Here is a 144,179-nt window from a genome sequence, read left to right on the forward strand (position 1 = left end):
GCAGCGATCACAGCAGTAGTGTTAAGCTCAGAGTGCAACAGAATCCGTTTAATCACTTCCATCATACAACAAATATATTTACAATCAAAAAACAAAACATAAATCATTAAAGAATTATTACCACATTCAGATTCAGAACCACAGACGAGTTACGGACTAGCACTGTGTGAGAATGTATTCATAGTGTGTGTTTGTGTTACGGACCTATTCTGACCTTTCCACGTAACATCTCCCGCTGGCCTTAATGTGGAAACTTCACCAGTAGCAGCCTCCGTCTTCAGTGACCAAAAAAGCGACGTGTGTACTGTTAAGTGATCCTGAACTGTCCCAAAACACAAAAAGAGCAAAGCGACGTGGTTTTTTTAATGTTGAAATAAGGTGACTTATGTGAAACTTGATGCATTCGGACGCAGATCTTGAAGTGGTAAGGGTTTCTACCCTCAGCTGTGAAACTCTCATGTCCTGTATTTTTGCAGAATAAGCCCAGATTTCAGCACTTAAAAAAAAAAAAAAAAAAAACAAACATCCTGTCCCTGTGGTTCAACAACTAAACACACGTCTAAAAGAAACTCCACATATACTCTAAGGGTTTTGCAGATGCAACAAGGCAGATATCAGTATTCTAAAAGTCAGTACCCATTTGTGGTTTATTTGTTTTGGTATTCTGTACTTCAGAGAGCCACGCTGTACAAAATGCACCATGAGCAAACCGCACGCACGTATCTTTTGGAAACGGGAATAAGTGGGGAGGAAGGATTCTGTCGAGCTCTGCTGTTAATGTTATTTTGACTGCAGAGAAGTTGGTGCAAACCTGTTGGCTGGATTTTGGCTCCAAGAAAAAAAGAAGCTTTCAAATGCGGTTACATTCTTGTCGGACCACAACTTTCACGCGTGTCACTTCTTTCCCGGCTGAAAAAAACAAACCGCGGTGTGGAGGAAATCTGTCTCCAGGTCTGGCTTTGAAGACGGAGGCTGGTTTGCCTTTGACAAACTGCTTTCTGAGCTGGTGCAACTCTAAAAGAGCATCCTGCTTTTGTTGTGTGATGGTATGCATTAATGTGGCTGTGTATGTATGTTTGTGTGTGTGCGTGCGTGCGTACGTGCGAGTGTTGAATCCTTCTATCACACCTCCTTTTAAGGCTTTCAAGCTGCTTTGGATCAAAGTCAGTCCCAGGGGATAATTCAGCATAAACACAAGTTCAGAAACATCATAGCCTACCTTCACACGCTGCTGAATTCAATTTTTCAGACACTTTTCAACACCTACTTGATCTTTTAGATTCACAAAAGGAGGCTGATGTCCCTCCAGCCGCCTATCTTCTTACTGGCATCAATTTGTTAGCTTCATCTGACTTTTGTTTTTCAGTTTAAAAGGAAATGTTAAATGCTGAAATACTCAACCTAATGACAAATTAGGATTAGAAAGGGCAAGTACCCCCTGCCACCCAAAAAACTAAAGGCGGCCCGATAATCACATCTAAGACTTAACTTTAAGCCCTCGTCTTAGAAGTCGCAAGTGCAGCAGATGCGCTGCAGACGAAAAACAGCGCAGGGGTAAAGAGCAAAAAAAACTGTGTTAAAAAAAAAAGTTAAAATGAGCCCCACACTGGCCACGAGATTAGAACAGATAAACAGTACATTAGGCTATACGCGTCATCATAATTACCGATAGATATATATAGCAGTCGCAGCCGCCACCATCCAGTTTTGGAAACACGTTGGACTAAAAGGGAAAGGGACAGGAGGAGGAGAACTGTTTCTTTCTGTAGTAGGGATTTAAATAAATATCGTGTTTTGTTTCGTTTTTCTTCATTAAAGCCAACTTTCCTCCGGCCAGGCGGTTTGGAAAGAGAGATACGGCAGATGATGGAGAGGTGTTGGTGGTGGTGGGGCTTTATGTGAAGTTCTGCAGGGGCTGGCTGACCCTCATGCAGGCCCAGTAGAAGGCCCGAGCCAGGGTGACGAGAACCAGGAGCAGCAGCACGGCCCACGAGGCGTAGATTCCCTTGTAGGTCTGAGCCTTCACCCACGTTCCAGCCTGCAGAGAAACAACAAGCAGAGGGAGCATTCAGGCATCCATCTGCTCCCCACAAAGCCCTTTCAAGAGGGACATGTAAGCAGTGGCAGAGCCAGGCATTTTTTATAAGGCTGGAGAAGCTTGTTTATTTATTTAGATTTTTAGGTGGAAAATGCAGGTATGACGGCCATGCAGAAAAACAAAAGGATGAGAAGAAGCCAATTTTATATAAATCCTAAAATAAAAACAAAAACATGTGGAACAGTCACTCCTATTATTATTGGTGATTAAACACAAAAGATATTTATAATGCACTGTTAAAATGTGTCCATGTGGGAACAAGTGTGGCTCCACAACAAAAAAGTCCTGCTAAAAAAACTGAAGTTACTGACTGTAACTCCAGTTCTGGGATTACGTGCGACCCAGACGGAATTTTGGATGGCCAGAAAACGCCGATCAACCTAAATGTAAGGGAACGAAGGAGCCTAGTCTGCAGGTACGTTTGAATAGGTTTCCTGCATTTATCCTCAGATCAGTTTTGTTGCTGTAATCTGCACAAGTTTGAAGTAATCTCCGCCACGACTTTGCAGAGATTATCATGTCCAATAATCCTTACATAAATCTGCCAATAGGTTGATGAAAAACAACAACAACAAAACAAACCTGGAAACTGCTCTGTGTTTATACACCACTACTGTGTTTAATCATCAGCAATTATTATTATTATTGGCTCTTGGGTTGTTGTTTTTTTACTTACTAATATTGTAGTATTTTTATCTTCCAATATAAAGCACTTTGGTAGGACTGTTATTTTGAATCGATGGTATAAAAACGAAACTACACCGAAATGCAATAAATTGGACTGGATTACTGAGACTTTACAAGATTACTCCTTTAAATCAATAACATTTATTTTAACCTTAAGAAATGTCTTTAAAAGTGGATTTTCTTGAACTCTGAGTATAAATCAAACAAAAAGCAAAACAAAAATACCTACGTTTTAAAAGTCTCTCGAGTTATGCCTGAATTATGATACTACATTAAACTGCATCACAGTCCGGTGTAACAGGTCTTTTTCATACTATATTCATTAGCACAAGGAAGCTGCTTTCAAATAAAATATAATGGGCCTGTAACTGATAATTATGATAATGGAATAGATAGTAGTCTGTCAGTGTAGACGTGTGCCACTTTTCTTGTTTCCATAGCTCTGAAAATGTGTGCACACATCACAGTCTGTTCTCAAGCTTCCTCGCTACCCTGCGTTTCCATAAAAGCAGCTGCTCAAGATTTACTGTCTGTAAGACCAAGATAGACAGCTTTAGTTTTACTCGTGATGGCAGAGTGATGCAGACACACCAGTGGACAAGGACAAATGTAAACAAGCAGGTCGCCCACTGCAGCGAGTACTCAGCAAAGTAGTATAGACTGGGCTTTAGATTAGGTTAGACTGTGTAGTCTGTCTTGCAAGGGAAACCGCCATTCAACAAGGGAAGATGAAGAGAAGAGGGTGACTTTACAGATGTGTAAAGAAAAGAACTGCGCTGGATTTATAAACTAAGAAAAATATCATACATTTAAATGAAATTTCAAGGCAGCCCAAACTAAAACGATCAGATTTTCAGCTTTTAAACTGACTTGGCAGCAACACAATTTCTCCTCTCAAGGACAGAAAAACAAAGACCAGTTAACATTTAGCCCCATATCCACACTTAGTGATTAATTCACCAGCACCACACTAATGCAGTGACAGGTTTTTTCCCCACAATTTTTCAAGCAGAAGCTAATATTCAATACGTAGGAGTGACTGAGAGATAAGAGGGAAAACAGCTTTGCCATCAAGTATTAAGTGTGCAGCTGCTCAGAAGAAAATTATTTAATGAAGATGGCAAAAGTGACTTTGAGAAAACCCACAGGGATTTTCTGGGAGTACGGAAATATAAATTCCCTTTTCAAAGTCAAAACACTCAAGCAAAATTCACATGGGTATTAAAAGAAGCAGGAAAAGAAAAAGGATTTAGAGGCGTTTCTGTTGTCAAGAATATCTAAACTTAATATTACCATCTATAATACACTATTATGCTTCCAAATGTTCAGGGCCAGAAGCAGAAATCCAAAAAAGCTCGATAAAAATAGAAATCATGAGGTAATCTTAACAGTTCAAGCAGGCCAAAAGACATCAATATGCTTTCAAGCTTCATCTTTCTTCTTCTATAAACGATGTGTGAACGTTTAATCATTCATGTCGTTCTCAAGGGGGTTTTTACAGTTTAACAGGCAACTCTCAAGACAAAATCCAGGATGTCAAAGCCGTCACAGAGTTGAATCTTAACTTCTTTTTTCCCTTTAACTATTCTGTTTAAAACTCATAATTAAAATTCAGCCTGGAAAGTCAGCTTGATCGGTTACTTGTCTCTGGTTCTTGCTGTTAAAAGGTTATTGACGCAAAACACCCCTAAAGATTAAACTGTCAAAACTTGCTGCTCATGCACCACTCATATAATTAAAAACACCTTTTCATAAAACACAACCTCATTCCACGTCGTGACATTTATTGCCACAACACCAGCATTACGCAATGCTTTCAATGCAGCACATTTAATGTTTGGATTACGGTTCTTAAAGCTGCCAGGCATGCAACCCTCTTATGCTCAGCCTCTTTTGATGCTCATCTTGCGCCCTCTGCTGTTCAGAAAGCAGAATGTCCTGACCATTTAGCCCTTCTGTGCATCACTGTTAGACTTTTACATCCCTCATTTACTCTAGACTCTCTAAAACGGCTGTTATCTCCTTTATTATTCTGATAATATTCCACTGCAGCATCTATTTACAATCACTTAAATGCAGGCAACAACAGAAATTCTAAAAAGCACCGTGAGCTCTGATGGATTTTTGCACACGTCAAACTGAGAGAACAAGAAGCGACGAGGCAAAGCAGGAGATCAGAACTCAGCACAAATGTTCTGTTTTGTTATTCTGTGGGTGTTGAAGGCAGCGTTGCAGCCTGACACAGCTTACAGTTAAAGCAGGTTGTGTTTGTGCTTTTTCTCAATGACAAATAGAGGCCTGTCACACCGTGTCTGCAGAGCAGCCGCGAGGCGCCAACCTTCCATGTTAAACAAGCGACGACAAAAGAAAAGATAGCAATCATGTTGCTTCTCCCTGCTACCTTTGTTTTATCTATAATTGTGGACTTTTCGCTTCATAAAACAAAACAGGAAGGACATGAGAACCATTTTCTAAAAAGACAAATGCCCGGCAGACAGCTATTCATAATCTCTTTTTTAATACTGAACAACAGCTCCTTGACTCATGTGGGTGTCAGACTGGCGTTGGGCGGCGTGTGCTCACCATCAATCCGGCGGTTGAAATGCTGAATAGCAAGCAGAGTAGAAAACACCACAAGCTCCGCCTCCGTGGATACCTCTGACCAATTGAAGACCTGTAGAGGAGAGATAGAAATTAATATTGCTTATTTAAATGCAGCAAAAAACCCTGCAGGTTTATGTATTTTTCTGTTCAGACTCATAGTGTGAGAAGTTCAGCCATTAACTATATCAAGTGCTTCCTGTCTTTTCCTTACTCATAACTGCTGTCCTCTTTATTTTAATATCTCCAGTTTTTCCCCAAGGAACTCCAGTAATTTGCATGACCCTTAAACTTATTAGGAATAATATCTGCATCAGTACCGTTTTGTGTTTATCTAAAACTACCCAAGTTGCCACAATGTCCAGCCTCTCAGTAAAACTCTACATACACAACCCACAGAGTGCATACAATTTTACTTAGAATACAATTGCACTTAAGCCCTCCTTACTGTGAAGGAACAGGGGAAAAAAGACTTTTAAACATACCAAATAAATGGTAGTTAGAGCCACATGTGCCACATGAAACAGGGAGTTTCAGACCTCGATGAAGTAACAAAGATATTCACCGATTCCAGCTTTTTATAAACAAAATGTTAGAAACACAAACAACGCCTCTTTCCTGCCATATTGAATTAGGAAGGTAGGACAGTGAAATTAATTTTCCATCTCTGAGCTGGCCAAATAACACCAGGCTGTCTGTGCAGCTGGCTGCGTGACCAGTGTGCAGAGATACTACAGTAATATTCAATATTACTTAACTCACACATCACTGACCTCCCTTTGAGTTTATTTACTTAAGAAAATGCACTTTTGTGAAAACATGCAGATGTTCAAACCTAATGTTGGCAGGTTTGTACAACTAGTGTGTTCACCCTCACAAATAGACTGCATGCAGTACACTACAAGTACCCAGATTATGCAAAATGTAGAACACTTGTCACCCTCCATGGCTGCCATCGTGCCCAAGCGGCAGACTGGGAGGGGCCACTGAATAATTTTCAGCCAGTAGGTTGGCATTAAAATTACATGTGTTTGCTGTTTATGTGTGTTAAAATTTTCCTCAGTATTAAAGGATTTAGTATTGGGCGTGTGGACAGTGCCTCAACAAGTTATGAATGCATGCAAACTGTGGCTGCTAGAGCAACAACCTTGGATCATTTGCCATGTTTGGTTTGAGACAACGCTGCTACCTTTGTCACATTCAGGTTTTCCAGTCAGGTTCAACAGCGTGACAGCAAGCAGCGTGAACAATATCACCCCGAAACTGGAGCAGCTAAATATAATTCAGCCATCATTAACTGTGTGTGTTGGTTTTTTGGGTTTGTTTTTTTCCACCAGAATATTTCCTTTTGTGTCACATTATAAAAACAATTACAATAACTACTTTTGGTAGCTTAATTTTAGTTTGCATTTCTACATTCTTCATTTTTAACCTGCAGAAACGCACCTGTCCAGACTGAATGGAGGTTCTGTAGATGCTTTTGTGTTGACAAACTACAGTCTTGTGACTAAATCTGTTCACAAAAACTGCACCTGCACACCTGTGCACTGCAAGACAGCTGACATACTGGCACGTCTCTTCAGTACCAGAACAAAAGGCAGCTATTTGCTTTGTATATCCGTTCTGATTATTCAGTTTCTTTTTTTTTAAACGTATAATCAATAACATGTATTTAACCGCATCCTATATTATTTCAAATTTATCATGCAATTGCAATAGATACTAGCATCCTGCATCCATTTCTCACCATGTTAAGAAGCTCATGCAGACAGTGATGCAGTAATCTGTAACCTGAGGTACTAAACATATATGGACATACAATGTGACAGATCAGAAGCCTCATGACATTTAACACTAATTGAGGTCTGTGAGGAAACGGGAAGTAAGAGATTTAATTAAAGTGTCCCTGAAGTCACTGCTTATTACCTTTTTGTTACTGTGTCTGAGTAAAACCTTACAGCTTAATGCCAAACGGTGTAAAAGCAAAAACTGCGTACGGTGAGAGGAGAGTGGTGTAATGGATGATTTGCTTATAGCTACTTACACTTTCCTGCAGTGTGGGCACCTGGCCAGCGTCCGATCTGTGAACTCTGTCCACTGAAATTACAAAGAGAAAGATGTGAGCTTCGGCTTCAGCTAAAAACGTTTGCCAACTTAGCAGTTATGGTGGCGACACACTTACACTCACATTAATTCTCTTTTTGACCTCTAACAGACAAACTAGTGATTCTGCTTCTGTTAGGTTTATAATGAAACAGGCACAAAAGTTTGCCTTTGACTTCACTCAGAAAAATAAAAATAAACGTAGCACCAGGTAAAAATTAAATAAGTATAGCTGTGCAGCAGATTGATAAGCAAATGTGAGCAGGTGTTGGAGAGAAGTCCTATACAGTTTGTTTATAAAGTGCTAACAGCAGATAGATTTGTTTTTCCCCCCCCCATCCATTTGGGCTGGTCAGAAGATTTTTATCATCAGGACAGGATACTGAAGGGAGTGAGAAAGTGTAAAGGGCCTGCAACTGAAACACTGCAGTAAAATAACACTCTTCCAAATAATCAAAATTCAAATACAATGATGTCTTCCAATGACTATCAGCATAAATTATCCAGATGAAAACACGATGTTTCTGCATTCTTTTTGTGGCCGACATTTTTTGTCTTTTCTTTAGCGCGTCTCTCCAAACTCAGTCTGAGGTGAGTTTATCCAGGATGACAGGAAGAACAACTTTGATTAAAATCAGAAATAAAATTTTTCTTTAAAGTTAAAAGAAGGCATTGTGTTTTATCAGGACTTCAATACTGAGCAAAATAAACCTGATTAGGATCGCTGCTATAATTGAGCAGCCCCAGGGTAACTTTCTTTTTGTTTTTTAAATAAATGTTGAGTTTTCCTGGCTCAAAATTGGCTTTTGGCACACACAGGTGAGTCAAAGTCAGTTTTAATTGACTTTACAGAGGTCTGACCATTAGACATTTTACCAAAATTTTAAGCTTGAGTAATGAAACCCTCCTTCTACAGAAAAAAAAAGAAGTTTTTATACAAAGCATAAAAAACATGCAAATGTAATGTAAATGAAGAGGACTTTCTTTCTTCTGACAGGAACATTTGTCGTTAACGTCTCTCAATCATATGGATATCAGCTGCAAGGAGCAAAGAACTCCTCGTCTCTCTTCAAGTCACATCAATCATAAACGCCACATAAGGCTCTGCTGGGGTGTGAAGAGCTCAGATATATGTTAATGTAACGTCATGTTAATTTATCAATAGTGCTTGGACAAAACAAAATGCTCCTGATGTAACAGTGCACCCAGCTCATTTAAAGTAAAAATGAGCTTTACCTGACAATGTAATGTGGGAATTTGACACTTGAATTCAACAAACGTGTGATGTTTCAAAAGGAAAGTTAACATGTTAAATAATGAAAAAATAATCAGGATTATAATTTTTGCTACAATCGTGCTCCTCTACATGCAGATTAATTGTCTTTAAAGTCCTGCAATTTCCTTCTTGCAGAGAAATATGTAACTTTCAGTCACATAAAGTAATAAATGAGAACATAAAAATTAGGCTTGGTTCATAAATCATTGCTTTAATTCCAATAACATGTTAAATCAGGGCTAGACAACTTTCTTTTTCTTCCCCCCCACAGGGAGGTACAATGATAAAGTGCGAGAAGGACCACTATTTATGTTAAACTTGATGAATTTTGGTAGGCAGAAAAAAAGGCCCTTTTTTCTAAAACCAAGAATTTCCTATTACAAAGACATGAAACATCATCTCCTCCTTTAGGCTGCTCCCCCTAGCGTATGATCTGCCACTTAAGATACTGCACAATCCCAATATTCTACAGAACATATTAAACGTTTAAGCTGAGAAATTATATTATTTCACAAAAGTTTTTGCTCTTTCTAAACTCAATGGTAGCAACTTGTCTCAGAAAAGTTGGGTTGGGGCAACAAAAGCCTGGAAAAGTAAGTGGTACTACAAGGAAACAGCTGGAGAAACATTTTGTTACTAATCAGGTTAATTGGCAACAAGTCAGTAACATGATTAGGTATAAAAGGAGCATTAGAGGGGCAGTTTCTCAAAAGCCAAGGTGGTTAGAGGTTCAGTAATCTATGGGAAAAAAATACCTCTAAAACTTGTGGAAAAATTTCAGAATAATAATCTTCAATGTCAAATTGTGAAGACTTTGAATATCTCATCACCTGAAGTGCATAAAGCCATCAGAGTTTCATCAGAAATCTCTGTGTGCAAGAGTCAAGGCTGAAAATCAATATTGAACGTCTATGATCTTCTAGCCCTCGGGCATGATTCTGTCACGAAAATCCCTGCATGGGCTCGGGAACACCTCAAGGAATCATCGTCTGTGAAGACAGTTCACTGTGCCATCCACTAATGCAGGTTAAAGCTCCATCATGCAAAGAAGCTGTATGAGAACATGATCCAGAAACACCACCAGCTTCTCTGAACCAACGCTGATTTAAAATGAACTGAGGCAAAGTGGAAAACTGTTGTGTGGTCACACGAATCAAAGTTTTTAAGTGTTTATGAAAAACATGGATGTGAGATCCTGGACTAAAGAGCAGAGGAACCATGTGCCTTTTTATCAGCACTGTTTCCTAAAGCCAGCATTTCTGATGACATGGGGATGCATCAGTTCTTACACATCTGGAAAGACATGTATATGTATTTACAGGTTTTAGAAGACGAGGGAATCCTACTCAGCAGAAAATATGGATGGACCTGTCACAACAGTTTGACACGTGTTGCTGTCATCAAATTCAAAATGACCTTATTATGTTCTTGAAATGGTACATTTCCTCAGTTTAAACATGTTCTATTGTGAATAGAACATGGATTCATATGAAATTTGTTTTCTCCCAAGTAATTCACTTCAACACCCATTAACCAAATACTTCCTGTTAATTTTTTTCCCTTTAGTAGTTTCCCTTTAATGTCTAGGGCCAGACTCATATGGTTCACAGGCTAAATGTGGCTATTGAGCCCTTTGTTGCCCATGTGTGCAATAGATTATTTTGATATAAGGTAATATTTTGCTTTTTATGTCAGGTACAAGTTATGAACTAGTCTTGAAGGCCTTTTTTTTTCTTTTTTCTAAATACACCTACTGATATTCAATCCAAATATCCAAATTCTTGGCAGCAGGTGCTGCTTGCTACACAAAAGCAAAATAAGAACAATTGTTCTCTCTCACGACACAGACAGTTACTTTCTTCCCAACGTTGGGCCGTGATACATTTGTAAACCCTGCAGGGCAGAATTCACTGTGTGCATGCTGTACATTATTCTTGTCTTGAAAGAAACACTGAGAACATTATCACCAGGATCTGCAACAAAAGATTAACTGGAACGCCACCCAGGGCACAGATCTGAACTTTTTGTTCAGCCGCCCTGTCTTTAAGCATGTAGGAAAGGTCCAGCTGAATGCTAAACGCCCAGCACCATCCATCTCACCTCGGAGGTGGGTATAGTCAGAGAAATCGAGAACGGCGGTGTATTCTATTCTTCTCCCAGTATACCCACCTCCTCTCATCCACCATATATCTAAACCATCCTACCTGTCCCACTGATTGTTAAAAGAGCAGCAAGAAGAATTTCCCTTCCTCTCTTTAGCAGAAAATGACCATAATATATCAGCAGAGAGCTGATAGGGTTATTGATCTGTACCAATAATTCAACATATACTTGGCGTAGTGCTTTTTGGATGTTCAATAATTCACTCACTACAGTACATTTCACAACAAAAACCTTGCAGGGCTACTCAAACTGTTACAGGTTTGTAGCTTTGGCTGCAGACGATAAAAGCGTCACCCGAAAGACAGTGTTTTATTCAGCTGTTCTGCATAGTAACACATCCCTTCTGCAAAAATGTGTTTTAATGGCTCTGGACCTTCCTTAGTGACAGGACTTTCATTGGTCATCTACAGTATTTTTAAGAAAAATACAGTAAATAGAGGTTATGACTTTAGCACAGTTAATAACACCATGCAGAAATATTACATTGATACTATGAATGAATGAATATTCTGAGTTACAGGCCCAATTTACTCTACCAACTAAAATGTGTATCTCATAATATTGATGCTCAGAGTTGGTAATAAAAAAAATATCTTTTTGTCAGACTTGGAGTGGGAGTAAAATTGATTTGATTGCAGTTTTTAGTAGAGATTAAATATATTTTTCAGCCTTAAATTTCAGCACTCCCCTCTGAACCTTGAGCTCCTGTAACTGTAAAAATACTCCCAGTATTAAGTAAAATTTTGCATGATTTTGTTAGATATGCTAAAGTTATTGTACAAAAAAAACAAACTCAAACAGCTGAATCTGAGGGGAAACTTTTTTTAAGATTCAGCTGATTTAATATGGAATATTAACCACACAAATTGTACTGATGTTTCAACTCCTACACGCTGCTTCAGAGGTTAATATTTATAATCAATAGATTTTTAATATTTTTAAAGGGGATCTGGTGTGCTTATTTCTAGTTCCATAGTTATATATTAGTGAACTCTCCAGATTAAATATGCATGACTAATAGTACAAAATAATCTTTTGTTTCTCTAACAATGTCTGAAACAAGCTGTTCCTCTCCCTTTTCCTTGCAAACAGAAGGTTGAAGGTGGAGCGAAGAGCTCAGGATAGCAGAGCCAACAGCAGAAAAAAACGGTCTGAAACTGAATATTCAGATGAGTCTGAAGACTGATCTGTTGACTTGTACAAACCCTGACATCATTATTTAAAACTATGATCAGCCGCCACTGTAATATAAGCCTGGAATTAAGAAAAGCAAAACATGTTTCTTTTAACTACAGCAAATATTAATGACACCCTAATAATTTGATTTTAGGAATTACACATCTTAAAACCCACAGCACTGTATGCACACAGCAGATGAACAGAAAACCCAACAGAAATCTATTGTTTAGTTTTTGGGACTTGAACCATTACCTCACCAAACTGCCAGGTTATGGTCTCTCTGAACTGCTTCGTAAGATGTATTGTTGTTCCAAATGGCTACACAGGAAGATGAAGTCAAAGGCTGGCCATCACAGCGAAGGGAAAGGCGTGATATCTTTTTAAAAACAGTGATAAGGGTGTCAGCTTCAGGGAGACACTGACAGGGCTGTATTGAGTTGTACGTATTAAATGTGCCACAAATAAAAATAATGAAAAAAGGAAAAGTAGAAAGAGGAATACACTGCTGTTTAGAGATAAGAGGAAAGCATGTGTGTGGTGGAGGTATGACAGTATCTGACCAAGTGACACAGAGTTCAGACAGACCATAAATCCTGCTTAAGTGTGTCACGCGAGGACACCTTGGAGAGCATGGCCAGTTCGATTCACTGACTCTATAATTTTCACAGCTGAGCTCAGACTGATCTCGCATGTACTGGTTTTATATTTCTTTGCACAAAGGATTAGATTTCCCTTTCAATCCTAATCCAAACTACTTATTGAAATAGTAGTATAACATTTTAAGAAATTAGTGAGGTTTAGTTAAAGAAGAAAAGATCAAGCCCTTCTCAAAAAGGAGTCATCTTGGCACCAACTTCAGGCTGTTATTTTGTGGTAATACAACTATATATTACTGGACATCTTACTGGACACTAAGGAGTGCCAATACATCTTTCTCTGGCACGTATACTAGAGACTCGAACAAAATTCAGGATAATTCATGTCGTCTTTCATATAGAAAACCTAAATAAAAACCTGTAACTACAGAAATCTACCACTGCACAGCTGAAGGTGAACCTCTACTGAGCTTAGGCGCCAGTAAAAGAAGGCTGTGTTCCTTTAATGTTTCTTTTTTTTTTTTTACTTTGATTTTTATTAGGTTATTTTGACATTGTGGACATACAGTAAAGAAAATAACAAACAGACATACATATAAACAAACATAGAGTCTGGAGTTTACATATCTTTCTCCATTTATCACATTGCAGAAAAAAAATAAAGAAAACCTATTATGTTATTTCATTTGTGTCACTTCTGAATGTTTTCCACTTCCTCCATAGTCTGTCGTATTTACCTCCCATCAGTCTAATGTTGAGTGTTATTTTTTCCATCTCTGAGATATCCTCTACAATACTGATCCAATCCCGCTGGGTGGGAGGATCTGGATGTAACCACTTCTTTGTAATTGCTTTTTTTGTTGCGGCCAGAATTATTTTGACTAAATACACGTCCTCTTTTTGTATGTATTCTTTTATGTTTCCTAGATACATCACTTGGCAAGTATTTGGGAATGTATAACTCAAAATATTATCCATATTCATTTTTAAGTCTTCCCAATACTTTTTAATTTTAATGCATTTCCAGAATACATGAGAATGATCCGCTTCCATTTCTCCACACAATCTCCAACAATTTTGTAAACTTGAGGTCAGTTTGCTTTTTATTTTGGGTGTAATGAAAAAACGTGTCAAATTTTTCCAACAAAATTCCCTCCACAACGGCGAATTAGTTGTACTGTGTTGCAATTCACACATATTGAGCCATTCTTTCTCTGTTATTTTTATGGTCAGTTCAACTTCCCATTTCTTTTTAATATAGAGTGTTGAATCTTGTCTATTTTCTTCTAATGACCTATAGAAGGTGGAAATAGTTTTAAATTGTTTATGTTCATAGCAATCTTTTACTTTTCCGACAACCCCCAGTGGTTTCCCAAGCCAGTCAGATTTTATTTGTTTTGCGTAGTAGTCCCTAACTTGCAAATATCTAAAGAAATCTCTATTTTCCAATTTGTATTTGTTTTTTAGTTGTTGGAAACTCATTAGTCCTCCGTTTTTCATAAGGGTACAAACTGCTGTAATCCCTTTTAGTTCCCACTGTTTGAATGTTTGGTCCAATTGTCCTGCCTTGAAATTTTTATCATGTCTAAACCATCTGAGTATAAATAATTGTTCTTTTAACTGACATTTTTCTATTACTGTGTGCCATATGTCTAATGTAAATTTCACAATTTGATTCATTCCACTTTTATTCTTTGTCATTAAATGTTTGTCAGAGATAAAAATCTGAATGTTGTTTCCCTCGATTTCTTTCTCAATTTCCTTCCATCTTGCCTCATATTCTGGTCTACACCAACCAGCAAGTGGTCTGAGTTGGGCTGCATAGAAGTATTCCCTTAGGTTCGGCAAGGCCATCCCTCCCTTGCGCTTCGGGAGTTGCAGTGTTGTTAGTCTTATTCTGGGCTTCTTCCCACCCCAAATAAACCTTGATATCATCTTGTCCCATATTTTGAATTTTTTTTGAGATATAGGAAGTGGGAGTGACTGAAACATGTATAACAGTCTTGGGAGAACATTCATCTTTATTATTTGGATTCTTGAGTAGAAGTTTGTAGGTGTTGCCGACCACCGTTCTAGATCTTTTCTAATGTTGCCCTCCACCTGATTATAGTTTATGTCCGCCATATCTGATAATGATTTTGTCAAGGTTACGCCCAAATATTTCATGTTGTTCGAGTGCCAATTTAATTTGTATTCGTCTCTGATCTTTTGGGAGGGTATATAATTGAATGATAGAATTTGTGTTTTGGATACATTAATTTTATAGCCTGATAAGTATTCAAAGGTATGGAATAGTTGCATCAAAATTGGGAAGCACTTGTCAGGGTTTCGTAGGAAAATAATAACGTCATCAGCAAACAATCCAATAAGGTGTTTTTGTCCAGCAAGGGATACCCCCTCCAACTTTGAATGTTGTCGCACTGCTTGTGCTAGTGGCTCAACATATAAAGCAAAAAGAATTGGTGACAAGACACAGCCCTGTTTTGTACCTCTATATAGCCGAATTCTATCTGTCAGACTACCATTCACCTTGATTCTAGCTGTAGGTTGATTATAGATTGTCCTTATACATTGTATTGAGCTGTCCTTAAACCCGAATTTTTCCAATACTCCAAATAGGAAGAGCCAGCTTACGCTATCAAATGCCTTTTCTTGATCTAAGCTAATTAACACAGTATTGATATTCGTTTTTTCTGCATTGTCAATAATGTGAAGGACTCTCCTTATATTGTCCTGTGCCTGACGTCCCTTGATGAATCCAGTTTGATCCACTTCTATCAGATCTGGTACAAATTTTTGGAGTCTTTTGCTAATGATCGAAGCGTACAATTTATAGTCGTTATTTAGGAGGGAAATGGGTCTATAATTCTTGCAGTATTCTTTGTTTTTTCCTTCTTTGGGTAAGATTGTTATAATAGCTTCTCCCCATGATGGTGGAGCTATTCCCTGATTCAGAGTTCAGTTGAAGCAAGATAGAAGAAGTGGCTTGAGTTCTTCTTTGAAAACTTTGTAAAATTCAGCCTGAAAGCCATCGCTTCCTGGGGCTTTATTTGTTTTTTGTTCGGCAATAACTGTATCTAGTTCCTTATCTGTAATCTGTGAAATCAGTAACTTGTTTTGGGTATCTCCTATGGAGGGCAGATCCAGCGGGTCAAGAAAATTTTTTATTGTCTCAAGGTCTGCGGCTGCCGGTTGTGAATACAGTCTCGTGTAATATTTTTTAAATTCATTTTCTATCTCATTAGGCATATAGTGTAATTTGTTACTATCCAAATTTCTTACTTTATCAATAATCCTTGATCTCTGCTTTTTACGCAGTCTACTGGCAAGTATTTTAGTTGCTTTGGGCCCTGATTCGTAATAGGTTTGTTGCATATACCTAGCCTTTTTTTCTACTTCTTCTTTTAGTAATTCATCAATTTGGTTTCTGATGTCTGATATTTCTTCTAGAATTTCAGGATTTTTAAGTAGTTTATGTTCCCTCTCCAGATGTTTAAGTTTTTCTATCAAATTTTTATATAGGGCCAGTCGCGCTTTTTTTTGTGCTGCTGTTAGGGCTATGAGTTTTCCCCTTAAGACTGCCTTTAATGCATCCCAAAGTATAGTTGGGCTCACATCTCCGGTATCATTGTCTTCTATATACATTTTTATATCTTCTTTAATTTTCTTAACATGTTCATCCCTATTTAAAATACCCAAATTAAGTCTCCATGCTGTATGTATTTTCCTATTATCGAGACTGATTTCTAGACTAATCAAACTATGGTCTGAGACATCTGCCACACCTATTTTACAATCTGTAACATTATGAAGTTCTTCAATATTAATTAGAAAATAATCAATTCTCGAATATGTGGCATGAGGTGCAGAGTAGTGGGTGTAGTCCCTGGTTTGAGGATTACGTGTTCTCCATACATCAATCAGTCCCACCTCTTGTAATATTGTATTCATAAAATTAGACAGACGATGTTTACATGTTGCAGCACTGGTAGTGTCAATATCCCGATTTAGCACAACATTGTAATCCCCTGCACATATCACCAGACCTTCCTTTAATGTTTCTAATATAAGTGTGCCTTCATACATAGATGTGCTTTCATATACATCTATGTATGAAGGCACACTGTGGTTTTACAGGTGGTTAAACCTCTTCTAAGGTTGGACCTGTGACATAGATTAACCTTGTCTATTTAGTCAAGCTCTCCATTGAATTAAAATAAAGGTCTAAGCTTAATTCAGGTCTTGAAGATACTGGGAGATGGGCATCGTTACCTTGAACCTTAAGTCAACTTAAATAAGCCTAATCCACAGCTGATTCGGCATTATACCTGACAGACACGTTTGAACCCACCATCATTTAAATCAGTAATTCTCAAACATTTTCTGGCATACACCATTTAAGGAGGTTTATTCCCACATCCCAGAGATTTTTAAATAAAAAAAAAGAAAAATTATTCAAGTTGACTTTTAAACCCTACCCATATATTAATTCGATTCTGCTTTACTTCCCTCACAGTTTGAGAACCACTGCTTTAATCTAAATGAGCAAATTCCCCAAAACCTTGAAGGCAGAGCTTTTTATGATTTGAAATCCTGTGGTTATTTCACCTAAAGCTTCTCATTTATTCTAATTAAATAGATGTTTTTTTAAAAAAGCAAAGAGCTGGTACCAGGAAGGTGTTGCTGCAGTGTCCACAGGAGACGCGGGCTCCAGCTGGCTGGGGATCAGGACTGGCCGGACCAGGGTGAACCGGGCCCAGATTTATTATCCTCTTACTGGAAGGAGACAGACAGACACACAACGTCAGCATTCGCACCAGAAGCGACTCGAGATATTATTCAGTGCAAGTGCTAGCTAATAATGCAAGCTGATGCTGGGAGCAGTCGTCTCAAGGGCTGACTGCAGCCTCATGAAATTCATCAGCATTCACTCCTCTCATTACTACACACACTGCTTTCCTACAATCAGCTTTCTCACATGGCTACAGTAGCTCAGAATCACTGATCAGGCCGCGGGGCTGAGATGTGTCTGGTTTAGTCAGCATGTCTGGTTTGAATGCAAAATAGTAATACTGGAGGTAAACTCTTAAAAGTAATTTACTGCAGGAAAAGTGGCCAAAGAGGAATGTGCATACACAACATATTTTATTACTACTTGAGGTTAATGGATGTCTTTTGCTAAACTGTAATACAATAAACTATGACATATGAACAGTTCATTCAGTACAATTCAGTTTTGTTTATTTATTATTCACAACCTTAATAATATAATATTAGAAACTCCAACAATCGAACAACTCCTACAAGGGAGCACTTGGCAACAGCGGGAAGGAAAAACTCTCTTTTAATAGGATGAAACTTCCAAGACTCAAGGAGGGGCAGCAATCCACTGCATCCGGTTGGGTAGTGAGAGAAAAAGTGCCAAGAAAGGCAGGACAAATGGCAAACTACAGCAGAGAGGGCCAGAGTTTAATAATTGTTCATGATTACATATAGCAGTGATATAAACACACTACTGTGAAAAGAGATGAATGAAGAAGATCCGCTCAATCTATCATAGGAAGACCCCCAGCAGCCTAACTAAGGGAGGATTCAGGGTCCAGTCCTAACTATAAGCTTTATCAGAAAGGAAAGTTTTAAGCCTAATCTTAACAGTAGAGAAAGTCTCTGTCTCCCAAACAGAAAACTGGGAGTTGTTTCCATAGTAGAGGGGAATGATAACCGAAGGCTCTGCCTCACATTCTACTTTTGAAAACTATAAGAGCCACAAGTAAGCCTGCAGTCTGAGAGCGAAGTGCTCCATTAGAATAATATTCAACAATGAGGTCTTTAGGATAAGATGGGGACTGAATATTTAAGACTGTGTATGTGAGGAGAAGAATTTTAGATTCTGGATTTAACAGGGAGCCAAACAGAATATGGTGGAAATAACAATCGCAAAATATTAATGTCAAATTGTGTTGTTTCTCCTGCTAATACATTTACATTTTGTATGCCATTGTTAAATATGCAACATATTCTCATTCTGATGAGGTCAGGTAGGATATTTACTCGTTGTTTAAAATGTATACAACAATCTCAAATGAAATTAATGGCTATAGAATTACTGATGTCAGAAATATTTGTCTTCAGCTGCCACGCCAGATAATGCAAGCCTTTTTATCCCTGAGCCTCACTTCATGATCTGCATTTACAACGACACATTAACTCTGAGTTTCACATCTTTATGACAACACATTTTGTAACAGTCAGTTGATGCTTGTTTACATAGCAGCATAAATCTAAAAATTAAAAAAGAAAAAAAAACATCTAAAAATGTTGCTCTTGCACATTTTATGCCTTGGGCATAAACAGAAATCTTTTCTGTTACAAATTACACATGGCAGCTGCAACATAATGTTGAGACGACATGCAAAAGCTGTGCATCTCCAGTGACTGACATCAGCCATCTGCTTCTTACTATAACAGTCCCATACTATGAAAAAAGTCCCCTCTTTATGTGTTTAGGTAATTTCCTGTCAAGAGAGAACCAACTGGATCTGAACTTTCAGCAACCTTTAAAAAGAAAAAAAATATAAAAGACATATCCCAAAGGTTACATTTTCATAAAACTAACTTTTCCAGTTAACTTTGCCCTTCTTTGTTCTGAAGAGGCTGCTGTGCTCATTATGCCCTCTGAGATTATAATATGAAGGAATTTGCTAAGTGTTCATTTGGTTGGTAGCTGCTCCGCAGGAATTCGGTGCATAATTAAAAGCAGATAGATGTTGAATGAATATTGTGATTTTTTTTCTTTGCTGCGAGGTTCAGAATAACAATTAAATCTCAACATAACCCCCACATCTCCAAATACACATTTAAGAAAAAAAAAATACACATAATGCATCCACTGTATCATCCACACACACACCTCTCATAATTCTAATGACATGCAGAAGTGAAACTCACGATGCAGTTGTTCTAATTAGGCTGTTATTTCCTCATCCGGCTGGCTGAGCACTGCATGTAAACTGTGCTGGGAGCATAGCCTTAATTGAGGGACTGCTGCTCCCATTGCACCTTGTTTCCTCTGCTTCACTTCTCTCTCGCAGAGAGATGCAGTGTTATTGCAGTCTCACAGTGGCGTGCACACACACACACACACATTCACAGACATACACAAATAACTTCTCACCAATATGGTCGGGGACAGGCAATCCTCTGGGAAGTGACTTTGCAGATGAGCAGACAGTTGCAGGGGCATCGCACGTACTTCTTTCCTGCTGGGGCATTCTTAATGGGCTGCAGAGGGAGACAGAAACACACAGGAGGGAGAGATAAGACCGCAGAAAAACACATTCGAATAGGAATAGATAACAAGCCAATTATTCATGATGGACGAGAATTAACCAATACTACACGAGGGAGAGGAGTATGCCAGAAGATATTGGCGTGAGTGTACAGAAGCTGCAGGTTAAGGAAGATAGTTGTGATTTATTATGGGAAACTGTTTAAAAGACTAATAAAGAGTGCAGTCAACAGACAACTAACCAAATGAACATCTATGGGAGATTTTGGACTGATGTTTAAAGCCTTGTCCACATATAAAAACAATTCAGGGTCTATCGCTTTGTACCTGGTTGTAAGTGGACATAGATGGCGGTGACTGTCATAGTAAAACCACTATACAGGTGGTGTAATAATCACATTTGAATTTCAATTACAATTTCAGCTTCTGCTGACAACTAAAACAAGATAAAGTTTTGCAATAATGGAGTTTGCTTTTGCTTGTGCCCCTCCATAAATGTTTAAATTCACTCTCTGCCAGACTGTGGCAGGTCTAGTTACGCTCAAGCTTATTTATTTAAAGCTATTCAGTAAGAAAAAAATAATTATTATTATTTTTTAATTTTTAAGGTTTAAAAAGTCTATATTTTTACCCCCCAAGCATGTAATCGTGTCAAATAACCACAATCTTTTTTGGGTGTTGTTGTTGTTCATCCATCTCTACAGTCTTGTACAACCTATAGAATATTTCTCAATGAATCAAGAAGTGCTGAAGTCCGTGCTGAAATCAGTTAACAGTGTTAAGGATGCACTGATATATTGGCTGACCATTAGCATCATCAGGCTTTGAGCTTGGATGACAACCACTGGCCAACAATGAAAGTGGGCAGTGTTTATTTGTTGTGTAAGGGCCAAAAGCACAAGCTATATAAACGATATTACTCAATTTCGATTCAGTTTTATTAATATCGCGCCAAATCACAACTTCTTTTAGCAACCTGAAGCGTTGCCCCCTGGTGGTCTGGTAAAAGAAGGCAGGCATAACATATTTCCCATTTACATTCACTTCATGTTCCTAGACGCCACATCATTTCCATACTTTAAACAGTCTATGGATATTCTGATAATAACAAAAGCAAAATCAACAGCTTTTCCAGTCAAGTTATTACTTGTAAGCAGGGAGGTGGGTTGCAACTAATTTTTTTGTTTCGTTTTTACCAGCCCAATGGTATGATGTAATGCACTTCTATTGCCAGATGGTGGTGCTAAAGTACCTAGAAGAACAAAAATGAACTGATATAATGCCTTTCTACTCCATTTAGCACTTAAAGCTAACTAGTCACCCAATCACACACGCACATATTCATAGAATGCTTTCTATCAATCTCACACACAAACATACCCACACACACTCCAATGGCTGTACTAGGGATCATTCGAAGTTCAGCATGCCCAAGGACACTTCAACATGCAGAGTGGAGGACTCAGAGATCGATCGACCTGTTCCAGTTGGTAGATGACCAACTCTACCCCGTAAGCCAAAGCTGTGAGGAAAGGATGCTAATAATAATAAAGCGCATGTGGCGCAGTGAGATTAGGGACCGATTATTTTTTGAAGTCGTCAAATATCGGAGCGCAGCACACCATGACCCCATGTGCTGCTGCGTACACAGCAAATTAAAAAATAAAAATAAAACAGAATGCATGAAATGATTTTTGGTGGCTGTGGCGGGGCGTGGTCGGCGGTGCCGCTGCAGGGGAGGTGGACGCACCTGCAGGGCATCTGCCAGGTTAAAAGTGTGCTGGGTCCACTGTCGTTGTTGTTTTGTATGTTAGGCTGACTGAGTGATAAGTGTGAATAAAGATGCTGAAAAGCATGTTTGTGGAAATGTCATCGTCGGATCTGCCATGGTCCTCTCACAGTGGCCTTCATGTCTGCTCAAACAGCAATGTTTCATCAATTTCATAGCACACACTTGGAAAAAATAAAAATAAAACAGGGTCACTGCTTAACAGATGGGCAGCAGCCTGCTCAGCCTCCTAGTACTGAAGCCCAAGATGGTAAGTTTCAAAATAAGAGCAAGAGGGCTGTCAACTCGTCACTTGGGAGGAATAAAAAAAATAAATAAACAAATAAAAACAGAAAAATTCTAAAATGAGTTGCCAAATATATTTATTCAGCGATTAATATGCATAGGCAACCTGCCCAAGTGATGTTGGAAACACCACAATATTACACAACATCACCCAGAATGAAATAACATCCCGCGTGTCCATCGTGCTGCGTTCTCGCCACAGCGTCATTAAACCCCGGCTAACCAGATCAGAGTGTGCCTTGTTCGTTTCCAGATCCATTATCAATTCCGCTTACAATGCCCGGAGGAATGAAGTTCTTTTCTCCACTCAAGTGAAAACTAATATTAGGAGTGATCATTACACAGTGGATTAGCCAATTTTGTACAATTTTAAAGTTGCCGTGGTAAAATGATATTTCAGTCTTAATATTTATTTCCTACAAAAAAAAAAAAAAAAAAACGTAATTAAATTCTCACTGTTACAATGATCCGTTTCGGTATAAGAGATTAAAAAAGGGTGAAGTTCGTGTTCCAGTTTAACTGTGTAATATTACAGTCGCAGAGGTTTCTATCATTCAGCCCATAAGATAATCTATCAGTTAAGCAAAATAATGAGCAGTTACAGGAAATTAACCTTGACCACAGTCTAAATATTGTCTTCGGTGAGACAACAACTCATCCAACGCTGCATGTGACAACTCCATATATAATCATTTCTTCCGCTCTATGAGCTATATCGCTGCTCCCAAGAGACTGCATGATTATAACCTTTAACTGCGATAATAAACATTTTTTTAAATGCAAATCTGAGGCTGTAAAATAACAATTAATACTGCTTGCAATTACTGTTCCTGATTGCCATCCCACGCCTGCTGTCAAATTAAAACAGGAATGAGCAAAATTGCACATCAAAATCTTACTAATTCATGAGTCTAATTAAGGATAATAAACATACCGCAAATTACACATATTTACTTAAAACAAATAACCGCTGTCTGACATCATCCTCTGCATATCTTTTGGATTTGAGCCAACCCCTGATGTATGTAATAAAGCACGTTTGCACTCTCAGATCGACATCAGTGTAAATGTTTTGCATGTTTCATGAGGTGGTGGAAAACAGGATATCCTCACACCTCTGACATATTTCTGCATATCTGCATATGTCGCCTCCATCTGTAAATTCCTCATTATGCCCATTGGTACATCTGGACACACTTCATATTTCTTCTTCCATGCGCACACAGATTTGCATGGCTAGTGAAGCACACTTGTGGAGCCCCATCAACTTGTGAATCTGGCAGCGATAACTGTACAAATTACACAGGGTGTTACCATCAGCACGACTGTCAAATTGACCCAATCATTGGGATCTTCTTCCACGGTCAAACCCGCGAGTTAAACTTGGTAATTAAAGTTGCAGCTGAGCATCTGTTTACTGCACACCTGACCAATCTTTAGCTGGTGGTAGCAAATGAAGAACTTCACTATATTATTGCCAAATTATTTGCGATACCTGTGTAATTACAACATTAGAATAATTAGACCGGCTTCTAAACAATGTCAAGCTTCGTTTAGAGCTATTAGTATTGTTTGCTGAGCCTTTCACAATGTTTGATTGTGTACCTCACCTCTATTTTCCCATCAGCATTCACTCCAAACAAGGCTGGAAACTAGAGCTCAACTATTATGGGTCATTTGAGGCCTCTGATGATTGCTGGAAGTAAAAATGATTGAGATTCATCAGCCATACTCTTCGTGTTTATACATTTTAGAGATGTTCCCGGCAACTAATTTACCAATTGTTTATTTTTGTAAAAAGTAATCACCTAGAATCTTACAGCCAAGTGTGTGTATTTAATAGCCATTTGTAGTCAGATTGTTCAATAATCATGCTGTTTAATTGACAGGTGTCGCTATATAACAGCACACAACACACAATATCAGATTAGCTAGCAGAGTTTGGTTAATATTAAAGGCGCCACATGCATGCATTAAATAAGAGAGTGAAAAGGCAATCTGTGTGGGCTTGTGGGGGAGGGTATCATAAGATTTTAAAACCAACAGGTAACTGCTATTGTGCACGATTAAAATAAGAATAATTATTTTAACCAACTAAATATCTGCTGATGACTAGCTAGGGCGGCAACTGTTAAACGACTAGTTGTGCATCTCCATAATACACACGCATACACATGTAGAAGGTTAAGTGATGAGGTTGCTGTTAATCAACACTCCAGCAATGCAATTCCCAAGCCAGTTTCCAACTTGTCATTAAGACACCACTAAAATCTGCTGTGAGCAAAAGAAGGTGACCAGGTGTCTTCCAGCATTTTTAATTGTTGTCCCACCATTCCATATACTGGGACTACATCCAACATTTTTGAGTTTTTCTTATTTACTAAAGTCAACAATGAAGAGCAGACATTTACTCTAAAGCCTGCCTTTCATCCAAAGCGGTCCTCATGGGTCAAGGGCAGCTTTTGTTACTTATGCTATGCTCAACAGGGAAAATTTTATGTCAAGAGAATATGATGCAATGGACCACAAATAAAGGGAAATGCAAAAGTAAAGAGTGGAAAAATTACTTGAAGAGGATGAAGCTAGTAAAAAGCTTTTCCTATGTTTCTTCTTCTACATTACAAAAACATTGTGGTTTAAAAAAAATGATATCCCAGTCTATGCAGTCCTACTGAAGTTCAGTTATGATTAGCAGAGGGAACAGCAGCTGAAATAACAGTTAAAACTTTTAAAAGTTATTGTACATAACTAGAGAGAGAGCTGTGAACGTTTTATTTATCATTAATCCCTCTATAATCTGTCCGTTTTTATTTTTAGCAACAGTATTGGTAATATGTATTATAAACAGTGGTGTTGCAATGCGCTCTGCTAAACAAACTGTAATGAAACCACTTATGATCAACTCCAAACCTCTTTTTTTGCCCCTTACATTCAGTTTAAAAGTTTGTCATACAGGATAACATATACACTGATAGCAATAGACTGATCGGCCGTCTAGGCAATTATTATCCCAATGGGCTCTATGAGACACTGGGCCTGCTGTGGAGGGCCACATGAATAAGTGGAACTCAATTCAATGTCAATTTTATTTATTTATTTATTTTTTAAATGGATGCGGCCCTGCTCTACTGGAACTAAGTGCTAATCAATAAATTATTTCTAATAATTTGCTAAATTTATGAGTATTAGAGACATATATCCTATAAACACCTACTGCATTGCTAATGTGAAACTGTACAAATCTGCAAGCAAGTCTCATCATGATTTGATTTTTCTTATTTCTTTTATTTTTGCCCCTTCATCTCCACAGTCATTTAGCCTTTGACCTAGAAATCAATCTCACTGTGTCATCCCGGATGACTCAATCCCTAACATGCAACTGCAGGACATAGAAGAAAGAAGAGGAGGCTTGACATAGGTAGCTATAACTGAAGATGTAGAGCTATATCGCATGCCAAAGTATATTTAACTTGCAATATATTAAACAGCTGTGACACACAACTTGAATAGCAGGGGTTACTTTCTGGTATTTCTGTTATTCACCAATGTTGTATGTGAAAAATAAAACAAAGATAAGTGAAACATTTACATTCTTGTCATGGTGCAATGACTTATTTGACAGCTGAGATGACACATTTGAAACAAAAAACATAAAAATATGCATAGCGGATTTCAGCTGAGTCATGTGATACTTAGCTGAATTCCCTCTAAAATAACATTTTGAAAGTGAGGATGTCACACGTTGTTTAAATGCTTTTTGCCTGACTTGCCCCTTCCTCCCCTCCTCGTATCGGACATCTTTCTCTGAGAGGCACCAAAGGAACCACTATACCCACTACATTGGTCACCTTGCATGCCACCAGTGGCTTAATAACAGTCACATCCATTTATGCTCATCATTATAGTACAGGTACCTGTTGCATTATTCACCTGAACAACAGGTGTTGCCACTCAGACAACACCTCCACATCAGTGCTGGTACAAGAGCAGAAATTCCAGTGTTTGGGGTTTTTTTGTGAATCTGACATTGCCATTTTATCATTAAAACGGCAATGTCATATGTTGCCGTTCGCCAGACACCGGACAGCAGGTATAATGGGACCCTAACACTTGAAGAGAGGAAGCGAGGAGAGAAATGAGTTCAAATGAGATTGCACTCTCCTGCCCAAAACAATCAAATTAAGTTTAGGACAAACTAGTTTGCACCAGATGAGCCCTGGAAAAGCAACTGTGTTTTCAAACCCTGAGACTACTCAGCTGATTTCCTGCAAATCTAACTTGACGCGTGGCGATTGGGAAACAAACAAACAAAAAAAAAAGTATGATGTAATTTATAAATGTTTAATGGTGTGTGATTGCTATGCACAGTAGGCTGAAAAGTGTTTCATTACAGTATTTTCACAAGGATTATAGGAACCATTAGTGACCTCACAGCAAACTCTGGGGATTATCCAGAGTAATGAGGATGTTGATTCTGGAAAAAAAAATGCTTTTAAATTTTTTGATGGCTCTGAGCAAAAAAGGGGAAGATTACATCCACCTTATATTAACATAAAGGGTGACAACACCAAATTTGGCAATGTGGTCACAACACATGTTTTGTAATTGTAGCTGGGCAGTATATCGCTTTATTTTAAAGACCGCAACATTATTTACATTTTGTCTTGCCCTATCTATCTATCTATCTATATACATACACATATATACATACATACACATATATACACATGTGTGTGTTAGTCTGTACATTAAATGCATGGAACATATTGATAGGTTACCTATATTAAATGTATATAAACATACTTCTGACAGAAACATAAACTATTTATAACACTAACAGTTTACAAACTTATACAGCTGAACAGCATTCTGGGTAATGTTAGCCAGCCAGGTAGCATAACAGTCTATTAACAGCTGGGAGGAGCTCTGTTAATATATTCAAGACTGATGGAGGATGAAGGACTGTGTTTACAGTATTTCAGTTTAAAAAGTTAAAATATGAATTTTGCCTTGATTTCTGAACCTGATTGTTTCTGTGCTGGATTTTCACTCAGGGTACGGCTCAAACAGCCTCCAGACATATCTATAGTCATGTGATTCTAGGATCTCATGTTACTAAAGACTAGCAGGGGTTATTCCTGGAGACATAAATAATAACTCTAAATGGAGATTCCTTCACAGCTCTTCTGTAGAAACATTAATGCTAAAGACCCATGTACTGATTTTGTTTAGAAACAGCTGAAAAAATAAAGCGGGATTACTGCTCTCATGCCCCTCTGAAACTCTCTTTGGCCTTGCAGTAGTGGTGCATGAGTCTTTTGGGTGTCACGTGGGCTTAAATGCTAACCGTTTACATCTCACAAGATATGGATATAGGAATGTTTGACTAGTGAAGGTCGGAACTGTCACAACTGTGTTATAACAAATGAACTGAAAAGCAGAACAGACACCCTGCTGAAGACTGGCATTATATCCCTGTGTTGTACATTTAACGTTTGTTAACAGAGCTTAAGAGCGGATTATTTACCGTTTTGGTCGTGTGGTTTCATTTTAATTATGTTTTCTTTCTTTTTAAGTGTTTTATACTTTATATACTCCTGGAGGAGAATGGGCCACTGTAAGCCTATATAAAGGCTCAGTTACACCAATATATTAATAATACTACAACTTCTAATAATACGGAGATGTACTATTGAACCTCTATAATCTTAAAAATACCACAAAACAAAAATTTTGCTCATACCTTCCCTACATCACACATTGGTTTGCGCATTAACATACTGGAGGCTCTGGTGTGAAGGTGCTCAGTACCTAAAGATACTGCACACACAGTAGCTCCTTGTAAGTCACAAGGAATTTACGCTCTACTCATAATACTCAAAACGTTTTTCTAATTTTACAAAATGAACCTCACGTTATACTAAATAAGACGTGTTCTTTTCTATGTTCTTCTGTTGTCCTAAATCTTTTTTATGTGTTAAAACAGTTTATAGTAACAATTCAATTACAAACAGCTAGATGCTGGGCTAGTACAGGAATAGTTGTAATTTGTGCTAAAAAAAAACAAAAAAAAACAAAACATAAAACAAACAAAACAAAATACAATCCCTCATTTTCAGAACCAAAAATGGGGGGGGGGGAAAAGCCAACTTAATTCATGTTGAAATTGTTTGATTCATACTGGGGTTCACCTTTTTCCATCTGGACAAAGGTCTATGGTCGCAAAATGTAAAACAAATATCTTTGTTTCTGCAGCCATCATTCAGATCAACAAATTGTATCTTCTATTCCTTTGAGCTGACATAATGTAACCTGAAGTAGCCAACGGGCTTTACACCTGGGTCTACAGATTCCTCTGGAAACCAACCTACCGTAGCTTCATTGCAAACCCCACACTTCACCACGTGCTGGTGAATCTTGCCCTCCACAGAGATGAGGCTCTGACACACCCTGCAGCTGATAACAGGGGCACTGCCACTCTCTGGTGAGGTGAGAGGGGAATAGGGCGGAGGGTCCTCCCCTAGGAGCACCGATGGCTGCGTGGGGCTGGGGAATGGAGGGAAACCTGAAGGCAAGGGGAAAAATACAACAGTAGTAAGGACTAGTGAAGGGACACAGTCATAAGAGTTGTGCAGTGAGCTGGAAAAAGCCTCAATTCCCATGACAAATACCCTGTTATGATAAACAAGATAATAAGATTTGGTCTGGAGTTCAGCAGAAAGGAGCTTTAGAAGAAAAACACTCCTGGAATGCTGAGCTGGCTGAGCTTTAACAAATGAGGCTGGGTATTTGTGAAAGACATTTGTGAAAGGTATTTGTGAAAGCCATTTACTCACAGTGTGTGAGTAAATGGTTCAGTTCCATCTAGAAGTCATATGCAGCATGCAGCCCATGTTTCTCAGTTGATCTATTCAGGCACATTTGTCCCTTTCTAGGTGAACGATCATTGGTCGTCGCTCTCCTTTGCAGAATCCCTCGGCAGCCTCCATAATGGCTTTCTCACATGCCAATCAAATCAGGTGTTTCTCGTATGCTAGCTAGCTTAGAGAAACAGTTATCTAGCTTGTGAAGAAAATCGGCTCTCTTAAACTGCCAAATTATATGCACTAATTTGTGTTAAACCCGTAAATGAAATATAATTTGATAATAACGTTACCGAGCTGCATGACTGAGGCTTTGCGGATGGTTTGCCGGTGCTAAGCAGCGCTAGCTGTCAAGCTAGGTTAGCCAGTGAGCACAGCGTTGATTCCCTCCTGTGCTTTCTTCCATTATTTTAAAACTATCGGTTTTATTCAAACAGTAAATGCTTTGTAGCTTTACACCACATACTGACCAAACACAATCACACTAGGGTGACCCCTTCTTGTTGTGATGGCTGAGCTAGAAGAAGAGGCTAATAAAAGCTAAGCTAACTGAGGGTGGAGGAGAGAGCACCATGGATACTCACTCGGTGGTTTGTTGGGCACACCGTACGGTCCCGCACCGGGGGACAACCCGCCGTTACCGCTGCCGAGAGCACCATCGCCCAGATCTGATAATAACGGGGACCTCTCGCCGTCCGCCATACCGAGAGCGAGGCGTGGGGATTAGGGGGGGAGAAAGCGGAGAGAGATTGCAGACCGATACGGTGTTGTATTGTTGTGTCGGAAATGCAGGCGTCACATGATCACACCACCACCACTACGACAGCTGCTGCGGTAACGATGCCCGGGGGTGTGGCACTGCTCACCGGGGGGTGCTACGAGTTGCGAATGTAGGAAAGTTACATTGGAATTATTTGTGAATTATTTACCCCCAGTATTCGATGCACCAGTATAACAAACGCAGGTAGCTAGTTTTTCTCTCCAGTCATCAATGGAAAATTACTAAAATACTCTACTTAGATACTTTTCTTTGATCATGGTAAAAATTAAACAGTCCTTCAGACACTTGACTTGAAATGAGGAGAATGAATGAACAATTAATAGTTAAAGTTTAAGCCTGCATGATGAAAACTGTCTATGTGTCTTTCTATATAAGTTGTTATTAGCAGTAATATTACTTGCAGTAATATTAGAAATAGTAGTGGTGGCGCTGGTAGTAGTAGTATGATTGATTGTTTCCAAAACGAGAACAAGTATAAAGATGATAAGAGTTAGTATGTAATTCAGTAAATGCAGCATCTCCATTAAGTTTTGTGTGAATATAAAAGTATTTTTTTAAAATGAAGGCTGAGCAATTTTCTTGTATATCATCTTCAGGCAGCACTGAGCTCTGGGTACTCCTGTATGGAGTTTGCATGTTCAAAACTCTCCCCACAGCCCAAAGACATTAATGAGGAAAGATTGACTGGTAATTCTAAATTCTCCTAGGTGGGACTGTGACGTGAATCTTTTTTCGGTCACTATATATTAGCCCTGCTGGGATAGGCTCCAGTCCAGTGAAAAGTTGTATAAAATGGCTTCAAAAGACCCGAATTCAAAGATTAATTAAGCTGTGTACCAAATTAAGATGTGTACACCATGAAAGTCAGTAATAACAGCTACATTAAGTTGTTGTACTGCAATATACACTATGAATGGTAAATGTTATGCAGATAAAAGATTGTTTAAAAATAGACAGTTCCAGGTATCATGTTCAGTGTTCCTCAAAATAAGGGTTTCCCCAACCTTACACACAGTACGCTTGCATAATGGTGAGCAAAGGCTGAATACATCTGTACATATTGTATGTTTTTTGTTTATTTTTATCAAATTTGCAAAAAAAATTTAAAGTAAATTTTTTCATGTTGTCATTGTAGGGTATTGGGTGTAGAAATTTGAAGTGAAAAATGAAAATAATCCATTTTGGAGTCAAGTATTTATTAGAAATCCACAATTTAACAGTCATAGAGGCTGTGATGGCACAAGCAATAGCTTAAACTCACAAAATTCATGAAGAAATTCATAGCAGAGTTTTTGCTGATTATTTTCCGATTCCTTTCTGGTTTTAATGCTTAATGTGTCAGTTTGTATAATGTTATTTGCTGCTAAATCATCCTTTTTCATTGCATATTGATGAAGTCCATAGGACGCTTCATTAGTAGAGTCACCTCCAGTTCCTCCCTCTCACTGAAGAACTGGGCCTTGCTCTCATTTTTGTGGACCGGATCGGGGAGATGGAGCCCCAGTTTGCTGAAAACAGATGGAAAGGCAGGTTAAAAAAAAAAACAAGTAGCACTGAGGGGGGGATGATATATGTCTAACACTGAAAGACATTAAGAGTTGTGTGATAAAGCAATCAAAGCTCAGATCTTGGCATGCACCTCTGATTAAAAGGAAATATCTGAAACAGGGCGCTTCTGGCCTTAAATGTTGCCTCTAAGTCTTCAGGGAATTAAAAATGAAAGCAAACATTTTCAAAGGATCTCTTACTATTTCGGCGTCCGTAGATCAAGGAACTTTTCTTTCACATCCAGTACCACCTCTTTTGCTTTAGTGTCTGGTAGTTTGATTTTTACCTACAAGTGAGGGAAAAGTTAGCATTGTTATTATTCTACACTGTTCACATTAATATATATATATATGTATCATTTTTATTTTAAAAACATTTCCCCTTTTTTATTCTTCAATTGTAATGCAAGATTAGGTTTTTAAAAATACTTTCCTCCTTCCAGTATATGTGATGCTGGGTTTTTTAGATTGTTAGTTGTTTCCTACTTTGAATATTACTTCTACTTCTACTTCCACTTTTTAAAGGTTAACACACATTACATGTGAAACATCCCAGTTTGAGATCCTGAAACAGCTAGTGTACTACAGTGTTGATTTCAAAGCCGGATAAATGGTTGCATCATGAAGGGCATCCAGCATAAAATGTGTGCCAAATCAAATATGCGGATCTGCTGTGGAGATCCTTCCAGTAGGTGAAAGTACCTAAATAGCTGCTGTAATTATTGTGCCATATCGGTGATTATTCCAGAATCAAGCATCTTACTATGACCAATCTAAAAGAGTGAATGCACATAATCTCAATATTTATAAGTGTTTTAACACAAACTATTTTAAATACACACTCCAAATATTATTTATTGGAAATCTTTTTACATATGTTTTAATGCATGCTCAATAATACAGGTGAGGAAATCCCAGAAAGTTGATTCTTTTCATTTGGATTTCAGTAGGAGAAACACTACATCACCCATCCAAGTGACTTTGTCAGTCTCAGCTAAATGCAGGTTTCCCCAACCTTACACACAGTATGCTTGCATAATGACTGAAACTAGCAGCATTGCTTAACAAAGAGCCAGAAGGTCTGTGGTTATGACAATGCGTGTTCTGATCATGAAAGCAATAGTGCTTTCTCTCATTATGCAACTGTATTGTTTATAAGTTTGGGGAAACCTGCTGTCAGCTGAGACTGAAGGAGTAACCCGGTGAAATGTTTCTCCCACTGAAATCTAGATGAACAAAATCAGCTTTATAAATCTATAAACAAGACTTTTGTTTAGATTTTGTTTAGAAGATTGGAAGTTAAAGACAATGAAAAAACACCCTGATCTATGATGTCTTCTTTGTAATTTGTTGCTGATCGAAGTATTGTAAGTCAGTTCATCTGTATTTTGGAGTGAAAATGATACAAACATACTAAAACACACAATTCCCTTAAATATACATAACATTTCATATTTACACAAAGTAACAGACAAAGGCAATCTTAGCAATTTGAGAACATTTTGAAGTATCTGTCAGAGATCAGGTGAACAGTAGAGGAAAGATAAACACTATTAGAAGCATTTAAATATTTTTTACATATATAGAGCCTGGTCACTATAGCGTTAACCTGTCTCACCTGTGCTCCTGAACATTTTTAGACTGTTCCTTTCTAAAGTCTAAAACTAACTACGTCTTCAACAGAATTATCTGAAGCCAGCCAACATTTAACAGGAGATTCATGCCTTGCTGCTCTTGATCACAACCTTGTGCATTTCATTTTAGTATCAAAAAAGTGCACTGAGTGAAGTGTTAAGAAATCTTGTGACACTTGGTAAGTTACCAGCATGGCTTCACAACACATGGAGGATGGATCCTTTCTGCTTAATCCCAAGAAGAGATCCTCTGTTCCTACACTCTGCTTCAGGATTATTTCATACCTGCACACAGAGGTTATAAATGAAGCAGACACACTAAAACCAAACACAACAAATATCACATTACCAGACATTAAAAGGAGATTAAACTCAGAAACAGACAGTGTTTGAGAAAGTATGAGGACTCTTTTGAACCTTTAAATATCCGCTTTTCATAATGTTTGATGCTTTTTTACATCCACTGTTGGTGTGTGTCTCTTTCTGCATTGCAGTCTTACTCAGGTTGTGGCCTTGGGTCAGTCAGATCATCATACTGTGAGCCTTCGGCCACTTCTTCTTCACACCAGATATCTTTGCTGTTCTTCTTCGTGTTTGCGGTTGACACTAATTAAACAGTCACATAAAGAGAGAAAGACAAATGCAGAAACAGTATGCTTGAATAAATACTTTTTTAGAGTGCTTATAATTGAAAAATACCTTGTTTTTCGTTTTTGGGTAGGGGGCCAATATGTCCGGGACCCAAACGTGCATATGCTTTCACATCCTGTGAACATAAACTAATATTAGTGTGGGGAGAGACTTGGCTTAATGGTTGCTGTAGTTGAAATACAATGATACATATTCTGTCCACTTCGTTTTACTCCATATTCTCCCATTGGTCCTCCCTGCCCACACGTGCAGACTAATAAACTTTACACCATTTTTCTAAATACCCTAAAATTTATATTTTTATTGAAAAATTATTTTTAAAGGTTCATTTTGCTAGTGTTGATTGATTATCCTTCCTATATACATAGGATTAAAATGTTGCTTTTTGAAAAATGTAAAGAGACTACAATTTCTGAGGAATATACTAAAGGCTAGTGTTAGCAGGGTTTTAACATGAACGCATGTAGATCTTACTTTACACTCATCTTCCTCTTCTTCATCCTGCTGACTGGACAACAAGGCAGACAGAGCCCGGAGGCTCTTTGCGGAAGATACCCCAAGACAATCCATTCAGAAAAAACTAATAAACAAAATAAAAAGCGCTGCGGACACAAACGAGGAGAAGAAAGCTGCTAAACTATAAGTAACTATGACAAAACAATTATTTTAATTGGTGCTAGTATACTAATTTTAGCACCTCACGTTTGGATTGTTGACGCTTTCTGTTTCCCTGGAGACGCCAGGCTTTCCCGCTGCCATGGCAACCAGTGACGTCGAACAAATTACGTGGCCAGAGTCACGGTTACGCAGATCGCCGTGAGCTAAGAAGCCTTGCCAGGGAATTTCTAATATCACGATCTCCTCTTGCTCTCTTTTTTTTTTATTGCAGCTTTGAGAATAATGCATACTGTACTGTATACGAGAAAAACTAGGCACTGAGAAAACAAACAACAAAGAAACAAAGACTTATTTTAGCACAGTTGTATAAGAATGAACGACTGCTTCATTAATGTAATGTCCCACTGACTATTTAAATTTAACTGAAAGTTAATTCACGTAATGGTTTAAAATAGGTGTCATATTTATGCCTGAATGGGTTAGCAAGATGGCTGCTGGGTGACTTTTATAGGACGCTGTTACAGGCTAAATGCTTTATGCACTGTAAACAGCTTTGCTTTAGATTAGTCCGGCAAAAGTGCAGTCTAAATATCAGTGGTGTATCTAAGATTGTAAATAAAAGAAAGAATGACTATAAGTTGTTAAAACTGTTTAAAAAGAAAGTGATGTAAGTACTAATAATTTCATCCAATTTAGCCTACCTCAGGTAGCAGACCTTGCCTTAGCTTTGACTTTTACGTGGAATATTTGAGTATCATATTATGAGGGCAGTGGATCAGAACAGCAGATACCCCAGTTAAGCACAGAGGACTTTATTGTAGACTACTAAAATAAAGCAGCTTGCTTAAGTCCTCATTCTAACTTCCTATTTTAAAGTTGTCATTAAAAATATAGTTCTTACAGTGTATTTAGTTTACCCATACCTTCACAATCTACCTTTAACAAGTAGGTTATTCCTTTTTTGCAACTTTATTGATAACGAACCCATTCAAACATATGCATGACAGGCAGTCAATTTATGGTGAAACTTTTTTAAACTGCATATCTTTGGAGTTCCATATGAAGCACGGTTTGGAGATGTGGGCACAGACATCATTACTATCTGTAAAGAAAGCCTTGTCCTCACTGATATACTTTATTCCTCCTGCCACTGTTGGCGCGCTTTCAAGCGTAGTAAAAGCGTTTGGGTGAGAATCAGAGAGGCGGGGCTATCTGCCTTGTCCCTCCGTGAATACCGTAGTGAATGCATGGCCCGCGGGGATCATGTTGAAGGTGACAGGTAGTGCCATGCCGGGAGCCCTGCGATTTTCACCGTTCACCGTGTTTGCTGCTGCCGGTGACGGCGAGAAGGAACCAGCGGTGGCTCCGTTAAACGTGGATGAACTGTCTCTGTACACCGCTCCCCCGGAGAAGTTTCAGTACGTGGAGCCTAAAGCCGGGCAGCTGGAGGAGCGAGTCGCCACCCTCAGGAAGTTATCGGAGCCGTACACTGCTTGGTGTCAGGTCACCTATGAGAAAATTAAACCCAAAGTTCAGGGGGTCTTCCAGTTTGGGAACGACGCATACGCCTATGTGAAGAACCCCCCGAAGGACTTCTACCCCCGGGCGGGAATCATCGGCTTTACCGGAGTCCTCGGGCTGGTTCTTGCCAGAGGTTCCAGGATTAAGAAACTCATCTACCCGACCACTCTCATGACCCTGAGCGCCTCTCTCTACTACCCGGAGCAAGCAGCGTCCATCGCAAAGTCAACCGGAGACTCCGTGTACGACTTGGCCGTGCAGAGCTACGCAGCGGCGGAGAAGATCCTAAACCCCCAGAGCAAAGCTGAGAAGGTCAATAAACCCGAAAAGAGCAGCGACTCCGAGACCAAACAGTGACGACCCCGGCGTGACTGCAATAACCGAGCAGTAGCCAATCACATAGCAGCTTTATCCCGATACTGTAAACTGAGCGCTTTCTAGACAGTGTGACTTTTTCATGCCTACACTTTGCACTAAGCTTCACATGAAACTCAGGCCAGGCAAAGGGAAGGGGGGATTTGCAACTTGAATGACTCCCTTCCGATTTGAATGTGTATTTATGTAGAGATAAAGCAGTGTCTTACATTAAAGTTGCTTTACCGCCTTGATTCTGTGTCTTATAATGCCACATGCACAAACAAGATGGTCAGCACCAAAGAGAAGAAAACTAATTCAGGATTTTAATAATCAGTCGTTTATTTTAACAATTTTGTTCAATGGAGTGACAAAGACCAAAGTAGGCAAGTCACATTTGATCTGAAATTGTGTATTAGTTTCAAGTTTTATTTGTCATATACAGGAAACAATTATTATACTCACAGATTTTAAACATATTTTATAAAATAGGTTTTGCTAAAAAGTCATTATCCTACATAAACTCAAGACATTTGTAGTATTAAGTACTCATTAGACCCATTTGCATTATACTGCTCAGTAATGCTGGATATATCTCAGCTTTATATTTGAATGCTTTTAAAATAAAAACTTCAAAGTCATTCTAAAGCTTTAAAGTAAATGGTATGGAGTAGAAATGGCTAAAAACACTGAGTGGAAGTAGAAAACAGCATGACCCAGAAGTACTTAGAAGCACTACTTAAAACGACATACACACCCACCATGACATCACCTACTAATTAGTAAAATCTCAGCTTTGAGTTGAGCAATTTTGCTATTGCCAGCTTAGCATTCTGAAACTGGATACGCCAAAACAACCAGTGGTTCAGTCTGAAATTAAGCCCATGCTCATTGGGTAGCAACTTGCAAATAAAATGTCATTAGCCAATGAGCATTTCCTGGAAAATCATAATTTCTGACTTAGTAAATTTAATGTTTTATGAAATATAACTTGTGACTGAGCTCACAAATAATCAGTAAAATGTTGATGTTAAAAAGGACTGGAAGGCCGTTAACCTTATAATTCTATGTAAACCAAAGTCCTTTTACAGGCAGACGTTCCCACCGCCTGCTGACCTTCAGAAAGAATGAAAGCTTGAGGGGCCTCACACCCTTAAACTATGCTCATCTTTTACACCACAAATGAACTCTAGTCAAAATATATTGGTGGAGGGCCAATCAAATGTCATGGGTCGAACAGCCACCCCATGTCCCCCCTCTACATACGCCCATGATAAGATATAAGGTCAGTTGTCTCCTTAAAAATACATTATTACAGATCAAGAATCATGAAGCAGGTTGACAGCAGTAAATGCGAGGTGTCTAATAAGCAGAAAGGAAACGTGTTAGCAGTATGATCCTTCCTTTAATGTTCATTAGCTACTTGTGACAAACCAAGCAGCCTTAAATTTAATTACCATCTTACCACAGGGAATGAACACTTTGTGACTGTTTAACATCTTTATTTTCATATCAGCCAAAAAAAAAAAAAAAAAAAAAAAAAAGGTACAAAAATTAAATATGAATGACTTCAAAGAAACCCTCTCAGAGCAGCACCAGCTTCTCATTGAGAGCAATCTGTGCTTGGGTGAGGTTGGACAGGTAGGTCACCATCAACAGGTCCTGCAACAACAAAAGAGAGCATTTAGATTCACACTAAACTAAAGTGAAAGATTATAACAGCATAACAAGGAAACAAGATTAAAGGATGGCAAGTTTGGAAAGATAATGCCCAGATAAATGATGCAAAAATACTTCCATCTTCTAAAGCTTCTAATCCTGAAGTAAAACAGTATGATGCAAGTAGAGCCCAGAGACCATAAATAACCATAAAAACAGGAGGAGAGTTTAATTAAATGCCAAAAACAACTCAGAGCTCACCTAAAGCCTCTTATATAAGAGATATGACAATTCAGTTTACTCTTTTTAGAGCCAATGTGTTTATACGTGGAGAGAAATTAAGTACATTATTGCCACAACAATAAAATTTTCAGCTACTTCCTTGTCACAACAGGTCAGCACAGCGGGTTCGATTTGGCAGTTTATTGCCAGATGATCTTCCTGACGCTAGACTTGTGTCTCTACCACAATAATAAAAATGACAGTGTCTATTAAGCTAGTCTCTACTGCTATTTTTTAAGTGCCATTTGCCTGTCTGTTTAGATCAAATAGCAAAACAAAAACAGTAGTTGTCACTGATATAGTAACTTAAACACGAGCACTTACATTGATGTTGGAATTGAGCATGTTCTCAAAGTCCTCAGGTGAGATAGTGGGCACTTTGTTTACCAGATCCATCAGGAAACGGCCCACGCTGTTGTCTGCTGTCACCTTGCCAGACTGAAACAGAACAACATGAACTTCATAGCCATCATCAGCGCAAAACTTAATTACTGCTCAAATGTTCCCAGGTGACCAATATTAAGTTAAATTGGCAGGGATTTAATTAGAAAAGAAAAAAAAAAACCCAGGGGACAAGTTTGTCTTGATACTCACCAGCACATCCTCAATGTATGCCAGCACTGTGGTCAACATGTCCTGTACCCTGGCTGCAGCACCACCAACCTGAGACAGGTCAGAGGTCAGCCCCTTGGTACGACTGGGGGTCACACGTGTTCGCTGTAGCAGGTCCACTAAAGAACAAATAGAGAGTATAATATAAAGTTTTCTTTCCTTTCATATGCACCCCAGCGAGTTGTTTGAGACACTGGGATTTAATTATTTGGCATTTCACAGATACTTAGTCACGAAGCATTTGTTTTCAAACAGTCGCCTTCATTTATTCTTTGTATTCTTACCGCCTATCCTCTCAGTGTCATAGTACACATACTTGACAGACAGTGGGGTGAACATCACACCAACTGTCTTTCCTGGCACACCCATCTGCGCACTGTGTAGGAGACACACAAACACATTCAGAGAAGCACTTTCAGGCTGTAGATGATCACATAAACACAGGCGCTGACAGAAAGATCAGCCAACCTGACGTAGGCGCGGATGTTCATTTTGCCACTCTGCAGTGCCGTGTCCACGGTCAGGTGAATGGGATTAGAGGCCTCACGGCTGTAGTACTCGTGGATGAGCACTGAATGTTCTGTGATATCAAAGCCTGTGGCATACCTGTCAGAAAAGATGAACATCTGCTAAAGAATACTGTTTTTTCCACTTTTAACTTTAAATTGTTAATATGACCGACTGACGCACCATCCGATGATGACCTCTGTAGGTGAAACCCTCTTGTGAAGCTCGTACATGTTCTTGGCAAACTCCATGTCCACAGCAACCTGTTGTCAAAAACAATGCATTTAAGCACAGCCATGTACACGGTCTCGTAAACATTTCTACAGAATCATCTTTCACTTGTGAAAGAATTCAGTGATAATTACATAACTGCACATTACCTGCACATGTGATGTGACAATAAAAGTGATTTGATTTTGATTTGATAATACATGTATTAGTCATAGCTACCCTGTAAGATATTTTGTAATTCACTGTCTCACAAAGCAGGATTAAACATAGTAGGTGGTATCAAAAACCTTAGAAACTAACGATTTAGCCTCCACCCCATACCTGATAGCATAACACCACCTATAGTTTTCTGAGGGGGGTTGTTTCTATTGTTTACTCAGCTACTCAAAAGTAGTGCTTTGCAACACTATTACACATATCAAAATGAAGTATCGCTACAGTGACCCAGATCATATCCAGAAAAGAACTTCTTGTAACAGGAAGAATCACAATCAGAATACTTTATTAATCCCCAAGGAAATCATGTAGCCTCAGTAGCCATTTAGAAAAACTACCAGGAATTTATTCAGCCTGGTATTTAGCAGCCATATCGAAATTAAAACCTTAATGGACATTTAAAAACCCAGACTCATCTAATTAAAGACACAAAAGCACAAACACACAAGTTTGATAAATTTTAGTTATCTTTTTCTTTGTTGATGCTCCTAAGATTTTAATTCATGACTCTTTGAGTTTCGGATATTTCTAACTGAATAATGCGTTATTCTTTAGATTACTTGCTGAATGTCAGTTTCGTGTCTTGTTTATTACTCGATGGCCGATGTGGAATGGCTACTGTATTACTTGCCCTTTCCACTTGGCTTCAACATCAGCAATAAATAAAATTATGTTAGCTGCAAATAAAGAGTTTAGTAACATACCTCATCTTCAGATTCATTGTGAGGGACAGAGAAGCAGTTGGTCACCTCGATAGAGTGCTTGTCAATAGTACCTGAAAAAAGCAAATGTTTCAGTTCTTACATTATATTGTTGTAGCGACGAGCAGCTTCACTGTAAGTTAGCAAACAAGAGGATTCTCCATTAAATCGACAGTAATAAGCGCTAACATCAGCGATCTTTTCCTGTTGCTAAGCATCAAATGAGTGCAAACCCCACCAAAATGGAAAAAAGTCCAGGTGATTTGCTAACTTTTTAACTATATGAACAACTGAGTGGGCGGCCAGCTGTTACGAGTGATGCCGCTAGCTAACTAACAGTAGCTAATGCTAGTCAGCTGCTGAACTGAACCAGCATGTGTTAGCAGCTAAAGCTAAAAGCAGCTAACTATGCGGCAACTGGTTTCGTGCGAAATCGGTCCAAGCGGCGCAGGACAAACATATTGTCTTTTTACTTACCCAAAAGGGTTCCAATCACACGACTCGCTCCCTCATTTCTTCGCTCGTAAGAGTCGCAGATAGAAGCGAGAACGACGGGATGAATTTTCACAACTGGCCCGAACACCGACATCTTGGAAAAGGAGGGCAGACTACTGATCACACTGCCTGAAGAGACCAACTGATTACCGGCGTCATGGACACATATACCGCCACCTTGAGGCTGGCGGATAAATAGCGGTTAGTGAGAATAATGCTAATTATGATCAAGTCATTGATATCATTGTGATACAATGTTGTAGGACTGTATCTTCCTCTATAAGCGGAATTTTTTAATTAGTGAATTATTCTAACAAGGAGTCTGGTATAATAATAGTAATAATAATGTTATTATGGAAAAGCCATAAAAAGGATTGCATCACAATCAGACCATATTTAAAATGACATATACAATGAGCATTATTACATCCAATCTGTATGTTTATGTTTCTGCATTTTTGCATTGTTACTGCATCACAAAGGCCTTTAATTTCCCCATCAGTGAACTCTGCAGATGCTGAGGGTCTGACCGAGAGGAGGGAGAGGACTGTCCCTTCTGTTGTGGAAATGAGAAGCGTCTGAGGCAAGCAGGCAAACAAGCAGGCAGGCTTGATAGGGGCTGGGCTGATGACAGCATCCTCTACCGCTCCACACCTGACCGACTCCATCAGATACACAGATGATGGAGCTCTCCGCGCTGCCGGGTTATTATCCTGTTGCCTCCATTTCGCACATCCACTGCCAGACACATGTTCTGAAAAAGCCTTATCGTTAATCAGAGTACTTGAACTGTTTTTTTCGGGTTTGTTTGGGTGTGTGTGTGTGTGTCTTTAGCTTGGGCTGCCCGCTTTTTATTTTTTGTGAATACTGAGCGGTCGGATCGAGGTGGTCTTTGTTTTCCAGGAAAAGCGAACAAGAGTGGACTGATTATGCTGCGTCGCTCGTAAATACCAGAAATGGGTGTAATTGAACCAAGGTTGCGAATCCTGGCTCGTTCTTGGACTCGATTTTCGCCGTTCTTATGGCAAAACATCTGCCCAATCTGGGTCTTACACATCTACAAGTTGGTGCACTGAGCAGGTAGGATTTTACTCGTTTATCTTTGGTCTGTGTGACATTAAAACCGTAGCTGAGCTGTTTGGTTCCTGTAGCCCTCTTGCCGGCTCACAGACACTCTTTAACAGAGGCTATTTCTGATCCATCCATCAGGCGTAGTGCGTCATCTTGACTGTCACCATCAGTCTCCTCTGGCGTCCAATCCGCCAGTTGTCCAAATGGACGCACATCATCCAAGGCTATAGAGGACTAGGACTCCATTTTACTGAGTAAATATTTCATCACGTCTCGTTATCCATGTATATATTTAACTCGGCTTCTTATATAGGACTTATGTAAGACTATTTCAACAGGCCTGCTGTATAAATCCAGCATATTTAAAATAGCACGAAGTGCACTTATACAACACACACGTCTGGGCCACACACACACTCCTAGCCCGAGGCTTTTTATGAAACATACAGACCAGTTAAAGTGGCTCTGATATGCATATGCCATGTCGTGCATCAGGAATAGGGGTCTTTCAGAGAACTAATTTATTCTACCATTGTGTCTAATTTCCAAGGACTTTCAAAGTTATCCATATTCAATCTGAAAATAAGGACTTATTCCTTTATTTTATTATTAAAAGACTTCAAATGAGACTTTGACAATAGTAATAAAAGCACAAAAAATGATACACATTTATTTATAGGTTTTTAGAATTTATTATAGCAACATCAGAGTTCAAGCACTCCTGTGAGGAGGTCTTGTTTCTTTAAAGAAATCATTTGACAGTGAATTATTGTGACAGTAAAACAGATAATCAATTCCATTGTTTCATTTGATCAGATCATTGTGTTCTTCTGCTTTATTCCAGGCTTCAGACAAGCAAACAAATGGTTCAGTCAATAGGTACTGGACAGACTCTGCCTTAGGGAGGATATCAATAACACATTAATACTCTTTACACGCTTACACACACACACACAAACGCACGCACACACAGACGTAGACCATGGCTCTGGAGAACTCCATCTTCCCCTCCCGTCCGGACTCGCTCTCGCTCCCTGTGGAGGAGAAGGTGGAGAGCGAAGAAGTGGAGGTGGCCACGGAGGTCACAGCCTCCACGGGAGTCTTCAACGTATCGGAGGAGCTGGGCCACGTCGTCACCACAGAGACGACTTCTTCCCTTCCGAACTCGGCTCCGGTCAAGAGATCGTTTCAGTCCAAGCTGGCCGAGCGGGAAGCCAATGCTAATCAGCACAGGAAGAAGACACAGGGGACGGAGAAGGAGAGGGGACGGTTCGGGTGGGGTGAGTGACTCTCAAGATGACATCTTGTCCTTGATCCCCCTTCTGTTTGGAACAGTGCACTCACTATGTTCTTTAAATGTTGTGGCTTCTTTCTGGACCTGCAGTTCAACCAGACTGAAATGCATCACTATTAATCTCTTTGTATCTGATAAAAATCTCGAGAGATTTAGAGATATTGACTTACTCCTGGATGAACATTTTCTCCATTCAGCCCTGCACCCTCTTCTCCTCCCCATCTGTCTCGCAGTAGTAGTAGTGAATCTTTTCTAATTTAGACCATACTGCAGAGCTTCACCCCTCAGCAATTTTGACAGTCTTGCTCATTAAGCTCTGCTCTGTTTGCTCCAATCTTTGCCGTACATCTTCATAGAATAAAAAGAAAGAAAGCCTAACTAGGGAACTAGGGAAATGTGCAGTTTATATGACCCTTCGGTGTTTTAACTCCAACTTGTGATCAAGAATTGATGTCATCATCGCAAAGGACAAAAATCCTACAAAGCAGAGCCAGACTTTTTTTGCAGAAAAGGCAGATTTTGTTTTACCTTAAAATAAGTCTCCATAGCTTGAGTAGCATGCACAGTGATTGATATTCATTGATTAAAGCGTATGTGATAGCGGTATAGTGTCATAATTTCAGTTCTGGCTTGGTGCATCCACAGTAAAAAGCCTATAAAACAAAACAAAACAAAACAAAACACAGATGAAGTCCAGTGTTATAGCTTTTCTTCTCCAAGCGTTTGATGATGTTGTCCCGTCGCACTTCATCTGCTCTGTTTTATTCACCTGTCATTTTTCATTTATGTTTTCCCTTCTTCACCAGTCTGACTTTCCTTTGAGCCACGCTGAATCTCCCTCAGTAGTTTTGTCCCTTGCTACCTCCCTGTGTTTATGCTCACGTCTCTCTAAGTGCCTTCATCCAATTCTCATCGTCTGACTGCAGTCAGAGTTGTAGCTTTAAAAACAAAACATTTCAGAAAGAGAGCCTCATGTTTTTGAAAGTGTTTAATGGAACAATAAAGAGTTGTCTTCAACGCTGTAAAGGATCAAAAGGCGATGGCACTTTTCCTCCCATTTGTTAGCCTCACAGATTTCTAATCGGGCCCCTTCTCTTCTGTCTCCACCCTTCCACCAGCCCGCACTCGCCGTAAGAGACAGCGCTACGTGGAGAAGAACGGTCGATGCAATGTGCAGCATGGTAACATGCGGGAGACTTACCGATACCTGACGGACATCTTCACCACTCTGGTGGACCTCAACTGGCGTTGCTCGCTCTTCGTCTTTGTCATGGCCTACGCTGTAACATGGCTCTTCTTCGGAGCCATCTGGTACCTCATCGCCTACTGCAGGTAAGATTTAAGATAAAGTCATGTGCACTAATGTATTTGGATCTCTTGCAGTGTGGGAAATCACCATTTGATCTCCCGCTGAATTTGTAAGTGTGCTACCTTGCAAAGAAATGAACAGTCTTTAATGACATGACACTCAGTGGAGAAACTCTTGTGGGCAAACACAGCAGTAAGATGTTTCTCATAGTTGGCCACCAGGTTTTCACTCATCTCTGGAGGGATTTTGTCCCACTGCTCTTTACAGAAACTCTCTAAATCATTTTGGCTTCTTGGCTGCCGCTTAACAACGCCAAGCTTCATCTGCCTTTAGAGATTTTCTATAGTTTGAAATTAGGAAACTGGCTAGGCCACTCCATGATCTTAATGTGCTTTTGCAGACACTAATTTGCTGCCTCTGTGGTATGTTTTGCGTCATTATCATGCAGGAAAACTCATCCATGACGCATCTTCAGTGTTCTGGCTGAGGGAAGGAGGTTCTTGTTCAAGATTTTATAGTACATAGCACCGTCCATTTGCCCCTTAATGCAGTGAAGTCATCCTGTACCCTTAGGAGAAAAACAGCCCCAAAGCATAATGCTTCCACCTCCATGCCTGACTGTGGGGATGGTGCACTTTTGGTCATACTTAGCATTTCTCTTTCTCCAAACATGACAAGTCGTGTTGATGACAAACAGCTTGATTTTAATATCATCTGACAACAGCAATTTCTCCCAAGATTTCTCTCAATAATTTAGATATTCACTGGCAAACTTAAGATGGGCTTGTACATGTGTGTTCTTGAGCAGGGAGACCTCGTGGTGTTGTAATGTTACCAGTGGTGCTTTTGGTCACTGTGCTCTCAACTGCCTTCATTAAGCTCCCTCCTTGTAGTTTTGTGTTGATGCACCACCTTTCATCCTCACCCCATGAGGCAAGATTGGTCTGATTGATCATTTTATATTTCTTTCATTTCTGAATATTCACACCAACAGTTTCCACCTTCTCCCCAACTTCTTGCTGGTCTTATAGTCCGTACCAGACATTATGCAGATCTACAATTTTGTCCCTGACAGCCTCTTTGTCTTGTGGTGGAGATGCCTGAATGGGAGAAATTGAGTTGAGATCAGGAGTATCTGTAATTGATTGATTGATTGCAATCTGTTCTACATGGGCACAGAGCCAATCTGTGGAGGCCACAATTCTGGTTAGTTGCAGAGGATCAAATATTTATTTCAATCAGTGACATACAAATGACTTTATAACTTTTGTTTGTTTTTCAGTTGTTATTCTGTCTCCATTACAATGAAATTACCATAAAGGTTAGAGACTGTTCATTTCTTTATAAGTGAGCAAACTTACAAAGTCAGCAGGGCATCAAATGATCATTTCCCACAGATTAAGTCCTGATCCATAGGATCCTATTCTGAATCCAAGTGATATCAGGAATATGGGACCTAATTTAAACTTTATCTTTTCATATGGTAGCAACACATTATGACCAAAAACAGGATTTTCCCTTGTCTGTGTGCTTTTTTCTGACAACAAATCCTCACATTAAAGTTTCTTGTTTTGGGAAATTGTCTTTTCATATCTAGAGTTCGAAAAAAAAAGAAGACCATCTTTATGTTTATGTGATCCCATCCAGCAAAATCTTAGTTGGACAGAAATGTAAACAACACTGTATGTATGTAGCTAAAGAGTTGTTTTTGAGTTACTTGAAAAGACATATAATTTCACTAAAAAGTAAAAGAACATCTCTTCCTATTTGTCACCTCTGCAACCTCCTCAACAAGCAGATTCACAGCCAGACTCTTCTTGCTGTGCCACTGCCCTTTGCCCTTTGATGTAGAAATAAGTTTGGAGCATTCAGAATTTCATACAAATGTTATTAACCGGAGTGGACATTGTGTTGCAACAATTGTGTCAATTTGCATTAAAAAAACAAAAATACATGTATTTTTGTTCTCTGGCTGTGATGTAGTGGTTTGCTTAACATTCACTTTGAAACAAAGGTTAATTCAATTGTAATCAAAGCCATTCAGAGCTCTTTTAGACCTGTAATCATCAGAAAATTTCAGAGAAAGCATAAACATGGATTTATGTTTGCAATTAATTTGAATTCAAGTCTATGTAATAACTCCAAAAATGCAGAATTTAACCATTTAAACAGAATTTTGCTCATAAATTTGGTGCTTTTCTTTAACGAGTGCAAAAATTGAAGCGATGTACTGTATAAGATGTACTGTGCTAATCAGGGAGCTTCAGTGGGGATGGCAGGGAAATTTATTTTAGCTCTTTTCTTGTTTGACAGCTTAGTGCTAAACTAAGCTGACTGCCTTCTGGGTGCGGCATCATATTTAGCAGACAGCTATGAGAACATTATTGATCTTTTCACCGTATTTCCCCCAAAGTCCAACCATTCTTTAAGTGAGCATTAGATTTTTACACATCTACCATAAAGGCCAAAATGAAGCTGCTTTCTCAGCCAAAAAAGCAGATGACAAAGCAGTATTAATATTACAGCGTATTTCATCATGATGTGCTGCCTCTTCATGAGCTGTGATTGCTGGATCTCTGCTCTAATTAACTAACGTATTCGTCTCATAAAAATTGTGACCCTTTTTTATATCAATTGCAGGCCATTCAGTTTTGTGCCAGAAAGCTGTCAGTGTTGCTGCAATCCCTTTGTCACCAGCACAGGTCAATAAAAGTCATAGATTATATAAATGACCTAACACCACTTTCGCTAATTAGCGCTCCCTCTCTGGCTGGAGCTGTGTTAATCGGGGACATTAGTGTGTGTAGTGTGTGTTAGAACAGAAATTCTGCGGACTCTTAGTGGCACAGGATTGAAAAAAACCCTCAAAAGATGCTGAGAGCAAGTTGCGCGTGATGATATATGATGAAAGTGGCGGGTTTCTGCAGCCTCGGCAAGAAGTGACAGCATAAATGTTGGCTTAAGCACCATGTTTAAATCTGATGAACAGGATTGCTCCTATTCATTACAGGAATTAGCTGCAAGGTGGTGGAAAATTTAAATGGAGAGATGAATCGTCATCTATATATTTCTGCACCTCCAGTCTAAAAATATATATCTTCTCGCTCTCAGTCTATTTTTCCCTCTTGACACCCACTTTGTCACCTCCCGCCTTCCCTTTCTCACACATTCTGCTTCTCCTCTTCCCAAGGGGTGATCTCGACCATCTGGAGGATGAGACGTGGACGCCGTGCGTGAACAATGTCAATGGCTTCATCTCGGCTTTCCTCTTCTCCATTGAGACCGAGACCACGATTGGCTATGGTCACCGTGTCATCACCGACCAGTGTCCGGTGGGCACAATGCTGCTGCTGCTGCAGGCTATACTGGGATCGATGGTTAACGCCTTCATGGTGAGCAGCTTAACTGGTAAAAAACAGAGATGGGGAAATATTTAGAAATCCATCCATCCTTCTCTCGATTTCGTACCCCTTACCTGGGTTCGGTTTGCAGTCTAAGCAGACTTCTCTCACCCCAGGCACCTCTTGTAGCTCATCCAGGGGGAAAACGAGTTCCCGAGCCAGCTGATTCTTGCAGGATGACTGAAACGCACAAACCCCTCCACCACAATAACATGGCAATTCAAAGATATACGGAGGATATGATTATTCAGACTTTCAAACATTCACTTTCTGATAAATTATGTTTTTTGTTATATTTGTTGGTTCTGTTTTGCCCCACTGTGTTTCTATTTTCTGCATTTTTCGCCCTCCATTCTGTGTCGCCCTGCCTCTGTCTTCATGTCCTGTCTTTCAGTTGCTCCTTCTTTTACTCTAAAGGTAAAGATGTCTAATTTTCCTATCGGTCTTCTGTGTAAATATGACTGTGTGTTTAAGATCGACTCCAGCTTTCCTGTGATCCTGTATCGGATAAGTGGTAAAGAATGGGATGGATGGATGCCCTTTGGACTTTGTGTTTTTTTTTTGGTCTTTGTAACATTACAAGTTTCCTTTTCAATATTTAAACCAGGTGCATGTCCTGCAATTGGGACCTCTCTTCCTATCTCCTATTAAGCATGAGTTTAAATTCATGCAGTGCCAAAGTGAATATTCTCAGTAATTTTGGGATATAAGAATCTTAAATAGACGCTTTCGTATTTAGAATGAATACTGCTGACATCTGTGATGGTTTGTTATCTGATTATGTATTAATGACGATGTAGACATGAGTGTAACATATGTAGCAAACAAGATTGTCAGATGTGTTTTAGCAAAGCAGGAAGTCAGATTAGAGAAACAAATGGAAACGAAAAATGAAAAACAGGCTTCGGAACTTCTGAGTCAGTGTTCAAATTCAGCTAACTCCTTTTGTGCCTGCAATTTCTGTTTGACCCGAGACTGTTTGCTTAAACGGAAGCTTCCTGTCAGCTCAGCTGAATCAAATAAAATAATGATACGCTGTTTTTTTTTAGCTTAGAGAGAAGATTGAATGCACAAATACAGTGGAGCCATAATGACGCAAATTATATGCAGATGGTATTCTTCCTAAAAAAAAGAATATTTACACAGAAAATGCCGATGAAGCTAAATTTTTTTTGCACGGTGTAAGCACTCTTTTGATGAGGATGAATTCACACTCCGACATCCAGGCTGAATCATGTTTATGCATGTTTGGGAGCTGGAAACATTCCAAATTAACAACTGATGTACACGTAGCGTGGGCTGTTTTACTATGCATATAAAAACAGTTGAGTGTGGGGTTAAGTCAAGTGTCACTGATCTTTTTAGACAAGAGAAACTGGCAATAGCAAGCTCTTCTAAAAAATGATCAAGGTTAGTTTGTATTCAGCGGCCACAATGAATGTGTTCCAGATGTGCAGACTACACCGGAATTATTCAGCTCTTTAGCTGATGTGTTTGTTATAAACACCAAGACATATGTCTTGGTGTTTATATATTATGTTCCTTTCATAATAATCCTCTGCTTTTCTACTTTGTGCAAGGCTCCCTGTGGCTTTGACTTTTTAGCAGGGCCCATGTTTCACATTGTTCCTTCCTCTCTGTCCAGGTGGGCTGCATGTTTGTAAAGATCTCGCAGCCTAACAAACGAGCTGAGACGCTGGTGTTCTCCAAACACGCTGTTATCTCGCCGAGAGACGACAAGCTCTGCCTGATGTTCAGGGTGGGAGACCTTCGAAGTTCCCACATTGTGGGGGCCAACATCAGGGCCAAACTCATCAAGTCTAAGCAGACTCAGGAGGGTGAGACAGTTAATAATGAATCTTTCTTTTTCTTCCTTTGGTGACAAAAACTGTAACAACTACACCTATTGAAAAATCAAATGGCCCAGTATATAATAACAATAATAATAATAATAATAATAATAACATACTTGGCCATGTGAACCGCTCATTCTAAGATCTCTTTTGTGTCTTTCTAGTATTCTGTCATTTTAAACCTGAGCTTCCAGGTACAACCTCTCTCCTTGTCTCCACTTTATTGGCTCTTCCAGGTGAGTTCATCCCTCTGGATCAGACAGACATCAGTGTGGGCTTTGAGACGGGCGATGATCGTCTCTTCCTGGTCTCACCATTGGTGATTTCCCATGAGATTGACGCACGTTCACCCTTCTGGGACATGTCGCAGGCCCAGCTAGAGAAAGAAGACTTTGAGATTGTGGTCATTCTAGAAGGAATGGTGGAGGCCACTGGTGAGAAGGCAAACACCAAATTAAGAAACATCTGCGAGTTTAAATCTATTAATGTAACCCCTAAAAAAAGCATGTTTTATTTGTTGTCCTTGATTTTGAAATGAAGAGACTCCTCCTGTGGGCAGAAACCTTGCAAGCTTTGTAAATCACCCTTAAAACTAACCACAGCACTGAGCGCTATTTTGGGGATTGCACTCATACATTATTTTGTCCCGTTTATTAAATCTAGCCCCAGGTCCTATAATAAATCAGCAAATAAATAGTAAATAAAGAAATCATCTGGTTTAGTAGTTTAGATTAAATTAAAACATTGAACAAAAAAAATAAGGAGAAACTCATTTCCATGTATGCACAAGAAATGACAAAAACCTAGAAGTCACGGTCTAGCAATCTGCAGTCTGATGTTACCCCAACAGAAAGCAAACTGTTTAAAACTGGAGACTCATCTACCCTTGGGCAAATCACAGAGCCCTGCTGCGCTTACTCACTCTTGATAAATCATCAGTAAAAGTGGACCTATTATGCTATATATTTCCAGCGCCATATTTTTATTTTTAGCCTCTTCTAGAGTGGCTTTGCATGAGTCACAGATTCCATCCATCTTCTTCCGCTTATTTAATTCATTGTCGTGAAGTGGATCCCAGTAGTTGCAGGGATTTAGAATGACCCGATCCAATTTAACCTGATCCATGTCTTTGGACTGTGGGAGGAAGCTGGAGTTCCCAAAGAGAATCCACACATACACAAGGAAACTGTACAACATGCAACCCTCCTTTAGCTAATTTCTTCCAATTGGCTGCCCCTTGGAAACAGATGGGAAAGGATTCCTATCCACTCACCCATCCATCCATCCATCCATTCATCCAGTAAAATAAAAAAAACTATTTCGGACACTATTGGGACTTTATGCCAAAATATCAGAGCTGAGTCTGCTAGATGAATAACTGACGACTACTACTACTACTGCATTTTTGTCACAAATATAGAATACACTGAGCAAATTTTCTTAAACGAATAAATGCAAATATTTAGTGGCAGTTCCTACCTTGATTTGCTGCCATCTTTCCTCTCATCCTACTACGTTTTTAAAAAAAAAACAGACAATGCATGATGGGATAGGTAACAAAATACTCATACTAAATACATAGCTGCTACACACTAAGTATTAAGTGAATACAGACAGAGTCTATATTAATCCCTCCTCCTTGATATCATACAAAGTTAAGAGAAAAAAAACAGTTTTAAAGAAAGTGTACGGAGCAGTCTGAACTTTTGGCTCATAGGGATTACTTGTAAAAATCCTGACTTTAACAGTATACAAGAAAAGAAATAAGGAAAAGCAAAACTAATCCTCTTGAAAAAACATATCATATCAATTTATAAAGCACTTTAAAAAAAAACAACAGGGATGAACAAAGTGCTAAACAATAGCACCAAATATAAAAGACAAATCGAGGCCACCAGGTAGATGATATAGAGACATAAAAGAGTTGTGGAAGTTAAACAATATAGGAGTACACTAAAGTATGTTTTACTTTCTCCTGCTAGTCTTAAGTGCATCTGGATTTATAGGATATTCATTCCCAAAGTAATTTGCACAAGCTGGGACGTTCCAAATATTATGTGCTTGTTTATCTTTTCTCCCTTATCCCTCTCTTATATCGCCTTACGTCAGATTCATTCTGAGAGGATGATATACTCTACTAGTTTCCTCACAGTTTAGCAAGAACTCAGTGTATCGAGGCTATTCAGGATGTGTATCTGTGAGGTAAAGGTGGCCTCTCCACCTACACCAAATATTGATTCCCTTAGTCAGAGCGCTATGTTACAAAGACTTAGCTGACAGTCATAACTCTGCTGCAGAGAACATCCTTACAACGACAGCTTGCCAGTGAAATTGTTTGTGACTAAATGGGTAAATGAATTATGTTTGTGTAAGAGTTCTTGGTGTGGTGCTTTTACTCTTCTGCTTTGCCATAGCCAGGCACAGCGAATCCAGTTAATATCAAATCATTTATCACACAGACCAGAACAAATGCCGTGAGGGAAAATGTGTATTATGAATCTCTATAGTCATCCATTTGTTTGTGCATGCAGGGATGACATGCCAGGCAAGGAGCTCGTATCTTGCAGAGGAGTTGTTGTGGGGTCACAGGTTCAGCCCAATGATGTCGCTGGCAGAGGGCTTCTTTGACGTCGACTATGGAGCCTTTCACCACACATTTGAGGTAATGTCTCTTGAAGAAGATGTGATGAGGGCAAGCTAATAAAGCACAGCATGATTTGTTGCACTCCCATGACACCTGTCACAGGTGTCACTGGAAAAGAGAGGGGGTACACTCTGGGCAGCTCGCCAGTCTTTCGCAGAGTTATACAAAGGGGTGGACAAAGATTGATGCTTTGATTTACACCTAAAGCCAATGTAGAATCACCAGTTAACCTAACATGCACGTCTAGTAAAATCTTCTCTTATAAGTATGTGTACCTCATGAAGATGAAGTGCCTCAGGGTCTGTCTTAAAATATAATTTACTATTTAACAGAAAATCTCACCTCAATTTTCCTAATCATGATCAACAAGCAGATAGCCAAGGACTGCATGAATTTGTGTTTAAATTTACTCACAGAAATTTTAAAGTATTCCAAATATTCTTAGTGGCTATGTTGGTTTCCAAAAACATTTAATATGTGACATTTCTGTTAACAGTATAATTTATTTTAATTATTATTATTATTATTATTTTAATTTATTTTCTCTAGTTATGGAAGAAGGTTTGCTTGGCTATGACGGAAAACATCATAAGGTGAAGGAAAGAGAACAGTAGTGTTCAGAGAACCTGCTTCACTTTGAGTAAGGCACTTCAAAATGTCACAGTGGATGACTGTCCTTAGGACGGGCTACAAAGTACTCATTTGGCTTCATCTCGATGTTTTCTTCTTGTGTTATTATATACAGGCTCTATATGTGGACAAGCATGTGAAAGTTACCACTAAAATCCTAAGGCTAGAAATAATTTAAAATAAATGGTGAAGTTAAATTTTTGTATTTTCTCTTCCCTATTAAGAGATGTTCCACTTTATTCCTTTATTAAAGCTTTCTGCATAGCTGAAGTAAAAATAATTAACAATAAGCATCCGCACCAATCTGTCTGTCGATCTCCCGCCGCCCTCTCCTCTCACTTAATGAACAAAACTCCTTCACTTGGGGCAGTAACTCATCCCTGACCCAGAGTGGGCACTCCACCCTTTTCAGGCTGAAAACCATGGCCTCAGATTTGGAGGTGCTGATTCACACTCGGCTGTAAACTGCTCCGGTGCAAGCTGGAGGCTATCACTTGATGAAGCCGACAGAACCACATCCTCCGCAAAAAACAGAGACGAGATTCTGAGACCGCCCAAGTGGATGCATGCCGCCACTTGGCTATGCTTAGAAATTCTGTCCATAAAAATCATGAACAGAATTGATTCAACACCCACCAGGAACGAGTCTGACTTATTGCCAGCTATATGGACCAAGCTATTGCAACAGTTGTGTGAGGATGGAATGGCTTGTAGGGGTTGTTGGGCAAACTCCCCTGCACCCTCAAGTATCCTCGAGATGGTAAAGAGTCCAGGTCCAGTGATGAAAACCGCATTGCTCCTCCTGTATCTGAGGTTCAATTAACGGAAAGACTCTCCTTTTGAGCACCCTGGCATAGACTTTCCCCGGGAGGCTGAGGAATGTGATTCCACTATAGTTGGAGCACACTCTCCGGTCCCCGGTCATATTCATCATAGAGGCATGTCAACCAAGACAGCCCTACAACATCCAGAGCCTTCAGGAACTCTTGGCTAACCTCATCCACCCCAGGGGCTCTGCCATCAAGGAGTTGTTTAACTGCCTCAGTGATGGATCAATCATCCCCCTTGTCCCCAGGCTCTGCTTCCTCTACGGAAGACGCTTCAGTGGGATTAAGAAGGTCCTCGAAGTATTCCTTCCACCGCCTGATAATATATTCAGCTGAAGTCAGCAGCGCTCCACCCACACTATTCATGGTGCAGGTAGAGCACCACTTTTGCCTCCTGAGTTGCCTGACGGTTTGCTAGAAACTCTTTGAGGCAGTCCAAAAGTCTTTTTCCATGGCCTCTCCAAACTCCTCCCACACCCAAGTTTTTGCTTTGGCCACTGCCTGAGCTGCGATCTATTTGGCCTATAGGTACTTACTGGCTGCCTCCGAAGGCCCATAGGCTAACCAAGCCTGTTAGGACTCCTTCTTTAACATGATCCATTTCGATCATGTCCCAAGTCAGGCCTGTTCCCAACCTGAAGGCCTAGGGAACAAACCCTCTCATCCACCAGGAAAAACTCCAACGTACAAGCAGCAAGCCTAGGGGATACTAAGATACCTACTCTAACCTGCCACCTCTCTCCACGGGCAACTCCAGACTGTGACAGAGTCTAGCCCCTTTCCAGAACTGATTCCAGAGCCCAAGCCGTGCGTTCAGGTGAGCCGACTATATCTAGCTGGTACCTCTCAACCTGAGAACTAGCTCAGGCTCCTTCCCCACCAGAGAGGTGATGTTCCATGTCCCAATCGCTAGACCCTGTAGCCAGGGATCGGTCCACCAGGGTCTTTGACCCTATGGCGCCTCCTGCAGGTGGTGGACCTACAGGAGGGTAGGCACATGTCCCTTTTTTCAAACGCCCTGTGGGCTAAGTCCTGGCCACCAGGTAAAAGGTGAAGATCAGTAAAGGAACCTTCCTGAAACGAACATTAGAAATGCCATCTTGAGAACTCCTATTGGGATAAAGTAATGAAATGAACTGAAAATAAACAAAGGAAGCAAATGAACAGTACAGCTTGCGAGTAAAATAGCTACATAAATGTAAGGCTTCACTGTTAGTTCCTCAGAGTTTAAGAAAAAAGACAATTTTCTATAATTCATCATCTGAACTAAGCAACAATTCTTCTAGAAGCACCAAGATTATTATCTACTCTTTGTCTGTTATCCCTATTCCTGTCTCCACCTACACGTGTAACTGGCAGCTGAATTCTCACATTCTCTTGGGGTTGTTGAAAAGCATGCTGGGATGTGTAGGAACTCTGACTAAAGTATTTATTTCATGTTTATTTTTGTAGAGATGTGGACTGTACATTACATGGACATGTGTTACATACGTGGGCATTTGTAGCCTAATGCAATGAGTCTTTAAAAACATAAACAGAAATACTAACTGAAGTGAGCACTGAAGTGAGCAGACAAACACAGAAAATATGGTGAAGTTTGATTCATGTTCAAGTTTGCAGGTTTTTTTCTGCATAAAGGAACTTTGGAAAGATGTTTTTGCCAAAGCAAAATCACACAGATTGTCATAAGATTATAAGTTTTTAACTAGTTTTGTTATTTTGGATGAAATTTACTGAAAATAACAGACAATTTATATATCAAATGGTTTAAAATAGCCTGAGAAAACAGATGTCTTTAAAATAAAATAATGCAGTCAGAGTTGTAGAAGTGGATGAGGCAGATTACACTAAAAAGATTAGGAACTCGCATTTAAGCTGGCAGAACTGTCAGGCTGTACTTAGACACAGTAATACTTTGAGATAAATCCTAAGGTCTTCATGCTAATATGCCCAAAGTGACATGTTGATGTTTAGCATATTAACATGTTACTGACTGGCAGTAGACACAATGCATAGTTGAGTCTGATAGCAATGTCTTTAGTTTTGCAGATATGTGATTATGGAAAAGTAGATGGTGGTTTATGGTTGTGGTGGCGCTGACAGAGGGAAAATTGTAAGGATCCATTAAAGTAATTTGATATGAAGACAGTGAGACAATGATGAGGCGTGAGAGATGGGTTCATGGTGGGGGTGGGATCATGTCAGCTCGGCTCTGAGCCCCTTCTTGTTTGCAGTGGTGATGGACAGGCTGACAGATGAGTTCATGCCAGAGTCTCTATTCTGTTCACAGAAGAAGTTGTTATTTGTGGGGAGGCAGGCAGAAAGGTGAAGATACAAGGCGTAGAGGTAATGAAGGTAGATGAATTTAAATACCTAGGGGTCAACTATACAAAGCAATGGACAAAGCACAAGAAAGATGAGGAAGAGAGTGCAGGCAGGGTGGAGTGGAATACGTGAAAGGGGAGGTTTTTATAAGGTGGTAGTGAGACCTGCTATACTGTATGGTTTGGAGACAGTGGGACTGACATAAAGACAGGAGGCCGAGGTGGAGGTGGCAGAGTTGAAGATGATAAGAGTTTCACTGGGTGTGACCAGGACGGCCAGGATTAGAAATGAGAACATCAGAGGGACAGTTCAGGCTGAGCATTTTAGGAACAAAATAAGAGAGACAAGGTTGAGATGGGATATAGTGGACAAAGGAATTTGAAAATGCTCCTGCCAGGCAGGAGGAAAAGAGGAAGACCACACAGAAGATTAATGGATGTGGCGGATAAGGACAGATGAGAATATTAGGGATAAGGTGACCCCTAAAGAGATCAGTCAAAAGAAGAAAATAATTTTGTAATGGTTTTTATTTTGGTTAGTTATAGTTTTTCAAAAATAAAAGTTCTAAAGCCAGTCGACATTGTCTTCTCAAGCCATTGTGCTAAAACAAGTCCTGCAGTACTCGCTCTTGCCATTTTACCAACATTGTCTGTAATTCAATTACACAGTGATCATTGGATAATAAATACATTTTTAAAGTGTGCTTTCAAACTGCAATGAAAAAATATCTGTCTATTTATTTTATTTTATTTAATTTATTTAATTTATTTTTTTTTTACCATTTTGCTAATGTATGCTGTTTGTTTTGTTAACTTTCCTTTTAATTATTTTATAAATTGAGTTAAGTTTTGCACATCCTGTTATTGCCTTTTCTAAAGCACTTTGCTATTCATGTCTGGGTAAAAGTTTAATATAAATAAATGTTTCCTGCTTGCTTGGTGGGATCCATTTCCAATCAAAATGTATGACAAATATTAAAAGCATAGTTAGATCAAAATAGAAACTTCAGAAACATAGGACACTGTTTGGGTGGTTGAAGGTGAGCGCTATCAAGTGGAAGTTGCTTAAAATTCTCTGCTGCTGCTTCTTTGATGTGTGAAATCAAAATACAGATGCTGTAAAGCAGCGTCTGGTGCTTTGATGTTCTTAAAGCCTATGGAAGATAAATGCACTGGCTCGTGTATAGCACTTTTCTACTGTACTTGAGCACTCAAAGCACTTTATATAAGATGTCTCATGTTTAGCCATTCACACAAGCACTTTTTTCTACATATAAGGGCCACCCCAAAAGCTAATATACTAAAACGGAAAATACTGAAATGGAACTATATGTGTTAACTCTAACTTATGGAATACATGACGGCAATTACAAAGTCAATTCAAATCAATTTTTATAGAACATGTTAACACAGTAGAAGTTAACCAACATGCTGCAGAGTAAACAATCGAGGCATCATTAAACCATTATAATAAATTTTAAATAAATCAAGCTAATTATCTGATGATATACTGTGACCTGAATCTAAACTGAAACTGAAAAGGTCAGCAAGGATTTTGGGTTCATTCGGATGATAGAGCAGGTCATCTGCTAATCAGTAGGTTGGTGGATCATCACTTCCTAGTTGCTCCAGTTTGCATGCCAAGTATCTTTGGGCAAGATACTAACCCGAAGTTGCTCTCTGAGGCATCAATCGGAGTATGACTGTGTGAAAAAGCATACCAAACAGTGCTAGTGTGAATGGGTAAATGAGGCAATTTGTGTAAAGTGCTTTCAGTGGTCAGAGTAGAAAAGTGCTATAAAAGAACCAGTCTATTCATTTTGGACTACACAAAAGTTAACAGAGAAATCCTCATCTTACTTTTCTGCTTCCTTCTAAGGTGGACACGCCATCCTGCTCAGCACGAGAGCTGTCATTAGCTGCAGCCAGACTTGATGCTCATCTCTACTGGTCCATCTCCAGCAGGCTGGATGAAGAGCCCACTCTGGCCAACCAAGCGGCCAAGCAGCCAGACAGCGGCTCGGCCAACAGCAAAGGAGGGGAGCCGACCTTCATTGTCGGGGAGATGACTGACATCCAGGAGCAATCAGGACTGGGCGAGCTGAATGGCAGCGTTGCCACCGACCAATCAGAATCTGAGGCCTAGAACAGAGAATGTTTACAAAGACCTTCAGTATATCGCCATTACCATGCCACAGTTTCCAGACCTTTACTTTCAAGGCAACAAGTAGTTTCATTAGGCTCACTTCTGCAGTATACTCCATATCTTATGTTACCATCTGAAAGAGTTTATTTCTTGAAACTTTTGTCTTTTCTTTGTGCGTTCGTCTTTGTTAAAAGTGTACTGTATGTGTGCTATCTCCTTTCAGTTTGTTGTGTTAGCTCCAATCACCCTTGCCTATATCTACATTTAAATGACAATACTATGCTTTAGGTGGGGTCAACAGCAGTATATCCTGTGGACCGAAACAGAAACGTAATATGTCCTGTTGGGTAAAAGGATGGCTTCATGTGCAGAGTTAACTATATAGATTGTATACATTTAAATAGGTACAGTGCATAGATGCTTTATTTTCACATGCACTAACATCGACATGGTAGTAGCCTCACATTTGATTAGATGCAAGGATTGTTATGAGATTTAATGCACATCCATCAGGTGTTAACAGGGTGGGAAATTAACACCAGCACACAGCCGCTGGTACATCTGTCTGTTTGGCAACAAACCATCGTGTGGTGCTAGAAAAATGTCTGAACACCTATTTGACCTGACAAAAGTGTAAAAGCATCTGTGAACATCGCAGCTAGCTTCCTGCCCAGAGATTAAGCACTATTTTCTCTTCAGAGGACACAAAATGTTAATGTTTGTTAAAACTACTGATAGAAATTTGCTGCACTCGACACATTACGGTGAGTAGGGTATGTAAAACCTTTAACGTAGAGACAGGTTAACACTCAAGCGTATTCGTGGCTTCGTTTCACATGCAGTGTGTGTACAACGAGGGTAAATGTATCTTTTGTCCCCTGCCAAGTAGAAACTTATAAAGCACAACAGTGTCCTGCTCAGTTCAGCCCAAACTCCTGCTTCCGCTGCTGTGTATATATGTGGTCATTTTTACTTGATGTTTTTAATATTTAAGATGAAACATCAATTAGAATGAATAAACTGCAGTATATTCCACAGGATCTGCATCTGTTTATGTTCTGACGAGAAGCTACATGAAATATGCAACATGAGCGTTCACAAGTTTTCGTGTTTGATAAGAAAACTGGTGTTCAGTCCTGAAAATTTGTTTAATCCTTTTTACTATTAAATTATGTAGTCTAACGATAATAGATAGGCTGAATATATCTTCTCAATTATGGTAAATACCATTCAAGGTTCCCATACTTTGCTTTTGCCATTATATACATCAGCAAATTTCAGTGGTGCAAATGGTACTTTCTACCCTCATACACTTACCTGAAAATGAATTATACACAAAACATACCCCATTTGATAAAATATGATGAACTGTTAAACTATTAGCTCTATAAGCATTTTATTACGTACACCTTGCTAGTCCCAGGTTTAACCCCTTTCATCCATTGACATGACAGCATAACCCAGTTGCTGCAGATACGCCGACTGAACATCCACGATGCGTCCCAAAGGTGATCTACTGGATTGAGATCTGGCGACTGAGAAGGCCAGTGTACAGCGACCCTGTCGTGTTCACAAAACCAGTTTGAGCTTTGTAAGATGCTACGTTTTCCTGCTCGAATAGCCTTTAGAGGCTGTGGTCATAAAGGAACAGACGTGCTCAGCAAAAAGTCAGGTAGGCCATGGCATTTACTCCCGTACACCATTATACCACCAGAAGCCTGAACTGTGACACAAGGCAGGATCAATCCATGCTTTCATGTTCTTTACACCAAATTCTGACCCTACCATCTGAATGTCACAGCAGAAACTCATCCGACTAGGCAACATTATTCTAGTCTCCCGTTATCCAATTTTATTTTGGTGATCCGGTGTCAACTGAAGCCTCAGTTACCTGTTCTAAGCTGACAGGACTTGTACTGTTGCTTTCTTAAGCAGTCTTTCTATTCTCCTCCAACCTCTCGCATCAACGACACATTTAAACCCAGAGAACTGCCGCCAACTGGATATTTTCTCTTTCCTGACCTTTCTCTGTAAACCCTAGAGATAGTTGTGTGGGAAAATACCAGTAGATCAGCAGTTTTTGAAACACTCGGAACAGCCTGTCTGACACTAACAACCATGCCACGTTAAAAGTCATTTAAAGCACCTTTCTTCCCCATTCTGATGCTCAGTTTGAACTTCAGCAGGCCATTTTGACCAGGTCTACATGTCTAAATGCACTAAGCTGCTGCCATGTGATTGGCTGTCTATTACCTAATTTCCTTTACCAAGAAATCAAAGATTAAAAAACCTAATATAATTACACCTAAAAGTTGGTCTTCTGGATCCTTGTCAGATTTGTTTTGTTATTTTGTGAGTGACAGAACCACAAAAGGCAAGGTGCAGTTGTAATAGCATTTACTTTGGGTGGAATCAAATCACACAGTCAAAATACAGCACTATCAAGATGCATTCTCCATGATAACAATGGTTTCACAATACGGTAAGTCTGTAATGCTAAGTACATTAAAACACAATCGCCTACCGTAGGATATCTGTGTTCATGAAGAAGAAAAATGTGTCTGAGAAGCCAAAAAAAGAGCATTATGTATTTAATAACTGTACTGTCATGCTAGTGTGAGTTATTCTTTAACTTTAATTAACAGTTATCCCTGATTTTCTTTTCTATCCATTGTCCGCCGTCTCTCCCTTTTTAAGGCTGTTATTCTTCTTCTCTGTAAATAAGTTAACTTTAGTTTACCATTCGTCACCACTCGGTGTCAGAGAGTCGTGACTCTGGTCAAACAGGTAGGGAATACATTTAGAGTTCCTTTATGTGAAACATCTGAGCTTTTAGTTTTTAATTTTTATGAGTATGACTAAAAGGCAGTCAATGTTGGCCTGCTTTTAACCTTTTCTATTAAAAACAAACATAAAAAATGGCCTGAAATCATCTGAATCTATAAACATCATGTCCCTGACTAAAATGTTTAGAGACATACAGACCCTGTGACCAAATTAAAAAATAAAATTGCAGGTAATTTAGATAATTGATTTAGATAATGCCTTAAAATAATCCCCTGAATAAGTGCTCAGATTACATTCAAGTAGTGCGACCTACTTCTAAAAAAAAAACCTTAATTTTTGTTCTCATTATGTACATTCAGCTGCTGATTAGCTTCTAATTAACTAATGGTCCATATTAAACTTCATCAGTGTCTCCAGTAGCAGACTCACTGTACTGTACATCTCATTAGAAATTCAAGGGTTGGCTGTCAGCAGCCAGAGAAGTCAGCATATTGGGTTACTAGGCAGAATCTAGGCTTTAAGAAAAAAGACATGCCTTCTCTGTTTTGGCTGCTAGATGGCGGTACAGATCCCCACACATGCTCCTCCCGCCAGTCACACAGCCCTGTTGGCATATAATGAGATGGGGTCCCCATTTCAGCTGTCTCCTAGGCAACTAGGGCTGGGGACAAGAAGAGGGCAGGGTGTGCATCTGCGTGTGTGTTTATATATACATAGATGTGAGTGTGTGTTGTTGTGATTTTCTCAGAAATGAGAGTTTATGAAGAAAGTCAATGTCAGAGCTGATGTGACATTTGCAGTTTAATATTTGTGTAAGAACAGATGATGATGATGATGATGATGCTCAGCAATGACCTTCAGCTGCAAAGAACAAACGTCCTTGACTGTGAACACTAAGACATGCAGGATATTGACTGATTTCTGTGTTGTTTTTATATGTCACAATAAAACCATACAAATATCACACAGAAATACAGGTTTTGTCATCTAAATGTGTCATTTTGAAACAGAAAGAGCCTGAACCATCAAACTCAACAAAGAAACAGCAAACTTACAGATAAGAGCCAGCTTTTACTTTCACCTCAAGTTGTGTGACAAAACTGGGACCAGACATGATTTGCTTTTTGAATAAAAGGCTAAGTGCAAGTTTAATAGTTTCTAGTGATTTTGAGTTCGCCCCTCAGCCGAACCCCAAGTGCACATGTTTCCGAGTTCTAATTATGATTTTAATGAGAGGCTGTTTTGCATGATACCTGCTGAGCTGAAATTAATGTTTTTCTTGGCGGAAGGAAGTCATGACGGTCTTGTTTCAGTCTAAGCATTCAGAGGAAACAGGTGAGGAACATTTAGAAAATTAGTAGATATAAAATATCCGTTATACATTCCACCAGTTTCTGCAAGTCAAATAAAAAACTTTTTCTAAAAACTTTTTGGAGTCCTTGAAACGCCACACTGACCAGAGGCAAAACTACTCAGCTTATTGAATCTTATCTTAAGGCATTGTGTGTGTGGTCTACAACTACTATAGCAGCAGTTTTCACACATTTTGTGCAAAAAGGAAAAGTCAAAATTACAAAGCATACCTGATTTATATTTGTGCAAAATACACAGATAATCTATGTCATGGGTGTCAAACTCATTTTACTTCTTGTGCAACATACAGCCCAACTGGATCTCAAGAGGGACACAACAGTGAAAAACATTTATTTTCTATAATAAGTGTAAAGGAACAGGAGCATATTCTGAAATAGTTCACATTTTAATGAGACTCGCATTTACAGAATGGCTGAGATGTCTTAAGAAAAACAAATGCATTTACAAGAAAGTGTCTGAATGTCGTATGTTAATGCCACACAACACTGAGTGAGTCTACTGTCACTGAACAGAGATCACAAATAAAAAATACAACATTATTTTATGTGAATTTTACCATTCAATTTGTCTAGCTCTAACAATATGTTTAATTGTCCACGTATTTCACTTCTGTGTAACATATGGGGATACAAAAAACACATGATTAAAAAAAGTGTAAGTAATGGCTTTGCTTTAGGTGCCATCATGTGGGATAATTTGGACCCTCTGGCAGGTCACTTCTGGCCTCATGTTTGATACTGTGTCTTTTTTGGCACGACAGCAGTTCTTCTTTTGATTGTATACTCGGGTGACAGCACCTGGGCATGACGCCTGCAATACTTTTGGTTTCTGTGCAATAACCTTAATTTAACTTTTTTTTCCATTAGACAGTATCATTTTGCTACCTCTGGCTCTGGTTTGGCACTCTTTTGAAGGCTTACTTTATTTTCCAAGTGCCTCTTCACATTGCTTGGCTCAGTGTTAGAATTATTGAGGTTTTCCCAGCAGATTGTGGACTGAGGGCTTCTGACCAGTTGAAGCACTGGTGGTTTCTTTTAAGAAATTTCATTCCCCCACCTCCCAAATTGTATGTCCTTCTCACTGATAATTAGCCTTTGATGCGTCACAGTGTAATATGCCATTCATCCTGCAAGTGTCCGAACAGATTTGGATTCTCATTAACACAAGTTTTGTTCCAACAATATAGGGCATAAATTTAACTTTGTAGTTTTAAAGCAAAATTAAAATGTATCCTTTACTTTATGCATCCATGTACGTAACAATATAAAGTGCAAACGGCACATCATCTGGGAACCTCTGTCCTAGAATTGACAGTTTCAGAATTACTCATAACCAATTGTAAGCCATCACTGTACTGTGACTTTACAGTCTACAGTCTACAGTGTGTACATGTTGGAGCACCTATAAGTGATATATTTAACAAAAGAGCATGTTAGTGTTTTATAAGAGTCTCCTAATGTGGTAGCCAGATCAAAATGATTAGTGAGACCCGTTCAGGTATGGAAATGATCTCCTTCCATACTAGCAAAAATAATTTGAAGTTCATGTTACTGCACTGATTGTTTTTCCCACTTCTTCCAATTCTCCATATTCTGTTTTCATACTGCATGAACCACAAGGTTCCACTGTAACACTCTGAAGCCACTAACCTTCACCAAGCCATAAAAAAACCTCAGTCAGATCCTTCTTCCTGCTGTTCTGCTGATGAGAAAAACAGGCAGCAACACCTCTTGTATGTGTAATGACTTCAATCTAAAGTGAGATCACATCCTGGTAACAGCTGCTCTCAGAATACGGGAAATTAAAGCACAACATTTAGGCAATGTATGGAATTAAGTGAAGCCTAAAATATCCAACTTTATGTCCCATAGCTCCAAACAAAAGTACATTTAAAAAAGAAAAAAATCAGAATTCACCTTCTGATACCAAAAGAAGACGCCTCATTTCCAGAGTGGATGTATCTCTGAGACCTCTAGTTGATTACCTTAAAAGCATTAAATTAGATGTAAAAGCAAAGGCTTGCACCCAGTTGAAGAAAACCTGCCATGTGAAGTAGAGCAGCGCTGATACAAGAGTTAGACCACCCACTGTAGCATACAGCAGGCTCTGAGGCAGGCTATGGAAATCGCAAAGTCATTTTCCATCTGCTAAATGACATAATTTCACATCACTTACACAGTACAGACTGTTTTCGCATAAATCTCCCGACCATATCCAGACAAGTCTGGATATAAAGGAGGTCTAAAAGTAATCAAAATCAAGATGCATGATTAACTGCAAAGCATGCAATTAAAATCAAGCTCTTGACAAAAAGAGTCATTCAAACAGAAATGCAAATAAGAGCATCTAGAGATGATCATGTGCTGGTGAAAACTATAATATGCGGGGCTTCAAAGAACTACTAAAAGAATCTCGAGGTGTGTTTGTTTTGTTAACTACCAATTCCAAGTTCAAGATGTTAATTTGCAGCACAAATTAGATATGCATTTGTACTACAACAGGGGTTAATTTGAGTTAATTTGAGTGATAACTGAACATATGAATGTGTACAATCTGTAGTCAAGAAGTCAGATGTTTGTTTTATGGTATTCTTGTTGTTTGAATGCTGTGGCCAATCAGGTTGCATGCAGGTGAAATGTCTGTGTCGAGACTGCTGAAATGCAACTGATTGATTTAGTTTTTATGAGCATTTTAAAAAATGTGTCTGGATTTCTAAGCAAAGACTGAAATCATGGTCCCCCAATATCTGGCTGGCTCTACCTGAAGTCCCAATAAATTGGCTGCTTACCCCAGAGGCTCATTTATTTTACTATAACACTGTAGAAAACGACTGCACAGGAGTCCCATCGTGTAAAAACCCAGCATTTTTTCAATAGGAATGGCAGAAAAATATGTCATGTACAGAAACCGTCCAGATCTAAACTGCATTTAATAACTTTACAAATAATATTTTTCTTTAAATGAATTCAATATCTCTAAAATATTTTGCCACTAGTTCAGATTAGTGCCTTTACTTCACTTTGGCAATCATTTTAAAAAGAGAAAAATGTACGACTACTATAAGGCACATGCTTCTGCCAAATGGCATATGTTACCATAAAGCTAACAGCCTTGATAGTGTGACAGGAAGCAGCAAAAGAGCTGATGCAGGGGTCTGTGTTCAGCTGGTGTTCCAGCATTTTTAAAGGAGACCTATTGTGCTCATTTCCAGCACCATATGTTTATTCTTACACTCTCCTAGAGCAGGTTTTTCTAATTGACTTTTCAAAATAATCCTCGGTGCAGCAGCTGAGTTCATCATCTGTCTGATTTGGGACATTTTAAGACATCCTCCCACTTTAAGGTCATCATCTCTTTAAGCCATCTTTCTTCTGATTGGCTGCCTCTCCCACCTGTGGATGGGGGTCATTGTGCTCTGGGTCAGAGTTAGAGTTAGTTAGTCAGAGCCTGAGATAAGAATATTAGGGATATTTGAATTCACTGATATCATGCAGAGCTGAAAAGAGACAAATATGAAGTATTTTGAAATCAAGCTTTTAGAGAAATCAGAACTTTGACCCATTTGACCCCATATTTGACATACACATCCATCGTTTTAACAAGGACAAACTTAAGGTCTCATTATATATTAAAAACGAGGTACAATTTTTGGCATTCATACTTGAAAACACAGAAAACTGTTGAATTTCTTGATCAGCTGTGGATTTTCTAAAGCTCTGAATTGTCATTATTTGAGGTGTATATTCTACACGTTGTGACATGAATGCATAAAATCATGTTGTGATATTATATTATGCAATTGTACAGTGTAGGAATAAAACATAATAACCACTTAGCTTTTAAATATGAAGTAAAAAAAGAAATTACTTCAACATATATTTTGTTACATGAAGTATTTTCATATGAGTGAATGTGAAGCATGGTTTGCTTTTGGACATACGGATGAATTTTAGCCAGCATGCAAAGGATGAACATAGCTTTTAGTTTTGAAAAGTGGAAGTCTTAATCCTGTGAAAGACCTTATAAAATATTTAAAAGAAACCTAAGTAAACCTATGTACTAAGCACTTTGTCCACATGAGATTAAGTGTATCTAAGTGATGCAGACTGGGCTAAAAGATGAACTTCCCAGTGCTCTAGTGAGAATTTGCAGGCAGAGAGCTGTTGGAATACTCTCAACACGAGGCGAACTAACTAGATTTTCATTAGCTTGCAATAGTATTCAAGTTTATTATCAAAATTTAGCTAAAAATGCTATAAATAAACAGAAACAGCAACTCCTAACTACTATCCCAAGTTCACAGATGTGAAGAACATGATTATTATTCATTTTTAAACTACAGAAGAGCACTTTCAGGCTTAAAATTGTTAGCTCCGGGCTATGGATGATATTACACTCATTATCAAGGATTTCCAAGTTGCCAAAATGCGTTACAATTTCTGCAGTGTGTTATTTTATACACACACAACTACAACGTGTATGTTCACAGGTGCATTGTTCCGTAACATATTTATGTCTTAGTTGTATTACAGATCTGTCACTCATTGCTTGGACAACCTAAAAATAAAGAGGGCTCTGCACTCACACAAAGAACGTAGCTAACTGAGAGTTTGCTGCTTGAATGCAGTGTGAAACATCTTCCAGCACAGTGTCTGGTTTTTAGCAGGGTGTTGGCACTGGGGGAACAAATATAAACTGGCACAGGACCATGTATGGCTTCTATAGTCAACTGTATCTTTAACATGTGGCCTTGGATAAGTATGGGATAGAAATCGGCTTTAGTTAGCAGCATTAAGTTTAGCTTTGAGCCATTGTCAGCTAGGTGCATCATTTATCATCAGCCTGACATCCAAGTGTCCTAGAACACGGCCTGTATTGGGTCAAGGCATTTTGGCCATTTGGGATCATTTGCACTGCCACCCTCCATTTTGAGCAGATTTTATTTATATTATGAACCAGGGCAGAAACAAGCGAATATGCTGCCATCATTTCCCAATAATGGTAGGAATTGTCAATAAATAGTTGAATTTTCAGGGTTTTTTGTGTGTGAATGTTTTATATTTCATCTCACAGATGTAGACTAAATTTTATAATAGCAAATTAGTTATGAATCCATCTTTAAATTATATATCAACATGTTGTACATAAATATAGCAGAAAACAATCATTTGCTATGTGAAGACATGGCGTTAATAGAGATTACACACCCATTCTGTATTTGTTGTAATCTAAGCTTTAGTGTTGCATGTTTTAGGTTTTAGTGTACCAATGTATCATGTGTTTACCATGAAAGTGCATGGCAGCGCCTTCTCTTGAGACTGCCGGCACTCCTCACATTCATGATGTGAATAAATCAATTTTATTTTCACTGCACTGCAGCTCTGAAAGTTTGCAGACATTATCAGACATTCACGGCGCAGAGCTATATGTAAGAACGCAAATGTCCAATTTAGATGGATGGAACATTAAATGGACCTTACTCTGCATAGGCAGGATAGAATAGAAAGCACAAGTCGCTACAAGAAGACTAACTAGTAGAAATCTTATAAGAGGATGGGGCTGGGCATGGAGGACCGATGGGGTAGTGGATAGTCAGTTTGGGAAGGCTGGGGAGGGATTCTGGGTGGAAGTTTAAGCGGCACCTCCCTTTGGCAGTGGAGCAGCACTCTTACTAGTCCATGCAACCCTGAGGGTGAGGATGTACACAATGCTTTTGTCGGACAAGAAAGGAATTTCACTTCACGCCGGCACTCCTCACATCCATGAAGTGAATAAATCAATTTTATTTTCGCTGCACTGCAGCTCTGAAAGTTTGCAGACATTATCAAACATTCACGGGGCGGATCGCAAATATCCAATTTAGATCTATGTCCATATACCATTTGCATGGTCACTTTTACAGTGTCTGATTTATCTCATGTGACAAAAATAGTAGAATGCTATGTTTAGTGTGTCCTGTATAATCTACCCATCGCATAAACCAAACTGGAGTATTTCCACTGGTGAGAAAGTGTTTCACAATGACAATCTCCAGGTATTCAAATTGGATTTGCCAAATTTTGTGTGAGGTTCATGAGAGAAAACAACTAAAGAGTGACACCCCGTGAAGCCAAAACAAAAATAAGAGCAGTCAAAATTAGTGCGGTTTTTCAGAGATGAAGCTGCAACACTCAGACAGAAATAGTACAAAAAAATAAAATTTAAAACATACAGTTACAAAGGGTTTCACAATCTGGATAAAATACACACATCTAGTGCACACACACACACACAAGCATTTATTCTTACATGCCTGCTTAAATGCAAACAAACGTGCACGGCACACGTCCAGTCAACCCGATGGGCTAAAACACAAAAACCAGAGGTGCTAAAATCTCCAATCTGTGTGCTCGATTTAAAATAAGTGCATGAAACACTTCAAAGGTGAATCAACAAGGCCGACTGCTATAATATTTAAGCAGGGGCCAGCACATGCAATGCTCTGAATGTGATTAATGCAATTTGTAGACAGTTTATTGTAGACTTTAATGTACAATATCAATATACTGACTGTGCTCAGAAATTAGGTCAAATATTAATTGTACTCTTAGTTATTAACTGTTTATTTCAGTTAAAGAAAACACATTCAATACATTTGGAAAAGTCTCATTCTGAGTCTTTCTTGTATGTCATAGGCAGGCTGGTGCAGAGGTTAAAACTGTTGCTTGCCACTGGGGTGTGGTTTTCTCCCACAGCGTAAAGACTCATATTTTAGGTTAAGTGGCGATTAGAAATTATCCAATACATGCAGATGTGAGACAGATGAAGCTTTGACTGGTCAGTATGGCTAGAAAAGTGCAATACAAATGCAACTCCGTCTCCAAAATGTACGAACGAATAATAATAAAACAATATTTTAAAAAGTTATTGACTATCCCTGTACCCAAGGGTTACATCTTACACCTTTTATTGAAAGGACACTATTTGTACAGTTCCATTGAGTTATAAAAATATCACCAGTGTTACGACAGACCACAAGGGTGAGCCCATCAATGCTACAATGTCAGTATATTGTCACAGACGTGACACGATGATGTACTGCTAAAGCTTTGCTGTTTTGGTTTTTGAGGTGCTGGTGCTCTAGTGTAGTGTCCAGCAATTATAAATTTTGTATATAGTACATTTCATGTGTTCCAGTGCTCAGTAACTGGGAACCACTGGGCAACCAGTGCTGGTTCTGCTCCTGTAAATGAGTACAAACAAAACTGTGAATGGCTTTGAGCAGGTTACAACACTTCCTCATCAGTGAGTGGATCTCTGGGACGGCACGATGTCCCATCACTCCTCCGAATGAGGGATCCCTCAGAGTGCAGCATGCCACAGTTGGCACAGGAAGGCCTGAGCCCAGCACATTTAATTAGCCAAGCTGTCTTGGCATTGGATGGGAGGGGGACACACACACAGTGACGAGTCATCAACATCACCAAGGGTGCGGTACTGCTCGCTGCCATACTGCACATCTAAAACTTAATGGCAAAGGGACGCATGGGTATCAATACAAACAAAATATGGGAAAACTGGGAAAGATAGAGCGGTAATTGCAAATCGGTTTAGCAATGCAGCAAACTTCAGCACAAGCAGTGTCTGACCTTTCCTGCAGAAACATAAAAGGTGTGGCTCCTTCAACATTTAGTGCATTAAACACTTGTGGCAGTGGGAGACAGACCTCACACTCCTTAAGTCTGTACTTATCATTCAAGCCTATAAGCAGCACTGAATGAAAAAAAAAAAGAGTGTTGCTATGAAAAAAAAAAAGGAAAGTTAGGAGAAACAGTTTGGAAGAAACCATTCTGACATCCCTTTTCTCTAGCTCCCTGCATGTGAGGAGCCCACCCCACCTCAGCTGTAGTGAGGAGAGCCCAGTCCAGGCAGCCAGCAACCAGCGCGTCTCTGCCTACCAATAGGCATGCTCGGCTCAGGCTCTGTGCAGTGCTCTCAGTCTCAGCAGCTGAAGCTGGGCGCAGGGGAACTGCAACGGCGGCGCCAAGCATCTTCCCAGGTATGCGTCTCTCTGTTGCTACGCCCTTATTCTGTTTTTGCAGTGTTATGGCATCCTTGCAGCACGCTGGTTCCCGCTTTGCCGACACTGGTAGATTTCTAGGGAGGGGTTGCTTATCCTTTTTTTTTCTTTTTCTATTTTTTTGTGTGTGTGGCTCACGTAGCCTTCGTGGTAGCGCAGGGCAGCGGGTCTTGGTAAACACTCGCATCTGCAAAACCTCCTCGTTAACCGCGCGTCAACTTGCACACACCTCAAAATGTTCGCCCTTCGACAGAACAGCGCCGAGCCGCCGCTGGTGCTGGCAGCGAGGCGGGGATGTGCGCTCCCTGCTTTACTGCGTGCATTTCTCGGGGAATTTTTTGCAATGGGGTTATAATTTGGCCAAGCGGCTTTCGTCAAAACATGACCGCTGACTATATATTCAACTCAAGGTGCGTGCAGGTGGAGGATTTTTACCCCCCCCCCCCCCCCCTTCCTCTCTCTGGAAGGCGCTGGACTTGCGGCACTGGGTGAAGCAGGTAGCCTACTGGGAGCTGATTTGAAAAATCATTTCATAGCAGTCAATTTTATGTAGGCTGTGCCATATAACGCTGCAGTAGGCTATAGCAGGGCTATAATAGGTCATGCTGTATGCATAATGCACAATGCATCCGTCTATCTATCACAACCTTGATATTTTATTGATAACTGTGTGTTATGATAAAACGGCTCTATTTTAATCATGATTCATTCATACAGTGAGTTATCCAGGGAGAATGATGGTGAGGGAGATGTTTTTTTCCCCGGAGAATCTGATGGACATAGTTATCACAGGGTGCTCTTAATTGCAAACGTGCTGAACTTGTGTTTTGAATGAGTTTGCATAGGCTAAGCAGTTTTTTTTAATGATTAGGCTGATCTGTGGCGCTGTGTTTTCCCTGTCACTAGGTAAGATGTAGGTACACTCCCTTAGCAGTTAGGGTGGTGCTGCCTGCTAGTGCTGATGCGTTACAGTAACCACTACCTGTGCATGCAGTCTTCCAGGCCTGGCTGCACACCGAGGGGTGGTGGTGGCGGGTGGAGGGGTGTTCCTGGAGGATTTTTAGGTGGGAGGGTGGTCAGTGAGATTGGATTTATTAAGTTAGAAGTGAATTCATGCACCAGCCTCCAAGTTAAAGTTATGTTTTTCAGACAGTGAAGTTATCAACAGACAGTCCTCACATAAAAATTGTTCAATGTTTCCAAAAGCAGAAAAAGGACTTCTCTCGTTATCAGCTAACGAATGACCCTCAGCAGCAACTTTTACATTAGCTGACCTTACTTTTTCATCTTCCTGGCACAAACCTTTCATACCCATTGGTGTATCAGTGATGTTTATGTTAAAAAATATATCTTTGTTGTGATTATTAATCATAGTTTTGTTGTTGCTATGCAAAAAAAAGTCTCGTGCCATATTTCCACTGCAATCATTTGGAGCTGTGACCTTGTCAAAAAAGAGCCACCATGTGTCTAGCTCGCTCTGGTTCTCTCTGATAAAACTCTGTGTTAAAGGAAGCTACTTTTCTATATCAGCCCGTCCTCACGGATCTGGATTTGGCTGATTCAAGAAGCTCTCGAGTTGATTTTTGCTGCATTAACCACACTACCTATTCGCTCCACTTGAAGAGCCAGTAATAGTTGGAGGACTTTTACATCAGAATAGATTTCAGCATGCTGATTTTGAATGTTATTTTGGGCTCTGTTTAGCCTTGTTTAGTCAGTGAAGTTTCAATGACATTAATAAATTGGCTAATCAATTTTCACTCCTGTTGTCCTTGAAAATATGGTCCCATACAGTGTGGTTTTAAAGTGGGGATTTCCTGCTGGGCTCTTTGCATCTGGACAGCATTAATTATCCCGCAGGATTTGGGCTGATATGAAGCATTACACTGAATAGTACAGTATAAAATAAGCTCCCACACCAGGGGTAACTCCTAACTGCAAAGTGGACAAAGTTATGGAGGGAAAATGTTAAGGTCACATTAAGGTCAAGAGGAAAAAAGAGGAAAAGAAGAATTTTCCAAATGATTTGAATGCAGTGATTCTTTATGGAATGCGTGCTGGGTGTCCTACAGTAACATTGCACTAATAAAGTAATTACAATTCAAAATATTGTTAGAGCGTGCTTATTTATGTAACCATAGTCCAGTTTGGAGCTAAATAAATTATTTTATCATTTAAATTAATGAACGAAAAAGTAATAGAATAAATACAGGGCTGATATTGACACAATTTAAAAAAACAAAAAAACAATTTGGCATTGTAAACAAGATTTTGTTGTAATAAATGAAACTTACTTTTAGCTGTCACTGACGCTATTTTGTAATATTTAATATAAAATGAATGTTACACAACAGATAATACATCAAGCTGACCTTGTTAAATGCCATCTTACTTGTCAGCAAACCAAAACCATTAAGCTGATATATCAATCAAGTATATTTAGAATGAATTAAATAATTTTAATGAAAAAAGGCAGAGATTTGCAAGCTTTAGCTTCCCAGATGGATTTCAAACTGATTCCTTGAGAATGAAATAATATAATGATACAATTTTCTCTCTTAAGCTGTCTTTAACACCCTTTGATGTAAAAAACAAAAAAACAAAAAAACAAAACCTGTACAAAGCTGTAGTGTTTATATGTGGACTTAAATTGATTATCAGCTGATATTAGATATTTCATGATTTATCAATATCAGCCAATAAATTTAAATTTAAAAAGTAAAGAGGAGATGAGTGAAGCTACCTTCAACCATGTTAAAAGGGTTGTTCAGCAGAGGGCACTCTAAAGCTTCCCTGTGGCAAAAAATATTTCAAACACCAAAAACACAACAGCCAGCTGACCCAAGCAAAGTGTAAACAAGTGAATAAACAACTTCAAATAAGAAATATTAGGGAAATCTCTGTAGGTTTTGTGTGTCTGCAGAAAGAAAAAAATGTATCAGCTGATTGGAATATACAATTTTTTAATTGCAAAAAATATTGGTGCCAGTATTGGTCTTAAAAAGCCTTTGTTGACTGAGCTCTAATATTTATTGAGAATACTGAGTTGCTTCCAAAAAACAAGAAAGAAAAAAATCTCGGATTGTAAGATTAAAAGATATGTGATGGCCTTTTATGACATAGTCATAATGTTTTGGATAGAAGAAAAGCAGCAATTGTCCGTTTTCTGAGATGAGTCAAGATGCATCACTAATATAAAGAAGCTTATTTTCATCTTATATATGATGAAAATAATATAGTTTTATTAAAAGTTATAAAAAAGTGCATTTTTCTCTCGCACACTGCACAATTTTCTGATAACGTCCATGGAGACCCTGTAAATGCAGTGTTTGTGCCTTGCAAACTATTATCGGTCAGATGTTACTCTGTCTGCACATCTTTGATTTAGATTAATTCTTTTGTTTTTTACTTTGTCACATGACCTCCACCCTTAATCTATGTTAATATAAACATTAATGGAGCTGCAATTCAGCAGTTTCCAGCACAGAGATAAGTAAATGTGTTTGGCTATGATCAATTCCCAGATGAGTTGTGTATATAAGTATATTTTAACACCAACATCTTTGATCCAACAGCACACTTGTCCTTTAAGTGACACCTTCATAATGGAAAGTGAGCCACTATTCAAGTCTATGATTTGCCAAAATGCTACTGTGTGCAAAGCCTTTGATCACTCTGTTAATGTTTTATAAGCCATCCGTTGTCATCTGCAGGCAGGACTATGGAAGCCCGTTTCTGCCACAAAAAAAAAAGGATTCATAACTCGAAATTATTTTCTCAAAATTTCGACTTATTAACTCAAAATTTTGACTTATTAACTCAAAATTTTGACAAAAGTAACTCGAAATTTTGAATTAGCGCTGCCAATCAGTAATCTACGTGAATGACGTCATTTCCTTGTTACCCGGAAGCTGACGCCCTCAGGTACAAATGCTACAGCTAAGCTACCATTATTACATTCAGTCATGAATGCACAAATTGCTGAGTATTTTCAGCGTGGCTTCAAAAATGATGAAATCCTTGTGTTATTAGCTGAATCACATGGCGTTACTATCAGCAAACGTACTTGCGAAAGCGCCAATTTGTTGCGATCCGGTTTTGAGTGTGCGTTACTCTGCGCCATGTGCTTCCGGGTAACAAGAAAGTGACATCATTCACGTAGATTACTGATTGGCAGAGCTAACTCTAAGAAACTCTAAGAAAAGTAACTCGAAATTTGTTTCTCCAAATTTGGAGTTACGTTTCTTGAAATTTCGAGTTAATAAGTCAAAATTTCAAGAAAATAACTCGAAATTTCGAGTTATAGATACTTGTTTTTTGTTTTTTTTTTTAGAGGCAGAAACAAGCTTCCATACAGGACAGACTGTTACAACCACTAATTAATATATCAGACAGGCAGGTGTGGTTGTGCATTCACATGTACACACAAACAAATGAACAAACTAACAGACAGTGAAATTTACATTACATTCGAGCACCAATACAAAAGCAGTCTTATTTATTTCCTACTTGTTGCTGTTTGTTTTGAGCTAAAAATAAATAACTGGTTTTGTACTGAAGTACTGTCATGTTAGAATAAGTTTTTAAGACATTTTTAGGACTAAACTCCCCAGTTTCTGCTTTTTTTTCTCTTTTTTTATTTGTCTCGATTTTTCTAACAGAACAAGTAAGTCGAAGACTCACCTTTGTGATTTAGTGTGTGATAATCTAAACACGCCATGTGAAAAATAGCGTCTAAATCATTTAAATGTCATACTCATCATTACTCAGAATATCATGGGAATTTAAATGTTATTCATACTCTATACTATGACACCAGGCTTGAGCCTAATGGGCATTTCTGGCCATTTTCTGACATTTTCCACACTCGTAAATTGTTGATTTACTTAGACGGTAATCATCATTTAACTTGTTAATGAAAATAATCGCCTTTTTATGCTTTATAAAACTCATCAAAGTATTCTGCTTTATAGAAATTAATTAACCACCACAACATTATGAGAGAGTTTTGGAAAACCGAGAAATGTTTTTTTTGCTTTTTTTGCTGATTTGTGACGATGGCTATACCTTTGCATGGTGATCTAGAAAGTTTGGGGCTTGGTTGATTTTTAAGCCAGCAATGTCTTTGTGAGAGAATATATATGAAAAAAAGACAATATGATGTGACCATTGGGGCCTTTTTCTAGGGAAGAGAAATCTAAGAGAAATTAAAGAACATACATGATAATAAGCGACTGGAATCAGAGCAGTAAAAGTTAAAACATTAAAATACTGTTAGTATTTTAAAAAAATTTTTTAATTTTTTTTAACGTTCACATTTTTATTTAAAGTTCACATAATTTTTTATTGTTGACGCTGCAACTCAGACTTCATCTTTGAACTATAGTTTAAGAGTCAAGACCTAAATCAATTTAATCAAACGCCATTAATGCATCAAATTTTTTTCTGATGCCATTAGGATGTAAGAAATCTGGCAACCTTCACACTGTGTGTGCTCACACACAGCACAGGCATGCGGGAAAGTATATATTGTGTAGATTATTTTATACTGGGTATATAATACCCAGTATTTTCCTTTTTCTGATGGCATATGGGAGTGGTGTGCAGCACTAATAAGTTAGCAAGAAGGCAGATATATGATGCAACAACACTGGTAGTGATTACTTAAGCATATTTGAAACTGACTGATTGTACGGTGAGGTATTTAATCTCTTATAACTTAATATATAAGAATATGTTGCAGTTTCTTTTAAGATAACTGCTTGCTCTGAGTCTCTGGAGAACAATAAGTGCTTGTCATGACTGATGACGAATATTCCACCTAAAACCTGCTTGCTTTGCGGTTATCAAATTTTCCACTGCACTGCTGTCTGACAAAGGGTAGAGAAATCATTATGTAAACAGTGGTTTAATAGGATGAGAACAATTCTCAATTTGGCAATTGTTACATTAGATAATGGTTTCAGGCACTTTGGGAAAGTTGATAAAATGTCATTGGAAAGAACAAGGGGTGTGGCTCATAACACACACTTTCTGGTTTATAGACTTTTTCAGTGTTCAGATAGTGAGCTTTAAATTCACCTTTAAAACTGTGGCTGTACATCCGGGGTTGCCGACAGAAGCAGGATCATGTCTGGGAGAAAAATTCATGTTTAGCTCATGTTAGTGTTTAATTTTAAGAAAAGACTTGTGGAGATGTCAATATAGCATGTGCTGAAGTAGTTTAAACACATTTTGACAAGGAATGCCACCCTTTTTCTTTCTTACGAAAGTGGCTCCTCTCAGATATAGTTGCATGCAGAAATAATCCTCTTCTACCTCTTCCCTTGTCCTCTCTTTAGTGATGGCCTCTGCTGAGCAGCCGTGCTCCAGCTTCCACCAGCAGCACTGCGCATAAGGCAACACACCCACCTTTGCCCTCCTGCCCAGAAGTGAGAGAGACACCACCATGTACAGCGTGGAGGACCTTCTCATTTCGCACGGATATAAATTGCCGAAGAGCGACCCTCCGTCTGCCACGCCTTTTGACAAGCGCCCTGCTGATTGCCAGCGTGAACTTGTGGACAACAGGGCTGGCCGGGGGACGCTGAACGGGTATGAGGCAGACCGGGGGGCATCTATCACTGGCATCTATGGCAGCAGGCAGGCACTGGTGAAGGGCTACCACAGCATAGACATTGAGAGTGGGGATAGGAACCAAAGGAGAAAAGAAATCGGCATCGGTATCCTAGGTGACACTCAGCCCTTGGGTGATTCTCTTGCTACAGATAGTGGGTGAGTGTTTTTTCCCTCTCTTTTGCAATCCCCCACGCCCTGCACCTTCCCTTTCCCTCTCTTTCCTCCCCCCACTTCTCACTGGGGCCTGTCAGTATTGCATGCAAAACTGAGTCTGCACTGCGCAGGGTTTTTTTCTCCTCCTCTTCCCTTCCTTCCAGAGCTGCAGAACACTGTGGCTGCAGCAGCACTACTGACATATCTTATGCTGGGATATGAGGAATTATGAAAGGTGCCTTTGCAGTCGTTTGAGCTGTGTACATGCCTGCACAGAGATATGGTTTGCATCTCTGTGGAGCCCACCCAGGCACTGGAATCATCTACACAGCCTCCACCCGGCAGGCAGATGTAAACAGCAGCACTAGACAGAGAGCAAACTGAGGAGGACTGAACATGCCTCAAGACAGGCGCGTAATCACTCCACTGTAAACACTGGCACACTGAATCACGCCCAGCACGTGCTCTGTGATGTAAGCATGTTGCTGGGCAAGTGTGCACAGCGCAGCTCCCCTCAGCCATACAGTAGCATATGCTGCTGAGGATGATCCATTGACTTTGCTGCTTAAATGAATGAGTACAATGACTAACAGGGATTTAGTGCACTGCAGATACTGGACGGAGGCTAATTGTTTATTCAGTCTTCTTTTTGTGATGTTACGTTTTAAAAACTATTACACATATTTATAATCAAGCATACATATTTATATATATATATATATATATATATATATATATATATATATATATATATATATATATATATATATATATATATATATATACAGATGATTCTTTGCATGAAACAGTTTTATAATTACACTGGGAAAATGTAGTTAATATGTTTTTCTGAAAGAACTGATGGTTACAATTGAATTTCAACAAGCATTTAAGCCTGCAGTCCCGCCCTCATTATGATCAGCTGTCATCAGGGCGTCTAAGAATGTGCATTTATGTGAGTGATGACCCGGGGAATATTTATTGATGACAATTAATTAAAAAAAATCCTAAAATTCAGTGTAATGGAAAATCCCTCAGTGTACATAGACTTTTTTTTTTTTAGATGCGTTGTCATTAAATATATATATATATTTTCAGTAATATATTTTATCTAAAATAATTGTTTTAGCAGCGCAAGCATGCACTACGGCCTTATCCCAAACCCAAGAGGTGATTATGGGACCAGAACTAAATTTATCTCCAGGCAGCAGTGCTTTATCACACTGTACTGGAACCACTGTTGTGAACCTGCCAACAGTAACTCGTCACACAGTTGCCATTTCATATTAGTTTCATCAAGCGTTTTTAAAATTATACAAATGATTTTGGTTGGATGATTGTTGCTCATGCATACTTACATGAGAAACAATTAAAAAAGGCTCTTTTTCTAGTTTACTCTTTCACTTTGGGTGTAACACAGTAATGCAGGTTTAAAGTTTATTGTATTTTTGGTTTAAAGGTTTTTATATGTACTGTAGGCCAAAATGGTTCCTAAAGTATGTGATAAAATAATGAGAGGGACAGAGCCACTTTCTCTTTTGCGTCAGATTTTTTTTTTTAAAGAGTGGTATTTGCCATCCAGATGACCAGTTTCCAAGATAAGGTCAGCACAATTTAATATGCAGATCATATTGCAGTAGCATTGCAATTTTGTGATGTCTTCAGGGGACTTTGGAGCTGCTGACTTAAGCATTTCTGGCTCATATGTGCTGGCCCTCTTTGATTAGGTTGTTTGGAACACCTATACTGGCAAAGCAAAAGCACATGTCTGGGACTGGCATGGGCATGCCTCTTTTAATATTTACCAGTGATCACATTTCAAGTGGATGAAATTGTTTTAATCTATTATCAAATAGACTGAGATAATACAATATTGTGAAATATGTTTTAGGTATTAACTCCTTTCATTCTAGATAATTTTTTCTTTGTCTGTATGTCGCAGCCTGATGGTTCTGATGCTGTTTAGCCGCAACTCATTTAATAACCTCTGTAATGAAAGAAACACTGTTAAAAGATTAGATTGTTTTATTAACACTGAGATTTTTTCTTTTATAGGTTCTACGATGTTCCCAGTTTGACTTATTCAGAGCCGCTGAGCCATGACGATAGGGATGTTTCCTACTGGCGGAGGCGAGGTCAGGACTTCAGCATCCTTCTGGACTATGCTGATGGCAGGGAGCTGAGGGCCTCTGCTGGAGCGTGGAGGCCACAGGCCCTGATCACAGCAGAGGAATACAGGGCAGAGAGGCAAGCGCAGCAGCTATGGGAGGACATTTCCTGGCTAAGGGACCCAGATGCAGGACCTGGTCAGTTGAGAGTGACTGGGGAGAGGAAGTGCCAGAGCCTTGGAACAGAGGAATGGAGGCCTGCTGTGGGCCTGGGAAGGCAGCTGTCAGATGGGGATGGGGAACGGTGGGCTCAGGACCACTACTACCGACTGAGGACACCGGAGGGTTTTTTTCACCCTAGAACTAAAGCAAAGTCTCAGTCTCTTCCCAGAGTTTTGTCACCTGATGGACGTGACAGCAGAGAGCTCATTCCATCAAGGCCTAGTCTACCTGATAGACAGAGGATAAGCAGCACTGTCTTCTCTGGGCCATACAGTAGGTACATCTATGGCGGCGGCCGGGACCGGTGGGGTAGGAGTATTGGGCCAAGCAGCCATGTTGCACTTTTACCAAAGCCCAGGTTCAGCAGGCCTTTAAAGCCTCCATCATACGAGATTCACCAGCAGACTAGGGGTAGCGCAGAAATGCTTGCTATTGACCAGGGTGTCAAACAAAAAGACAGGCCTATCTATTATCCAAGGGGTGGGGACCTAAGACAAGACTATTTCGCACAACACTCTGCCATCACTGGAATGGAGCCTCCTGGCTACATCCCACCCCCATCTTATAGAAGAGCCCTACCCCCAAGAGCAGTTTCAGTTAACCGCAATGAAATGGCAAACTTAAGATGGAGGGCAGAAGCTTTGCAGATGCCAAGCTCAGATCCCGGAAGGTGGTTTTACAGACAGGCAAGTAGTTCCTGGCTGGAACCTTATGGAGAACGTAGTGCGTCCTATCGAAAACAGGTACTTTCTTCTGGACATGAAGAACAACCAGGTCATGCCCGACAGTTACCCACTGAAGACTCAAGAGCAAAACAAATCTCAGGAGGGCCTGGCGGAAATTCTCTAACAGATATAGACAAGATGCGCAACATCAACAAAGAGATTCCGTCCGCTAAGATTTTAGGACAATCTACACATGATAGTGCCTTTCCTCCCCAACAGGGGCCAGCTCTCAATACCGAAACCCGAAAAACAGCTCCCGGTGACAGCGACAGCAGTAATCGATGGCCCAACAGGGGAATAAAAAAAAGTGACAGTGTAGCTTCTGAGCAAACCCGTACTCCATTTTTACCTTCATCTATTCTGGGTAAACCACCGCCACCTCCATGTAAGCCGGCTGACCAGGGTGTATCTGAAACTGTGACAGAAGTAAAAAAGGCAGAGCAACCTGAACCACCGGAGAAAGACAAAACCAAGAATCTTAAAAAGAGGCTTAGTGAAACAATTTTTTGTTTGGTGTCTGTCCCTGTTACTCCGCAGCTCACTGGGACAATTCGTGATCAGAATAATAACAACGAGAAGTCGCCAGACCCAGCTGACAGTCCCAGTGGCAACAAAACTGGCCATTTAACAAACCAAAGTCTCCAAAGCACATCTTCAGCTGAAGCTGAGCTGCAAGCACTAACTGGTAGCATAGCGAGCAGCAAAACGAGCAGTAGAGCAAGCAGCAAAATGTTTAAAAAACTACCCTGTAGACCCCCTAAAATAAATCATTACAAGGAGCTGAAGCTGTCAGGATCCTGGCCTGCAAACCAGTATCGAGACCAGGAGACACAAACTAGCCCAGAGGCCCGAAAAGCTGGCCCTGAAAACAAGGAAGCACAACAAGACCCTGTTCCTCCTGGCACCGAAGTAACCCCTGATAGCGGCGGAGTAGTGGGCACTGCCTTCAGTTTTCCCATAAAGGGAGTGAAGAGCCTAAAACTTTCAAGCAACAGCGCCTTCTCCCTGACCTCCACCTTCTCCAACCAGCTGAACAAGAGCACAGCTCAGCAGCCAGCAGTACCACCCTCAGGAAATGTGGAGGAGATCAAACCAGCAGCAAACACAGGACAGGAGAAATTTGAACCGTTCCTTTTGAAACCGGCCACCCAGCGACCATGGGATGCAGTCAAAGAGCTGGAGACCATTAAAAAAGAAGTCCAGGATCAGCAGCAGCAACAGAGCAGCAAACAGCCCAGTGTTGACAAGTGCATTGAGGACCTTAACGAGGCCTACAAAGACATCTTGGAGCTAGGTACTGCCAGCAATAAAGTCCCAAACGGTTCCGTCCAGATCCCTGAGCGTATCAAAATCCGACTGACATCAGAACCTCTCAACAAGCCCAGCAGCCTTAGGCGCAGTGCAGTAAGCTGGTCTGTTGACCCAGAATACAGGGAAGTGAAGAGCGCCTTCTCCAGGCCTGCAACAAAGTCGGTAACCTTCAGCAAGCAGCTTAGGGAGGAGCTCCCGGTGCCACCTCGGGAGACGGGCTTCAGAGAATACAGGGTTGTTGCGCATCTTTCACGCAGAAGGAGCAACGATGGCAGGACAGTAAAATTAGACCTGCCAGATGAACCTATCGAAACACCTCTTTGTGACTTTAGTCCAACAACGCACACCACAGCAGCTGAGGTGCCATGGGCAGACAGACAGCCCATGCAGGATGCCTCTACACTCACTAGTCCTCCAGATTATGAAGACATATGCCAGACTTTGCGTCAGTCTAGAGACCCATCGGATGCCAGTAAAGCATCCGCAGGCCATTCCAGACCTAATGACACAGAGACTCTTCAAGATCTCAGTGCTGAATCAGAGGAGGAGTGTCCTATTTGTAAACGAGAGCTTGAGAATCAGATGAGACAGGGTCCATTGCCTCCACTTCACGAGGAGAACAGCTCAGACAGCTCGGCCAATCAAAATGGCAGTCCGCCACAATGCACTGCATTAGAAAGTCCATCAGAAGATACAAAAATAGAGGAGCCAAATGCATCATGTTCAAATCAGTCAGGGTCTGAAGTGTGTGCTGAAAAAACAGAGCAGCATTCACTGACACAGGAGAATGTGGGAGAGGGTGAAAAAACAGACAATGCTCAGGCAGAAAACTTGGACAATTTATGCATAGTTAATCCTGCTGAGAGCATACCAGTGGATGGAGCCACAGAGGATCTCTCCTCTGCAGCCACAGTATTAGCAGCTGATCAGCCTACAGACCCCCAAGTCACAGAGGAACAGAGTGTTAATGAAACAGCAACTGAGGAAGAAAAATCAGAAGATAAAGAAGCCACTGCAGGAGAAACACCTGAAGGCAGTGCAGGCAAACAGACAGCTGAAGTGAAAACTGAGGAACAAGACAATGCAACGCCAGTTGACAAGCAGGAGCAAGAGAAGAAGCCATTTGCTCTCCCAGAGCATAGACTTGGTCTACGGACTCATCTAGGGCGAGACCTCCCTGGGTTACCTGAGTTTCCGCCTGATAGACTGCCACTTTCCGTTCCCCCGAACCTAGACCGCAGACTATCTCTTAGCTTGGAGGGTGAGCGGAGGAGCAAGGGCCCCTCACAGCGAATTGAAGCATTGCAGAACAAACTGGCTATTTCTCCAGGTCGGGTGGCAGTTGAGCGACTCGCCCGGATGAGAGATGTGGATGTTATGTATCGTGTGAGGCGCTTAAGCATCAGGAGTACTGACTCTGGGGAAGGGGAGACAGAGGCAGAAGGGGAGGGCAAGGAAGAACAAGCAGAGGAGTTCGACCCTGCTCCTCATATGGACAAAGACAATGAGCAAGAGGTCACCAACTCACAGGAGAGCCCCGAGACAGTGTTGCAAGATGAACAGGAGTCACCTCTCTCAGGTAATTATTGCCTATAATGGCATAGAAGTGAAGCCTGGTGGATGTAAAGATGATAAGAGAGTTTACTTTTTTTTTTATGCGGTTTTGTCATTTTTCCTGATTTTGGAGCTTGAAAACCTTTGCCCAATTAGACAATTTTGATTCATAAGATAATGGATTTTTGCTAAAAAAATACTCCTTTGTGAATAAATATCTTTCTTCCTCATGTCCCAGAACCCCAATGATCCCAGCCGAGGGGAGACAGTGTAGAAAGACTGCGTCCACCATCTCCATCTGAGGTTTTTAGCTCCAACACTGTGACCTGGCTGCCTACTAGAATGCCTTCATCTCATCTTGACACTGAAATTGCCTTCTTGTCCGACAAGAGCATTGTGTACACCCTCACCCTCGGCGCTGCGTTGACTACTAAGAGTGCTGTTCCACTGCCAAAGGGAGGTGCCTCTTTAACTTGTGGGGCAACTTCCACCCAGAATCCCACCCCAGCCTTCCCAAACTGACTACCCACTACCCCATCCGTCCTCCATCCCCAACCCCATCCTCTTATAGGGTTTCTACTAGTTAGTCTTGTAGCGGCTTGTCCTTTCTATTCTATCCTCCCTATGCTTTTCTCATTGGCAGACATTATGCAATTCTGTCGTGCATACTAGAATTTCTGAAAATGTCCGCAGCGAAAACATTTTTCGCATACCTGAACGTTTCTGTTTGTTTACGGGCGAGTTGTTGAGGATTATGAATGTAAGTGTTTATGTTTAACCTAATGTAGACATAGAGGGGTTTATTGTCACAAACATGTTCTGTTGCATTTAAACTACACCAAAATAACCTGCGTATTTGATTGTGGTAAGGCGACAGCTGTTTTAGAACTGGACATCACTGTCTTTGGCTAAAGAACTGTTTTGATTTTCAGATGAGATAAATCAGCCTTTCTTTTTAAAAAAAACAAAAAACAACTGAATGACATTGTGCCCTTTCTCATTGCTTTTGTACACACTGCAACCATAACTCTGCAACCATAGCTCTTCAGTGAAGAGTGACTCTATACCACATGGCATGACAGATCAGTAAACTATAAGATAACATTGGCCCTACTTTAGAGGGGGAGAGTTGCCTTTCTTAACTAGATGTGCGATTCCTGGTTGGATAAGGTGAAGTCTCTGATTAGTCCCCTGATCAAGTTCAATCTATAGCTCCCATTTCCAGGTAATTTCAGGAAGCAATAAGGGCACAGATTGAGTTTAAATGATGGTTTAAGCAACCTTGATAAACATTAAAGATCGATATAGGAATTTAGAACAACAACAAGAAAAAAAAAGATATGTAGAGCAATATTGTAAAAACAGGTCAGTGGTGTAGTGGAGCTACCTGTAGGAACCATTGTCAGGAGTCTTAAGTGTGAACGTGTCATTGAGATCATATTACAGGGAAATGGATTCGTGTCAGGGTATAGGGGCGCTTAACAGGGGGTGGGTGCTTTACTTCATGATATATATATAGATATAGATATATCTATTTATATATCTATGTTCATACATCTGTTTCGCAAAGAGGCGACATTTCACGGAATATTTATTTTTGTTATCATCAAATTGTTAATCAGTTTGCATAATGTACAAAATAAAGTATATTTTAAATATTTTAAGAGAAATTTTGTATTTAACCATGACATTTTATTTCTCCACACCTATAACAAGCTGAAAGTATCATACAAGTGTATAGTATCATATTGAGAGTATACATAATTTTCTAGTGCTTTAAAATCTTAACAGAGCGGTATAAGGAGGGATGGCCCTGTGGTGTGCCTTGATCACACGATTTTGGTTTGAGTGAGCAAAAGGGTTCATCACTGCAGGAGTTAAACCTGATGGAAACTTTCTGATTGTGCCATGATTTCCTGTTTGATAGTGCTCTTTCACATGCTAACAGAGTCAGTGTTGGACGCTCCTTGTGATATTTGACACATCAATCCATCTCAGCTGTACGTTGGTGGTCAGACATGGCCTGTGTCTTATTTCTGTCTTTGTATGTCTTCCAGTTTGAATCATGTATCGTTCTGTTGTTGGTTCCACAAAAAAAAAACATGTTTAGAAATAAAATTGGGAATTTTTTTCTTTTCCTTCCTTCCTCCCACCCTTCCTTCGTTTCCTCTTCCTTCTAACCGCCTCCTTTCTTCCTCCGTTTCTTTCATCTCACGGCGTGTTCATTTTGTGTAAATTGTTGTGCTGTCACTAACGCTTATTGCACTAAAAGATGCAATGTAGGATGCAATTTTAGGCTAAAAACCACATATCTGCATAATGTTTCTTTAAAATAAATTTTAAATTATGAGTCTAAAGCTAAACGATGATTGAAAAAATTGCCTTTTGGATTAAAACAAGTTTGCAGGTACGTGGGTTTTCTTTGTTTTCATAAAAGGACTGTTTCACTGGTGTAACATATTTAAGAGATCTGTAGGAATCCATCACTGTTTAACCATCAACTTACTGTTATGTAGCATTTTGCAGTTGTAGCATTTTTATCAACTCAGACCTTTGTCTTGGTATTTCAAACATTTCATGTAAATCCGAAATAATCACGTCGCCTTATGATGTGTGCATTACATTACACTCCAGGAAATGCCAAATATTAACGTACTAAGCACTGTTTCATACCTTAGGTTTGTACCAACAACTTACTGTTCTGCCATCCCTCTGGCTGGAGAGGTACAGTAGCATTGCGGATAGTTTCTGCTCTTCATGCTGTTTATCTGTAGGAACATTGAGTCCAAAACTGTGAACTTCAAACAATACAAAAAGCATAATTTATTATAAGTACGAGAGGAGGGTCAGTGCTTCAAGACAAGCTCATAGTCAGCATCACAGGGAGGACAAGCTGGCACGCCCATAATTACTAACACATCTCATTTTCAATTCATTCTGAAGACTAAAGGGCCTCGCCTTAGTCTGGTGTATAAACTGCCCCTGACAACATTTAAATAGCTATTTCAGTACATACGCCCCCCTCCCCCAATAATTGGCATGTCAGGTACACTTGAACATAGTGTCGTTTGACTTTTTGTACTGCAGGTTATGTGCAACATGAAGTAATTATGCACACTTGTAATATTTTCTATTTTCATATGAGATTTAAGTGCTTTTTGTACTCACTGACATCTTTTTTTTCTTCCTTGCATGAAATGCAAGAGAGAGGAGGAAAAAAAAATGTTTTTCATAAAGTATATTTGCATTTGGTACTCCAATAGTAAAACCAGTGGGCAAAACATTATGTTTCATAATTTAATTTACAAAACTATGCCAAGTATTTAAAAGCTATTTTTAGAGTAAATCAAAAGAGAACTCATTCATTTTTTTTCTTTTAAGACATGCCTTTATCTTTGTATCTATAAATATGAGCATAATCCATAGTCATATGATTGTGCTACTGTTGTATGATACTGCAGTCTGATTCATAAATAAACTCTTTGCATGAAAATGGTGTTTGTGACAGTTGCTGTTGTCTGTATGTATGCAATTTTTATTTTTTTTATTTTTTTTTAGAAATGTGCACTTATATCACATATGCGCCAGGACATGAGCAAAGATAATAAGGGGTGCATATGTATGAAATACAATATATGATAAAGTCTTTTATATTACAAATGAAACCAGTTATGTATATAAAAGCAGAACCAGTTACAGTTACCATTACTCTGATATCATGTTGGTTTTTGGAAAAAGTTTTTACATTGGTGGCCCCTTTACAGGTTCATCTCTGGAGCTAAATTATACATCCTAAAAGTGATCTGAGAAAATGAAAATTGTGTGTTGGTGATGCTGCCATACAGGCTTTGTATACATTGTTTTAGAGCTTGCACATGAGGCATCTGATCTCAGCTGCTGACACTGTCCCGCAATATGGAAAACGAGAGAAAATCAGCACAAGTAACTGGGCTCCTTGAGTGGGTAAGTCATTATTATGGAAATGTTTCATTTTCAAAGAGCTGACTTTTATTCTTTGAGCAATGCTAAGGCAATGGAAAGCAAGCATACGTGTATAAGCACAAATATGCGAGTGTTTTCACACATGTTCACTTGTGTGCTGGCAATTTCAGCCCAATTACCATGCCAGACTGTCACACTGAGCTCCACTTGCTGGATCAAAGCGTTGGCAAAGACAATACGGTACTTGAGCTGAACCTTGTAAAAACCTCCCAGCATGCTCTCTGGGAGACTTGGAGGGCATCCATCCTCTTCAATTTCCTCTGTGTGCCATCTTTTTTTTCTAAGATGAGAGTGAAAAGTCAGATTACTGCTTCCTCTTATATGATACTTTATTGATCCCAATATAGGTAGGCTGTCTTTTCATTACGCTGTGGGTGTTTTTTGTTCATGGGCACAGCGTACAAAGGCACTGCAGCGTTGTTTCTTAAGCTACATGCAGCTTCTGACAGTTACCATATTTGGAGTGCAAGCTAAATTACAAGGATCAGCTGCGACATTAAAAACACTGACAGATGAAAGCGTTTTGACACCAGGAGGGTGACCTCCACTATATTAGCCAGTATAATGGTTACTTACACAGTATAGCTGTATAGTATTTTTTATATACTTTACTCTGGATGTGGCCATAATTAATAAACCAGTAAAAGGTTTTATTTCAGTCCTGTTTCACACTTTCAAGAGTTCCCAGTCTTTAAAGGTAAAATGCCATAGTTAGTGTTATTTACAGAAAGCTAATTAAAGTTTAGTTAGCTTTCTCTGGACATTTAAACTGGAATTTTGGACTTTTTTGAGAAAAGGTTTGTCGTGGTCTTACCTTTGTTTCTTACTATGACTCTGAACATTTTCTCTGGTGCTCGTTTTTAACTGAAAGTTGTCTCAAAGACTGAGGTGGTACTTTTCCCAGTGTTGGACTTTCAAAATGGCCGCCTGTAACCTTGATAAGAGCTAGCTCAGGTAAATATATAAAAAAAATTACACCTGCACGCCTTCAGTTAAACGAAACTGTTGATTGTTGTACATTAGGGGCTAATACACTGCTACTTAATTAAATTATAAAGTCTGTACTGCTAGAATAGTGTTTCCTTATATAGTTATATGACGCTAATTCAGTAGCTAAAATATTTTGACTGCTACTGTGCAGTGCTGTCTCTACCTTTATTATTAAGAGCCTAGAAAAACAATAGGTCACTAATATATACTCTATATATACTATATATATATAGTATATATAGAGTATACACACACACACACACACACATCTAGCTTCTGTGTCTTGTATGGATTGACAGCATGGACAATGAACCTGAATATTGAAGCAAATCTAATTCAGAATGGCTTCAAATAAAGATAATCTGTCTTTTGAAGCGTCCAAAACCTTAATCCAATAGAATGACGTTAAGATGTGCATTTACACTGAATACAGCTGAGATGAAGGATATCTGCAAAGAAGGATGATCTGAAATTTCCCCTGAATGCTGTTCACATTGGATCCAAAGCTACCAGTTTGAGATTACTGCTGTCCAGTCAGGTGATGTACAAACTGTTGGTAAATGCTGGGGATTTGTAATGGTTGTAATTAGAATTCTTTTTGTCTGTAACTCTCACTTAATCACCAAATAATGCAAACAGCAAGGTTATTCCAAATCTTCATACACTTCCCCATTGTATCAAGGAAAGCATCACTTCTCTTTTGTCTTTTTGTGTACTTGGGATTCTTTGAATGAAACAGTCTGGCTTTGTTCTGCAGACCTCCCTGCCATCCATCTCCAGCTGTCCCTCCATCACAGCTGCCTCAGCCTCTGAGTCAGTCCAGTTCTCAGTAAGTTGCCTACATATCTGTCATTACTGTACACCTGTCAAGCCTGCTTGCCTGTGCTGGATGTGGAATAAGTAAGTCCATTAATGCCACAGTGACAGTTGCCCTCATTTTCTGCCACCCTTCAGCCTGTCCACATAAACTTGTATTCCTGACTGTAAACAGGATTTTTCTGCATGCAAAAAGCTTCCCATGAACACAATTGTAATAAAATGATTTCTTAACCAGTTTTTTTAAATTTTAGGATCATTTTCTCAACTGGAAAATATGTTTTGGTTTACCAAGGCCACAAAATAACAGACAAATGGATAGATTTCTGTTAGGTAAGTGGTCATTGCCTTTATTGAATGCACATTAATCCTACTTGTGTGTGTATCTAACCACAAAGATGCATTTTATATAGGAAAAAAATGAGAGTAAAAGTCATGAATGTGTAGATATACCCAAAACAGATGTGTAAGGCAGCAACATTGTTGACTGAAATTACTGAAGTATATTGATTACGCATCTGACTGTTACTCATAGATAAAACTACATAAATGTGGCAAAAAAAATGACAGAAAAAGGTCAGAACAGAAAAATAACATTTTTCCAATGTGTTGTAAGGAGATAAATTATGAACATAACTACATAAAGTGATTTCTTTATCTTTAATCTTTATTCTGTAAAATGTTTGAATTGGTGACCCGTCCTGCAGTTACAATGCAACACCACAAAATGGAGACAAACAGCAATTAAACACAAAACCGACTGTAACAAGGAGCAAAACCCTAAATTGACCTGCTTCTCTTTCACCACAGTACCCAAAGACACATATCGGTAGCCACAAGTTAATCACCTGGATGTGCTGATCTTTTTTTATATAGAAAATACAGCGTTAGGACTTATTTAATACAGTTTAATGTCCCTGCTGTTATCAAACATCTTAAAAAGCCCATAATTGCTTTACTGCATTTGCGTTTGTATTTTACTGTTTGATTCACTTTGTTTAAAACATGGCAAGGAGTCCTTGTAGTAGCAGATGAAGTTAAAGTAGTGATATGCATTTGTTTTTTTTTGTCTGTTTTGGACATGAAAACTGCAACTTTTTAAACTGTGTCATACATGTGAGCTTTTGTAAACAGTCGGCTCAAGAGTTCCTGTTTTGAGCATCTCACAGCTGTCCTGTGTAAGCAGTTTGACATGGATCATGTTGATAATCTGTCAAATTTATGTGAAATTCTGCACAATGAGGCTGCATATGTAGTGACAGTTGTGCCCCTCAAGCTCCAGAGATGAATTTAAATGTCCTAACATGAAATGCAGCATCATCCCAGCGTTTGATGCAATCCTAGTTTCTTTGAACAAACTGGTCAGGTGGCTGGTTGAAATGAATGCAAGTGAAACAGTGCGCTGTGTATGACCCTGGTGTCATAGAGCAGGCGTTCCTGCGCAGCCTGGATCACGCAGTGCTGCTGGATTGTAGTTGTAACAGCTGATTCGATCCTCCTGCTCTGGGAGCCCGACGCTGCCTGGCTATTTATGGCAGATGCCCCTCAATTGAGGCTGCTCTCTTCAGCCCATACATGGTAGCTGTGGGATAAGGTTACTGCAACAATTTTGGCCCGCACTCCCTAAACTCTTTGGAAGTAGCGCGGTGTCGCCTCTGACCCTCAGTTTAAACTCTATTAGACCGGTGATACAAACCTGATTTGCAGAATGGACATTTCAGGAACCACCTATCTTCACTTTTGGAATAGTTTGAAGAATCACTAACTATAGGAGTATCCAGACACCTAGCCTGTGTACCTTTTCTCAGCTTCACCCCTCTTTTCCCCTCAGTTCTTTTCCCTCTGTCCTTCACCCATCTCCTGCATACCCCACTCCCTCTCCTTCTTTCTCCCTCTCCCTCCTTCCCTTTCTTTGCTTGGCTGTTCCAGGACTGATTTATTTATCTCAGAACCGCAGAGCTAGAGGGAAAGCACCGGGATATATTTGTCAGCTGCTGAGGTTGGACCTGCTTCACGGTAGATGACTTAGGCTCTCTGTTTGGGTTTACCTGCTCACACCTGCACCTCCTGCCTCCTCAGCATCATTGTGTGGCGGTTTGATATCTCTCCTTCCAGGATAGATGGACTTCACCTGTGAACCACTTTTCTCGATTCCTTTTTATTGGAGCTAACGTGAGTTGCAAGTATGATTTTATCTCTGCTGGTTTAATCTTATGTCTGCTATCCTAAATTCTAAGTCAGCACATCACATATAAACAGATTACATGATTGCAAATTCCTTTATTTTTATGAAACGTCAGTCATTTAGCATAAACATATAGAGGGCAACAATGCTTAAAGATACCGGTAACTTTCTGCTTGTTTGATTAAGTAAACTTGGCATTGTGCGCAATCACCAAATGATGCGCCGTCAAATTGGATGTCATTTTTAAAATGCTGAACAGATATTTGTAGGCGAAATGCTTTGTAATAAGACCTCTTTAGCTCAATGACCATCTGTATAATGTTTCTAAGACTTTGATTTGATTATATTTTTAGAGGAATCTTTATTTATAGTTTCAGAGTGGTACAAAACACTCATAGATGACTGTTACTCCTGTAGGTGGTTGTGTTTGCAGGTTCACTGACTTTAACAACAGTCCTATAGTTTAAATGTTCTCTTTATGATTGGAAGACGTCCTTCATTGTCCCTCCTTTTCTGTCATATGCCCATGAATGGAGGCAAACTTTACCTCCAAAACACAAAACTGAACAGTCTTCAGATGGTGTCTAGCTTACATTTTCTTCATAGCCGAGTCTGCTTCTTGTTAGTTTTGCACTTATGTCTCAAGTAACCACATGGGTATTAGCATTCCAAGCCCCAGATTATAGCTGTATGGTGGTATGCAAGTGCAGCTGATCTGATGAGTATGTGCTGGGCCAGTGTGTTGTTCCGGCATCGGCCGGCATCATTTCTCCACAGTTTTGTTTTTATAGCATGTGTGCCTCTGTGAGGGGTGGTGGGGGGAGCATGTGATGCCATACACCAGTTGTTTGGTGCTCTGCACCTGCTGCACTCATCAAAGTGAACAGACAGGTTTACTGGCCGGCCCCAGGCTTGACCCTGTGCCACTGGACTCTGTTCATCCACAAATGAGAATTGAGATTGGCTCAAACCTCCAAGTGTTACGAGCTTATGTGTAGGCATTTACCCAGTTAGCAATACATGCATACATACATACTTTGTTCTGTTTTATTGGATACGTGTTTGATCTACTTTGAAGAACAGCAAGGGTTTATAGTGTGTTTCATCTCTAGAAAACAAATATTCAAATTAGAAGATTGATTTGTTTCTTTCAAGGAAGCAAAAATTTCATGTTTCTAAAAAATTATTTTTCTAGGCTAATTAGAGCCATTTCTACTTCTTTAAAATCCTTTCATCACTCTTCTGCAGCCTGAATGAGAAACTTTCCTGACCCCTGTCTCCTCAGCTCAGCATGATTTGTGATTGTGCTGTCTGCTGTCCGCACTGTGTTAGGCAGCTATCCATTCTGGGTCTTCTAATAGTCTGGCTTTACTCTAATTGTATGATTAATGTTTAGGTTAAGGGTGATAGAAACCTCTGAAGTTGGCCAATGCATGCAAATTAATAAATGAGTTCTTTAACACAAGATCTCTGTAGATACTCAAGTGCCATGGATAATCTCTGACCGATTTTTAGCATGTGATTATGAGTGAAAAGGGAATTATTGTGCTCCTTTTCAGCTCTGTATTTTTATTCTTGGCCCCTTCTAAAGTAGTTTTGTGTGATTCATAGTTATAAATAATCCTATTTTTATCTCTTATTCGACCCCAGTGCAGTCTCTTGTTTCTTCAACACTCTGAAACAAGCCCTTTCAGCTCCTTTCCCCCTCCATTTAAGCTAACTTTCTTCTGATTGGCTGTCATTTGTAAACATAAAGTTTGTACACCATAGAGCTGGGGACTTCGGTGCCAGAACTGTGTGCCTAAGGTGTCCATATTAAGGATATCCTCTCTTACTGATATCGTGTTCTTGCTTCATAATGTTTTACAACTCATAACTGAGGGTTTGTCGCCTTTGTTTTGGTCATTTTATTGTCTGCAATCACGTTGATTATAGTCAGTCTGAATCTCCAGTAGTGTAACATGGGCTTTAATAAGAGCAGTGGCTAATCATGGAGTCTGTCTCAGCTCAGTTGTCTGCTCTTTATCCAGCAAACAGTAGAGAAGCTGCAGAAATGGATCTGCATTAATGCAAAGTACAAAAGTAACTATGCACTGTATCTAATTGAACTGATGTTTCTCCTTTGTCTGCTCATGAGTTGCCTTAAGCTACCTCGTAATGTTGTATAATGTGAAGACAACGGACAATGTACCCCTAAAGAAAGGATAGCCAAATCATTAAGTAATCATTTCTCGCGTGAAATCGTCCTCCTCCTCTGTTACTGATTCTCTCTCGGTCTCCATCTCTGTTTTGTTTTCCTCCCTCTCTACTGCTCTGAGAGTTGATGAACTCTAGTGTCTCTCCTCTGCATCGACCTCTGTGCTCATCAATATCCATATAAGAGCAGAGCGGGCAGATTTCTGTGTTGAGCGTCAGGCAGAGCTGATGCAACTCAGCAGAGAGGAACACAGATGTGAATCTAAAGAGGGAATGCCAGAGTAAATGTTTAAGGAAGGAGGAAGCATGAAAGTTCCAGCAGTGCTCACTCTGCTTCTCATTTGACCTGTGTGTGCATCTTGTACGTGTGTGTACATGTGTCTACATAAGCACATGTATCTCTATGTGATTTAGTGCACAATAGCTAATCAAAAAGGAAGAAATTCTCCTAATAAAGGCAGGCCAACCTTTATTAGGCAGGCCAACCTTTATTAGGCAGGCCAACTTTGAGCATATTGTCTGCTGCTGCTGGAAGTGCAAAGTAGCATGTAGATATAATCAACATTTTTCTGCAATGAAACAAAAGCTTTTTGCTGTTCTACAGTAAGCACCAGATGTGCTGTAATCTTGTTTTTTTTACTACTCTGGGAAAAGTTCTGGGAAAAGAAAATGACAGAATTAATTTATTCATGTGGACTAAAACAAGATGTGAGTAGTTAGCGGGAGCAGAGATTCATATGCTGTACAGAGTATTAGAGAACCTGAAAAACAATGCTGAGCAAAGTAACCCATCTGCAGTGTGACATCACAACGACGTTGTGAAGAAACATAGAGGAAAAAAAGAGAGCGTCTTAACGTTTAAATTTAAATGTCTGGTTTAGAAAAGAGTCACACAGGGACCAAGCTGGAGGAGGCTGACTGCTGTTTCTATGTAATTATCTTTTAAATCCAGATTAAAAATAAAATCTTGTGAATAAAAAGTACAGATTTATGAACCATCCATCCATTTTTTTCTCAGGTATTGTTCTTGGGTCACAGGGAAGTTGTAGCCCATTCCAGCTCATATTTGACTAGATGCACCCTGGACATGAAGATAATTTAGTATCAACCATTAACCTAACATATATACTGGTGGACTGTGAGGCAGGGCCAGAGGATTTAATTTAAAAAGAATCAAGTTTGTAACCCTGGATCAGTTTTAGCTGCTGGTTGCTGATAGTTGTTTGTTGTTCATCACTTTTTGGCAAAATTAACTCCAGGGTCAAATCAACCAAAGCAACAGACAGTACACAAGAGAGGTAAGGAAGAGGAGTGGACAGAGACAAATGTCTCATCCCTCAGAGACGAGTGTCAAGGATGAAAGGATAGCAGCAATGGCGAAAGGGAAAGTTTCAATAGTGATAGTGAGACCTGCTACAATGTCTGGTTTGGAGACGGAGGCACAGGCAATATCGGAGCTTGAGAAGGAGAAGAAGGTGGCACAGCTGAAGATAGTAAGAGGGACCAGGAGGGTCAGTGGTAGAAATGAGTATGTCAGAGGGACAGCTCAGGTTCAGTAGTTTGGAGACAAAGTTAGAGAGTGAAGGTTGAGATGGTTTAGACATTGGCAGAGGAGGAAAAGTGGAGACACTAGACAAAAGATGCTGAAGACGGAGCTGCCCGACAGGAGGAAAAGACCAGATTCACGGTTGCAGTGAAGGATGACATGTAGAAGAGGATGCTAAGGGTCAGGTGAGATTGAGGCAGATGATCCACTATGACGACAACAAAATATATAGAGTGTAAAGGAAATTTGGGGAATGATTTCTCTGTTTAGTTAATCAGTGTGTATAATGATTTTTTTATTGTGTCATTATGGTTAATATTTGGAATCATTTAATCATTTTTTTCTTTATAATGTTGACACATAGCAGTTTAAACTCACCAAATGACTTCATGGAAATTATTTTTCTTTAACTCACTAAAGTGGCTGCAGATTGTGATGCAGTGCAGCAGGAATGGTATGCACGGGAATTAAGTGCTTGTTTTTGTGAGTTGAAATATTGTCTTTAACTCGGAATGCAAAAGCACAACATTGTACTCGACACAAGCCCCCCATAAGTATCATCACAGAAAGTTTTAAGCCCAGTAAAGCTAAGGCTGTCAAAACAGATTCAAACAAACTATCCTATGGTGTTGCTGTCTGTAGGAATACCTCCAAACTTAGCTAAAACTCTTTATATCCAGCTTGGGCTTCTCAGGTCAAGCGTGATTAGCAGAGAGATGCTTTGATGCTGAGTCATGCAGGGATTTGTTAAGTGGTGTTTACATGATGTTCTGGGTGTTGAGTTTTATTGAAGGTTGCATGACAGCGTTTGTACATCCTGTGCTGAAAAGTGATGAAATTGTAGAGCAAAGTTTCACATTGTGTCTTCCACCTAACAGACCGTGAGACCACCAAGTGGTCTGAATGTGCACATCCATCCCTTTAATGTCGCTGACGGCCTGTTAACATCAGAGTTTTGTTGCTATGATTTATTTACAGATAATGTTTTGGCAGGATATCCTAATTTCAAAAGTGAAGTATTTTTTTTAATTTAAAATTTAGATTTGCTGATATTGTGCATTAAGAAAGCTCATTTATTGTACAAATGCACTAAAAATTGTACAAAAATTGCATAAGTGAGATATTTACAGCTGACCTTTTAAATGATATCCTCATATAAAATTAAGGAGACACTTCTTTATTGGGTTACTGTAAATTTTGAATGATAGAAGAGGATTGCAAATCAGATCTTAAACCTGAGCGCTGGTCGTGATGTCTGACACGAGTTCCCATCTTGTCATCAGCTCATCCACCCGTAGTCCATCTTTATTACTTGGAAAGCTTGAAGTATTACATCCCCTGCCACTGTGGTTTACTTCTAAGAAAAGCCTTATGAATGACGTCTGGCAGATTTTGAAATGATAAATTTGTATGCAACCAATGAGACAGAGAATGAGTGAAAGAGGATGTCTTGTGTTTGTTGCTACTGGAAGTGGTGGAGAAACCGATAAGACAAAGTGAAATAAAATGAATGCAATAAAGAGTAGAAGAGAGAGAAAGACATGGAGAATGAGAAGGAGTTGTTGGGAATGAGTGGGAGAGACAAGAGGAGTGTGTGAGGCAGATGCACGGATGGCAAATCTGGGGAAGGAAAAGAAGGAATGGCAAGGAAAACAAGATAGAGCAGCGGGGAGAAGGCGTGGAGATGGTCCCTTGATAAACACAGGCAGGCTGCCTGACGGGGTGACCTCTCTCCGAGGCAGCCACTCACAACACATGTTGCCTTATTAGGGGCGTCTACAGGGTGCAGAGGCAGACTGGAGGAGGTGGGGGTAGTTTGTGTGTGAAAGGGTGAGAAAACGCATCACGCAGAGAAGACGAGTGAGTAAGCAAGTGATTCCAAAACTGTGTAACAAGATTTTGTTTTTAAATCAGGTCACCGATCGTTAAAAACAACTTCATCCTCTGTTATCTACAGGAAACACTACAGGCTGCATACATCCTTGCTCCAGGTGCTCTACACATTGTGATTTTAGGGCTTTTTATGCCTCGTACATTGCATCACATATAAGCATTTATTGTCACAAATAGCAGAGAATGATTGAAACTGTGGCCCACAAACAGCTAAGAAATCTCACATGACTAATTCTGAATTTTGAGGTGTTTTTATTTACCTTGTACTTTTAATGTACTTTGAACTATAAATTTTTTAATTGCCATATATAATTTTAGCAGTAAGCTACGCTACCTAATGTATTTGTGATCCAAACTTTCTGCTGAAAACATTACATATACAAGGGCAAAAACAAGAGTGGGAGAAAATGGATGGATGGATATTTCAGAGTTTAAGTTCTTAAAAACAGAGAGCTTTTCATACATTCTCCCAATATATATTTCCATGTGTTATATCACTAAAGGTGGCCAGCTGTTGCACTGCTGGAGGAGATTATGCCATGACTCTCTGAAATCTCACTGTGACCTCCAGGGTGCTGCGTTGTCCTCACTCGTCTCACTGATGTAATGACTGACAGAAGTGGCTTCTGCCATTTCTTCAATAAAACTGCCTCTGCACCAGCACTATGTGATTATCATATATGCCTGACTCGCTGGCATATTTTTAGCAGCAAACAATGAACATGAAGCAGGTGCTGAAGCAAAAAGCAATGATCTTATAGCACAGTTTTGATGGAGTATGATGAGAAGGAAACCAAATTTAAGGCCATTTCTTATCAGCCACATCCCTGTATATGAAAGCCTTACTGACTTCAGGGTGAAACTGATAGCCTTGCAACTAGAGTGAATCATTGCTTTGGGAATACACTGAATTTTATTTTCTTGTAAACTGTAATACTAAACTAAAATACTAATAAATAATAAATACTAAAATGACTAAAAGTTTCACAGCCACACTGCAGGTGATCTGGGTCACTTTGGTATGTGGTACTGAATCTGATACATCTGATGTTTTAGAAAGCGACTGCTGTTTGAACGGTCATGTCGCTTTAAATCCGTCTTTTACGTCACTGACACAAGACAGACACCAATTATCAGCGCCGGAGAAGATTCCTGGCCATCCCGTGTAGATGTTAGTGAAACTGTTGGGAAGACAAAGTTGGAGAAATGTGAACATTTTATGTGTACTGTATAATCTGCAGATTCTGACAGACATTTCCAACTATCCTTTGAAGCACCGCTCCTCTCTAAAACAGCAATAAGGATAATTATTAGGCCATATATAAATAACAAAATAACTCTATAACTTAAAACAGAGCGCGTTGTGTGTGACGTCTTCTTTTGCGCATGCGGGCCGCTTTGAGGGGTCACACAAGAGCGCGTTTGCTGTCGCATTTTATTTGTAGTGTGAACAAGCAGACAAAAAATCGGATTTGATCAAAAAATCAGAACTGAGCATTAAGACCTGCAGTGTGAATGTAGCCTAAGAGCCTAATCATAATATTAATGCAGTGTTTGGCTTCAGTTTATAGAAGTTTGATGGCACTTGGCAATGTTGGCTGAAGCATGCCCTTACTATGCCAGTGTTAAGCTACCATCTGACTTCCAGTAGTCCTGGGCCCCACACCACCACCTGCAGTCCTCCTGGCATCCTCCTCCAATCCTGTTCCAGAGTTTTCATCATCAAGGCTAATTTCTGCCTGTAATCTGATTAGGGTTCTGAGCTGCTTTAGCACCCTGCTGTGCTGTCTCTCCCTCTTTCTCTCGGCTCGCTTGCGTGCACGAACACACACCGACATACACACCGGCATTGCACGACTGCCAGTCTGTCCAGGCTGTAGCTTGCTTTGTGGCCAGTCACTCTGCTCTGCGTGTCCGTGTGTGTATATATGTGTGTGCGTGCGAGGTCGTGTCACCACCTCCATCCCTCCTTTTCGGCTTGCTGGTAGCAACCTTCATCTTCACTGCTGCCACTCCTGCTGTCCACCACCGTTACCACCACTGTGACCAGAGGGGAGTATAGGCGTAGGCTATCCTTCTGTTCTTCTCCTTAAACATGTTTCGAAACCCATGGATCTCTAGTTACCATGTGAACCATGTGCAGCCCTCTGGCACAGGTAAGGCCTGTTGAAGAGGAAGAGGCTTTAGGAAGACTTTCTTAACCCACTTGAATACCTTTAACTGTCTAGATTAGCTTGGAAGATCCATGCAATTTAGCTCTTAGCTAAGAAAAGTGACAGAGATTGATAGATGAGGTGATTCACCTTGAGACTTCTTATTGGTTGGATCAAACAGTTGTGATATGAGATTTAAACTATGCAAAATTTTTTAAATTAAGATTATGATACTAAAAAATGTGGTTTAGCTACTCTCATTTAGCACTTTATATTTCAACAGGTAGATGCTCCTGTGGATGCCTTATCTTGTAAATGCACTCTTCATGAAACGCTTTGTAAAAACATCACAAGGTGTATGATGGGAAGACACTGTGTGGAAAGCAAAGCCCTAGTTCACTCAGGGAGTCTATTTTGCACCTCTGAATATTTATAGAAAATCCCTCTCCTCTCCACGCTCACTTTAGGACCGTCAGCAGCCTAAGCCGCTCTCTGGCAGTGCCAGCTTTGATGCTTGTGCTGCTTGTTTTGTTGACAACCTGCAGGCGTTTCCAAGGAAAGACAAGCTGACATCTGTACAAGGGGCTTTCCACCAGAGGAAGTATGTTAGTGAAATCACAGACTGACAGATACATGCAGCTCTACGAATTCCCACAGGCTGTGAAAACGCTGAATGTTTGTGGATTTGAGAACAGATTATGCCAAAGGTTATGGCATTTATTGATCGCACATGTGAAAATACAGAAGTACAGAGTACAGAAGTAGTCATGGACAGCTTTTCAGCAATCTGTGTTTTGTAAACAGAGAAGAGCATAAATTATAAAATGAAGGAGTCTAACAGATTTTGATTTCTCTGAAGTCACCTACATATTACCGAGAAACCCTTAAACTTGATACTTGTCAGGATTTTGCCTTCTCCAGAACCACATCTTTACACATCCACGCTTCCTTCTTACCCTGCAAAACAAAAGTTGCACAGCATTGCCACACAGTCACTCGGGGGCCAAAATAAGATGTTATGGAGGCGTCTGGAGCAGTAATGTGATCGGTCCCCTATACAGGGATACAACTTTACAACAGGCTGCTGTTGCTGTGACATGTGAGCGAGAAGGTCAGATATCAGTTGGGAACTGGATGTGAACTCAGAGTTTTCTTTTTTTGAAGTGAGCTCATTGTGGGGTTGGAAATTTCCTGTGAGAAATGAACCAAGTGTTTAGTTTGAGAAGAGCACAGCAGCAACTCTTGGTCAATCGCTCTATAATATCAACCTATTTTATATCGGTCTTGTGTTTTCCCATCAAAATAATCCTGTGAATTATTTCAAAATGTCTTTGTCTGTCTGTTCCCAGCTTGGTAGGTGTTTTGTCCAAAGCTGGTCATGGTTTCGTTTAATATTGATTAAGTTATTTATTGATTGATTTTTGTTTCCTGCATTAAATGTCATTGTTTACTTTAACTTAAATTCTTGTGCCCATGTAAAGAGATTTTCTAATGTTGGTAAAAGGTTGTTGTTTCCTCATAAAAAATTAGATTGTGAATGGGTTGAAGTTTTGATTTTCCTCATCTTTAAATGTCAAAAGAAAAATAATATAAGGCTATATGTCTTGTACTGATTGTTGGATTGGTAGGTGTTATAGTACACTATAAAAAAAAAACTCCACCAAGCAACACTGGTGGATATGTATGTTGTTTGAAGTACTTTGAAATCAAATATGGATAAGGACCGAGCAATTCAGTCGTGGATTTATACAAGTTTCAAACACAAAAACACATATTTAAAGTGCAGCTAGACAGGATTTAACACCTCTGGAAAGTGATCGAAGCAACAAGGCTTTTCCATTCTTTCTTGATTGTCTCTAAGCAGTACAATTATAGCATAGTTATACCATGTATGCTACAACCATGCTACCAGAATTGTATGCTTGTAAATACAATAGAGCAAAGATTGTGCCATTCTTTTGTTTTATTGTAAAGTTGTAGTTGTTTTTTTACATTTAGATGTAATTTTAAAGTTCAAAATAGCTCAGCTGTTCAGAAGGTTTTAAAAAACTTTCTTTATGATGCATATTGAGCTGTTTCTTGTTCCTTTTCTTAAATTTTGTTTCAGGTTTTGTCTTTGATTAGTGGATAAAGAACTCTGTAATACATTATAGTGAAACATACGGTTTATTTACGGGGCGACCGTGGCTCAGGGGGTTGGGAATCGCATCTGTAACCGGAAGGTCGCCGGTTCGATCCCTGGGCTCTCTGTCCTGGTCGTTGTGTCCTTGGGCAAGACACCTTACCTTGCTTGCCTACTGGTGTTGGCCAGAGGGGCCGATGGTGCGATATGGCAGCCTCGCTTCTGTCAGTCTGCCCCAGGGCAGCTGTGGCTACAACCGTAGCTGCGTCCACCAGTGTGTAAATGAATAGTGGCATTGTAAAGTGCTTTGGGTGCCTTGAAAAGCGCTATATAAATCCAATCCATTATTATTATTTTGATACAGATGCTTCGGTACTTGCAATGCCAACATATATATGTATATATTTATTATTCAAGTTTAACTGTGTCTTGTTTCTCTTCTCAGGATTTGGATCTAAAGCGTCTACCAAACTTTGTACCTCCACCTCGCTGCCAACAGACACCTTAAGGTCAGTAAAGAATAAACTCTCTTTATGTGAAATCACGATGGGATACCAATATTAAAACAATTTAAAAATGGGTTTATAGCAGGTGGATTTATTTATATAGCTACCTATAATGTAAACTAAAAGTAAATGATATGCAGCATTTACTGTTATTTTATGTTTTGTTATCTAGGGACGCATTGAACCGATCTATATGATTTACTTACTCGAGTGCTTTAGCTTATCATGCTTAGTAACCATTAAAAGCTGAGATGCCTGGACCAGCTTATGCTAAGAAACCTTTTAGTTCACATGGAATTAGAGCTATAATACCTCCTTCAGGACCACACTGCACCAAGCTCCGTTTTGCATTAGTTTACAGGACAGCGTTAGTGCTCTGGGGCTACAAGCTAAATAGCTTCACTTCTATATAAATTATAAGACAAAATTAAAGGTATCTGGTCCTAAAAATGAAGAGTAGCACCCTAAAATCTTATTTAAAAGATGACAAGAGCAGCTCAATGAGATTTAATTCTGGATATGTAAGCATGAACAATGTAGTTCAGTTTTAGCTTTATGTTTACTCTTACATCATGTTAGCTCAGCATCACTTCCAGAACTTTAACGCACACAACTGATGTTAAGATTTATGTTTAAGTGATGAATAAAATAGTTGGAGAAGCTACTGGATACAAAAGAAGGGTGAGATTAATTATCCTGGCTTGTGTGATCTGTTCATGCTGCCAAATAAAATCATTAAGAGAAGACCTTAATTGGCGGTTTCTAATTAAGGAATTGATGACCTCTTTCTTAAGTTGGATCTTAATAGAAGCTACACCAGCTGAGCTTCAGCGTTACAGCTTTTACCTCTTTAGGACAGGTCAGCTGAGGAAGAGTTGTTGTGAGGGCTAAAGAGGAATTTAGTTGGCTATCTGAGGTTTAGAGCATCATTAGTTTTCTTTGGGTTGACTTTAGACTTCCTGATTAAAAGAATAGAAGTTTATTGCATCATAAGTTTCATATTGGTTTGTGTCTTCTTCTCTTCTTTTTCAGTTTTCAGAGTGACTTCTCCTTGAATGACAAGACCGCTTTGGTCAAGAGTGTTTCAGATACAGATGCCAAACTTCTGGTTGTCCTCCCCAAAGGTGGGCTTCACTTCTAAACACTTACAAAAAATAACACAGAATAAATTAATGTTTAGTTAGTCATGCCATTTCTTTAACTCAAATTTCTGGTCCTACTTTTAGTTTCAGAGTTGAAGAAATATTTTGAGGGAGCGGTCAGAAAGGATTTGGGAATGAACAGGTATTTTCAAGAACGACAACGTATTTTGATGTAAACATGTCAAAGATTTCCTTCACTTCTAACCTGCACCTGCTGTATGTTGTCTCCAACAGGAAGGAGAGGATAGCCCGGCGCCTGGAGGGCATTGAAAGTGATGCACCACCTGCACTGGTGCCTGGTGGATTGGTCGCCAACAGGATGCTTGAGGAGGATCCCCCACGATACACCCGTGCCTCAGACCCCTGTGAGCCTTGCGTGATGGGTAAGCATGGGATGATGCATTGCTGGACTGTGCTGCTTTAATTGGACTACTGAAATATGTCTCAACAATTGAAGAGGACCTCATTTCTAACTCTATATATGCTTTAATAGACTCTGTTAGAGTAGGTTGGCATAGTTGGGTTTTTGTGCAGACCCACAGCTCATTGTCTGTCTGAAACAAGGGGAAACCTCCCTCTTTAAGACATCCTATCCTCAGGTTAACAGATTTTTTTATGCAAGGTGCATCAGCATGCACAGATCAGATGGAAAGTACAGGAAGTCAGCCTCAGGAACAACATAGGGAATCCTGTCAGCTTTTAAAATACAAAAACTCAACATGACACTTCTGAAACAATTTGGAGCTTTTGAAATAATGGAATGAAACCACATTGGAGATGCAATGTCAGTGTGTGTATTCCCAGAATTGGTGTTATCTCAACATACCTTTGAGCAATCAAGCACCCCTGAAACTGCTTGTAATTGCATGTTGCCACAGTTTGCAAGATGGGAAGTAAAAAAGTGATACGAATGTCTGAGAATGTTCTGTTTCACCACATCAGAAAAATGTCACCCTTGTGTAAACTGCATCTGTGTTTTTTACAAAATGTATTTTGTACAATCATGTGAAAAGGAACGTTTTCTCAGGACTACACAATCACTCTATGATTCAGCAGTAGTAGTTTTCTGTATGACTTTATCAGTCTCTCACATAACTGTCGAGGAGTTTTGGCCAACTGCTCTTTACAGCATTGATTCAGCTCATTGAGGTTTGTGGGCATCTGTTTATGGACAGCTCTCTTGAGGTCCCACCAAAGCATTTCAATCAGGTTGAGGTCTGGACTTTGACTGGGCCGCCGTAACACCTTGACCATTTTTGTTTTCAGCTACTCTAAGCTGTTGTAGATTTACTTCTGTGCTTGGGATCATTGTCCTGTTCCATGACACAATTTTGGCCAAGCTTTAGCTGTCAGACTAATGGGCTCTTTGACGCTACAATACATTGGTAAACTTTTGGTGAACTGAATTATGGTCGACTGCCCAGACCCTGTAGCAAAACAAACCCAAATCATCAACCCTCAACCATCCTGTTTGACAGTTGGTCGGAAGTGTTTATTTTGTTATACATCTCTTGTTTTTCTTCAAACATGGTGCTGCACGTTCTGGCCAAACTTCGCTTTGGTCTTGTCCGTCCAAAGAGCATTGTTCCAGAAGTCTTGTGGTTTGTTCAGATGCAGCATAACAAACTTATGCCATGCTCATGTTCTTCTTAGAGAAATTGGGCTTTCTCCTGGCAGTGCTTCCAAATAAGCCATACCATGCTAACTGAGGCCTGTAGACTTTAAGATGAAAGCTGGAAAGAAAGCTGGAAAACCTGTCAAAATACAGGTAAACGTCCAAAATGTATGCCATCCTTCCCAAAAAGTTGAATCTGTTTATCTGGAGGTCGCGTTTTCAGTGGGAGAAACGTTTCATCACTCATCCAAGTGACTTCTTCAGTCTCAGCTGCCTGCTAGTTTCCCCAACCTTATAAAGCACAATTGCACAATGACTGGAAGTAGCCCACTGAATGAACAATGGGCTGTGAGGTCAGTTCCTTGATCATTAATATGCAAATTCTCATGACCATTGATCAACAACCACTGATCAAAGCCTGCGGATCAATGGCCATGAGTATTTCACAGAGAGTTGGGGAATGGCGGCAATCACAGCAAGATGGTGACAGATGTACCCTTAGGCCCCCTCCTCGATTCAGCGATGGTCTTTCCCTTTTTACATAATTAGCCTCCTTGACTCCCCGCTCAAACCTGTAGACTGCGGAGTCCTGACCTGAGGAGTTAGCTCTTCTGTGTTGTGCCATCCGTTTCACCAGAGGTTGTTTGGTTTCCCCGATGTATAAGTCCTGGCAATCCTCTTGGCACTTAACAGCGTACACTACATTACTCTGTTTGTCGGGGGACCCGATCCTTGGGGCAGACCAATTTTTGGCGCCGCGTGTTTTAGGGTTTAAAAGCCACGGAGATGCGGTGTTTACAAAAAATGCGTCTCAACTGTTCCAATACTCCTGAGACATATGGGATCACTAAGGGTTTTCGCTTATCCTTCACATTTTCCAAAGCCATTCAGCAGACTGGATTGGGGTCTTTGCCAGGATGATTCTGGCCTGGGATTATGTCATTGTGTTATCACACTCAGTTAATAAAATGCATTTGATTAGCAGCACCTGGCATCTACTTTTCCCCTTAATTCTTAAAGAAGTGTTAGGGATATGCTAGTTTTTCACAGGCCTGCATTGAGTTCTGTGAAGAATGTTCTTTTTCACATGAATCTAAACTTGATCTCTTGAGCATTGTTCTGCTGTAAGTGTGACTCAACTTCAACATTTTCAGTTTACAAACGTGTGACATGATTTTGGTATCATTTTTAGTTCTCCAGGGTTATTGCTGATAATTAATGAAGTATTTTTACTATTTACCACAGTGAAACGCTACAGCCGAGAGGAGACGGTGGCTCCACAGAAGCAGGTGTCATCTCCTGACAGGTCACCTCAGGTCAAAGGTGGTGCTGGCAGCAGCCGCCCAGAGCCAGTGTTGGTTTATGTTGACCCAGTAACACTATCCACCTCTTCTACACCCACATCTGGCCCCACAGAATCCACAAACCTCAGTTCTAAGGCTGAGCGCATCGCCCGCTACAAAGCTGAGCGCCGGCGCCAGCTCTCAGAGCGTTATGGCATCCTCCTGGATCAGGAAGCGGACAGCGATTATATACCACGCTACCGTTCCAGGCGTGATCCAGACTCCGCTGACAGACAAACTACTGCCAGGCGAGACAGGGACAGACCAGAAGTAGAGACAGAAGGACGCGACCCTAGGGTGCCGTACCGCTCTGGAGTGGGCAGGGTTTCCATGAGGACTCACCCAGATCCTGCGCCTGTTAGCACATCAAGCTCCTCCGAGTCAAACCAAGCCCCTCCCCCCTCTCAAGAAAGACCAAGCCGATTTTCAGAACGGGAAAGAGTGATGAATATGGAGAACTATCGGCGTGGTGGAGCTCAGGAGCGCTCAGTCTCTTCTAGAACAAGGACTCAGGAACAGCATCCAGCCCAGCCCCAACAACAACAGCAACCCCACCAGCAAGATGCTGCCCAGCAGGAGCCAAGTCCAGCCACCACCCGGGACTACAGCATTGCAGCAGTGCCCAGCTCCCCTCGCACTGCCCGCCGGGCATCCCTGCCCTCCACTCGCTACGGCATCTCACCTGGGGATTTATTCATTGAGCAGCAGGCCCAGAGCATCCTAAACAGGCAGGGGTAAGATGACAAAATAAAACAAATTGCATGCAGTCAGGTTAAACTTTGTTATCTTTTACACTAATACCAAAATACAGCACAAGTATATGTTAATATAACTCCAAAAAATTAGATTAGAATAATAAAATACTGCATAAATACTAACACCCCACATAAATTATTGTTAGCTAAACTTCTGTTATTGTATTCCTACTTTAGCATAACATTATTGATTCTCCTATTTTGTTGTGTGGTTTTACTCCATGCACCTGCAAATACTTTAAGATTTTACTGCTGTCAGTAGTGCATCAGTGATCATACCATAACATTTCTGATGCTTCTTTTTCAGTTAATATTTCTTAATAATCCTTTTCATATGCTAATTTTTAATTACTTTTTCATCATTACAAATTCAAATTATTATAAAATATTTATTTGCAATCTTGTTAGAATTTGGTGTTTGTAAAAAAAAGCTTGAAAGAAGTATTTTATCTTTTCAAAATCTATAACCTGGAGTTTGTGGCTCCCATTATCTGCTGAGCTTCTTAGCTTGTGGCTTTTACCACTGTGTCAGTGCTAGGATCTTTCTGGACTGTGGGCCCAGCTCAGTCACACTTGGCCTGCTCCAGTTTCACATAGAAAGAGGCTCTGGGGAGCTCATCAAGGAAAGGTTGTACGTGAGAGGGATGATTACAGGGCTGGATTTTGCTTGCCTTTAGAGGCGAACCTCACTTAACAGCAGCCTGGTTCATTAAGCAAAGAGTTTGTCAGTTTCTATTATAAACCTGAAGACGCCACCACAAAAGGAACGAGACGCTTAATGGATGTGAACGAATTCAGGGTGATGACACTGTGGCAAATCTTATATGAAGCCTATAAATAGTGTTCTTACTTATTAAACTTGACTCTTGTTGTAGTTGTAGTTGTCGCACAGTCCAGCTGCTTAGTGCACATTTGGTCTCTAAGAACTTGAGCAGAAGTTTCTCTCAGGGTTTGATACTGATGCATGAAATCATCCTGTAGCCTGGCCGCCCTGTCAAAGAGCGACTGGTCTCTCAACACAGACTCAGAGAGTGATGCTCAGACAGACTTCACCTGGCCCTCAAGGTACAGTCCACTTGGGATGCCGTTAGCGTCAAACCCCACCAATTGCCCACTGTCCACTGGGTACATATGGTTTTATAACACAGCACTGAGGCACTAAATAAAGTCCAGGTTATGATTGCTCATGTGATATTTTCAGGTAAAAACCAGGCTGTGCTTTTCTTTTAATGCAGTCCTTTTCTGGGAATAATGGTGTGCAGAAGGAGTTTGAAATGTCTTAAGTGCAATTTTCCTAAAAGCCTTGAATAAAGCCTTGAACAATTTTGAAACCTGCTTACTTATATAATATAATACTCCTGACAATACTGTGACAAGTAAATGTAATAACATAATAAACTTGAAAGAAAAATGTTTCCAGTGGACAGTCAGCTAAATCTTTTCCATACATCAAAAGCATAACTATTCACAATTATTTTTAATTCATTAATAATTCCCACTATAATTGACATCATAGTCTCTCATTTAACAGTTGTTTGGTGTTCTGAGGGTTTTTCCTTTTTCAACTGACAAACTTTAATTTCTAACATTTTTTAATTCAAAGATTTACCTAAAACCGCATCTCACACGATCAGTTTGAAATTTTCAGTTTGAAATAGGCACTAGATTTTGGCGAGCAGTTGATAAGTGTTAGTGAAACGGAGTTGATGGGGTGACAACATTTGAAAGCTCCAGACCCTGACCTGAGTCGGCCGCAGACCTACTGACTTGGCACTTGTCAGCAAGGCTGTACTCACATGCCCCCTCCTCAGGTTCTGGCCTGTTAGCATCTATGAAACTATATCTCAGTCTTACACTGAATCACTTACTTATAATGTTGTGGAATAAGGAGCTTACATTAATGATTTTAAAATGTTCTAAAATGGTTTTGTGAGGTAAACTGGTAGAAAACTGAAGTTTTATCTGAGTTTTGCTGTTAAAAAAGTGTGAAGACTTTGGCTATATGTGGATTTCTGGAGAGGACAGTGGCATAGATAAGAAATACAGCCAGTTTGCAAATAGCTGGTGAAATGATGAACACTAAAATTCTCAAATGAACACTCGAATGAATAAGTGAAATTAACAAGGTGTGGTATGACTTAGTCAGACCTTTCACCAGACTATTATGCATCACAGCACATCACAGCAACATCAAAAATAATGGTGCTTATTTGTAAAGTTTATTGGTTCTTTTAGGGCGCTTATTTTAATCACTTTTTCTTGAATGCACCCAAATGACTGTGACTTCTGTTTGTCCTTGTCAGCTGCTTATTCTAGCTGGTATTAGAGTACAAGAAGGACTCTTTTAGGTCTTTCATGCCATGTCAGATAAAGCAGAGGCACATCAATTATGTGTGGCTTAGTGGTGTACAATGAGATTAGTGCAACCTTTAGCTACCAAGGGTTATAAAGTTGTAGATAAAAATAGTTTGACTGACTTTTTTGGCATCGGAGAGAGAGAGGGACACTTGGATTCAAATTTAAACCTAGGACATGCTATACCTGAGAGCTGGAATTGGTCTTGTGATAGCCTCATGTTTGTGTTCTTTATGTCTGACATTGTCTAGTTGGAATTAATGGAATTGAAATTAGGTTTTGATGGGGTTTTTTCTTCAGACAATACAACGGTTGTCAGTTTATGTAATTATTTACCAAACTTTGTGTAAGGCAGATTTACTGGATGTGATTAAATAGTGCAGAATTTGGCAAGTATGCCCTTTGCACCTTTATATTGCACTGTTTCTGATTCAGATTTGTAATTTCACCATATATTACAAACTTACACAGAAAGAATTTTCTGTCAGTCTGACACAGCCTTTTTGATGTTAGATGTCCAGCTATGACCTTAAGGCCAAAGTGTATCAAGCCGGCCGCATGACCAGGAACAAGTTTATTTTATAGTTGACACTTTTGCATTCCTTGGGTCAGACTGTCAACACAAAGTGCCATCGTGTGGCAGATTTGGAAACATGCAGCTTCCCAAAAATTTAAATAAAGTTGAAGAGTTGCCAATTTTGATGGTGAAAGTGAAGGCGATCATCGCAAATTGTTAATGTGCATATGGAAGAGGGCCGGTCAGGTAGAGACAAACTTCAGAGTAAATTGGGTAAGGGCTTTAATTTCTATTTCTATTTATTTATTATTTATTTTTTAGTGGAACTCTGGATTACAACTTATATACCCTTGTGTTTGAGTTGAGTTTTGGGCTTAGAGGAAATAGTAGTTTCAAATTGAACTGGAAGCTCAGTTTCCCTTGTGCATTCCTTTTTCCAAGAATCCGAGTAAGGGAACGATTGTCCAGGGATGAAACTGTCAAGAGGCCTCCTGACTGCAGTCCTGATAGGCACCAGGATAACAGACATCGTATTCAAGGGAGCACAGCTCAATATACGCGACAGCATTCAGAACCCACCCAGCAAAGGACAGTTCCCCAGCCTCAGCACAGCCTAGGCTACCATCCGATTCATGGGCAAATACCCTACCCTACTTCGAACTCCGACTACCAACACTCTGGCCCTGCTATGGACTCTCAGCCCTATTTGGCCATGATTCCATTAGAACCAAGTGCCAGACCTTCTGAACCCCCTGAAGTACAACCACGAAGAAGAGTTAGTTCTGACCAAATCTATGCTGCCCATAGGGAGGCACGATTGGAAGCGAGGCAAGCCCTAAAGGAAGAAGTCCAAACAGAGGGCCTGTTAAAGAGCAGGAAAGCTGTGTTGCCCTCAGAGATACGGCGAAGGGAAAGGAGTGTGGATGACACACATAGGGGACGACATGAAGATGCAGACTGGCAGAACAAAAGTCCAGAACGAAGGAGGGCAAGTCGAGGTGAGGAAGACTGGGATTGGGAGAGACGGAGGGAGAGGGGGAGGGAGAGAAATGTTGAAAGGATCAGAGAATGGAGGAGAGAGCTTGGCCATGACGGCCTAGAGGAAAGAGCATTTAGATCATCGCAGCCCAGACAGCATCAATCCTCTGACCCTATATGCTATCAAGAGCCCCAAATTCAGCAAGCAGGGCCTCTAATGCATCAGCACCACAACAGACAGCATGCTGCACAACTTCAACAACAAGACCCGCAAATGCAACATAAGTATGACCACGTGAGACAGCAAGTGGAGAGTCAAAGACAACAACAGGCTCAAAGACAACAGGAGTTGGAGCTACAAAGACATAAGACTGTACGTCAACAGCAAGACTCCCAGGAGAAACAACATCCCCAAATACACCAGGAGTCTGAGCATCACAGGCAGCAGCAGCAGGCTCCATCTGGGCACCAGAGGCTTAACTCAGCCTACCTCCAGAAGGGCTCCTCTTTGCCTCAGGCCAGACACAGAAGCACGGAGATGAGTGGAGGGTCCAAACTCAAGACACGAACCCGCTCCATGTCAGATATAGGTATAAGCCAGCATGCTGTCCTGTATGGTATGGACATCGGCAGAGAGGCATCCAGGACCGGCCCTGCACCAGGAATGGCTAACGGGGAGACAGGCACCCTGGACACAAGGGTGTCAGTGGCACAGCTGCGACACTCTTATCTGGAAAATGCAAACCGGAAACCAGAATTGTAGGTCCACTGAGCATGGGCTCTGTGTTGCATTGCTAAATAACTGTCTAACAGTGCATTAATAAGCTGGTGCAAATAAATAATACAGTGGCAATCTGAGAAAATAATGGTGATGCATTTTATGTGGCATGGAAGGTGTGAAATACTGTTGTGTTTCATTACATTTCTGCAAACTGTTTTGACAGTTGGGTCACAGCTGCATGTTACCATCAAGTAACTGACCTTTATATTTGTGTTGCAGTTAGGTCTGTGTGTCTGCTTTTATTTTATTTTTTTAACCCAAGTGCGTCTGAAGGTAATATGTTAAATTAAAAAAACAAGACCAACTATCTTTATTATTTGTTTAAGTGTACTTTTCCTTTTTGTTGTCTTCGTCACACTTTCCAAATTCATCCATTCCTCCAAAGTGAGACTACTAAAGTAGATCTCTCAGCTGTGGAAGTAGATCCGTCTAGCAGCAGTGATCGGGACAGGGGTGTTCGCAGACCTCGGCGCTACATCACTCCAGGAGACAGTCGAATGTCGGAGAGGTTTAGGACCCAGCCCATCACATCTGCAGAGCGTTTGGAGTCTGATAGGTACAAGAGGAGGTTTCTGTACTAGGAACTCCTTATAACAAGTCCATTGACAAAGGAAAAAACACAGAATGGCATGAAAGAGCATGACTCTGCACCGGCCATAAGGTTATGGTCCCGTGGTCAAAAGATTAAATGAAATATGGTATAAATTCAGAGGAATGATGTATTTTTATGTCTTCTACAGGTCTCGTCTGAGCCCTTCACAACTACAGGATGCTGAAGGCGAGTACAGTCTATCAGAGAAAATGTATTTAGTTTAAAAACTGTTTAAGGAAATTTTCACAACTTTTGCAATATATAATTATGCATATAACATAATTCTTCCTTTTTAAAAGCAGATGAAGAAAAACTGGATGAGAGAGCTAAGATGAGTGTGGCTGCAAAGAGGTCTCTCTTCAGGGTAAATTATTCATAACACAGGATTAATGCTGTTAAACCGTTTTAAAATCATAGTTTCAAAAGCTGAAATTTGGCTTAGATCACCTTTGGTGAGTTATCTGAGTATACACGGAGGTTGAAACAGGTATACGTTTTGTTTTGATACAGGAACTTGAAAGAACATTGGAGGGTGGTGTTCCCAAACCACGCTCACGAAATGCGGCTGTAGAAAGACGTCTGAGAAGAGTTCAGGACCGCTCACACACACAGCCTGTCACCAACAAGGAGGTGGTCAATGCTTCAAGGTAGATGGGCATTTTGAAGCTTTTCTTTTCCTTTACTCCTTCCCTTCATTTTTAAAAGTCATTTCTCTGCTCCTATCTGTAATTTTCTGTGCCTCTCTTGTCTTTTTCTTCCTTTCTCTTTGACACATCTGAAGACACTTCTATTTCTGCCTTCCATCACCTTAATTTCACTGTTTTTTTCTGTATATATATATATATGTCCTTTTCTCCACTTTAAGTGATCCTGCCACATCTTCACAACCTCCGGTTTTCCACAGTAATCTAGATAATGTGTCCGGATCCAGAGTAGGCAGCACCAGTGTGACTAGCATCAGGTGGGCTCTGATGTTTTCCTGAGTGTACGTGTGATATTAATGTACTTAGTCAAACAACTCTGCTCAGACAAGTATATAAAGACTGGTGATGTGTAAAATATCTCCCTGGACCCAAAAGGGTGGATGCTGGGGTGGTGGATGGGTTGAAACAGAAGATGGTAACGCAGGGCAGCAGCATCGACATAAGGGAGAAATGGGATGTTTTCCAGCATAAAAATAAATTTATGAATTTTATAGAGAAGAGGGTGCGTTACAATGTATAGTAAAAAATTATATTTAGCACTGAAGGCATCTAGCCATTATGCTTGATTAAAAATAATAATAAAAAATACTCTTTAATAATGCACTTAGAGAATTGGGGTAATTTATAAACTGGAATAATTTATGTTATCCAAGAATTTACTGATATATTGGGGGTTCTTTTGGGTGCGTTCGTTCATAAAACAGTCCAAAAGCAGGAAAAGTCAGACGCAGGTAGTAAAATACAAATTGTCTTTAATAAGACATTAAGAGAAAAATGGCAATAAAACGTGCTATTGAGCTTTTCTGGATAAGTCCCAAATTAGGTTAGGAGGAGCAGGTCGACTTCAGTCCAAGAAGTAAACAAGAATAAAGAACAAAAGAGAGCAAAAAGATAGCCTGAAAAGCTGCACATGAACAACCCTTACATTTGCTTCAAGCAAATCCCTCCATTGAATGACATCCACACATATGAATTGGAGAGATCTGCATGATGTTTGTGCTCTAAATAAAGCTAAAACCCACAACCACACCTAGTTTCTAACTACCCTTTCCTATTTAATTTGCCATGTTGTTTGCGGTTAATAAATCTCCGTCTCCCTCTCCTGGTTGCAGTGCTGATGTGCTCATCCAGCTCACCTTACCTTGTTATTTCTGCCCCCCTCATGTCCTGCTTCTTTGCTGTGTGCACCTTATACGAGATAGAAGACACTGCTTACACAATAACTCATTCAGAACTTTAAACATTCAGTTTCCAAGCATCACTGCTTCTTGCAGTGATTTTCACATGCAGGTCACAAACCTCGGTGAAGGAAAAGGTTGCATATCACCAGAAAGGTTAAAGCGTGAGCTCACGTGTCTTGCAGTTTGTTTACCAGGCCAGGTTTAACTCAGCACACTACTGCAAACATTCAGCTGCATTATATGATTATCAGTCATCTGTGGGCTGATCTGCTTATGCCTCTGTTGCTGTGACTGTAATCTGACACAGCTGCCACAGCCATTTACTCATCAGGTAAACTTATAAAGTATATAAAAAGCAGACTTTAAGGATGCTGCTCTGCAGGTGGTTAAAGTATCAAAAAGCAAATTTGAAACTCTATAATAATGTTTTGTTGTTGTTGTTTTTTTTTTAACAATTATTACTCTATTAACTCAAAGAAATATTTTTGTGTGCTTTCAGTGGCACAATTTTCCATTTAATCCAAGTCAAAGGCAGATATCACTGTAGTATAAAAATGTCCCAGGTTAAAGTAAACATTTATTTTTTTTTTTTAATCAGTCACTGACATCCCTTTGTCTCTACCCCAGCATTCAGGGTTCCTCTCAGCCAGGCTCAACAGTCCAGGAGCAGGACAAGGAAAGCCAGGAGCACCAGAAACCAGCTCAGGCTTCCACTGCAGAGGTGGAGGTAAATGGCCAGGAAGGTGTCCCAGAGGAGCCAGACCTTTCCACGCTCAGTTTGTCTGAGAAAATGGCCCTGTTCAACCGCCTCGCCCATTCTACAGGCAAGACTGGTGAGGGGACTCGAGGGGACACCCGCCAGCGCAGAGCTAATGCTCGTTTTCAGACTCAACCTATCACCCAGGGAGAGGTGAAGAAGGTACAATAATTTCACCTTTTGCAATGTCAATATACAAAGATCCCTAACGACCACTACTACTTCTTCTACTTTTCTTCTAACATATATGAGCAAAGCTCTGTGCAATACATATGTTATAATTAGATTTGTTTTATTCAAAACTGACGTGGGATTAGACATAAAATAAGGCACAAAAATTGGTAGAAGTATATAGAAAAGAGACTGAAAGAAATAACATGAAAGACTGCAATGCTCAACAAAAAGTGCAAAGAAAGCAGAGAAAATTGGCTGAAAACAAACAAAGGGAACAATTACAACTAACAACAATGAAATTGTGTAAGTAGTGATAAAATGAATTGAATGATATTCTTGTTTATCACAAAAGCTCTAGAGTAAAAGCAAATTTCTGCAGGAGGTTAACAATTTTCTGATGTGCAGACAAAAGTGTAATTTAATTAGAATGAACAATAGATCATCTAGAGTTTCTTTGCTGTAAGATTTGTGAAAAACCTGCAAACATTTTACTTTTAGGTTACTTCCAGTGACTGCAGTGAGCACCACGAACAGTTTGCCTCAGTGCTTTAGCGACAGCTGACGTGGTTCTCTGTGCAGAGGGATGACTTTTACATAGCACAAAAAAGGTCACAGAGTTTATTTTGCACTTGTGTTTTTTTAAACTTTACTAGCCTCCATATGTCACAAATGACTAGAAGTCCACAAATGGGAGGCCTGACACAATTTTCATTTATCACATTAATGTTGTTGTTTCCAGAGCTACCCTGAATTTTATAATACTGTATATATTAGTAAGGGTGAAAAATGAAAACGTTCCTACCCGGCATCCTCTGACAAAGATAACCTGACATCACGCTGAGATATTTTATAAAAGGTCGACTTTATCTCCACCATGTTCTCAGCAGTGAGTCATAGTCAATACCTGGTTTCCACACAGGAAGATGAGCTGGCAGTAACCTCTGCGGTGTGCAATGGTGACTTAGAGACCAGTCAGGAGGAACATGTAAGACCCCTGCTGCATTTGTGGAGCTTATGATTGGTTGCATTGAAAAATCCCGCCAGGACTGATCTGATCAGGTCCTGCTAGAAGCCAGTGTTTGTGTCTAGTGGCTTTTGGTGTCGGTTAAAAATGAATTTTATTTTGCCTCAATGTTAGATGTGTGTACTCTTTGCAAAACAGCATGTAATTAAAAGTTCCGGTTGAGTTTTTTTGTTATCTGTGGCTATGTTTTTTAATGGTTGCTGCTTCTGGGACATGCTTGTTCCCTGCATAACAAGCATGGGATATTCAAATGCAAGCAAATACAGCTCTTTAGTTTGTTTAGTCCTGAAGTAACTTCTGTTGCAAAAGAAATGCTTACCTGTGGATTTAGTATGTGGATAGATGTGATACTGAATGTGTACAAAATTTGGTGAGACCTTGAATTGCAAACAAAATCAGTGTGTTGTAGTGGTGTGGAGCTTTAGCATGTTATTGATGACTGGTTATTTCCGTAAATGTATAAGCTACCTGTGCTGGAGCACCTTGAGGAAGAGACATAAACTACACAATGTAGGAGATAACATCAATACAGCTTTGATGCACTTTTCTGGCTTTTAAAGTTTAATTCCTAACCACAGATGACATATTAAAGATAAACTGCATAGTGTAGTGCTTTACACTTTGGCCTAACAAGCGAAAGAGCCTCAGGTTGTTCCCAGCAGGAGACAAAAACTCTTGGCTGTTGTGTCAGGAAGTCATCGGGAAAGTGTGTACTTGCGGTTGGCTGTCTTTTATATACAGTGTGTGTTTCTAACTAATCCTTTGACTGACTCTTGTTTGAAAGATTCAAATCAAGTGTCAAATTTTAAATCCAGCTTTATTTTTTAGCTCATCATGCTCCAGTACTTTAAAGTATTAGGGTGTCTGTATTCATTAACTTCTTGTTGCTCAAGAATTTCAGGTGCATTTTAATTCAATTCAATTTTATTTATACAACTCCAAATCACAACAATGGTTGAGGTGCTTTAAATTGTGAGGTAAAGACCCTACACTGCACTGATCACTCCATGATGCCACACTGGTTAACAAAAATGGAAGTATGAACCTAATTAAAAGGAAATTACTGAGCTGTGTTTAAGTATGACGACGTGGCTAAGATGTATATTATCAGGTAATTGTGTGAATGACAGCTACTGCTGTGGCTTCAGTTGTGCTGTGATTGCTGCTTTCCTTCCTCTCAACAGTCCACATGTTTCTTCCCTACCTTTTGGCCTCTTTGCCATCCCTTCGTCTGTCTGTTCACCATCACATCCACATAGGCCTACGTTCTGCAACCTCTCCCTCCATTGAGTTCTAATTTGTCTGCTTTAATTGTATTCACGTCCTCCGCCCTTCATATCGATCCCTTCACCTCTTCTGTTGTTCTGTCTTTTGTGTCCCGACTTTCTCACACGACTCCTGCTGTTCTTGCAGCTGAAAAATAGCGGCGAGATCAAACTGGAGCCCCTGTCAGCCTCCCTGGTTCGATCGGTGGCAGCTGTCACCTCCCAGGCCTCCATCGCCATGGTAACCAAGGCGTCAGGCAGCATTGCCGGTGATGATGATGGTCTCCGTTTAGAGAAGTCCACTGCCGTCACCTACATCCCTGCCCAACAACAGGCTTCCAGTAGCAACAGCATTCACCAGGAGAGGGCGCCGAAGTACTTCTCCATGACCCAGAGTGGGGACCCAGGCCACCCAGAGTCTGAGCTCAACTCCTCCCCTCATCCCTTCCCTGAGAGCCAGGAGAAATTTGGGGCCCCTCCTGCTCCCACCTCCTCAACTGATCACAGGCAGGAGGAGGAGAGCCGGAGAGCACCGAAAGAGGAGGAGGTGAGGCAAAGACAGCAGGGAGGAGCCAGAGAAGCCGGCCAAGGCAGCAGCATTAAGGGTAAGCGGCACTCCCCCGACAGGGACAGAGACGACAGGCAGCAGCATCCCCGGCTTCAGCACTTTGCCGAGCCCTCTTTGTGGGGGGGCGAGTCAGAGTCTCTGCCCAGCTGGAGAGCCGCAGACGGAGACTCCCACGAGAACAGAGACAGAGCAGAGGGAGGAGGACGAGGAAAAGGAGGCTACCTGAGGGAGGCTGCAGCAGCGCACAGTTCCTCCACACATGAGCAGGAGAGAGGCAGTGGCCCGGTCTCAGGTAGGAAGCTTCTCTGTTGATTATAACATAAAGAGATGGAGATAATTGGGGTGATGGGTGGGTGGGTGGGGGCAGGGGGTGGGGGGATTGAGAGAAGGATGGACAAAGATATAAAAATAGAAGGGGCAAAAAGAAAAGACAAAATGGAAATGACAAAAAGACAGAAGGAGAAATGTCTGGGGAAGGGGCTGCTCTCATTATCCTCATTGTCTCATGCAGCATGCTCCCACGCATGATTGGTTTTTGCCGGCTGCACACACACTTGTCCCAGCTGGGGGTGTTTGATTTGGCTGATACAGAAAGAGAGAGGGAGAGGCGTCTGAGACTGCATCTAATTAGCATATTTTTCCATGAATTTACCTCGTGGCTTCTTTGTCTGGAAAGAGGAAGCCCTTTCCTAACATGCTGTTGATCAGCTAAGATTTTTATATAGAACTGTCTCTCCTCACTGCTGTGGCCTCTACAGGGGCTGTCATCCCTTTTGCACCACATTACGCCTGTGGCTTAGCTGTGCACATGCTACAGTAAAATAGGCCTGACCTGTTTTTATGTACTAATGCACAGAGTGTCCAGGGGTGGTCCTTTCCCATGCATGCACACAAACAGTACATGCAGAGATGAAAGCCCTCATTGAGAGAGTGCAGAGCAATTGTTGGACACTTAAATAAAGCAGGTAGAGGACAAGAGGGACACAATGGAAGGCTTGTCTGCAGGCTATAGCCTTATTTACTTCTGCATGAGTAAATCTTCACTATAGTAAGATCCTTTATACGAGCTTATCATGATTCACTGGGGAAATACCACAACATGCCTAAAAGCCTTAATAAGACACATGTTAAGCCTACTGTGTAGTTGTCCTTCTGACTGTGGCCAGAGTTTTTCACCATACTGTGAGGTATCTCCACAGTATATTTAATACACATTAAGTGGGGATAGTCTGGGATTCCTCCCTGCAGGAAATCCTGATCATCTCACACTTTACTTTCTATGCAGCATTTTTATTTTCTGTATCAGTATAGTGGACATTTTTTAAAAGAAACAGAAAACTGCACTGTAATGCAGCGAGGCTCTCTGGTATTCTGTGCTGCTTTCAAAAATATTTCCAGTGTAATATTATTCCTGCTATCCCTGCTGAGTCAACATACATATAGATTTACTTTGCTGCCCTCCTAACTTTGCCTCGCTCCAGAGAGTGTAATGAACTAACAGTGTCATATCAGGCTTTTCTGTTTTTGTTTGCCCAAAGGGCCATTTGTCACCTGCTCACATTAATAATTACGTTTCTTTTAATAGCTCAGATACCCATGTTCAAAACTTTGTGCACACTTTATAGTATGTCAAGTATATCTGTGCTTTCAGGTGATTCAGAGGATATTCGTGTGCATCTCAGATATGTTTCTGAGGGTGAAAACACAGGCAGGCAGAAAGATAAGATAGCACACTAGCAACAAAACATATTCAAAAAGTTGCTCAAAGCTTCTTCTTCTTACATATAACTTGCAGAGTAACAAGTTAACAAAAGCATTTTTCATTGGTGGGAAAAATGTTTTTGCTCAAAATATTGAGGTGAACGTGTCTTCTAACGTCTGCAACTATGTGACTCGAACTTAAATCCGACAAAATCGTTTCCCTGTGTGCATGCATGCATTTCACGGAGTTGGTGCACAAACAGATATATGGTAACCTCATCTTCGTGTTTAGTAACACATGAATCCATTTCCAGATAATTATCGGAGTATTTACACTGTGATTGTTTGCAAAAAAGGGTTCTTTCAAAAAAATGCTTCAGGAACGTTTTGATATATTCAAATTTATAAGAGACAAACAAAATTATAATCAGTTCAGTGAAAAGAACAATGTGGTCATTTCCAATAAACCCAGCGCTAAAATATCAGATGGAGCTTCCCTAAATTCATCAGCCAACAAACAAAAAGTGAAAGGTAGATTTTAAAGAGCCTTTAAACTAATGCTACACCCACACAGTGCGTTTTAAAAGTTGACTTTGACTTTTCTGTTAGTTTAATTTAGTTTTACCTTTTAGGGCTCCTGCATCCATGCTAATATGTTTTTACTTCAAAACACTGCTAACATCTACACTGTTTCACCGCATTAACACCAATTAAGGTGGGACTATTGAAAATACTGCTGAACCAGATGTAGTTTGAAAAGTCTTAGTTCAAGATATAGACTGTATATAAAAGTTGAACATAGAAATGCTTTAATTCTTGCCTTTGGTTGGAAAAAGAAATCTGAGAACGTAGAAGTCTGAAAAGATGAAAGGTGTAATGTTGTATTTCAGGCTGTTGAAAAGATTTGAATTTTACCCAGTTCCCAAACAGATCCATGTTCACTCCCACTCAGCAATTTTCTGTTGAAAAGAGTTACTAAAAACTTCTAAATGGTAACCATTGTATATATAAAGTATAAAAAAATTTGCATGCCATTTATTGTAAAACCAAAAATTGTTTGCACGGACAGGGATGAAGTGGTAAACAGTGTCATCTCACAGCAAGCTCATCTGAGGAATTTCCAGAGGTATCATATCCTCTCAGATTTTAAACAAGTGTAATCACAGTGGGACATATTTTCCATATTTTCACATCTGGAAAAGTTATCTTTTTAATATTTTTTCAACAGGTTTTGATGGAAGGCCTGTGGCACATAATCTTTTATGTAAATATCTGTAATTTTGATCAGTTAATATTAGGGATGGGTACCGGTGTCCGGTGCCATGATGGCACCGGTTCTGACATAAACGGTAGTAACCAGACCGAAAAGCAGCGCACATTTCGGTGCTTTATTTCGGTGCTTTTTTTTCCTGAGCTGTGATACACTTTTAGCCAATCATTTTACGTTTCCGAGGATAGTAGGCGGGGCCAGGTACGTACGTTCTGTTAGAGCAGAGCCACAGATTAAAAATGCCCAAGGCGAAGCGGTCAAAATTCTGGCTGTACTTCATAGCAAAATATGCAAACTCAGCAGCCTGCAACAAGTGCTTTAAGCTGATACTGTGATACTGTCAAAGGAGGTAACACCAAGAATCCGATTAAACAGCTGGCGACGCATAGCGTTTTTTTTTAAAGCCCAGAAATGCGCCGTATTTGATAGCTTGCTGCGAGACCTCACACCGTGCACGTCGGGTGGGTTGCCAGTTATCGGACCCGGAGCAACATCCCCCAAAAACCCGAAGAATAGAGTCCTGGCCCCTAGCTCTGCCAGTGTAGCAGAAATGATGAGGATGATGATGGCAGCAGTAGCAGCCGTTCTTCTCTGCATGAGTAGCTTCATGTTGTTCGTGTGTAATTTACGTTGCGTACGCTAACCACGTTATTACATTAATGCATGTAAGGTGAACTAGCAAACATCATCATAGCTACATGCGGCTGTCCTCTTGTTTGATGGCAGATGCTCCCTTCACCCTGGCCAAAAAGGCTAAAATGACCAAAGAAAAAGTGGGAAACAGCTAAACATGAGAGGTTTTGGACAAAGTTTGTGTTTTTTCCATTGTTTAAGCACTGCTTCCAGCCAAGAGTGATGCCATATATGCCACATAGCTGCAGAAAAGGCACACATTGTTATCTTTTTACAAAAAAAAACAGCTGAACATGAGAGGTTTTTGGACCAATTTTGTGTTCTCCGTTCTTTAAGCACCGGTTCGAGCACCGTTTAAGCACCGGCACCGTTTCAAAAGTACCGATTTGGCACCGGTATCGGATAAAACCTAAACGATACCCATCCCTAGTTAATATACACTATTGCATTCTATTTTTCTCCCAGATGTGCCGGATCATCACGCGTCACTGAGGCCACTGATAGCTAAAGTGTCATCCAGGACTGTGTCTCACGTTTCAAGCAGCCAACAGCAGCAGAAGACCGTCATTCAGCCTCCCCAGACCCTCCCTAAACCTTTCACACAGCAGTCTCCTCCAAACCAACCCAAACCTCCGTCATACATCGAGCCCCAGCCGTACTCCCAGGCCCCACCAACATATCCCAAGCCTTTCAATCACTCGCCACAAACCCAGCCCAAACCTCAGGGATTCGTCCAACCTCTCCCTAAGCCTTACCAGCAGACAGCACCGCAGCCTCAGCTCAAACCCCAGGTGCCTCCTCAGACCCCCCCCAAACCTCAGTCCTTGCCCCAGGCGCTCATCAAGTCCCAGTCCCTGCCCCTGGAACACATCGAGGACTTGGGCAGACACAGTGATCATTCTGGGGACCTGCTGTCCCCCACAGAGTCCGGAGACCAGCTGTCTGACGGCATGTCCAGCAAACAGATGTCCATAAAGGAGAGGTGAGTGACAGCTGAAGGTTTCATCTAGTGCAGATTTACTTATAGATTTATTTATTTGTTGTAGATGTAAAAGCAGAGGGGGGAAAAAGATGTAGAGGATATGATTAAAATGTCCAAAACAACACCCAAAAGCAAATTAGTACTCAATTCCAAAATTACGATTTGTGGTCTCTGGAAGGTGCTGCTCCTCATAACGACAAAACTCTATGGTGGTAATCCCTCAGAGCGCTTATTTGGGCAGCTGTTTTGGAGATAAAAAACATGCTCAGGTTTGAGAAACAATATCTGGTATAAAATGCGAAGTCTATTGCTGCCGTGTTTGTTGTTATGCCTCATTATGTCTAGTGAAATTGGTTCAGTAACCATACAAAACCATTTTTTCACATAAATTAAATAAGTGCAGTGTAACCAAAAGACCTGAAACTAATTTTTTTCTGAATATAAATACCTTCAAAGGCTTTGCTGCCAAACATGGAATACAAACAATGGCACGCATGACCGTGACTGGGATCCTTTAGGTGAATGAAAATTCACAAAGAAAATAATTCTTTAAAGCTTGTAGCCTAGCAACACTGGCTAGGCTACAAAGTGGATTCACAAGTTCTGGATCCAATCAGAGTTCGGCTCTTTACAAGGTGTAAAATTAAATGCCAGCAAAGATCAGATTTTGATTCTTTTCTGCTGGCTGAGTCAAAAAAGCCAAAGCTTGCTAACATTGTAGTGTTGCACCTGATAAGACTGTGTGTCAGCTTACTATCACCTCAAGAATATATCAAGGATAAAAGATCTGATGTCTCAACAGGACCTGGAAAAACTAGTCCATGCATTCATCTTTAGTAGGCTTGATTACTGTAACAGCATCTTTACAGGTCTACCTAAAAAATCAGTCAGACAACTACAGCTCATTCAGAACTCTGCTGCTCCAGTCCTCACTAAGACCAAAAAAGTGGACCACATCAGTCCAGCTCTGAGGTCCTTACACTGGCTGCCTGTCCGTCAGAGGATAGACTTTAAAGTTCTGATGCTGGCCTATAAAGCTCTGAATGGTTTAGGACCAAAATACATCAATGACCTCCTGACCCAGTATGAACCTTCCAGATCCCTCAGGTCATCTGGATCCGGTCTTTTATCAGTTCCCAGAGTCAGAACCAGACACGGAGAAGCTGCATTCAGCTTTTATGCTCCTTATATCTGGAACAAACTCCCAGAAAGCCTCAGATCAGCTGAAACACTCAGTTTATTTAAATCCAGGTTGAAGACTCACCTGTTCTCAGCTGCATTTGAATAAAGCACCAAATCCACACTTTAAGCTTAAATTTCAAAACTTACATTTAACTACTGATTTTATCTACTGTTCTGATTTTATCTGTTTTGATTTTATATACTGTTTTGTTTGTTTGTTTGTTTGTTTGTTTGTTAATTAGTTAGTTAGTTTATTTGCTTGTTTTAATCAATTTTAAATCATGCTTTTTATTTGTTCTTGTTTCTAATGTCTCTGTAAAGCACTTTGAATCACCTTGTTGTTGAATTGTGCTATACAAATAAACTTGCCTTGCCTTGCCTTGCCTTCACTGCCGTATATAGGTTTGTTTAACTCTTTCACATCCATGGAGGTGGGAGAGATTCATTATTAGCATCACTGTGTTTCACAGCTGGCAGAGAGCTGAGTGGACTGTTAGAGTCCCCTGAGAGTTTGCACATTCCTCCTAATGCCCTCATTTCTGCCCTGTCCAGACAAGGAGAGGAGATTATGACATACTTTCCTTTACCCCTCAGCCATTCGTTATCAGGGCTCCTCATGCAGTCTTTGGAGGCCTTTGTTACAGTTTTTCTCGATTGCTTAAACACATTTCTTGAAACTATGCCTTGTATTTTCAAAACAGTAAACACAAATCCATAACTTCTCACCCAATTTCCCAAACATCGTATTGTCAGGTCAAAATGAAGCTCTATACTCAAAACCATTTGCTCTTGCTGAAAAACCAAACTTTGACTACAGACATCACACACACGGCCTCAAAAACACATGCACGACAACATAGTCGTACACATTGGTGCAATAAATGTAAAACAGTATTCCCAAAACTGGCAAGTTATGTTGCTTGTGGTTCTTCCCCTCAAAAACCTTTTCACATGATGAACACAAAAGACGCAACCAATGTACATACAGTGGGACATTTTTATTCATGTACCATCCAGTACAATACGCACCAAAAACATTATTCCACCTCAGCATCCTGTCTTTGGTTTGAGTCAGGCCAGAGAATCTCATCGACATAACAAGCTATATTGGCCCTAGCTAGGCAGCGGGGGTAAAATCCTCTTGCATGCCTGATCCACCCCTGGCATGCATCTACTGATATGTCTAGGCAGGCGTCTTTCACGGCCTGGAGGAGGACATAAGGTGTTGTACACCTTCCACTGCCTTGCCGAAAATACCTCCTCTATCAGGTTTAGAAAGGGAGAGTATGCAGGCAGAAAGATGTTAGAAAACCTTGGGTTATTGGTAAACCAGTCATGAACCATAGCAGCGTGATGGAAGCTGACGTTATCCCAAACAACAACGTAGTGAGGCTGCTCTGGCTGTGCTGGTTACCTGCAGTCCCGCTGAAACATATGTTGTCTCAGACCATCAAGAAAAGCAAGGAGAAGCATAGTGTTATAGGGTCCTAGAATCAGATGGCGGTGGAGTATCCCTCGTTGGCTGATAGCTGCGCACATAGTGACATTCCTTCCACGCTTACCAGGGACATTTACAATAGCCCAATAACCAATTATGTTCCTCCACCTTCTCCACCTCCTCCTCCCTGGTGTCCTAGACCACCTTCTCCTACTGCTCCTGGACCTCTTCCTTTGCATGTCTTTGGATCCATTGTTTCAAACCTGAATGAGCTGACTTGGGCCCTTTTGTTTATCCATTAAAGTTTCTGATTGGTGTGTGATACATTTTGACTCATAGTGTTTCCACTTCGTTAACTATGTGCTATTTGAGCTAAAGCTGTGCTGATGTGAGTTAATTGACTGCTAGTGCTTTCTAAGTGACCACATGGTGTAAGCACTGACAAATGTAGGGATTTGTGTGTAGTTTTACAGTTCACCACATCTGACTCATGTGGTAAAGCAGGGGCATCGTGTTTATAGTTCAGGGAAATGGGTGTGCTTCTTGGAAAGTGGCATTAAAATTTGAAATTTGGGTTCACAAGATTGGTTATAGTTTTTAAGCAATCGAGAAAAACTGTGATAGTTGTGTTTGCAGCAAAAGGTCTCTGGTCTGGATTTTCTCCCTTGAAAGGATTTCTTTCCTATGATTTGAACTAAAAGCACAAATATGTAAAACATATTTATATATAAATTTGAAAAGCACCATTATCTCAATATTTTTATTTCCATGTATTTTTATATTGTCATTTTGTACACATATATGGATTTAGCCATCGTAAACGTGGAGGTTACCCATTGGCTTCTGGACTTTGGCCCTAAGAATTTTACAAGGCACTGTCCAATGACAGAACACAGATTTTTTTTAAAAATAAGTATAGGATATTAATTAAAAGCCTAATTTTTGCCTGTTAAAAGATTATCTCTTGTCTTATGTCAGAGTGGCACTGCTGAAGAAGAGTGGTGAGGAGGACTGGAGGAACAGGATCAATAAGAAACAGGAAGTGGTTAAAGTGGCATCCACTGAGCAGCCAGCTCAGCCATGGGAAACAGATCAGACCAGCCAGAAGAAGGTTAGTCTTTACTGTGTATACAGTATAACAACTGTGAAGCCTCACTGTGGTCACATTTAGAGTGAGTCATATTTGATTTGGCAAATTTAAACCTAAGCTAAAGAAGAAAGTACCAAACAAAATGTAGCTTTAAAAAAAAAAAAATTATAGTGAAAATTAAATCTCTCTTTCCAGTATCCAGCATTAAAATAAATTATCATTTATGCAGTTAACACTTTTGTGATTATATTTATTAATTTATTTGATTAAGTCAGACCCATTAACTAACTGTGCGGCTGACTTGCAGTTTTGTCGTGCTTCCCAGATACACTGGGCTGGTTCTTGCGCACTGTATGTAGAGAAACTGCACTAAAACCTGTCTCCTCGCATAAATGTTTGTGGTTTCTACATCGCTGTGAATAAAACTGTGTGTGCTCAAATATGACTGGCAGGTCATTCTCCACGGATTACATTTCCTGGAGATTTAAGTAAAGTGGGCACAGGTTTCTCGCTTGAGTTCCAACAGATTGTGGTTTAAAACAACATTTGTCTTAAATGTTTGCAGAAAATGTCATGACATGACCAATATAAATGAAACCAAATAATAGGAATAAATTTAATCCCCTGTTTCAGAAAAGTGTTATATCCGCTTTTCATTTAGCTTCAGGTATATTTTTACAGAGCCTTTGCTCTAACAGTTTTTGTTAAACATAGTAAACACCAGTGCCTCATTTCCCTCCCCATCTTTCATCGTTACCATGCCAGCTTCTGCCCCCCCTCTCTTTCAGTTAAGTGCTCCTTTTCATTTCATTCCCTTTAGCCCATCTGTTGTTTGAGCGCAGTGGTGTCCGACCAGCGTGGCATCCAGCCCTCAGACAGCAAACACTAAATCATACGCCTCGTTCTGCTTGTAGAATTAGCAGTCTGGGCTATTACAAATGAATTTTAACACAATCGGGGAAGCTTCAGGCTAAGTTTGACTTAAACCTCGAGAGGTAATACTTGAAAGCTTATCTGACAGAAAGAGTTATTTTGGGAATCTCTTATAAGTATTTATGCATCTCTGTTGGCTTAAACAGCAGCTAGAAAGACATTTATAAGCTCAAAGAAGTTCTAATTTTGGGATTTGGGACTAGGGCACTTTAAAGGACTCCTTTCCTGCAGCTCGTACACTCAAAATTAGTATTCTGTGAGTTGAAACCGCCTGCTTAAACGCTGGATGCTAATCCTTAAGGCGATCTCGCCCCTAAAACCCATTAGCAACAATAGCAGTAGCCCCCCCTCACTCTGACGTGTACTTCCCCTGTGTTTAACCCCTCAGGAGGAAGGGGTGGTTGTTCAGGACTCCTCTCTGTCTGTGTCTGAACAGCTGTGGGTAAGACCTGTTGGTTATTAGCTTGGCGTGGGATCTCTGTTTTCCTGTCACAGTTTTGTTTGGATGTTGTGCGAGGCTGCTTTTTGCTTTTCCTGAATCTGCTGGTCTGTCGATGTTCTAACAACATCTAATATTTAACATTTAACACATGGTCTTAATACTAGATTATATAAACTCATTGGTGCTCTAAATATTTTAATTAAGCACTTCTTAAGTAAAGTGCTCATGCTCAGAAATACTATAGCATTTGATGAGCAATCACGAGTTCACTTTGCACAAGTCACATCTCCACAGGTTGGCTAAGAAACTGCTTTAAATGCCAATATATTATATTTAACGAACCATGGTATGAAGATATGTGGCTTATTATATTTTTTGAGTTTGAAATAAAATACACTGTGAATGTCTTTTATAGTTTTGTATTTTGTTGTAAAATTTAAAAATAATTCCTGCAACTCGTAGCCACCATTGTTGTTAAGATTGTAGTGTTTGGTTGCAATTTTTGTTTCCTTCTATGACATGGACATGTTTGATATTCAACCTTTTTTACAACCTTTTTTATTTAAACCTGAAAATAGTTTAACAAGGAAAGCAAAGAAGAAAACATAATGGGCGTTAGTCAAACTGTATATCACAATGATGATGTTCACAGAGGCGATACGAAGAGAATACGGAAATATCTGTGTTTGTGCAGCATAGCTCCTCTTTGCCGATCTAGAAGACGGCAGTTTTATATATTCTGATTTTCTCGATCGATTCCATTAGCAATAATTTGTATTTAATGTTTGTTGCCCTTTTGGAAATTCTATTTGTGTCTTGTGGCAACTGTCAAACAAGTATAACAACATTTAACAATAAAGAAACCACTGTTACGCACATTAAAAACCTTAGAAAAACAAAGTGCTGCAGTACAAATCCAGCAGCAGCAAGACAGCATCTATTTTTGGTCGTTATCAGAGGCCAGTTAGACTCCTTGTGCGAGAAAAATGTAGACACAGTGTTTGGTTTTATGATCAGCAGATCTTTTAGTTGACTAAATGCATCAAATGCTTTGTCTTTGCGCACAATCACTTTCCTCCGTCTTTCTCCTCTTCCTAGCAACAGGAAGGCTTTGAAAACTAATTCTACATGTTTCCTTTTTACTGGAAATTGCAACCAAAAGCAGCACTTTAACATTTTATGATGCTTCTAATATGGAGTGCAACCAGTTTACATTGCAGATCAAAATATGTGTTAAATATTTTCAACTTTTAACCAGTAAAAATATACCGCACATGTTTGACAGTGTGAACAGGCAACATGTTAAGACCCACGAGATTGAAAGAGACGGGGTTCCTTTAAGCTTTACGTTTTCATTGCACAGGTAATGTAATTTTCTCCTGGGCGAAGCGGCTTTTGCAATTTGTTGCCTTGTTACTAACAGTAAACATAAATGTATTCAGCAACCTTTAACAAAAGTAAGTGCATTCTTTATTTTGGAGTGTTTTATTTAGAGACAGTGAAACTTCCTTAATTCTTTTGAAAGACTTTTGTCATTTCTTAAATGAATAATGAATATTTAAAACCGGCATGTTTTAAAGGTAAAATTAAATTAGCGTCATGTTTACTGTTTAATAGTCAAACTGCAGTCCCGATTTCTGGCTTTGGTCTTCTTTCCTTTGCATCCATCGTTTGTCATCCTCTGTGTTCATCGTTTTTCCCTCGTTTCCTTTCCTGTCTTTCGATTTTCCACCCACTACTACATCCTCAGGAGCCTGTCTTCTCCTCTACCTTTTCTCCTCCTATCTCCCTTGGCCAAAAGTGTCAGTATATTGACCATCATAGTCAGGTAAGGTCATGCGCCTAGCATGCTCAAACAGGCAGCATGTACTGGAGTCTTATCGTTCTTGCTTGGTCTGCAGCTACTCATGTGTTGAGCACTTTCTGCGTTATTGAAATTGATTTGGTTACGCCAACACGAGTGTACAGCCATCACTTCCACTGAGGAATACAGTAGACTATATATAGCAATGCACCTAGCATGCTCGAATGCATCCAATCTTTTTATAACTGCTTGGTTTGATACTGTTACTACATGAATAATTGCGCCTTTGGGAACAAAGCAGTGAATTGGAGCTACAGAGGTGATGCAGTTCTTCCATGTATTTGTTTTATGTTTTAATCTTATTAAAAACAAGTCCTACATGGCTGGAAATATATTGAATTGAAGACTAACAGTTAGCTTCATTGTGTAGAGATGATTGCTTTTCATGCAGGGCTTGACACTTTAACCTAATAATCATTCATAATCTGATAATTTGACATGTCTGTGCAGAAGACGGGGGAGGAAATTGAAGCCCAGATGACCATTGAGGAGAGGAAGCAGATGATTTCAACTCGGGAGGATGCTTGGAAGGCAAAGGGCAAAGGAGCAGCTAATGACTCCACCCAGTACACAGTGGCTGCACGTATGGTCAAGAAAGGTGGGTGACTGGGGTGGTGTTTAAAAATGCTATAGAAAAAGACTTTGAAGCAACAGTATGCACCCAAAAAAATGGATGTATTTGGACTCTAGTGCTATTTACAAATCTGCATTGACTTAGTTGGTGACACTGGCTGTCGAAATGTAGAGATGCACTTGGCTTCTGATGCCAAAAATGCCAAATGCAGAGTCTTTTTTTCACAGGCATTAAAGAAAAATTCAAAGACCTGATTGTGAGCAGGTTCATGTAGTAGTTACATCGCTTGCTCTAAATTTGTGTCTATGTGTCTGCAGGCCTGGCAGCCTCCTCCTCCGTTATCAGCCCAATACTGTCGCCTGTCTCCACCAAGCTGAAGAGCAGCACGCCAGCTGTCAACAAACCACAAGAGGGTGAGATAGATTTGCAAGTCATCACTGTCACCCCAGAGAAATCGCTGTCAGAGCTTTTAAAAAACTAGTTTGCAGTTTACAGAAGCTGATGGATTTAAAAATAATTCCTAAAGTTCATAAAAAAATATCAGCTAATAACTTAAAAACAGTAATAACGGCACAAAACACAAAAAAGCTGGATGAACTTGTGTGTTTAATTTAATTACTTTAAGAAAATTTTAAGGGGTCCTGATATGTTTTCCTTTATTTTCTGTCAACTATAACTTTAAAATAACTTGGTGGATCCTCATATTGAATATGGCCAAAGTTTCAAATACGTAGGCCAGTTTATGTACAAGTATGAGACAGAAACTTTAGACTATTCTAGGTTTGCTATTTATCCAGAATATCAGTGAGAGCAGGTAATCCTGTGAACACAACAGCCTCACCTACCTACTGTTCACAATTTTTGTATGCAAATAGCAGAAGAGCGTTGGCTTAAAGGGAGAGACACTAAAACAGCTTGAAAACAGAGGAAGAACTAAGAGACTATGCCAAGGCCCAGTATATGATAAATAAGGATCATTTTGAACTGTGAATAATGTAAAAGCAGTCCAGAAAAATACAGGGATAGAAACGAACGTAATGAGAGCACCTCAATCTTATCACAGCTGTTGTTTTAAAACTTGAATTATGTCTTCCAGAAATTGAGGCGAGGCCGGACATGGAGTCAGATAAGAAGCTTGACAAGTTGGAAAGCTTCTTGGGGCGCTTGAATAGCAAAGGTAAGTACATCCGCAGTGACTTTGACCTCAGCTTAGGAATATATTTCATTTTAAAAGCATTTTTAGTGCCAATCCCCCAAAAATATCAACACTCTGCAGTGTTACCTTCAAAGAATCTGTATAGATTGCATCCTTATTATTTTAAACTGGTTTTTTTTCAGTGGCAGGTTTGCAGGAAACCACTATAACAGTGACTGAGAAGGCCGTGAAGGAAGTGATGAAGCTGGATGATGAGATCTTCTCCAAGTTTTACAGGCGTGTCGCTGAATTTCCACGCATGCCCACCAGGATTGACATCAGCGAGGATTTTGACAGCATATTTGGCTCCCAGGCTCCCAAGTAAGAAAAAAAAGCTTCTAATTATACATCATCGGCCTCTTGGTAATTATTTTCCATTGTACTCATACTCATTTTTTCTTCCTGACTAGGCTGACTTCAGCCATGGTGCAGCACAAGCGCTCAGTTCGTCCTTCTAGAAACGTTCAGTCATCTAAAAACCCTCTGAAGATGCTGGCAGCTCGAGAGGACATCCGACATGAGTACACAGAGCAGAGACTTAACGTGGCACAGTTGGAAAGCAAGAGAATGAAATCCGAGAAGACGAGTAAGAACATTACTCTGTGTTTAGGAGTTTGTAGAACAGAAGACTTAATAGAGCCCCTCTGTTATTGTTTAAATAACAGAGGGGTGTGTAATAAAAAAAGCAACAACAGCAAAATTGGAAACATTATTGTTGTTTGGAGCCAACAAAACTACATCGATTTTTAACCTCTGCAAATTAGCGTGACCCATTTATACAGACGTTTTTTTCTGCAGGGATTTTATTACTTTAATGTTTAATGAAGCAGTTATGTTAGTTATTTATTAATTTTTATTCCAGTAGGCCTTTATTGTTTTTATAAAGTGTGTATTTTCTCATTTCAGTGAATAAAACCTCAGAATACTCCGAGGCTGCTCTGGCAGGTCTGGCCAGTAAAGAAAACTTCAGCAATGTGAGTCTGCGCAGCGTCAACATCTCAGAGCAGATGTCTAACAACAGCGCTGTGCCGTACAAGAACATCATGCTGATGCAGATCAAAGGTGAAAACTCGCTTATATTGTGTGTTTGTCTTAACCTGTCTACCATTGTTTAATGCTGTGTCATTTCCAGCTCCCAGACATGAAATAAACATAATCTTGGACTAGAACCTTTTAAATGAGAGCTTCATTCATTCTTCATTTAGTCTAAAACTAGGTCTAGTGGCACCGTGGGGTAGGGGTTAACACATTTGCTTTACCTAGTTTAAGATCAGGAGGAGACACAAACCCAGCCTTGTGCTGATCCCAAATCTGAATAAATGGGAGAGACGAATCTGGTGTAACAGCTGTGCCATATCAAATATGGGAAGCCCTCTCCTTGGGGAAAAATGAGCAGCCAAAACTACCTTTAGTTTTCAGAAACTGGCTGTTAATGTTTAGGTTCATACTGCAGTTAGTGTTCTATATGAAAGTCATATTGTTGCATCATAAACTGCATCCATAAACTGTGTACCTGCGTGTCACAAACATGGGATCTGCTAATAAATCCTAGACTTTCCTTGAAAACTCTGCAATTTCAGCAATTGAATGTAATGGTATTAATAAGGCTTCAAAAGGCACTGAGAGGGTTAAATTAGCAGATAGCTCTCAGCTGTGTCAGCACCACCACCTGCTGTGGCAACCACACCCCTAATTTTAATGTTTCACAGTATTCAGTTCAGTGATTTAAACATGAAGTGATTGAGGTGAAGCAGACATCTTGCTGTAGGCGCCTAGGTTGGTAGCCTCAAGAAAGTCAAAAGTGGTCATGCCCCGAATAATAAATAAATAATACTATTATTATAAAATATTGAGTTTTGTATGTACAGCAACAAACAAAAGGGGAAATTGCTGTATACAAAACAGAATCTTTTTTAAAGGCTGTAATCTGCATTTTAATGATGATACATCAACAGCTATCTGTGAATAATAAGTCTGTTTTTCATATGTTGATTTGGTCATCTCAACGTGTAGTCAGGCTTTTGCTCCTGTGATAATCCACCAATAAGAAAACAAGGGTCACACAAATTGTCGTTTCCATCTGTCCTTGTAAAATACTCAAAGGCGCTACACAAGTTTTGCCTCAAGCAGAACATCTATGATAAATCTACGGAGAAAATGAATTAAAGTGGCTTCATATTTCTTGCAGGTCGTCGTCATGTTCAGACCAGACTAGTGGAGCCCAGAGCGTCGTCTCTGAACAGCGGGGATTGTTTCCTGTTGGTCACTCCAGAGCACTGCTTTGTTTGGATGGGAGAGTTCTCAAACGTTATTGAGAAGGCGAAGGTGAGTGTTACCACTCTGTCTGGTGTGGTCAGAGCTACAGTAGCCATACTGGTGTTTGAAAAAAAAAGATTCATTGATTATTTAACTTTCATTCTCTGCGCACACACCAACTGGCACATATGCCCATCTGTGCTCCTCATCAAACACGTTTTCAGCCTCTCCATTTTCCCAAAGGACGTCTGTCTAGACAGTTTTTAATAAACATTTGTTTTCCTTCTCTGTGATCTTTACACACTTTATTGTGATTTTATGCATGAAGAGCCAAGAAACAGTCGGCCAAATCTCTTTAGTATGACTTTTTTTGTTGTTGACTTTAATATTTGACATTCTTATGAAGTTTCACCTCTTACTTCTGAGGGGTATTAATGGATTAATTAAGAAGCTAAATTTATTTGTTGTCTACATCAACATCATGGTGAGGATATGGCTACATTTACTCTTTATTTTTCTTTATATGCGACTCAGATCTACTTTATTCTTGTCAGTTTAAACAGCAAATCACATGTCTAGTCTTTTTTTTTATCATCATTGACACAGCTTCTGTATGTGTTACTAAGTTAGATACAGGTCTGATTTTCTTCACTTAATTTGACCTTAGTTTGAACAGTAACCCAAAATTTACACCACTCCAGTCGTCACCAAGATAACTCAACTCTGTCTCGGGGAGATGAGCGAGCTGAGCGTTGTGTCTCTCTACTAGAGCCTTGTTAAGTTAAGAGATGCTGACAGTAGTGGTTAAGTGAGCCTCCACATCCTAAAAGTTTGGAAAACTCTCTCAGGGAAACCATTCATGTAACATCCACACCGCTCCAGGCTCAGATTCCACATCCACACACAGGATTAAAAAGTTTCCTCTTTGTCATCTGCTTACACTTCATTGGCCTCCATGTTTACGTCTATGCATGCAGATTAAAACAGAATCTAGCCCATGAAACTGAAATCTATCATATTTAATAGCTGATAAGATGATTCTTTTTCTTTTGTGAATGCAGGCAAACGATTTGGCCACGTTCATCCAGACAAATAAGGACATGGGCTGCAGGGGGAACCAGGTGCAGACCATCGAAGAAGGGGTGAACCCACAGAGTCCAGATACTCAGGAGTTCTGGTCAGTCCTCGGTGGACAGATGGCATATCAGTGTAAGACATAAGCTTTTGTCTGTGCGTTTGAACCACTGCACACACTTGCGTTGATAATATCTTAACATTTTCGGTTACTATGTTTAATTGTAGCGGCGGGTCCAGCAGAGGAGGACGAGCAGTTTGAGAATGCCATCGTGGAAACCAACTGTATTTTCAGACTGCAGGATGATAAGCTGGTTCCTGATGATGATGAGTGGGGGAAGGTCCCACGCAGCTCCCTCCTGACATCCAAGGAGGTGATCTATAAAAGCCTCATTATAATTTTGATAGCTGCTTTTAAATTTTCAGCAGAATTTCACGTTTCCGCTTTCTGAACTTGGAAAGATTTCATGAACGGAGAGGAAATAGGATTTCATCACTGGTGTAGTTTAGCTTTATTTTTGGTTTGCATGTGAATGGGACACTTTTCAGCATTTCTGTCACATGTGCCACACGAGAATGCAAACCACTGTATTACAGAAGAGAAATATTACATGGAAGAAATCAAAGTTTCTTCTAAAAAAATAAGAAGCAGACCTGTAGATGAAGGTCAAAGATAATGAATGGACTCTCTGGAGTCTAGAAGGTGGTGGTGGTGGATCAGAGAAAGAATTTCTGATGCAAACTTTATATGAGATGCAAAATAAAAAGAAGCTGGAGATTCACTGTCCTGAATTTACAGGGACTGAACCTATGCTAACTTTCTGGAGCTAGAAAGGACTATTTTTGGAGACCGTCAAGCTATCAGCTTACACTTAGTTGGCAAGCTGCATGCATCCACTGTATATTGCACAGACACCTGCAAATTTGCACTAAGTAACATACAAAGGGGCAAGAGTTTCAGTCACTAAAGTGATGCACACACTTCTTGGATTGTCTCTTGCAAGAGTGTCAAACATAATGTCAAAGACTCTAATCCAGCTCACTGGGCAACTTTGGGAAATGTGAAGGAGACAATCATTTTATTAGACTTTTAATTGTATTTTCAGCATAGTTAACATATTATTCTACTGATAAATACCTCCACCACATCTATTCATACTGCGCCAGAGTAATTATGTAAAAAATAAACAATTAAATTGCAGAAAAGGGGTTTTTTTATACTAGAAAAATTTCTTCTTCTTTTTGTTTTTTTTAGACTAGGTCCACAGTTAAACAAATCATTCTATGAATTTACAAATTTTTCTGCATTATAATTACAGGATAATCTGGTCAATAAGCTACCAGAACTTTTCCCACAATTTTACATATTAATTTATTTATTTTGTTGACATACATTTAATACGACAGCATTTCTTTATCACATAGAACAATCGAGTAATACTGTTGAAATTGCACTTCTCATATTAACAGATCTCAGGGATTAAATGTGTAGTTAAACATTTTTACATTGACAGAAAGAAGAGTTTCACTGGTCTGGTTAAGTTCAAAGTGGGCTGTATAAGGCCCTCGATATAAAATAAGTTTGATGTTCTTGGTCTATAGCAAACAGCAGACCATATAATCTGTTAGATTTTTCCATTAAAATGCTTAAAAAAGGGAATAAAGCTGCAAATTCATATGAGAAATCCAGTTCAGTGACTGTCAGTCAAAGCAGTCGTGCTCCTCAAAATGCAAACTTTAAGCTTTAGTAAAATTTACTGTGGTGAGTTATATATAGCTCACCACAGAACACAGAGGTTAAAACATGTTTGCAGTGATTGTTTTTTGAGTTTTTTGTATTTTACTTCTTATTTCTGGGATTTATATAACAACACTACATGTGTTATTGCATATAATATAGATGATTTTCTCCATATGTAACTTAAAAGGGCTTTATTAAGTTTGAAGCAGTGCTAACTGGGTGTCTGTGGTTGTTGTGCTTTCTGTGCTGCAGGTTTTGGTGTTTGATTTTGGCAGTGAGGTGTATGTGTGGCACGGTAAAGAGGTGACTCTGGCCCAAAGGAAGGTGGCCTTCCAGCTGGCTAAACACCTGTGGAACGGGACGTTTGACTACACGTGCTGTGACGTGAACCCTCTGGACCCCGGAGGCTGCAACAAACTCATACCCAGGTGAGAATACACATGCCTGCTTCACATTTTTACTTCTGGCCTCAATCGAACACCAAAAATGCATAGTGTTTTAAAATGATCAACTTTATTTCTTAGTTTTTAAAAGGCTTTTGGTTTCATGAAGTTTAACGTCCTTTTACTCTTTTTTTTTTTTAACCACGCTCTTCTCCACAGGAAGGGCCAGGGCCGTCCTGACTGGGCAATATTCGGCAGGCTGACAGAGCACAATGAGACAATCTTATTCAAGGAGAAGTTCGTGGATTGGACTGAAGTAAAGTCCCCAACGCCAAAGGAAGGCTGCGAGCTTGTACCTGAGCAGAAGGTGCAAATCAGGCTCTTGTTGTATGAGGATAAATAGCTTTATTCCACAGATTATCCACATCAGAGAAGCCTGATATATCGACTTTATCTCCCCATCTGTTTATTTGTTGGGCTGTCTCAGTCAGGCTTAGTTCATTTTGTCAGGAACAGTTTATTACACACTGGGACCAGGAATTAGAGCGGATATGCCTTTGGTTAGATGCTGTATGAAGCATTAGTGTGTCAAAGTGCCTTATTTTGCCTGTTGGCTCAGTTTTCACTATCACATCTTAACATTTCATTTGATTCTAATCCTATCTGCAATCTTTCTCCCAGGAGGCTCCAAGGCGAGAGTGCCGGCCTTACGATGCCACCCTAATGCTGCCTGTCCTGCAGTCATCAGTTTCCATGATTTTGGATGGGGTGAATGTCGGGCGTGGCCACGGTCGAGTGGAATCAGAGGACTCCATGAGGACTCAGGAGATCGTCACAGTTTCTGTGGACGTTTGGCACATCCTGGAGTTTGATTACAGCCGTCTGCCACGCCAGAGCATAGGCCAGTTCCACGAGGGGGACGCATATGTGGTCAAGTGGAAGTACATGGTCAGCACCTCAGGTTGGTCTCTAGTCATATTCTGACATGGTAAAAATGATCTACTTGACATTTTGCATTTGTGTGCTTTATGGCAGACAAACAGGTAGGTGAGCTCTGATAATTCATTACAACACCACCTCACTCAAAAAGACGTAAACGTTTTTTGTTGTGTAGTGAAAAGAGTAGTTTTAGTGTGGTTTATTGATCCTTTTGTTGTCTGTTTCTGTATTTTGGCCCTAGTTGGTCGCAGGCAGAACCCAGAGGCAAGGAGCAGTGGGCCCGGGAAGGAGAAATGCTGCTACTTCTTCTGGCAGGGGCGACACTCCACTGTCAGCGAGAAGGGGACCTCAGCACTGATGACGGTGGAGCTGGATGAGGAGAGAGGGGCACAGGTACAAGAGACAAGGCAGTCAGTGTTTAAAAACATATTATCAGCTCTGCGGTGAAGGCTGATGTTATGAAATGCTACTGAAGTAACACACTAGCCCGCTTCCATTGAATCGTTCATCACAGGAGATTACGACGGCATTAAGATGGCTAAGAATGAAAGTTTTGTACAATGTTCTCTTTATAACGCGCACATGTACACATGTACAGAAAGATGGACAGTGCATACATTTGTAATCTTGACTTTAACAGAGTAATTTGACCACTGTGTGTTACAGATGCAGGTGCAGCAAGGAAAGGAGCCGGCATGTTTCCTGCAGTGCTTCAATGGAGGAATGATCGTCCATGCAGGCAAAAGGGAGGAGGAGGAGGAGAACACTCAGAGTAAATATTTGGACTTTTCCGTTTTTTATTCTATTTACCTTTATATATTGTTATTATATTATATTATTTGTTATTATTTAATATTGGTATTAAATAAAGAAAATAAATTGTTGTTGTTATAATATGATTTATGTTGGATTGCTGATTAAGGATTAAGGATAAAAACTTCCTGTCACTCACGCTTACCTGCTCTAATCAGGTGAGTGGCGTCTTTACTGTGTGCGTGGTGAAGTGCCGGTGGAGGGCCACCTGCTGGAGGTGGCTTGTCACTGCAGCAGCCTTCGCTCTAGAGCCTCCATGATCCTGCTCAACATCAACAAGGCCATCATCTACCTGTGGCACGGCTGCAAAACGCAGCTGCACACCCGCAGTGTTGGAAACACGGCCGCTCTTAAGATAAAGGAGCAGTGAGTGTTTATAAAGACAGTGTTTCCTCATTTTACACTCTCATCTGAGAATTGAATATCATTTCTCTCTTTGCTGCTTTCAGATGTCCTCTGGAAGCAGGTCTCCACAGCAGCAGCAAAGTGACCATCCATGAGTGTGATGAGGGGGTGGAGCCTCCAGGCTTCTGGGAGGCTCTGGGGAGAAAAGACAGGAAAGCCTATGACTGCATGCTTCAAGGTACAGGAAACAGCGTTTTTATGTGTTGACACCATAGACTCAGCTTGTCTGAAATTTGCTTAACAATGCATTGTTATAACACCATTGTTGTTTCCTAGCATCACTTATACTACCATTGCCACACTGCTGCAGCAGTAACTGTAATTATAACTGATATCATTTCTAGTAAAGTTAAAAATATCTTGTTTAGCTCACATTATGAATTCAATACATACAATAAAATTCATACAGCATACTTGCTTATACTACCACACAGTAAAATTGCTCTTTTGCATTCTTGTACATTGCACAATAAAGTGCATGAATATATTATCTGTAGGTCAAATTTTAACCTTTTTAAAAGCCCTTATGATGGCTTAATAACAATTTAGTTCAATTTTATTTTATTTATAACCAACTCAAGCCTCAATGTGATTTTTACTCTAGGGCAGTAATTCCCAAATTGTGGGCCCGGTGTTGCAGGTGGTCCACAGTAATAACAGAAACTCAGTTTGAAATTGCTCACAAGTATGTACAGTTACATATTTATATTCGTTTATATAAAAAGTGAATCAAAACTGGTAATAAAAGACAGTTAGTTTGTGTTATTGCAAATATTACTCTGACCTAAATTTTATGCTTATGCATTGAATTTTGTGTCCCAGTGCCAGGTGGGTTACACATTAGTCATAACACATGAGCTCAGTGTGACTATGCATATGACTGGGTAGCATTAGCAGTTCATAGTCAACAGCTTGTGTTTCTTGTTTTTTAGTATTAAAACATTCAAAGAAATACATCACTTTCTTTTGTGTTTTCAATTGAAGATTTAAGATTGGGTGGACTTCATGGGAATTTTTGGTTTTTAAAGAGGTCACAGGATTCTTGAATTTGGGAATGACTGTTTTAATGTAAAGACCTAATGCTCTTTACTCTACAATATAAGATTTTAGAGTATTTCACAAACTGCAGTATTTTTATTTTTTTAGGAATTAACAATAACAACAATTGTTTATCAAAAATATATAAATGAAATCAGAAATAACAGGTTTGATTTTTTTTTTCCAATGTTTAACAAAATATTAAATCATGAGGTGTAGTCTAAAGCTCTCCACACCTACACTGGTCATCATCCGAAGAAGGATGATGTATCTTGTTGTTTGTCAGATCCAGGAAAATTCAATTTCACCCCACGGCTCTTCCAGCTGAGCAGCACATCTGGAGATTTTGTAGCAAATGAGTTTTTCCACCCGTCCAGAGCTCCAGACCTGGTCAGCTCGCTGCCTTTCCTGCAGGAAGATCTGTACAATGCACCTCAACCTGGTGAGACTGAAACACAAAAGTTTGGCGGGTGGGGATTTATATTCTTCTAGTTAAGGCTTCCATCCATCCTTGCTCCATAAGCTTCGAGTGAGGAAACAGGAGTGTTTTAGATAGACATGCCATCCACCTCATTTAAAATCTATAGCAACTGTGTGATGCTGTCATTATCAATATGGACCAAAATCTCTGAATGTTTTCAGCGTCTTGTTTAACCCACTACTAGCTGAGTATACCTAATAAAGTATCCAGTGATTGGATATAGGGAACCTTCCTAGAGGTAGAAAAAGTGGTGAAGCATATCTGTCTGATGTATGTGCATTTATGTAATTCTTTATTCATTTCCACAATTCATTACTGTTCATTTTTTGGACGATTCAGGGTTTGTGCGTCATTTGTTCATCTGCACAGTTAAGAACAGATTTGTGAGAACACACTGTTTGTGAATGAAGACCAATGTTTTTATTGACTGCTGGGGAATAAAATGAGCAGCTGAGCTGTTATGAAAACAGTTTTATTTTAATTATGTTGAATTATTTGTGGACAAAATACATGCATAAACTGTACTGTGGGAGCTCTAATGTGCAAGAGTATTCATATTCATCATCTCAGCTCAAAGGTTGTTTTTCTTTTCATTTAGTTTAATCTTGTGTCATTTGAGTAAAATATACACCTATGTACATTTCTACAACCTGAACCTTTAGAACACGTCAGTGTTTTAGAATGAGATCAGTTGTATCTGTCCAAGATGGTGCCAGAGAGAGTGAGGATATAAAAATAGCTTCATCCCATCATCTCTTTCTCACATCCTTGCAAAAACAAGATGAAGAGATGTTATTTAGGAACTGATTTTTTGCAAAATGAAAGACACACTTTCAAATCTCATTGTCTTTTTTATCCTCACACTGATGCTCGCACAGACTTAAAGGATCATTTGGGGGGGGGGAACACTTTAAAATGTAGATGCGTAACTACAAATCCAGAACATACAGTATGCAGATTACACCGCATATTTCTTACTGTATCTTATGTCTCTGGCACAGCTTTGTTCCTGGTGGATAACTTCCATGAGGTTTACCTGTGGCAGGGCTGGTGGCCTCAGGACAGCGAGAGGACTGGCTCTGCTCATATCCGCTGGGATGCAGACAGGAAGTGCGCGATGGAGACTGTGCTGCAGTACTGCAAACGTGAGGCAAACATCCAGAAACTTTAAAAGCAGAAAAGAAAAACATTAGGAAAAGGTTAATGTGTGATTTAATGAGAACCTTGTGCTGATTTTCTCCTGCAGAGAGGAATGAGAAGAAGCCTCAGAAGTCATACCTGATCCACGCTGGCCTGGAGCCGCTCACCTTCACCAACATGTTTCCCAGCTGGGAGCACAGAGAGGACGTGGCTGAGATTACAGAGAAAGTGAGCAAGACATATTGTTATCCTATACTTTTTCTCTTGGACGTCACTGCAATAGCTTTCCATATTCATGTTCAAAGTAATTCATATTTAGTTTATACTCAGCCTTGCACCCCCTCAGGTCAGTTTCATGTCCGAAACAAGCTATTCTGACTCCCTTCATCCTTCTTTTAAAACATCTTTTTCCGTCCCAAATAAAAAGAAATAAAAAATTAAATAAAACTTCCTTTCTTCCTGCACCTCCTTTTTTATATGCCCTCATCCAAAGTGGAAAATGTGATTAACATTTAGATTATGCTATATTTTTCCTTCCTCACTGATACAAAGCGGTTTCTCACAATTACTACAAAGGAGCCTGTGCATGCTCTGTTGTGGCTGCAGGAGGCGGAGGTGTGTAACCAGATCATCCTGGTGGAGGACGTGTTGGCCCGGCTCTGTCAGAACACCTTCCCTCTGGCTCAGCTACAGGCCCGGCCGCTGCCAGAGGGAGTTGACCCACTCTGCCTGGAGCTCTACCTGTCTGACCAGGACTTTGAGGTCAGTAAAGTGAAGAAAAACTATTTTACTTTTGCTTTGAAGTTTTTGTTGGCAGCGTTTTAGTCACACAAAAAAATCAGCATGTTTCTTTCCTTTTACCAGATTTTTTTTTTATAACTTTTAAATCTGATAACAATGACAGCTCAGTTGAAATCAAATTAGTCACATGACTTACCTGTGACCTAATTAAAGTAGAAGTGTAATATCTATAGTAGCAGCTTTTTGACACGGTGAGGCATTTTTTCTGAAGTGACATTTTCACTTAGTTATCTTTTATTGATGAGAAAGAAAATATAGCTGATGACATTTTAACACTGTGGCAAACAGGAAAATGTTGCCTGACTGTACCTATAAAAAGCAAAAACTGTATCTGTTTGGTTTGTTCCCTGGAAGTTCCCTGGCCGTTTACAAGTGTGCATTTGCAATTTCACCATCAGCCTCAGACTTACATAGACAGCAGACAACTTCTTTGTCAATCTGTCCTGTCTTACAAGTTTTGAGTTTCGGTCTGTAACCTGGAGGCTAAACAGGAGGATCGTCCCCAGGATGAGAGTGGCAGTGCACAGTTCAGGTGTAAAGTCCTGAGGCCTCTGAGAGGGGACTTTCAGTGCAAAAAGCCTGAATGTGAGGCCACAGACAGACAACTGAAAGGAGCCACACCAGCAAAATGACCTGCTAATCTCCAGTTTTGCCTCTTTTTCGTCTTTGTCCTCTTCCATCATTTTGAGAAGCATACATGCAGATATACTTACAGAATGAAGCTTCCAGAAAGCAAAGAGAAAACAGCAGCAACACTGGAAGTGCTGCAAAGATGCACAAACAGACAATTCTGAAATAGATCTCAGCCAATTTTATCTGGTGCATATTTTCTCTTTCTTTTTTCTTTTTTTATTGGCACAAGCAAAAATAACCTCAGTGATTCACATCAGTGATTTGAGCAGATATGTAGCAGGTACATCAACAAGTATAAATGGTGGAAAACCAGAACTGTACACAGTAACTAACCCTCAGTCATTAAAATCCATCTAACACCATCTAACTCTCACTTTACAGACCAGTTTGTAGGTGGATTCAGGTAAGAAGAGATGCTCGTGTGACTCATCCGCACTGATGACCCGTCCTTCTCTCGAGCACGTCAGCGCTGTGTTTAAAAAAAATCACTCCTGTCTCTTGAGTGTGGTGCTGGTCGAGGAGGAAAGGTTGTGCTTGGCTGCACGATTATGTCTGAAAAGATCATCCAGAAACACCCTTACGCTGTTAGACAGTACTTTATAAAAGCTGCAATCACAAAGGACTTGGCACTTCAACTCCTTCACACAGGAGACAACAAATACAAAATGACACATGATCCAAAATTAGCTTCCATCTCTGCTGGGAGAAAAGATGAAAAGTTACAACTGACCACTTGAATCAGTCAGAGAATTCAGGATTTGATTGGTATGTGCTGTAAGTGTGTACTTTTATACACTTCAGTTAATACCTCAGAGTTAAAGCTATAACTCTAATGTGCTTCTAAAGTCCTTCTTATTATAAATGACATAAAACATTCATAGTTTAGAACTCCTTAAATATCCTACATACAGGACTTAAAAATTATTACATTATTTTCTTTTTCCTAAATGATCTTATGTAGGACGGGATTTATAGATAGGCTAAACTTTTCATGTTCATTCAGGGTGTGCCCATAATGGTAAATCCACTGTAGGCTACCTTTAACTCATACCTGCACATCTTAAAAATACAAAATTCTTAGACCAAGTGAGGTGCCATTTTTACAGCAGTGAAAACCCTAAAGATGATGATGACGATTACCTGTCAATAGCTTGACAAGGATGGTTAGTCATCGATGTTGAAGCTAGTGGCTGGAAAGAAATCTAAACTCTGCATTTAGTTTGCTTCAGACGGAGGAGAATGAGATTTCATTTTAGAAAAAACGTGAGATTTTCATGTTATTTTAATATTAATAAACACATCTAGCAGGCGTTCTTAAACTCAGCCTGGATAGACGTATATTTTCATTGTATGTTTGGTCTCAAATTGTATATAAAGTAGTAAAAAGTATTAAAAGCCTTAAATATATATTCTCTGTACCTGTAAACACCCAGTATTGCTCAGAATCGCATCAGGATTATTTGTCACTATTTACTAATATTGTATAGAAAAAAACCATCAGGAAATTATGGATTTTATGTAATGTTATAATTAATAATAATTAGTTACATCCTAGTGAGTTAAGAGGTCGCTTATCTCTTGATGTTTTCCTTGGTGGGAGCGGGTTTAGACTTTGAAATGATGTGTTTATGCTCTTGTGATAATTGACAGGTTTTATCTGCGCAGCTGCAGTTTATCTCTCCGACCACGCCGCACTCCTTCCACACTTCTCTGCTCCTGCAGCTTTTCTCTTTGCACGCACGCACATAACTTCTACCTTTCCTCTCAGTGCAAATAAATGCTCTTTAGTGATTCACTGTTATCTGCACTGCAGTCTGACTCACTATCTGTCTGTGGAGCACAACATGGAGGCATGAAAAAACAC

The 144,179-nt window shown here is 39.9% G+C and overlaps 7 protein-coding genes across 14 annotated transcripts in view; 4 read left to right on the forward strand and 3 right to left on the reverse strand.

Annotated features, from left to right (window-relative positions):
• Positions 1-311: 311 nt before the first annotated feature.
• Positions 312-29,746, reverse strand: pip4p1a (phosphatidylinositol-4,5-bisphosphate 4-phosphatase 1a). Its single transcript, XM_080861489.1, has 7 exons — positions 29,513-29,746; positions 28,437-28,630; positions 19,878-19,984; positions 17,374-17,479; positions 7,431-7,483; positions 5,369-5,459; positions 312-2,038 (listed from the first exon to the last, which is right to left on the reverse strand). Exons 1-7 carry the CDS (start codon positions 29,628-29,630, stop codon positions 1,895-1,897), a joined length of 813 nt encoding a protein of 270 aa, XP_080717615.1. The 5' UTR covers positions 29,631-29,746; the 3' UTR covers positions 312-1,894.
• Positions 29,747-30,895: 1,149 nt separating this feature from the next.
• Positions 30,896-34,249, reverse strand: dnaaf6 (dynein axonemal assembly factor 6). Its single transcript, XM_080861800.1, has 6 exons — positions 34,016-34,249; positions 33,590-33,656; positions 33,391-33,496; positions 33,079-33,175; positions 31,458-31,543; positions 30,896-31,217 (listed from the first exon to the last, which is right to left on the reverse strand). The coding sequence occupies exons 1-6, from the start codon at positions 34,109-34,111 to the stop codon at positions 31,088-31,090; spliced, it is 582 nt and encodes a 193-aa protein (XP_080717926.1). The 5' UTR covers positions 34,112-34,249; the 3' UTR covers positions 30,896-31,087.
• A 1,122-nt stretch (positions 34,250-35,371) lies between these two features.
• LOC308383717 (MICOS complex subunit MIC26-like) lies at positions 35,372-36,288 on the forward strand. Its single transcript, XM_080861792.1, has one exon. The coding sequence runs from the start codon at positions 35,423-35,425 to the stop codon at positions 36,035-36,037; it is 615 nt and encodes a 204-aa protein (XP_080717918.1). The 5' UTR covers positions 35,372-35,422; the 3' UTR covers positions 36,038-36,288.
• Positions 36,289-37,554: 1,266 nt separating this feature from the next.
• Positions 37,555-40,875, reverse strand: eif3f (eukaryotic translation initiation factor 3, subunit F). Its single transcript, XM_080862172.1, has 8 exons — positions 40,720-40,875; positions 40,246-40,316; positions 39,278-39,357; positions 39,056-39,193; positions 38,872-38,963; positions 38,570-38,706; positions 38,300-38,413; positions 37,555-37,696 (listed from the first exon to the last, which is right to left on the reverse strand). The coding sequence occupies exons 1-8, from the start codon at positions 40,829-40,831 to the stop codon at positions 37,619-37,621; spliced, it is 822 nt and encodes a 273-aa protein (XP_080718298.1). The 5' UTR covers positions 40,832-40,875; the 3' UTR covers positions 37,555-37,618.
• A 456-nt stretch (positions 40,876-41,331) lies between these two features.
• On the forward strand, positions 41,332-59,193 carry kcnj9 (potassium inwardly rectifying channel subfamily J member 9). The gene is made up of 9 exons (XM_080862171.1): positions 41,332-41,817; positions 41,947-42,062; positions 42,653-43,088; positions 44,221-44,434; positions 47,602-47,803; positions 49,458-49,650; positions 49,902-50,099; positions 52,197-52,327; positions 57,970-59,193. Exons 3-9 carry the CDS (start codon positions 42,791-42,793, stop codon positions 58,234-58,236), a joined length of 1,503 nt encoding a protein of 500 aa, XP_080718297.1. The 5' UTR covers positions 41,332-41,817; positions 41,947-42,062; positions 42,653-42,790; the 3' UTR covers positions 58,237-59,193.
• Positions 59,194-76,904: 17,711 nt separating this feature from the next.
• jcadb (junctional cadherin 5 associated b) lies at positions 76,905-83,396 on the forward strand (the record flags this gene model as incomplete). The annotated part of the gene is made up of 3 exons (XM_080861627.1): positions 76,905-77,230; positions 79,283-83,172; positions 83,386-83,396. 3 exons carry the CDS (start codon positions 76,905-76,907, stop codon positions 83,394-83,396), a joined length of 4,227 nt encoding a protein of 1,408 aa, XP_080717753.1.
• Positions 83,397-90,573: 7,177 nt separating this feature from the next.
• The window catches only part of svilb (supervillin b), a 55,493-nt gene continuing 1,887 nt past the window's right edge, over positions 90,574-144,179 (forward strand). Inside the window, exons 1-40 of one of the 8 annotated variants that reach the window (XM_080907142.1) lie at positions 90,574-91,127; positions 101,496-101,559; positions 102,589-102,680; positions 102,783-102,840; positions 102,933-103,081; positions 105,559-106,390; positions 107,393-107,476; positions 109,725-111,020; positions 111,428-111,598; positions 111,783-111,820; positions 111,937-111,998; positions 112,145-112,281; positions 112,500-112,595; positions 114,147-114,438; positions 115,370-115,435; positions 116,888-117,599; positions 121,377-121,893; positions 125,492-125,624; positions 126,925-126,978; positions 128,729-128,806; positions 129,293-129,440; positions 129,734-129,829; positions 130,513-130,593; positions 130,755-130,932; positions 131,022-131,197; positions 131,518-131,673; positions 132,800-132,936; positions 133,929-134,076; positions 134,170-134,315; positions 135,935-136,110; positions 136,285-136,432; positions 136,747-137,026; positions 137,246-137,397; positions 137,671-137,776; positions 137,976-138,183; positions 138,267-138,400; positions 139,547-139,702; positions 140,743-140,886; positions 140,988-141,109; positions 141,488-141,643. In XM_080907142.1, the coding sequence (XP_080763268.1) occupies positions 102,833-102,840; positions 102,933-103,081; positions 105,559-106,390; positions 107,393-107,476; positions 109,725-111,020; positions 111,428-111,598; positions 111,783-111,820; positions 111,937-111,998; positions 112,145-112,281; positions 112,500-112,595; positions 114,147-114,438; positions 115,370-115,435; positions 116,888-117,599; positions 121,377-121,893; positions 125,492-125,624; positions 126,925-126,978; positions 128,729-128,806; positions 129,293-129,440; positions 129,734-129,829; positions 130,513-130,593; positions 130,755-130,932; positions 131,022-131,197; positions 131,518-131,673; positions 132,800-132,936; positions 133,929-134,076; positions 134,170-134,315; positions 135,935-136,110; positions 136,285-136,432; positions 136,747-137,026; positions 137,246-137,397; positions 137,671-137,776; positions 137,976-138,183; positions 138,267-138,400; positions 139,547-139,702; positions 140,743-140,886; positions 140,988-141,109; positions 141,488-141,643 (7,773 nt within the window). In that variant the 5' untranslated portion in view covers positions 90,574-91,127; positions 101,496-101,559; positions 102,589-102,680; positions 102,783-102,832. Of the gene's footprint in view, positions 91,128-101,495; positions 101,560-102,588; positions 102,681-102,782; positions 102,841-102,932; positions 103,082-105,558; positions 106,391-107,392; positions 107,477-109,724; positions 111,021-111,427; positions 111,599-111,782; positions 111,821-111,936; positions 111,999-112,144; positions 112,282-112,499; positions 112,596-114,146; positions 114,439-115,369; positions 115,436-116,887; positions 117,600-121,376; positions 121,894-125,491; positions 125,625-126,924; positions 126,979-128,728; positions 128,807-129,292; positions 129,441-129,733; positions 129,830-130,512; positions 130,594-130,754; positions 130,933-131,021; positions 131,198-131,517; positions 131,674-132,799; positions 132,937-133,928; positions 134,077-134,169; positions 134,316-135,934; positions 136,111-136,284; positions 136,433-136,746; positions 137,027-137,245; positions 137,398-137,670; positions 137,777-137,975; positions 138,184-138,266; positions 138,401-139,546; positions 139,703-140,742; positions 140,887-140,987; positions 141,110-141,457; positions 141,644-144,179 lie in introns of all 8 variants that reach the window. The other 7 variants (XM_080907143.1, XM_080907144.1, XM_080907146.1 and 4 more) reach the window with 7 other exon arrangements.

Source organism: Rhamphochromis sp. 'chilingali' (assembly GCF_963969265.1).
Source record: "Rhamphochromis sp. 'chilingali' genome assembly, chromosome: 16".
Lineage (NCBI taxonomy): Eukaryota > Metazoa > Chordata > Actinopteri > Cichliformes > Cichlidae > Rhamphochromis > Rhamphochromis sp. 'chilingali'.

Excerpts from the sequence above, each read along its gene's own strand:
- kcnj9 (XM_080862171.1), top strand. The coding sequence starts at position 42,791 with ATGGCTCTGGAGAACTCCATCTTCCCCTCCCGTCCGGACTCGCTCTCG. Across the intron at positions 43,089-44,220 it reads GAGGGGACGGTTCGGGTGGG|CCCGCACTCGCCGTAAGAGA; the intron begins GTGAGTGACTCT and ends CCCTTCCACCAG. Across the intron at positions 49,651-49,901 it reads GTCTAAGCAGACTCAGGAGG|GTGAGTTCATCCCTCTGGAT; the intron begins GTGAGACAGTTA and ends TGGCTCTTCCAG.
- pip4p1a (XM_080861489.1), bottom strand. The coding sequence starts at position 29,630 with ATGGCGGACGGCGAGAGGTCCCCGTTATTATCAGATCTGGGCGATGGT. Across the intron at positions 7,484-17,373 it reads ACTGCAGCAACACCTTCCTG|TGGACAGAGTTCACAGATCG; the intron begins GTACCAGCTCTT and ends TTGTAATTTCAG. Across the intron at positions 5,460-7,430 it reads TGCCCACACTGCAGGAAAGT|GTCTTCAATTGGTCAGAGGT; the intron begins GTAAGTAGCTAT and ends TCTCCTCTACAG.
- LOC308383717 (XM_080861792.1), top strand. The coding sequence starts at position 35,423 with ATGTTGAAGGTGACAGGTAGTGCCATGCCGGGAGCCCTGCGATTTTCA.
- dnaaf6 (XM_080861800.1), bottom strand. The coding sequence starts at position 34,111 with ATGGATTGTCTTGGGGTATCTTCCGCAAAGAGCCTCCGGGCTCTGTCT. Across the intron at positions 33,657-34,015 it reads AAGAGGAAGATGAGTGTAAA|GATGTGAAAGCATATGCACG; the intron begins GTAAGATCTACA and ends TTATGTTCACAG. Across the intron at positions 31,544-33,078 it reads TGTGTTGTGAAGCCATGCTG|GTAAAAATCAAACTACCAGA; the intron begins GTAACTTACCAA and ends CCTCACTTGTAG.
- eif3f (XM_080862172.1), bottom strand. The coding sequence starts at position 40,831 with ATGTCGGTGTTCGGGCCAGTTGTGAAAATTCATCCCGTCGTTCTCGCT. Across the intron at positions 39,358-40,245 it reads ACAATGAATCTGAAGATGAG|GTTGCTGTGGACATGGAGTT; the intron begins GTATGTTACTAA and ends TTTTGACAACAG. Across the intron at positions 39,194-39,277 it reads ACAGAGGTCATCATCGGATG|GTATGCCACAGGCTTTGATA; the intron begins GTGCGTCAGTCG and ends CTTTTCTGACAG.